Source organism: Oryx dammah, unplaced genomic scaffold (genome assembly GCF_014754425.2).
Source record: "Oryx dammah isolate SB20612 unplaced genomic scaffold, SCBI_Odam_1.1 HiC_scaffold_3, whole genome shotgun sequence".
Classification (NCBI taxonomy): Eukaryota; Metazoa; Chordata; class Mammalia; order Artiodactyla; family Bovidae; genus Oryx; species Oryx dammah.
The window spans coordinates 917,293-1,061,471 of NW_024070187.1; positions in this window are offsets into that span (position 1 = coordinate 917,293).

The window sequence follows — 144,179 nt, forward strand, 5'->3', positions numbered from 1 at the left end:
TCACCACTTCCTGAAATTAGACACACGTGTTTAACTGAATTTAGCAGTTCTTTGGGCTAAGAGACTGGTTCAGTAAGCTAGGAAAGCTCAGCTTCCCTATTAAAAAAAAACTTCTGGGGTACTCTTAAAAAGCAGGGCATAAGGGAAGCAGTATTTGTTCTCAAAGTGTGCCTCTTTAGCATATTGATTATTTTAAGATTCTCAAATATATATATATTTAATTATTTATTTGTTTATGGTTGCATTGGGTCTTTGCTGCTGCATGAAGCCTTTTTCTAGCTGTGGGGAGTGAAGCTACTCATCACTGCAGTGCAAGGGCTTCTTGTGGTGGCCTCTCTAGTTGTAGAGCACAGGCTCTAGGCTTCAATAGTTGTGGCACAAGGGCTTAGATGCTCAGCAGCATTTGAGATCTTGGACCCAGCCATTTCTGCAAACCAGGCAGAACTGGCTTCATGTCTGCTCTTCCATCATGATAATCTGTCTTCTAAACCAAAGTTTTCTACATTTTATTACTTGAAGTATATCTTAGAACATATAAAAACCAAGTATAAGTATCACCTATCTTTAAGTGATATTTCTTCCATAATGTCAAAATCTCCTACCCAGCAACAAACCATAATTTTTTTATAATGTTATTTTACTTTTTAGACTATTTTATATTGAAATATAATCAATTAACAAGTTTGTGATAGTTTTAGGTGCACAGAAAAGGGACTCACTCATACATATACATGTATACATTATCCCTCAAACTCCTTTCCCATATAGTCTCTGCATAACTTTGAGCAGAGTTCCCGTGCTATGTAGTAGGTCCTTGTGGGCTACCCATTTAACATACAGCAGTGTGTACATGTAGATCCCAAACTGCCTAACTCTCCCTTCCTCCATCCTTCCCCTCAGATACCATAAGACTCATGCTCTTTCTGTACAAACTGTTCTTATCATTTGCAAAGCAAATGAACTCACTCCTAAAGAATGTCTTTCCCCTTTATTCAATCTTGTGATAACTCAGAAACTTTCAAAGTAAAGTGTGTTTTATTAAAATTTTGCTACTTTGCTAATTAATTTCTTATAGATATTCCAAGGATCTATCTATCTATCTATATCTATATATCTATCTATACCTATATCTATATATATCTATATCTATATCTATATATATGTTCTTGCCTGGAGAATCCAAGGGACGGGGGACCCTGGTAGGCTGTGGTCTATGGGGTCGGACAGAGTCGGACACGACTGAAGCGACTTAGAGCAGCAGCAGCAGCAGCAGCATAATACATACTGTGGGTAAATATTGAGTCTGAAGACTAGAATTCCTGAATATTCCGGATGACATGTAACATTGCCTGGTTATATGACTTGTAAGCAATCAATGGATATGGTTTTTATTTTAAAACATGGTCTTAGTAATATTTTTGTTTTTTTTTTTTTGAAAGGTTTTTGAAGAACTAAAGATCACATATGTAATGAATGTGTTAATTGATATTAATGGCACCATGTAATTTGGAGAAAAACAATCAGATATCTACAATTATAACTGAAAATTTCTTCCTTAAAACCTTCTCAATAGTCCTTAAATATTTACACATTATTAGTTTGGGACACTGTACACTGAAGGTAGGCCTATGGATAGTGGACTAAGAAATAAATATTCTTTCAATGCACTTGAGAGAATATTATTGAGGAGCAAACAAAAGCACTTAAATCTGAAAAAATAAAGGCATGAGAAAAATAACACATTTTTGTAAAAGAATTTTCCAAAATCACAATAGAGTTATTTGGCTTTTGAAAGTGTTGGTTAAACATGATGTGAACTTTACTTAAAGCGACATTTGATCTGCCTCTCTACATTTCAGTTATATCTACATTTTCTGCTAATAATTCTTGGCATTTGATAAGCAAACTGTCATTTTCACTGAGTACTGTTTTCTTTGTATAGCAAGCACTTTGGGAAAAAATAGCCTAGAATACACAGAAAAATATCTTACAAACAACATTATTTGCATACCATCCAATATTTGACTGCAAAACACTACTAGAATCATTTGCATGACAAAAAGATCTTTGTCTTTTAAGAGTTTATCTCCTTCTGTTGCTGTTTATCTGGTGCTGGATAATGTCTTCAAGTGAGAGAGAAACAGCAAGAACAGATGAAAACTTAAACATAAGGATCCTGTTTTCATGCAAATATCTCTAATAATTAAAACAGAGAAGTAGAAAAATCATACACAAATTATCTGACAAAATCCAATAGACTTATTCAAGAATAAACAAGTTTCATGTTTAGATTTAACATGATCTGTGTTACTTTGATCTGTAAAACCCTATGTGGTCCTGATGCTGTGATTTTCAATGAAGCCTTTTAGGCTTCCTGAACTCATCCTGCTCAAAGAAAATGAAGAGACACTAAGCATAATTGTTTTCTTTCAGAGTTTACTTTGCAAACATTTGTTGCATTTGAAGATGCAAAATAAAGTGTGTGGTATATAACATATACATTTGTGTGCATGTTTAAATGCCATAATACTTCGTTTTATATATGATTAGCTGTATCCATTAAAATATATTTTTCTAACAAGATAGTAGTTTTCAGCCATTTTAGGGAGGAGAAAATTTTCTATTATCAAATATTTTTTTCTCCTCTTCATATGATAAATGTTACATTTTTCTTTATTATAACTTTGTAATATGTGTATAGATGTTTTTAACCTCTTTGATGGCATGCTTACATCACTCCTCTTTCCGAAATAGCCTAGTTAGTATGTATTTGATTTCCTTATTTATTATGAAGGAGGAAACAGAACAGACTCCATCTTGAAAGCAATACTCCATCTTGGGCCAGACTGTGTACTTTGAGCTATATGCCCAGTATCTATAGAAACGACATGCCAGCTGGAAAACCAAGTCCCCTGGATGGAAGATCCCCAGGGCTCATACCTAGACTCTGTTGCCAAAAAAATACCCTAATTATCTGTGTAATTGAATAGAATAATAAATTCTTTTATACTTATTGGGGTATGACCACAGGCCTGTAGATAATTGTCCACTGTTAACTACCTAGGCTTCCTGAAGTAGTTAACAGTGGACAATTATCTACAGGCCTGTGGTCATACCCCAATATGCAGGTCAGGAAGCAACAGTTAGAACTGGACATGAAACAACAGACTGGTTCCAAATAGGAAAAGGAGTATGTCAAGGCTGTATATTGTCACCCTGCTTATTTAACTTCTATGCAGAGTACATCATGAGAAACGCTGGACTGGAAGAAACACAAGCTGGAATTAAGATTGCCGGGAGAAATATCAAGAACCTCAGATATGCAGATGACACCACCCTTATGGCAGAAAGTGAAGAGGAACTAAAAAGCCTCTTGATGAAAGTAAAAGAGGAGAGTAAAAAAGTTGGCTTAAAGCTCAAGATTCAGAAAACGAAGATCATGGCATCCAGTCCCATCACTTCATGGGAAATAGATGGGGAAACAGTGGAAACAGCCTCAGACTTTATTTTTTGGGGCTCCAAAATCAATGCAGATGGTGGTGATTGCAGCCATGAAATTAAAAGACGTTTACTCCTTGGAAGAAATGTGATGACCAACCTAGATAGCATATTCCAAAGCAGAGACATTACTTTGCTGACTAAGGTCCGTCTAGTCAAGGCTATGGTTTTTCCAGTAGTCATGTGTGAATGTGAGAGTTGGACTGTGAAGAAGGCTGAGCACCAAAGAATTGATGCTTTTGAACTGTCGTGTTGGAGAAGACTCTTGAGAGTCCCTTGGACTGCAAGAAGATCCAACCAGTCCATTCTGAAGGATATCAACCCTGGGATTTCTTTGGAAGGAATGATGCTAAAGCTGAAACTCCAGTACTTTGGCCACCTCATGCGAAGAGTTGACTCATTGGGAAAGACTCTGATGATGAGAGGGATTGGGGGCAGGAGGAGAAGGGGACGACCCAGGATGAGATGGCTGGATGGCATCACTGACTCAATGGGTGTGAGTCTGAGTGAACTCCAGGAGTTGGTGATGGACAGGGAGGCCTGGCGTGCTGCGATTCATGGGATCGCAAAGAGTCGGACACGACTGAGAGACTGAACTGAACTGAACTACCTAGGTTTAAGGCATATGAATCATGGGTTAACTTTGATTGTATCTTTCTTTTCCTTTGTTCAAACTAGTTTCATGGAATCTGGGGAGGTGAGTTTAGGCACGTACACTTAGGGTATATAAAGTTTTCAGAAAAACTGGTCAAGGGTCCTTGGCTAAAAGGAGACTCTGCCTTGGGCCCGCCATTGTAATAAACTGCACTCGACTATCTGCATTGTCCTTCTGAGTGAGTTTCTGTCCCGGAATGTGTGGCAACAACATTTGGTGCATTGGCCAGGAAACTCCTCACTTTGAGGAGACAAGTCCCATTTGGGACTACTCCGAAGACTTGAGACTCGAATCTCTAAAGGGGGGAAGGCGCCTCGCCCTTCCGGAAGGATTCTGCTTCTCAATTCCCTGACCTTCCATATTAGCAGGTAGTGGACGGGAGCAGGGAGCCTGAGCGCTCAAGTGAGGAGGAACCCACCCGGTAGGGTGGAAGAAGGGGCCTGATCATCTTCCTGGGAGGGATTAGAAGGGGCACAGACCCACAGGAGCCTGGGCTAGTCAGGTAGCAATTATTGCTTGGTACACAGGTTGATGAGCATGTTAAGGCTTAGGAAGGAAATTTGTGAAGGTCATTTAGGAGGTGGTGTCCATGCCATCTTGGGGAAAACTATTACCAAGCAATTGCCAGGGGATTTTTAGGAGAAGAAACTTGGTTTTTGCATGCTCATATTCTGCCCTCCCCAAGGAGGTGTCCCATCTGCTATGAAATTCTTGACCCCCTAAGAGTTGTCAGGCTAGAAGGAGGGGGATACATAAGTGAGTGAGAATTGCCTTTTCCAGAGATGGCCTGGGACCTGGGGTATTTAACCCATATGTATTCTCATCAGCATCGGATCAGGCCCACCAAGGAAGAATGGACTTTAAAAGTTAAGGGAGAAACAGTCTTGGATCACATGGTGTTCTGGTTCAGCTGTGCTGACCGGCAGGTGAAAAGACGCCAATCCCCCTTCTCCCCCTGGGATCTGGCAGATAAGGCTCTTCTCACCCCAATTAGGAAGGAGGCAGAATGGCAATTTTAGTGTCATTGAGTAGAAATATACTGAGAACTTCGTAGACAGAATGAAAAGGAAAAGTAGAAGAAGGTCCGAGAAGGTAAGCAAGATGAGGGGGAAGTGAATCTAAGGCAACTGTCCTGGAGTCCATGATTAAAAATTTAGAGAAAGGATTTGGAGGAGACTATGGGATGAAAATTAAGCCTAACTGCCACCACATACTCTGTGAAGTCAAATGTTCCCCTATGGGAGTAGAATGGCCGCCAGAAACACCATGAACTTAAAAATAGTGGAAGCAGTCTATACAGTAGTCACAGAAGAGCCAGGACACCTGGATCAATATCCATATATTGACTCATTGCTAGGGTTAGCTCAAGATCCTCCTACAGGGTTCTGTATCCAGAAGGACAAGGGAAAAGTATTAATGGCACAAAAGTTGACTGATGATAAAAAAGGAAATTCTACAGGATTTGGATGGGGATGACCTGACCCCTCCCCAATACTGGATAATGAAGCGCCTGCCACCTAGTGCTCCACCAGGACTGGAAGCCGCCTTAACGCCCGACCCAGGGCCAGGTGAAATTCCTGCAGCAGCCACTGCTCTTCCATCAGCTCTCCTGGAGTTCATACAGCCGCTGTTTTGGCAGGCTCTAATCCCAGCGATGGAGACCTCTGGTCAATGCTCCCAGAATTCCACCTCAGCTGGACCTTCTAGATTGTATCCACCTCTCCCAGTGAGTACTGATGGGAAGGGGGAAGAAAACACAGCAATTAGACAGAGGCTGTGCTCCACCAAGGAACAGGGGGAAAGAACCCCACTATAGATGCCCCTCAGAGAGCTACGACAGCCTCCAGTTCAGGACGCATGGGGCACTACCATCAGCCCCTGTAGCCTGTTATTATGAGCCATTTTCCTCTACGGATGTATTAAACTGGCAGAGACACGCTCTACTGTACTTGGGGGAGCCACAAGCCATGATTAGGTTAATGGAGACTATTTTTCAAACCTTCCACCCTGCATAGGATGACATAATCCAACTACTAGTCTCCCTTTTCTGTGCTGAGGAAAGGCACAGGATCCTAACTGAGGCCAGAAAATGGTTAAGAGAAATGGCAACTGAAGGTACTGCAAACCCGCAGTGGTGAATAGAACTAGCCACCCTCAATAAGAGTCCCAATTGGGACTGTAACACAGAGGAAGGGAGGGGCCACCTGGAGAGATATCGGGTGACTATTTTACAAGGTCTCAAGAAGGGGGCCCGAAAAGCTATGAGTATCGCAAAACCCTCTGAAGTGATTCAAAGGCAAAGTGAATCACCCTCAGAGTTCTGAGAAAGACTGTGTGAGGCCTATAGACTTTATACACCAATAGACCCAGCCAGAGGCTGCTGGGTCTCAGATGGTGATAAATGCAGCCTTTATGTCTTTAGCTTACCCTGAAAATGTCAGATGGGGGGACACCAAGTGACTCATGAATTTTTATACATCCCTGAATGCCCAGTACGCTTGTTAGGAAGAGACTTTCTGTCTAAATTGGGGGCTCAAGTGACCTTTTCCCCCACGAAAGACCCATTGTTCGAGTGGGCTCAACCACCTATTTACTCTTCCTCTCAGTAACCCCTCAAGATGAATGGAGGTTGCACGATCTCCCGGCAAGGAAACCGGATGGGCTAAACAGTCAAGAGAGAGAGTTAACTCAACAATTCCCTGAGGTCTGGGCAGAAGACAACCCCCCCACCCCCCACCAGGCTTGCAAAACAAGTCTTACTGGTAATAGAACTCTAACATAGTACAATTATGTCAGCACCCTCCTTGGGCCCGCCAGACCTTGCTAAGCCCTTTACTCTTTACGTGACTGAAAAGGACAAGGTGGCTATGGGAGTATTGTCCCAGATTATGGGGACATGGGACAGACCAGTGACTTATCTCTAATCAGCTGGACAGTGCTGCCACTGGGTGGCTGGGATGCTTACAGGCAGTTGCTGCAGTTGCCTTACTGGTCCGGGAGGCAACCAAGCTGACTTTGGGCCAAGATTTGTTCATAAAAGTCCTGCATGAGGTTCACACTCTCCTGTGAAGGGACCCCCATAAATGGCTGTCAACATCCCAGATTACTCAATACCAGGAACTGTTATATGAGAACCCCTATGTTACTACTGAGCCTTGTCAGGCCCTGAATCTGGCCACTCTGTTTCTTTTGGGAGAAGATGGACCCTCACATGATTGCAAGGAAATAAGCCAGCAGACCTGACTTGAGAGACCAGCCAATCCCGGACCCAGATTTGGTCCTGTACACCAATGGCACCAGCCTGGTGAAACAAGGACAATGACTGTTGGGATATGCAGTAGTCATGGAAGAAACCATCGTTGAGCCTAGCTCTCTGCCATCACACTTGTCCGCACAACAGCCCGAACTATATGCTCTCTAATCCAGGCCCTCCAGCTGTCAAAAGGTAAGAAGACAGACATTTACACAGACTCCACGTATGCTTTTGCCACACCACAGGACTCTGTATAAAGAGAGAGGCCTTTTACAGCTAGTGGAAAAGATATTAAAAATAAGGAAGAAATTAAGACCCTATTAGATGCTGCCTGGGAACCAGAAAGGGTTGCAGTCATACACTGCTGAGGACATCAAAAAGAGGACAGCCCCCTGGGCCCAGGGAACAGACTGGCAGATAAGACCACTAAACAAGCAGCCGAGGACTTGGGGGTGACAAATGAAACCCGTATTAAAGCTCTTATATTGGCGGAGCTACCTGAGCTAATGCTGCTGCTGCTGCTAAGTCACCTCAGTCATGTCTGACTCTGTGCGACCCCATAGACAGCAGCCCACCAGGCTCCCATGTCCCTGGGATTCTCCAGGCAAGAACGCTAGAGTGGGTTGCCATTTCCTTCTCCAGTGCATGAAAGTGAAAAGTGAAAGTGAAGTCGCTCAGTCGTGTCCGACCCTTCGCGATTCCATAGACTGCAGCCCACCAGGCTCCTCTATCCATGGGACTTTCCAGGCAAGAGTACTGGAGTGAGGTGCCATCACCCATTGGCAGGGTGCATATGCTGTTGTTATAACAAGCCCTACTGTAGTTAAAGTTGCAGGTGTCATTCCCTGGATCCACCACATGAGGGAGAAGAGAGCATACCTAACAGACACGGAGAACACTGAGTGGACTATACAAAAGGACCCCACTGATCCCTGTGAAACCAAGATCATCTTAAAGAAGAAAAAGAGATGAAGCTCTATAATCAACTGCTGCTACAGGACTTGCTGGTATCATCTTGAGACTAACCATAGTTTCAGTACAAAGAAGGACCTGTGCTATAATTAAAGTTGAATGTTGTGTATATCCTGATTTATCTGGCTATAATATCAGCCACCCTAGATGACATGAAAGGTCAGGTATAAGTTATGTCTGATGATAATCTTCCTTTCTGGACTTCAGTCCTATCTTGGGTGAAGGGTGACTGGTGGAAAACTATATTTACCATTGTTATAGTTTCCTTGATAGTTCTGCTTTGTGGACTCTTTATTTTACAATGTATTATGAACTTTGTAACCCAAAGGTTGATGTCATTCTCCCAAACTGGAGGTCGGAGAGTCAGGGTGCAATATATCCCTATGAATGATGCTCATACTATGAGTTAAGAGCATCAAGAGTGGGGAATGAAGGAGGAAACAGACAGAACAGGCTCCATCTTGAAAGCAGGACTCCATCTTGAGCCAGACGGTGGACTTTGAGCTATATGCTCCGTATCTATGGGAAAGACATACCAACTGGAAAACCAGGCCCCCTGGAAGGAAGAGCCCCAGGGCTCATACCTAGACTCTCTGTTGCCTAAAAGAACACCCTGATTATCTGTGTAACCAAATAGAATCATAAATTCAGTTATGATTATTGGGGTATGACCACAGGCTTATTGATAATTGTCCACTGTGCTGGATGGCATCACTGACTCGACGGACGTGAGTCTGAGTGAACTCCGGGAGTTGAGGATGGACAGGGAGGACTGGTGTGCTGCAATTCATGGGATCGCAAAGAGTCGGACACAAGTGAGCGACTGAACTGAACAGAACTGAACTGAACTATCTAGGCTTAAGACATATGAATCATGGGTTAACTTTGATTGTATCTTTCTTTTCCTTTGTTCAGACTAGTTTCAGGGAATTTGGGGAGGTGGGTTTGGATACATACACTTAGGGTATATAAGATTTTCAGAAAAACTGGTCAGGGTTCTTAGCTAAGAGGGGACTCTGCCTTGGGTTCGCCAGGGTAATAAATTGCACTCCACTATCGGCACTGTCTTTCTGAGTAAGTTTGTTTCCCAGAACGTGTGGCTACAATAATTACTATGACTATGCTTTATGTTTTGTGTATAGTATAGCTTGACTGGGTTGATGGATCTCCTTTCATGATGGCTCACTCATGTGGCAGCCAAAGTGGGTGCCAGCTACTGGCTGGGTGCTCTGCTGGACTGTTGGCCAGGGGTCTATTTTGCTTTCCTTATGGTTCTCACTATAGTCTGCTTGAAAATTGAAAGTGAAGTCACTCAGTCATGTCCGACTCTTTGCGACCCTGTGGACTGTAGCCTACCAAGCTCCTCCATCAATGGGATTCTCCAGGCAAGGATACTGGAGTGGGTTGCCATTTCCTTCTCCAGGGGATCTTCCCGACCCAGGGATCGAACCCAGGTTTCTCACATTGGAGGCAGACATTTTAACCTCTGAGCCACCAAGGAAGCCCATGCTCAGTAAGAAGGAGTATTCCACAAAACAAATGGAACAGATCACTAAATGACTGGGCTCATAAATGTGACCCAGCATCACATCTTCTGTGTTTTATTAGTCAAGTGGTCACAGGCTGCACTCAGATTCAGAAGAGAACATTCTTTGATAAAACTGACAAAATTTTTGGCTACTTTTAATGAGCCATAATTGTTGTTTGTTTGTTTTATGATTCAGGATCCAAATATTGGCAACCATGATTTATTTCAGGCCTTGAAATAAATTAGCAAAAGTTAGCATCCTATGCTAGTCATTGTAGAGGACACAGCACATTCCAGAAGGCCTAGTCTGTTCCTTTTGCTATGTCCTGTGCACGGGTGACTTGAGGATTGCAGAACAGCTCTGCATCTCTATGAATTCCCACAGACCTTCTTCCAGGAGCTCTTCACTCACACCCACCAGTGGGCAGGAAACTTCCTCAAAGTTAGGTCCTTGGTGACCTTTGGGCCTTCACTGGGAATCCTCAGACCTCCTATGGCAGCATTAGCCAATGATCAACGGAGGGAAATTCTATAATAAAGCAAGGCATGGAATCCATGAAGTATTGTTGCTGCTCATCCTCTCCTGGAAATTCTGAATCCCTGATCCTAAAGTAGATCCTCTTTCCTGCTCACATACGCATCAAGAGATTTGACTTTTCCTTTTTTTGCATGGTTGGTGAGATTCCCTCTCACTCCTTTAATACACTTTTTTTAATTTTTATTTTTTAAATTAAAGAGACACACATGTATAATACACCTTCTTAAACAACAAGGAGTCTTAATTGAGTGTACTAAACTAAGAATACTAGATTTGGTATTTAAATTAGTGAAATGCTGCTGTTTCCTGGGTTTAAGGACAGATGGTTGACTTCTCCAAATGATGACTTTATGTAGTGGCCACTATTTCAGAGGTCAGAATTATTTGGATAATTTGCAGGTAGCCCCTAACTCCTTTCCAGGCCTTCACCTCCTTGGAGCCTCACCCAGTACTTTTTTATTCCTGTCACTTCAGGCTTAATATAAAGTTTACAAACCTCACTATTTCTTTTTGGCTTTGACCCAAGCTTTTGTGGTCTTGATTTATATGTATACACATCTGTTTAATGTGATTTAGATTTATTCATTTTTAGATAGAATGGGGGTAGGTGGATGAGATAAACAGTATATATAAAAAAAAAAAATGACAGCTCTTCCCTGAACTCTAAGTTCCGACCTCTAGGCAGATTAGCCTTTCCTCTGACAGAGAAATAACTAGCTGGGTCAGTCCTGAAAGTATTATGCTTCTCAATTACATGGAACTAAAAACAGGTTTGTAAGAATGCCCTATTTTTATTTAACCATTCAGTTTTAGTTGTTCTTATCATATTTTACTTTCATGATAAATACTGGAATATGTAGAAGCAGTAAGTTGATTTTTAATTGTCCTCTTGCATATAAATCTTACAAGACCCATGCACTTTTCTTTAAGTTGTAAATGTTATCCAAATACTGGAATAAGGAAAGGCATCCATCGTTCTATAATATATTAGTAGATTTGCATGATCATAGTGCAATCAGATATTATCCTAAATATGTGACCATCCATGGTCAGTGGAGATGTGTTCATGAAAACAGAGACTGCACTTTCAGACTGACCTTGTCAATCTGACCCAGAGAACATTGGTTTTTTCTCCTATTCTGGGCCATTAACTTAATGCATCATCAATTTGCATAATGTGAGGAATGCACTATTTTGAGATTAAACAAGTTTTAGCTGTGAACTGTTCAAACCGCATGTTAAGAATGAAAGAATATATCAGTTGGGGGGATAAAATTGCTGACATTTTGGGGAATGACTTCCTTCTAATCTTCTCTCCCCCTAATCATATCCTCCTTTGTTCATCAGAGATAAGTCAGTTTTCTGTTCTCTTGCTTTTCTCATCCCTTCAGATATAGGACTTTTTATTAATGGTGAAATTTTCAATAATAATCAGAATTTTATTAGCTTAACACCTCCAGTGAACTGACTCCTAAAATAAGCACATTTTAATTAGCATGCTTCTTGGTGCCACAGAATTGGTAACAGGAAGCAAGAAAAATGTTTCTTCCAAAAACTTACCAAATGAGCTCTCTGATTGACCATTGGATATTAACAAAGTCCTGTGGTGTGAGACACCCAATTTAAGAGCAGTGATAATGAAAACGTGAAGAAAGGCAAGCCTGCTTGTGTGAACTACAAAATTTAGATAAAGTTATTTTCTTCTAACTTTTGTTATTCTATTAACACTATCTTTCCTGTAAAACTTTCACTGGACTTGAAAAAAATAGTTAAGACTTATGGGAATGTCTGATCAAAAGATCATTCTTGGTTGAATATCAGCAGAAAGCTCCTGAAAATACCTGTTACTTCTTCACTCAAGATACTCTTATTCTGTACCAGGACATAATCTGGTCACTAAATCCCATCTATTCTACTTCCAGATCAGTTCAGTTCAGTTCAATCAATCAGTCGTGTCCAACTCATTGCGACCCCATGAATTGCAGCACACCAGGCCTCCCTGTCCATCACCAACACCCAGAGTTCACTCAAACTCATGTGCATCGAGTCGGTGATGCCATCCAGTTATCTCATCCTCCGTCGTACCCTTCTCCTCCTGCCCCCAATCACTCCAAGCATCAGAGTCTTTTCTAATGAGTCAACTCTTCGCATGAAGTGGCCAAAGTAATGGAGTTTCAGCTTTAGCATCATTCCTTCCAAAGAAATCCCAGGGCTTATCTCCTTCTGGAGAAGGAAATGGCAATCCACTCCAGTACTGTTGCCTGGAAAATCCCATGGACAGAGGAGCCTGGTACGCTACAGTCTATGGGGTCGCAAAGAGTTGGACACGACTGAGTGACTTCACTTTATCTCCTTCAGAATGGACTGGTTGGATCTCCTTTCAGTCCAACGGACTCTCAAGAGTCTGCTCCAACACCACAGTTAAAAAGCATCAATTCTTCAGCGTTCAGCTTTCTTGACAGTCCAACTCTCACATCCATACATGACCACTGGAAAAACCATAGCCTTGACTAGATGGACGTTTGTTGGTAAAGTAATGTCTCTGCTTTTGAATATGCTGTCTAGGTTGCTCATAACTTTCCTTCCCAGGAGTAAGCGTCTTTTAATTTCATGGCTGCAATCACCATCTAGAGTGATTTTGGAGATCCCAAAATATAAAATCTGCCACGGTTTCCACGGTTTCCTCATCTATTTCCCATGAAGTGATGGGACCAGATGCCATGATCTTTGTTTTCTGCATGTTGAGCTTTAAGCCAACTTTTCACTCTCCTCTTTCACTTTCATCAAGAGGCTTTTTAGTTCCTCTACACTTTCTGCCTTAAGGGTGGTGTCATCTGCATATCTGAGGTTATTGATATTTCTCTGCTTCCCTACAGAGCTATTTAACAACTATGGAGATCGAAAATATGTATTAAAAGAGACAAAGGCCCTAAATGGTGTCCCTTGTCCTAAGCCCTATATCAGCAAACCTAGACCGAATCAGTTCAGTTCAGTTCAGTCACTCAGTCGTGTCTGACTCTTTGCGACCCCATGAATCACAGCACACCAGACCTCCCTGTCCATCACCAACTTTTGGAGTTCACCCACATTCATGTGCACCAAGTCAGTGATGCCATCCAGCCATCTCATCCTCTGTCGTCCCCTTCTCCTCCTCCCCCAAGTCCCTCCCAGCATCAGGGTCTTTTCCAATGAGTCAACTCTTCTCATGAGGTGGCCAAAGTACTGGAGTTTCAGCCTCAACATCAGTCCTTTCACTAAACACCCAGGACTGATCTCCTTTAGGATGGACTGGTTGGATCTCCTTGCAGTCCAAGGGACTCTCAAAAGTCTTCTCCAACACCACAGTTCAAAAGCATCAATTCTTTGGCACTCAGCCTTCTTCACAATCCAACTCTCACATCCATACATGACCACTGGAAATACCATAGCCTTGACTAGATGAACCTTTGTTGGCAAAGTAATATCTCTGCTTTTGAATATGCTATCTAGGTTGCTCATAATTTGCCTTCAAAGGAGTAAGCATCTTTTAATTTCATGGCTGCAGTCACCATCTGCAGTGATTTTGGACCTCCCCTAAAAAAAGTCTGACACTGTTTCCACTGTTTCCCCATCTATTTGCCAGGAAGTAGTGGGACCAGATGCCATGATCTTAGTTTTGTGCATGTTGAGCTTTAAGCCAACTTTTTCATTCTCCTCTTTCACATTCATCAAGAGGCTTTTTAGCTCCTCTTCACTTTCTGCCATAAGGTGTTGTCATCTGCATATCTGAGGTTATTTATATTTCTCCTGGCAATCTTGATTCCATCTAGTGTTTCTTCGAGCCCAGAATTTCTCACAATATATTCTGCATATAAATTAAACAAGCAGGGTGCAATATACAGCCTTGACATACTCCTTTCCCTGTTTGGAACCAGTCTGTTGTTCCATGTCCAGTTCTAACTGTTGCTTCCTGACCTGCATATAGGTTTCTCAAGAGGCAGGTCAGATGATCTGGTATTCCCATCTCTCTCAGAATTTTCCACAGTTTATTATGATCCACACAGTGAAAGGCTTTGGCATAGTCAATAAAGCAGAAATAGATGTTTTCTGGAATTATCTTTCTTTTTTGATGATCCAGCAAATGTTGGCAATTTGATCTCTGGTTCCTCTGCCTTTTCTAAAACTAGCTTGAACATCTGGAAGTTCATGATTCATGTATTGCTGAAGCCTGGCTTGGAGAATTTTGAGCATTACTTTACTAGTGTGTGAGACGAATGCAATTGTGTGGTAGCTTGAGCATTCTTTGGCATTGCCTTTCTTTGGGATTGGAATGAAAACTGACCTTTTCCAATTCTGTGGACACTGCTGAGTTTTCCAAATTTGCTGGCATATTGAGTGCAGCACTTTCAGAGCATCCGTTTCAGGATTTGACATAGCTCAACTGGAATTCCATCACCACTACTAGCTTTGTTCATTATGATGCTTTCTAAAGCCGACTTGACTTCACATTCCAGAATGTCTGGTTCTAGCTGAGTGATGACACCATCGTGATTATCTGGCTCCTGAAGATTTTTTTTTGTACAGTTCTTCTGTGTATTCTTGCCACCTCTTCTTAATATTTTCTGCTTCTGTTAGGTCCATAACATTTCTGTCCTTTATCGATCCCATCTTTGCATGAAATATTCCCTTGGTATCTCTAATTTTCTTGAAGAGATCTCTAGTCTTTCCCATTCTATTTTTTCCCCCTATTTCTTTGCACTGATCGCTGAGGAAGTCTTTCTTATGTCTCCTTGCTATTCTTTGGAACTCTGCATTCAGATGCCTATATCTTTCCCTTTCTCTTTTTTCTTCTCACTTCTCTTCTTTTCACAGATATTTGTAAGGCCTCCCCAGACAGCCATTTTTCTTTTTTGCATTTCTTTTCTATAGGGATGGTCTTGATCCCTGTCTCCTGTACAATGTCACGAACCTCATTCCATAGTTCATCAGGCACTCTATCTATCAGATCTAGGCCCTTAAATCTATTTCTCACTTCCACTGTATAATGATAAGGGATTTGATTTAGGTCATACCTGAATGATCTAGTCGTTTTCTCTACTCTCTTCAATTTAAGTCTGAATTTGGCAATAAGGAGTTCATGATCTGAGCCACAGTCAGCTCCTGGTCTTGTTTTTGCTGACTGTATAGAACTTCTCCATCTTTGGCTGCAAAGAATATAATCAGTCTGATTTTGATGTTGACCATCTGGTGATGTCCATGTGTAGAGTCTTGTCTTGTGTTGTTGGAAGATGGTGTTTGCTATGACTAGTGCATTCTCTTAGCAAAACTCTATTAGGCTTTGCCCTGCTTCATTCCATATTCCAAGTTCAAGTGTGCCTGTTACTTCAGGTGTTTCTTGACTTCCTACTTTTGGATTCCAGTCCCCTATAATCAAAAGGACATCTTTTTGGGGGTGTTAGTTCTAAAAGGTCTTTAAGTCTTCATAGAACAGTTCAACTTCAGCTTCTTCAGTGTTACAGGTTGGGGCATAAGCTTGGATCACCGTGATATTGAATGGTTTGCCTTGGAAACGAACAGAGATCATTCTGTCATTTTTGAGATTGCATCCAAGTACTGCATATCATCCTCTTTTGTTGACCATGATGGCTACTCCATTTCTTCTAAGGGATTCCTGCCCACAATAGTAGATATAATGGTCATCTGAGTTAAATTCACCCATTCCAGTCCATTTTAGTTCCCTGATTCCTAGAATGTTCACTCTTGCCATCTCCTGTTTAACTACTTCCAATTTCCCTTGATTCATGGACCTGACATTCTAAGTTCCCATGCAATATTGCTCTTTACAGCATCAGACTTTACTTCTATCACTGGTCACATCCAAAATTGGGTATTGTTTTTGTTTTGTCTCCATCCCTTCATTCTTTCTGGAGTTATTTCTCCACTGATCTCCAGTAGCATATTTGGCACCTAACGACCTGGGGATTTCCTCTTTCAGCATCCTATCATTTTGCCTTTTCATACTGTTCATGGGGTTCTCAAGGCAAGAATACTGAAGTGGTTTACCATTCGCTTCTCCAGTGGACCACATTCTGTCAGACCTCTCCACCATGACACGTCCATCTTGGGTGGCCCCACATGGCATGGCTTAGTTTCATTGAGTTAGACAAAGCTGTGGTATGTGTGATCAGATTGGCCAGTTTTCTGTGATTATGGTTTCATTGTGTCTGCCCTCTGATGCCTCTCGCAACACCTACCATCTTACTTGGGTTTCTCTTACCTTGGACGTGGAGTATCTCTTCATGGCTGCTCCAGCAAAGTGCAGCTGCTGCTCCTTACCTTGGACCAGGTCACCCTTCCTGACCTTGAACGTGGAGTAGCTCCTCTCGGCCACCACCCCTGACCTCTACCTAATCTGATTACAGTTTCAGTGTCTCCTAGAAATGCAGTTTTAACCAGGCAATCTGGAATTTCCTGAGTAGCACTAGTCAGATGACCCACCTATAGGCCCCTGCCTTCTCCAAAGGAAGGTGATTCTCCCTGAAATGGTACTTGCTTATGACTTCTCTGTCTTTTTTCTGCCTTTAAAAACCTTTCTTTCCTGTAGTTCTTTGGAGCTCCTTTCTATTTGTTATATGGGGTACTGCCTGACTTTAATACTTGAATAAAGCCAATTTTCTCTTCAAATTTGCTCAGTTGAATTTTTTTTTTAACATATACAAAGATAGTAACTATCCTATTTCTCATCTTTTACTCCTAGTTAGCTTTCCTTTTCCAATATAATAGGTACTTCAGCAAAGTGTTTGGCCAAGGTGCAATGGTTAATTTTATGTGTTAACTTGATTGGGCCATGAGATGCCCAGATATTTGGACAAACATTATTCTGAGTATTTCTCTGAAGCTGTTTTTAGATAAGTTTAACATTTAAATCAACATATTTTCAGTAAAGTAGAAGTCTTCCATAATGTGGGTTGGCCTTCTCTCCCCAGCTAAAAGCAACATTCTCCAGCAGATTACCTTCATCTACAACATCAACTCTCCCTGGTTCTACAGCAGATGACTTTACACTTACATTGGGACATTTCTGGGAGGTTGTCATCTCCATTCCATTTAGTTGCTTTTCTTGGGATTTTTCTTGTTCCTTCACCTGGGATATACTCTTGTTTTGTTTTGTTTCCATTTTGGTTAGCTTTCTGTGATTGTGATATTAGTTCTGTCAGCTGCTGGGATTGTAATTCTTGTTTCTTTTGTCTGTCCTCTGGTAGATGAGGATAAGAGGCTTGTGCAAGCTTCCTGATGGAAGGGACTGGCTGTGGGGAAACCTAGGTCTTGCTCTGGTGGGCAGGGGTATGCTCAGTTCAGTCCAGTTCAGCCAGTCACATTCAACTATCTGTGACCTCATGGTCTGCAACACACCAGGCTTCCCTATCCATCATCAACACTCAGAGCATGCTCACACTCATGTCCATCAAATGGGTGATATTATCTCATCCTGTCATCCCCTTCTCTTCCTGCCTTTAATTATTCCAAGCATCAGGGTTTTATCTAATGAGTCAGTTCTTCACATCAGGTGGCCAAAGTATTAGAGTCAGATTCAGCATCAGTCCTTCCAAAAAATATTCAGGAATGATTTCTTTTAAGATTGACTGGTTTGATGTCCTTGCAGTCCAAGAGACTCTCATGTGTCTTCTCCAACACCACAGTTCAAAAGCATCACTTATTCAGTGCTCAGCTTTTTCATGGTCCAACTCTTACATCCATACATCACTACTCGAAAAAACATAGCTTTGGCTAGATGGACATTTGTTGACAAAGTAATGTCTTTGCTTTTTAATAGTCTGTCTAGATATTTCATAGCTTTTCTTCCCAGGAGGAATTTCATGGCTGCAGTCAACATCTGCAGTGGTTTTGGAACCCAAGAAAATAAAATCTGTCACTGTTTCCATTGTTTCCCCATCTATTTGCCATGAAGTGATGGGACTGGATGCCATGATCTTTGTTTTTTGAATATTGAGTTTTATGCCAGCTTTTTCACTCTCCTCTTTCACCCTCATCAAGAGGTTTAGTTCTTCTTCACTTTCTGCCATAATGGTGGTGTCATCTGCATATCTGAAGTTATTGGTATTTCTCCTGGCAATCGTGATTCCAAGTTGTGCTTCATTCAGCATGGCATTTTGCCTGATCAACTCTGCATATAAGTACAATAGGCAGAGAGACAATACACAGCCTTGGCGTACGCCTTTGCCAATTTGGAACCAGTCTGTTGTTCCATTTCCGTTTCTAACTGCTGCTTCTTGACCTGCATACAAGAGACAGGTAAGGTGGTCTGGTATTCCCAACTCTTGAAGGATTTTCCAGTTTGTTGTGATCCACACAGTCAAATGCTTTGGCATAGTCAATAAAGCAGAAGCAGATTTTTTTTTCCTTGAATTCTGTTGCTTTTTCGATGATCCAGCGGATGTTTGTAATTTGATCTCTGGTTCCTCTGCCTTTTCTAAATCCATCTTGAACATCTGGAAGTTCTCAATTCACTTACTGTTGAAGCCTAGCTTGAAGAATTCTGAGCATTACCTTGCTAGCATGTGGGCTTCCCTGGTGGCTCAGACAGTAATGTGTCTGCCTGAAATGCAGGAGACCATGGTTCAATTCTTGGGTCGGGAAGATACCCTGGAGAAGGAAATGGCAATCCACTCCAGCACTCCTGCCTGGAAAATCCCATGGATGGAGGAGCCTGATAGGCTACAGTCTATGAGGTCGCAAAGAGTAGGACATGACTGAGCGACTTCACTTTCACTTTCACTTTGCTAGCATGGGAGCTGAGTGCAATTATGCAGTAGTTTGAATATTCTTTGGCATTGCCTTTCTTTGAGATTGCATTGAAAACTGACCTTTTCCAGTCCTGTGGCCACTGTTGAGATTTCCAAATTTGCTTGTATATTAAGTGCAGCACGTTAAGAGCATTATCTTTTAGGATTTGAAATAGCTCAGCTGGTATTCCATAACCTCCACTAGCTTTGTTCATAGTGATGCTTCCTAAGGCCCACTTGACCTCACATTTCAGGATGTCTGGCTCTAGGTGAGTGATCACATCATTGTGGCTGTCTTGCTCATGAAGATCTCTTTTGTATATTTCTTCTGTGTGTCCTAGGCACATTTTCTTAATATCTTCTGCTTCTCTTACATCCATACTCTTTCTATACTTTATTGTACCCATCTCTGCATGAAATGTTCCCTTGGTATCTCTAATTTTCTTGAAGAGATCTCTAGTCTTTCCTGTTCTATTATTTTCCTCTATTTCTTAGCACTGATCACGTAGGAAGGCTTTCTTATCTCTCTTTGTTATTCTTTGGAACTCTGCATTCAGATTAGTATATTTTTCCTTTTCTCCTTTGCCTTTAGCTTCTCTTATTTTCTCAATTATTTGTAAGGCCTCTGCAGACAAATATTTTTCCATTTCTGCATTTCTTTTTCTTGGAGATGATCTTGATCACTGTTTCCTGTACAATATCATGAACCTCCATCCATAGCTCTTCAGGCACTTTGTTTATCAGATTTAATCCCTTGAATCTATTTGCACTTCTACTGTATAATTATAAGGGATTTGATTTAGGCCATACCTGAATGGTCTAATGGTTTTTCTTACTTTCTTCAATTTAAGTGTGAATTTTGCAATAAGGAGTTCATGATATGAGCCATAGTCAGCTACCAGTCTTGTTTTTGCTGACTTTATAGAGCTTTTCTATCTTTGGCTGCAAAAAAAAAATATAATCAATCTGATTTTAGTATTGACCATCTGGTGATGTCCATGTGTAGAGTCTTCTCTTGTGTTGTTGGAAGAGGGTGCTTGTTATGACCAGTGCATTCTCTTGGCAAAACTCTATGACTATTACATCTACTACTGTGTGCAAGAATCCTTTAGAAGAAATGGAGTAGCACTCATAATCAACAAAAGAATGCAAAATGCAGTACTTAAGTACAATCTCAAAAACGACAGAATGATCTCTGTTCATTTCTAAGGCGAACAATTCAATGTCACATTAATCAAAGTCTGTAAACCAACCACTAATGCTGAAGAATCTGAAGTTAAATGGTTCTATGATGACCTGCAAGACCTTCTAGAACTAACACCAAAATAAAAGATGTTCTTTTCATCATAAGGACTGGAATGCAATGTAGGAAGTCAAGAGATACCTGAAGTAATAGGCAAGATTGGCCTTCTAGTACAAAATGAAGCAGGGCAAAGTGTTTCAAGAGTTTTGCCAAGAGAACACACTGGGATGTGCTCAGTAAAACTTTAATTCTATTTTACTTTGATGGGTGTGGCTGTGTCCCTCCCTGTTACTTCTTTGGCCTGAGGTGACCTAGTCCTGGAGTCTACAGGCTCTCAGGTGACCTCCAAGGCAACTTGGACACATCTCTCAGGACTGCTGCTGCCACTGCCCCTGTACCTGTGGTGGGCCACTGCCAACACACGCCTCTACAGGAAGCCCTCAAACACTCACAGATATGTCTGGCTCAGTCTCTTGAGGGGTCATTTTTCCTTTCCCTTCAGTCCTGGTGTGAGCAAGGTTTTGTTTGCACCCTCCAAGAGTGGAGTGTCTGTTTCCCCAGTCTTGTGAAGGTCTTGTAATCAAATCCTGCTAGCCTTCAAAGTCATATTTCTTGGGGATTTCCAGTACCTTGGCCAGATCCCCTTCCTGGGAGCCTGATATGGGGCCTAGAACCTTTACAATAGTACAAGAACGTCTTTGGTATTATTGAGTTCCAGTCTGTGGGTCTTCCACCCGTCAGCTATAAGATTTGATTTTATTGTGGCCATGGCTTTTCTACCATTTTATTGAGGGTTTTCCTTTGTCCTTGTATGTGGGGTATCTTTTTTTGGTAGTTCCAGTGTCTTCATGATGATTGTTCAACAGCTAGTTGCGATTTTGGTGCTCTGGCAGAAGAACATGTCCTTCTACTCTTCCAACTTGAACCAATCTCTGCATTAATATTTTTAAAACGTGTTTCCTGATGCATTCTGATAGTTACAATATTTCCCTAGACATATGACTGTTATGATATAGTATTGCTATACTTATTTTTTTTATGAATCTCTACTAATAAGAAGAGAATTCTTTACTTTTTAGGTTTTACTGGGAGCTGAATCCAAACAAATAAAAGAAAATAAATATTCCATAGATCCTACTATCTTGAATTCTGTGAAGGGTGTTAATCAATCTATTTTTTTTTTTAATTAAGAACTTTACAAATATTTTCTTTAGTTATGTGGTTTCTTAACATAAGTTTACCTTCAAAATGATTAAACTGTTCAATATATTTTGTGGAAATGTCATGATTAACTGCAATTGTATCAAATTATGCCAATGGGTCTCAAATTGAAGCTGAATATTGTGCAGTCTACTAATTTTTAGTGTTGTTTTCTATACTTTGTATATAATAATGTAGTTGTTATTTTTAACATATCTCAAAAATTGGAATAAATTCTGCTATGGCTGGCCACTTAAGAGTTTATTTGCATCATTCATTAAGTGGAGTTTTTTATATGAGTGGGCTTTTTCCTGAGGAATAACCTGATCTCAACTGCAGAGGATGGTGGAAAAAGAAGAAAATCCAGGCTTAATGTATAATATTCAATGTTCTGTGTCAAACGAGGCTATAGGGACCTATTTCTACATGGACCAAGGGACTCTAAACTGGTGTTTTGTGTGCTGCTAGAAAATAAGGTGGGCCATACTTGAAGTGAGGGGGATGACACAACCAAGGTGTAGGAAACAAGAAAAAAAATAAAGAAAGAATCACAGACTTATAGGAATATATATCTCACAAAGAGGATTTCTGATAGCTAGATGTGTGGTAAGTTACATTAAAATCACAAAGGACTATAATCTGAATGAGGATTTTTTTACTAGAGGTGAGACGATACGATAAGGATTAAAGGAAAACTTTGGCCCTATGGAAGAGAGTGGTTATAATACTTCCATTGGTGGTTCCAGTCTTGGCTGAATGATTAATTCTACAGTTCATCTGCTAACATGTGGTCTGGGTCCAGAACAAATTATGCTTGGTGTGAAGGCTGGAGATATAAATACATACAGCTGGAAAAGACTGGTGATTATTAAAAAAAAAATAGGAATCGATGTTAGGTATTTTGGGGGTTCGTCTAGTTCTCATTATGGAGAAGGCAATGGCAACCCATTCCAGTACTCTTGCCTGGAAAATCCCATTAACGGAGGAGCCAGGTAGGATTCAGTCCATGGGGTTGCTGAGTCAGACACGACTGAGCGACTTCACTTTCACTTTTCACTTTCATGTATTGGAGAAAGAAATGGCAACCCACTCCAGTATTCTTGCCTGGAGAATCCCAGGGACAGAGGAGCCTGTTGGGCTACCATCTATGGGGTCGCACAGAGTTGGACACGACTGATGTGACTTAGCAGCAGCAGTAGTTCTCATTAAAAAGTTGAACTTATTTGTTATCATTAAAACACGTAAAAGTACTGGATGTATTAGACAGCCTTACTCTTTCCTCTGTCATGTATCAGTGAATCGTATGTCAGTGAATCATATTTTAGTTCCTACAAGGCTCTAGGAATTGAAATATGGGGTTTATAAAAACATTAAACTACCTTTCTACTGATGGGATAGAGACAGCAAGCAAGCACAAAATAAAGAAAAGTCCATGGTAGGTTCTAAAGAAAATAAGCAAGGTACGTGACAGAGTGACCAGATGGAGGGGCTTTAGATGGAATGGTCAGGAAAGGTATTTGTGAAGGGCAACTATTGAGCAGAGGCATGGAGGCAAAATCAGAGATAACATAGGTAAAGAATGCAGGGCAGGAACATCTTGGATCAGTTGAGTTCTACTGAGGATGCAGTGCTTAAACTCTGCCTCTATGTACCAGTGTCAAAGCAAATCTTGGAGACAGAGTTTTGGGTGAAGTAGGAAAAAAAAAAAAAAAAAGCTTTATTGCTTTGCAAGCCTAAAAGGGACATAGTGGGCTCCAACTTCAAAAACTATGTGTCCCAACCAGAGAGGACTTGAAGAATTTTATAGCAGCGATTCAAGGATGGGGTTGCTGAGAGATTAGGGTGTTAATATGGCCTGAGCTCCCTTACTTTTGTCTCAGGTGGTTGGTCTCCTAGACTTGATGATCTTCTCTGGCCCCTTTAATCTTGTCTCAAGTAGTTTCTTGGCTGCTTCTCCCTTGATTAGCAACTATTTGAATCTGTCCTTTGGAACTCAGGAAAGGTCATGAAAGCTGGTGTCTATTTCTTACAAATAAGAAAAGGAGGACACAGAAAAACTTCCATGTCGAGAAGTCCCACAGGGTCCTTCTCAGTTCAAATGCTTGTGGTGTCAGATCACAGTGAGAGGGAGAACAGATATCTGTTATGAAGTAGATACAAGTAAGGTCTAGAAACCATGGCAAGAAATCGAAATTTTGCTCTAAGTACAAAGAGAAGCATTCAAGATTGTAAGTGATATGTAATAACACTCTTAAAAAAAAAATAGCTTTTCAGGGAGAGATGGTATTAATGAGGAGAAAATTTTTTACCAGGTTTCTCCACTGCAAATGCACCATTACCTCTTTCCATACAATAGTCTTGAAAGTAGGTTACTAGATCCATTCAAAGGTTCACATTCAAAGATTGGGAAATTAAGCTACACTTCCTGGAAGGGGTTATCTACACGTCTTTTGGTAGTCCAAGGGACTCTCGAGAGTCTTCTCCAACACCATAGTTCAAAAGCATAAACTCTTTGGTATTCAGATTTCTTTGTGGTCCAATTCTCACATCCATACATGACTACTGGGAAAACCATAGCTTGGACTATATGGATCTTTGTCAGCAATGTAATGTCTCCGTTTTTTAATATGCTGCCTAGATTTGTCATAGCTTTCTTCCAAGAAGCAAACATCTTTTAATTTTGTGGCTGCGGTCACTATACGCAGTGATTTTGGAGCTCAAGAAAACAAACTCTTTCACTGTTTCTACTGTTTCCCGCAAGAAGACCAAACAAGCCAATCCTAAAGAAAAGTAAGGTTGAATATACATTAGAAGGACTGATGCTGAAGCTGAAGCTCCAATATTTTAGCCACTGATGTGAAAAACTGACTCATTGGAAAAGACCCTGATGCTGGGAAAGATTGAAGGCAGGAAGAGAAAGGGAAAACAGAGGATGAGACGTTTGGATGGCATCACTGACTAAATGGACATGAGTTGGAGCAAGCTCTGGGAGACAGTGAAGGACAAGAAAGACTGGCATGCTGCAGTCCATAGCGTCACAAGGAATCAGACAAGAATTATCGACTGAGTAACAACAATAAAACTTTTACAGACAGAACGAATATTGTTTAATTCTGTCACAATAATAATCGCCTTAGAGCCGCACACTCAACAGCAGAATGTCAATTTCAGCTTTCTAGGTTGTACCTTCTTTAGTGCCACAATTAACAGTATTAGAAAGGAAACAATAGGCCCCAAATGGAGTTCCTTGTAGTCATTACCATGTCAGCAAAACAAGACTTCATACCTAACCTAACTGTACTTCCAGCTTCTATCATGAATGTGACCTTTAACCAGTCTGTTTGGAGTTGCCTGCTCAGGACTAGTGAGGTAATATAACTGATAGACTCCATTTTCCCCAAAAAGAAGGTGACCTTGCCTGAAACAATCCACTGTTTGCTAGGATAACTTACTTGCCCCACTTCCTTCTGCCTACAAAAGGCAGTTCCTCTGAGCCCTTTCTATTTACTAGATGAGATGCTGAAAAATTAATATATCATTGAATATAGCTAATTAGATTTTTAAATTTACTCAGTTATTATTATTATTTTCTTAGCAGCATCAGCCTTGGAAACCCTAATAGTCATAACAACTGCTAGTCTCTGACTTCTAATTTCCTACACCCTATATTGAGCATTTTGTATGCATTATTTAATTTACTGAGATATGGAGGAGTTAGTCTCTCTGTTTAACAGAAAAGAAAACTGAAACTGAGAATAATTAAATGATTTAACTTCATTTTCATAGATGGTAAATAGTAAAATCAGGAAGGGAAGACAGTCTGCTTGATTTCAACTACTGTACTTCAATTTTTTGTCCCCATAGGATCCTCTTCTTTTGTGATATTGCCTCACATCCAGTTCAGCTCAGTCACTCAGTCATGTCAAACTCTTTGTGACCCCAGGACTGCAGCACACCAGGCCTCCCTGTCCATTGCCAACACCCAGAGTCTACTCAAACTCATGTCCATTGAGTCAGTGATGCCATCCAATCATCTCATCCCCTGTTGTCCCCTTCTCCTCCTGCCCTCAATCTTCCCCAGCATCAGGATCTTTTCAAATGAGTCAGCTCTTTGCATCAGGTGGCCAAAGTACTGGAATTTCAGCTGCAATATCAGTCCTTCTAATGAACATTCAGAACTGATTTCCTTTATTTAGGATGGACTGGTTGGATCAAACAAAGCTAGTGGAGGTGATGGAATTCCAGCTTAACTATTACAAATCCTAAAAGATGATGCTGTTAAAGGGTTGCACTCAATATGCCAGCAAATTTGGAAAACTCAACAATGGCCCCAGGACTGGATTTTAATTCCAATTCCAAAGAAGGCCCATGACAAAGAATGTTCAAACTACCACACAAGTGTGCTCATTTCACATGCTAGCAAGGCAATGCTCAAAATCCTTCAAGATAAGCTTCAACAATAAGAGAACTGAGAAATTTCAAATGTATATGTACAAGTTGGGTTTAGAAAAGCAGAGGAACCAGAAATCAAATAGCCAACATTTGTTGAATTATAGAAAAAGCAAAGGAATTCCAGAAAAACATGTATTCCTGCTTCATTGACTATGCTAAAAGTTTTGACTGTGTGGATCACAACAAACTGTGGAAATTTCATAAAGAGATGGGAATACCAGACAACCTTACCTGCCTCCTGAAAAACCTGTGTGCAGGTCAAGACTCAACACTTAAAACTGGACATGGAACAGCAGAGTGATTCCAAATTGGGAAAGGAGTATATCAAGGCTATATATTGTCACCTTGCTTACTTAACTTTTATGCAGAGTACATCATGTGAAATTCTGTCCTGGATAAATAACGAGCTGGAAACAAGATTATCAGGAAAAACAGCAACAACCTCAGATATGCAGATGATACAACTCTAATGGCAGAAAATGAATAGGAACTAAAGAGTCTCTTGATGAGGGTGAAAGAAGAGAGTGAAAAATCTGGCTTAAAACTCAACATTCACAAAACAAAGATCATGGATTCTGGGCCCATCACTCTGTAGCAAATAGATGGGGAAAAAGTGGAAACAATCACAGATTTTATTTTCTTGGGCTATAAAATCACTGCGGAGGGTGACTAAAGCTATGAAATTAAAAGATAGCTGCTCCTTGGAAGAAAAGCTATGACAAACATAGACAGAATGTTAAAAAGCAGAGACATCACTTTGCTGACAAAGGTCTATAGAGTCAAAGCTGTGGTTTTTCCAGTAGTCACATATGGATATGAGAGTTGGACCATAAGGAAGGCTGAGCACCAAAGAATCGATGCTTTTGAACTATGATGCTGGAGAAAACTCTTGAAAGTCCCTTGGATGGCAAGGAGTTCAAACCAGCCTTTTCTAAAGGAAATCAGTCTTGAATATATATTGGAAGGACTGATCCTGCAGCTGATGTGTCAGTAATTTGGCAACCTGATGGGAAGAGCTTTTCCTCATTGGAAAAGACCCTTATGTGGGAAAGATTAAGGGCAAGAGAAGTGGGTGACAGAGGATGAGACGACTGGATGGCAGCATTGACTCAATAGACATGAGTTTGAGCAAACTCCAGGAGATAGTGAAGGACAGGGAAGCTGGGTGTGCTGCAGTCCATGGGTTCACAAAGAGTCAGACATGACTGATCACAGAACAACACCATTAACAACATGTTGTTAAGCAAGTTTGCTTTTCTCTATTGACTGATCTTTTTATTACAAGGGTATCTCAAACAAAAACCTAGAAGGGTAAAGGAAGAACTGTTTTTCCTCCCTTAGGGATAGTTTTAATAATTACAAAAATTTTTTTGAACAATGTATTTCCCTCTAGTAGTCATTCTTTCCATCTTCCTCTCTTCCTCCCCTTCCTTCTCCTCCTTAGCTGCCTCCTTCTTCACCTCCTCTTCTTCTTTTCTTCCTCTCCCTCACACTGCATTGTTTTGAATCAGAAGATAAATGGGCTCCTGGCTAAGAAGCTGAACTCTATCCCCTGTGGACAGATATCCCAAAATAAACAGAGTGGCAGGAACAAGGAGTCTTGCTTAGATAAAATATAGAGAGACCACATTATTGAGGTTAAAGAGACTTCTCAACTACAGAAGCCTAGAAAGCTTTTTGGGGGCTCAAAAAAGGAAGGGACATCACCTCATAATATATTGTGTCAACCTTCCAACAGGTCTCCACACTGGAATCCATCTTGTCTAAGAGATGTGTGTGCACATAAGAGAGGACCCTGAATTAAAATAAATATGATTTCAAAAAGAAAAAATAAAATAAAATAAAATAAATATGAATTCAGAGCCAGGCAAAGCAACATGAGTGACCACTGGAAAACTAGAAGTGATCTATATAAGTGATTTAAATTACCACAAATGTGTAACTCTTTCCCTGAGCCCACCCAAATATGTCTATTCACAGGTACTTTTTTCGTCCTAATAAACACTTTACTTTTTTTCTTTATTTTCTATTGCTTTGTTGAAATGTGTTTCTCCAAAGCAAACAAGCCATGGCTTTGTCACTAGCCCTTGGTTGGGTAGCTGAGCTCCTGCTTTAAGCTGTTGCATGCCAAGGCCATCTGAGATCACTTTCAAACTGAAAACTAAAAGATAATTTAGAATTTGGGGGAAAAAAAGTAGACAAATAGAATTCATGAGTAATAACATTTTAATTAAATTCTGACTACTTTGCAAGTTTTATGGAGGAAAAATATATGGCCTTGGACTTCATTGTGTTATAAAATTTTGATTCTAATTCCTAAGAATAGACTTCCTTTTTAAGATTACCACCTGTCTGGGACCGGTTCTGCATAGCCATAGATCACTGGACTTGTATAGTGGAACTTTCTTGATAGGAACTGGAGCAGGAGAGGCAATTGTTATCAAGTTTGGGGTGGAGACAGGCTGTCCTTTTTTTTTTTTTTTTTTTTAATGAGGATATTGTCCTCTTTAATAACTATGAAGATACCTGGCATTTCCTGTCATTTGAATCATTTCATATTTATACAATTATACATCAAATATTCATTAAGTGCCTCCCATTTTCATAGTACTATTGTACAGTACTGGGGCCAGAAGGTAATTGAGAGTCAAATTACCCTCAAAATACTATCAGCCTCTCTACTACCAAAAGTGCCCTCAAATAAACATGCAATCTACATGAAAATGTTTGCTTTGAAAATGAATTTTCAAGAGAAATCTGGCAGTTCACCCCAACTTTGCTCTCAACAGAAGATTTTGCTCATTCCTTCCTGTAGAAAAATTTTGGAACTATCATGCTAGAAAATGTAAAATTTATAAAGTGTGGTGCTTTCCTTTAATGATCTTATAATCTAATTGTAGAGTAAATACATAAACTTGTAAGGAAATTAAATAGCAATAAAATATTTACTAATGCCTTTTGTTTAGGGGTGGGGGGAGTGAGAGAGTTAGTTCTAAGGAAGGTTGATAAGGAGCCCAGGGTCTTCAATGAGGAAGGAGTCTAGGCTCTCAAGGAGAAAGGGGTCTGAGGTTCTCAAGGAGGAGGAAATGACAAATATTGTTTTGCTTACATTCCTCAGTCTTAGTCATATAAATCAGACAAGTCTTTATTTTCTTTAAGGCCAGACCTAACGATTACACAACAAAACAATTCATCTTAAACTCGGTACATATATATATATATATAGTTATATAGTTATATAACAAGCTTATATAACAACAATGTATCTTGCTCAAGGACAAATTTCTCCTTCTTAACAAGAACCTTCTGATTAATCTTGCTATTTTAATACATATATGTGGGAGTCAGTCTGGTAAGACCTTCCTACTGTTAGTTCTAATCTTTTTAACTTAAAATCTACGTTGTGGGAATGGGTCTGTTAAAAGTATATAAGGCCTTCCTAAGACTATAAGGGGTCAGAACTCTCTCTGCCCCTCTTCTAATGGCTATGTCAGAAGTTTTCTCTGTCTCTTTTTATACTTTAATAAAGCTCTGCTTCATAAAAGCTCTTGAGTGATCAAGCCTAGTCCCTGGTCCTGAAGCTAAATCTTCTTTGGAGGTCACAAATCTGACATCATTCACCATAAACTATCAGGGGAGCACAATTTTCAAATAAAAATGGGTTTTTATTTTCCGTTCTTTAAAAATCACATTCAAAATTTGACTTCCCCCAATGCCCTGAGGCATGAGCACATGGGAGGGAAGGAGACCCCAAACCAGACTTGATGGGAAGCGGGTACAGCACTGCACAGGGCAACTCAGCAAGCAGGAGGAAGTGTGTGGTGGACAAGGTGGAACCCTGTGGGTGGTGACATAACATATGGGGCCATAGGCCTGGACACCCGAGAGTGTTGCAGGGAATTCTGACTATGTTGGATCTGCTTTTTGACTTTAAACTTTGTTTTTTTTTGTTGTTGTTGTTGTTGATTTTCTTGTTACTGTGATACATCATGGCCTCCCTCAGGAAAACCTATCCCTTTGCTTGATTGTTACACTAAAATGTCTTTGTCTAGCTAACAGGGAAACAATCTGACTCTGCCCACATGTGAATGACTGCATGAAAGAAGAGATTAACACACCCCTTCCCAAGCTTGGCCATTCTAGGAGTGATTTGCAAGATAATGGCCTTTTTACTTTACTTTCTCAACTCTTCCCCCTCTCTGTTCTATTGAAAACCAAACAAACAAACAAAAATCCTGGCATCCAGACCCCAACAAGATGGTTATTGTGAGACATTAATCTTCTATGTTCTCAGTCATCTGTCTTTCTGGATAAAGTCCTATACCTTGCCTCTACACCTTGTCTCCAGACTATCAGCCTGTTGCGAGGTGAGCAGATTGAGCCTGAACTCAATAACAGGGGCAGACTGAATGGCATGGGATGAGGAGGGCTGTTTGCTTCCCAGATTGGTCCCCTATGGCCTTGAACAGACAAGGCTTTGCCCAGACTTGGGGCAGTGCAATGTTAGGGCCAAGGTAGCACAGTGTGGCATGACTCACAGGTACTTTCTTTCAGTCCCTGAATGTGAACTCTTGGAATGGGAGGAAGAAGAGGGGCTGCAGTGATGGTGAAGAGTATAATCTGTCAACTCAAAAACTGCAGGCTGAGTAGAAGTTTCTCTTTTTAATCAACATTTATATTGTTGATTGTCATAATCAACATTATATTGTTATAAATAAACATTTATATGTGTAAGAAAAATCTCAATTGATAAAGGTATCTTCCTCTTTGTACCAGAAAAAGGAGAATGAACAAATCTCTAGAAACTTATCAGTGCAGAAGTCAGGGACTTAAATCTGCATAAAAACCTTACTCTTTTTCACTGTGCTTTTCCAAAGGTCATTTCTCACAACTACACCCTCTCCCAATATATTTTGTCTTTAGCATGATATATTTTTAAGGTGACTTAAGTAATGACTTGAGTCATTTCTAGGGACTACTCATTTTCCCTGGGTCTCTCATATAAACAAGAGATATACATCTCATTAAACTTTTGTTTATTTGTTTGTATTTTTTCCCCTTTCAATCTTGTCTTTTATTACATGGGGGTTTTAGCAAGGAGCCTAGAAAAGTAGAAGGAAATTTATTTTTTCTCCCACACAAGGGCAGGAATATCTTCTACTAATAATACTGTCTTTTTTTTTTTTAAACTGAAATTTGGCTATATTTCACTCCAAAATGCTGTTTATGACTATTATTTTCTGTTTACAGTTGATCTGAGTTATATTTCATTTGTGGTTATACAAAACTAGCCAGCCTTCATTAAGCACAGACATAATGACAGGGCAGAGAGATGATCCAGAAATGCGGACACCCAAAATAAATGACCCTGGGGCCAAAAACTGGCCTGTGGATGCTGATATCCTTCTAAGAACTCAAAGAGAATAAACTTATTCAAACTGCTATTCCTTCCTGTTTCTTTCCCAAATTTAATAAATAAAATGATACACATAAAAATTATTCTCTCAGCAGAACCGCTTAGACGTTAATGCAAGTCAAATTATATGATAGCCAATATCAACAGATCTTTTAATGGAGCTAGAATTTCACACAGTTAAATGCTGCTTAAAGTAAGTGGGCCTACCATTAAAGCTACATCTGTGGTAGTGATCTGACCTACAACCACTTCAATATACCTTTTCATTTTTATCAGGTAAACCTCTCAGGAGGGGAATATGACAAAGGGGGAAAAAAATTCTAAACAATCTACTTTACCTAAGCTCAGTGTGACTCCAACAGTTACTCACTGTGACTATCACTGCATTATTTTTCAAGAAATACTGAAAAGTGTCAGCAATGACATTCTGTATTTCTAAGGTTCAATAACCAGGCTCAAAAGAATGAAACATTTTAAAAGGAACCACACTTTTGCTCAGTAATAATACTGTCTTGACAGAGCTCCACAATGTCCAGGGAAGGTCAGAATGGAAGCAGCAAGTGATATGGGGGCTTTTCCCATATGAGAGGCATGAGCCAAGGTACTGTGGGAGGCCTTGGGATCAGGGAGACAATGAGGCCTCTCCTCCACCAACCGGGTGGAGAACAGACAGTACAGGGCTCTTTACCAGTCATAGGAGGGATTCTGTGGGAAAATTAAAGTAGCATCACAAAAATAAGTGTCCCAAAGTCAGTAAGTCCAAGAAGGGTCAGAAGGAGAATAGAAGTTAATAATCAGAGTCTGGAGCTCTAGATCTTGGTTTCAATCTTGTTTCCATCATGTGCTATGTGACCCCGGGTTTCAGTTTTCCTGTCCATGGAAAATGGAAATAGCAGAATGTTGTACTGTGCTGTGCTGTGCTTAGTCACTCAGTCATGTCCTACTCTTTGGGATCCCATGGACTCTAGCCTGCCAGGCTCCTCTATCCATGAGGATTATCCAGGCCAGAATATAGGAGCTGGTTGTCATGCCTTCCTCCAGGGGATCTTCCCAACCCAGGGATCAAACCCAGGTCTCTCACATTGCAGGTGGATTCTTTACCAACTGAGCCACTAGGGAAGCCCCAAAACACTGGAGTGAGTAGCCTATTCTTTCTCCAGGGGAACTTCCCAACCCAGGAATCTAACCAGGATCCCCTGCATTTCAGGCTGATTCTTTACCAGCTGAGCTACTGAGGAAGACCAGGATGTTGTGAGGAGTAAATAAAGTAACACATCTAAAATACATAGAACAGTCCCTGATGCCACGGAATGTTGTATTAGCCATCATTATTGTTTTCATCATTATTGGCTTACCAGCTGGTGTTACAGGTGAAAAACCAGCCTGCCAATGCAGAAGACATAAGAGAGGCAGGTTTGATCTCTGGGTCTAGAAGATCCCCTGGAGGAGGAAATGGCATCCCACTCCAGTATTCTTGCCTGGAGAATGCTGTGCACAGAGGAGCCTGGCAGGTTACAGTCCATAGGGTTGCAGAGTTGGACACACCTGAAACTACTTACACACACACACACACACACACACACACACATTGTTTTCTGAAGGAGGGATAATCTTGGGTTGTAACACTCAGGTGAGGTGCTATGAAAAAGGTCATCATTTTGACTTGGTTTGACAGAAAGTTAGTATTTGAATCAAAGGAACTTAAATTGTAGTGGAACAAAACATGTCACTACAAAATGTGTCTCTTTGGCTTGAGGATTATGTGGAGCTGGTTGTTTTTCAGAAACAAAAGGTTCAAGAAGAATATTTTATTGCCTCCTTTAATGGCCTAAAGATAATTTAGATAAAAGGCCTTTTCTAGGAAGAAGAAATGTAATTACTGATAACTACTGTGTAATATGAATTGAATGTGGACAAAAGCCTGTATGAATAGAGTCCCCTCCATGTCTCACTGTCTCTAAATGTTTTACCAAACATTTATTTACAAAATATTTGCTCTTTTTGTCTTTCAGCAAAGTAACACTCATTCCTTTGAAGACCCAAACCCTACTTGCCTTTCCCATCTCTTAGATGGCATGTACACTTTAATTGTCTACTTTGTCCTTGGGCCCCATATTCTATGGAATCCCATACCTGAAACAGTTAGATCTTATTTTCTCCTATTAATCTGGCACATGTCAATTCAGCTCTTAGAACAGCAAGAAGGGTAGAGGAAAGTTTATTCCTTCTCCACAAACTCAAGACTCTAAATCATATTTGTGAAAATAATAGAATGTGTGGAGTATGATGTTTGTTTCCATGATGCTGCAGTGAATGTTGTCTCTTCTGCATCCTACCCAGTAATGGTTTCAGGAAAAATTGATTAGCACCTACTATCAATATGGTGCTAATGGTGGAAAATTTTAAAGACTCATTTCAGTTAAGCATTTTCACAGTGAACTTTTTTTTTAATTTTTTCATTTTATTTTCTTTATTTTTTGAAATAAAGCTAACTTACAACATTATATTAGTTTTAGATATCAGTTCAGTTCAGTTCAGTCGCTCAGTCATGTCCAACTCTTTGTGACCCCATGAATCGCAGCATGCGATGGCTCCCTGTCCATCACCAACTCCCAGAGTTCACTCAGACTCTCGTCCATCGAGTCAGTGATGCCATCCAGCCATCTCATCCTCTGTTGTCCCCTTCTCTTCCTGCCCCCAATTCCTCCCAGCATCAGAGTCTTTTCCAATGAGTCAACTCTTCACATGAGGTGGCCAAAGTACTGGAGTTAGCTTCAGCATCATTCCCTCCAAGAAGATCCCAGGGCTGATCTCCTTCAGAATGGACTGGTTTGATCTCCTTGCAGTCCAAGGGACTCTCAAGAGTCTTCTCCAACACCACAGTTCAAAAGCACCAATTCTTCGGCACTCAGCTTTCTCGACAGTCCAACTCTCACATCCATATATGACCACTGGAAAAACCATAGCCTTGACTAGACGGACCTTAGTCGGCAAAGTGATGTCTCTGCTTTTGAATATGCTATCTAGGTTGGTCATAACTTTTCCTCCAAGGAGTAAGCATCTTTTAATTTCATGGCTGCAATCACCATCTGCAGTAATTTTGGAGCCCAAATCTGACACCATTTCCACTGTTTCCCCATCTATTTCCTATGAAGTGATGGGACCAGAGGCCATGATCTTCGTTTTCTGAATGTTGAGCTTTAAGCCAACTTTTTCACTCTCCTGTTTCACTTTCATCAAGAGGCTCTTTCGTTCCTCTTCACTTTCTGCCATAAGGCTGGTGTCATCTGTATATCTGAGGTGACTGATATTTCTCCCGGCAATCTTGATTCCAGCTTTAGATATAGAATGTAGTAATTCATTATTTTTATATGTTAAAAATTGATCACTGTAATAAGTCTCGTGAATATCTGTCTCTAAGCTATGTTCTGATGTCTTTATTTTATAATTTGGAGTTTGTGCCTCTTAATCCTTCCTACTTACCCTCAGCCTTCCTCCCTTCTGAGAACTGCTTCTTTGGTCACTGACTCTATGAGCATGTTACAGTTGTGTTGTGTTTGGTCATCTGTTTTGTTAAAAAGCAAGTATCCACAAAAAGGTGAAACTATATGATGTTTTTCTTCCTCTGACTTATTTCACTAAGTCCATCTATGTTATTGCAATTAAAGATCTCACTGTTTCTTATGCCTAGTAATGTTCCACTATGTATGTATATCACATCTTCTTTACTTATTTATGCTTTGATGGGACTAAGGTTGTTTCCATAACTTGGCTGTTATAAATATTGATAAAATGACCATAAATCGGGGTGTATATATCTCTTAGAATTAGTGCTTTTGTATTCTTCAGAAAAAATGCCCAGAAGTAGAATTGCTAGAGCATATGGCAGTTCTATTTTTAATTTTTGGAGGAAGCTCCATCTTGTTTTCCACAATGGCTGCACCGATTTATGTTCCCACGAAAAGTTCTTGATAACACTTGTTATTTGTTGTTTTTCCAATAATAGCCATTTTGAAATGTCTGAGGTGACACCTGTTTGTAATTTTAATTTTCATTTCCTTGATTATTAGTGATATTGAGCATCTTTTCATTTGTCTATTGTCTTCTGTATATCTTCTTAGAAAAATGTATATTGGGGTCCTCTGCTTACATTTTAATCAGGTTGCCTGTTTGATTTTGAGTGATTTGAGTTGTTTGTGTGTTTTGAATATTAAATCATTATCAGATATACCATTTACAAGTATATTCTCACATTCAGTAGGCTGATTTTTCACATACTTGATAGATTTTTTCATTATGCAAAAGTATTTTTTTCCTTTGTTTATTTCCTTTTTTAGTTTAAAATATTCTGATATATGTATTTTTGTCTGAATAAAAATATTCAAAAATATTGCAAAGACCAAAGAATATAAAAGTTTTATGATTTCATGTCTTAACATTTGTCTTTAATTCATCTTGAGTTTATTTGTGTATATGTGTGGGAAACTGAACAACTGGATTCTTCTACAACAGTTGTTCAGTTTTCCCAGAACAATTTATTAACACAGCTCGCTTTTCCCTACTTTATATTCTTGCCCCTCTATAATAGATTAATTAACAAATTAATAAGTGTTTGTTAATTTCTGGGTTCTGTTTTCTTCCATTAATCTGTGTCTATTTTTGTGCCAATACTATAATGTTTTCTCAACTGTGGCTTTGGAGAACAATCTCAAGCCAGGGAATGTGACACTTCCATTTTTGTTTTTCTTTCTCAAGATTCTTTTTTTGGCTATTGGGGATCTTTCGTATTTCATACAAATTTAGAATTATTTACTCTAGTTATGTGAAAAACCCCTTAGACATTACATTCAATCTATAGATTGTCTTGGGTAGAATGACTGTCTTAACAATGTTTGTTCTTTCAATCCATGAGCATGGTGTATCTTTCCGTTTGTTTGTGTCATATTCAGTTTCTTTCATCAAAGTCATACTTTTTCAAGTACAGATCTTTCATGGTTTTGCATATATTTATTTTTAATTTTTATTTAATGTAATTATAAGTTGAATTACTTTCTTAATTTCTCTTTCTATAGTTGTTAGTGTATAGAAATGCAAGAGATTTATATGTATTAATTTCCTATACTGTAACTTTACTGATTTTATTGATTAATTAAAAAAAGGTCGTCGTGTCTTTAGGATTCTTTCTATATAGTATAGTGTCATCTGAAAACAATCACAGTTTAACTTCCTCCTTCCCAATTTAGATTCCCCTTATTTATTTTTTTCTTATCTGATTGTTGTGCCATGATTGCCAATTCTTTGTTGAATAAGAGAGTAAAAGTAGCCATTCATATCTTGTTTCTGATCTTAGAAGAAATATTTTATCTTCATCACTGCATATGATTATGGATTTGTAATTAATGGCTTTTATTATATATATTATATTATCTCTATAGTCACTTTGTTGAGAGTTTTTATCATAAATGGATGTGACATTTTTTGAGCTTTTTCTTATTCTATTGAGACAATTACAGAAATTCTATTCTTCATTTGTTGATATGATGTACCATGTTAAATGTTTTTGACATAATAATTAATCTTTTTTGTTTTGTGCAACATGGTAAATTATTGTGGATAGAGACAATTTTACTATTTTTGTCTTTGAACGTTTCTTCTAGCTTTCTACACGTGATTGATCTTCTCTTGCTAATATTTGCCTTTACCAGTGTTATTTTTTCCTTTTATAATTTCTACATTTCTAGTTGTTTTCTGTTTAGAGAATTCCTTTTAACATTTCTTGAAAAGTTAACAGTGGTAATGAACTCTTTTAGCTTTTGGTTCTCTATAAAACTCCTTGTCTCTCCTTCAAATCTGAATGAAAGCCTTGACTGTTGAGTAGTCTTGATTAAAGGTGTTTTCTTTCCGTCACTTTGAATATATTATACCACTCCCCTTTGATCAGCAAAGTTTCTGCTGAAAGATCTGCTCATATTCTTATGGGAGTTTCGCAGTATATAAACAGTTGTTTTTCATATCCTGTTCTTAATCTATTTGTATTTAATTTATGCTACTTTAATTCTTTGGGTTCCTCTTGTTTGGGACTCTTTGTTTGCTAGACTTCTAGATTTAGGTGTCCAATTTCCTTTTTCTAGTTATGGAAGTTTTTAACTATTACTGTCAGATAAGTTATCTGAAGCTTTCTCTCACTATTCTCCCTTTGTGATGCCTAAGATAAAATTTTATTTTCTTGATGTTGTCTCAAAAGTTTCTTAAATGACTTTTTTTTTTTAATTCTCTTTTTCTATTCCTCTTGGATGATTTCCACTACTCTGCCTTTTAGTTTGCTCATCCATTCCTCTGCATAATCTAATCTATTGTTAATCCTTTATAGTGTATCCATTACTTAGATTATTCAATTCTTTGGCTCTGTTTTGTTCTTCTTTATATTTTCTAACTCTTCAATGAAATTCTCAATCTGTTCATGCAATTTTCTTGGGTTTGTTGAGAATCTTTATGATCATTACCTTGAATTTTTTATTTAGTCAGTTAGTTATCTCCAGTTCATTTTGTTCTTATTCTGAGGTTTGTCTTATTTCTTTGTTCAGACCACATTCTCCTATCATCTTGCTTTGCTTAGTTCTTTGTGTTTATTTCTTAATATTACATAAGTCAGCTGCATTTCTTAATCTTGCCGAAATGACTTTTTGTAGGTGACATCATATATTACCCAGCAGCACACTCTTCTTTTGTCATCAGAGGTAAAATACTCCTCAGGTGCTGCTTATGTAGGCTGTGGGCACTTTTCTGTTGCAACAGGGCTAACTACTCTTAGTACACTGGTATGCACTGGCATGCACAGTCGAGGAGACCTGGAGGATGTTTTCATCCTCTTGATGAGAGGAATGGGGTCCTGGTATGGCTGGCTATGTAGCCTGGGGGTCCAAGGCCTGATGATATCCCAGTTTTGAATGGAACCATCTCTCCATAGCTGTCACTAGAGCCAAATAAGTTCAGGTTGGTGCTGACCTGCTGGTGGGTAGTGACATTGTATGGCTAAATGATTAACCTGGGGTCCCCAGAGCTGGAACCAACTACCTGGTGGGCAAGTAGGTCCATGTACTAATAGCATGACAAGAAAAATTCAAAATAGCGCTTGCTAACACCAGAGTCTTTGTGACAGAATGAATTCCTCAAAATGGTGACTGCCAGCATATATGCTCTAGAAAGAGTCCCATTTGCCTCCTGACTTCCTGAAGGCTCTCCAGGATCAGCACTCAGGTTCCTTTTATTTTTTTAATTTAATTATTTTAAATTGAAGGATAATTGATTTTCAGAATTGTGTTGTTTTCTGTAAAACCCCAACATGAATCAGCCATAGGTATACATATATCCCCTCCCTTTTGAAGCTCCCTCCCATCTTCCTCCCCATCCCATTCCTCTAGGTTGATTCAGAGCCCCTGTTTGAGTTTCCTGAGCCATACAGCAAATCCCCTTTGGCTAATTATTTTATATATGATCATGTAAGTTTCCATGTTACTCTTTCCATACATCTCACCCTCTCCTCTGCTTTTCCCATGTCCATAAGTCTATTTTCTATGTCTGTTACTCCACTGTTGCCCTGTAAGTAAATTCTTCAGTATGATGTTTCTAGATTATTTATATATGCTTAGAATATAATATTTATCTTTCTCTTTCAAACTAACTTCACTCTTTATAATAGGTTCTAGGTTCATCCACATCATTAGAACAAACTCAAGTGTATTCCTTTTTATGGCTGAGTAATATTCCATTAAATATATGTACCAAAATTTCCATATCCATTCGTCTTTTGATGGATATCTAGGCTGCTTCCATGTTCTAGCTATTGTAAATAGTGCTGCAATGAACATTAGGGAACATGTGTCTTTCTCAATTTTGATTTCCTCAAAATGTAGGAGGACCCATTAAGCCCCCTAGGAGTGGGATTAGTGGGTCATATGGAGGCTTTATTCCTAGTTTTTAAAGGAAGCTCCATACAGTCTTCCATAATGGCTGTATCAATTTATATTCCCACCAACAGTGCAAGAGCATTCCCTTTTCTTCACACCCTCTCCAGCATTTGTTGTTGGTAGACTTTTTGATGATGACCGTTCTCACTGGTATGAGCTGATATCTCATTATAGTTTTGATTTGAGTTTCTCTAATAAAGAGTAATGCAGAGCATCTTTTCATGTGTTTGTTAGCCATTAGTATATCTTTGCTAGAGAAATGTCTGTTTAGGCCTTTTTCCCACTTTTTGATTGGGTTGTTTGTTTTTCTTGTATTGAGTTGTATGAGCTGCTTGTATATTTTGGAAATTAATCCTTTGTCAGTCGTTACACTAGCTATTATTTTCTCCCATTCTGAGGGTTGTCTTTTCACCTTGCTTATATTTTCTTTGTTGCTTATACTTGCCAAAATTACTGCAGATGGTGACTGCAGCCATGAAATTAAACAACGCTTCCTCCTTGGAAGAAAAGCTATGACCAACCTAGACAACATATTAAAAAGCAGAGACATTACTTTGCCATCTAGTCAAAGCAATGGTTTTTCCAGTAGTCATGTATGGATGTGAGAGTTGGATTATAAAGAAAGCTGAGCATGGAAGAACTGATGCTTTTGAACTGTGGTGTTGGAGTGAGTTGGACTGTTGAGAGTCCCTTGGACTGCAAGGAGACCCAACCTGTATATCCTAAAGGAAATTAGTCCTGAACATTCATTGGAAGGACTGATGCTGAAGTTGAATCTACAATATTTTGTCCACTTGATGAAAAAGAATCAACTCATTGGAAAAGACCTTGATGCTGGGAAAGAATGAAGGCAAGAGGAGAAGGGGATGACAGAGAATGAGATGGTTGAATGGCATCACCAACTCAGTGGGCATGAGTTTGAGTAAACTCCAGGAGTTGGTGATGGACAGGGAGGCGTGGCATGCTGCAGTCCATGGGTAGTAAAGAGTCGACACTACTGAGTGACTGAACTGAACTGAACTGAACTGATACTTTCATTTCCTGTGCAAAAGCTTTTTAGTTTAATCAGGTCCCACTTGTTTATTTTTGTTTATATTTCCATTACTCTAGAAGGTGGCTCATAGGGGATTTTGTTTTGCTTTATGTCACCAAGTATTCTTCCAATGTTTTCCTCTAAGTTTTATACTTTCTGGTATTACATTGAGGTTTTAAATCCATTTTGAGTTTATCTTTGTGTATGATGTTAGGAAGTGTTCTAATTCCATTCTTTTATATGTAGCTGTCTAATTTCCTAAAACCATTTATTAAAGAGGCTGTCTTTGCCCCATTTGTATATTCATGCTTCCTTTGTCAAAAACAAGGTACCCATAGGTTCAGGGGTTTATTTCGTGGCTTTCTATCTTCTTCCAGTGGTCTATATTACTGTTTTTGTGCCAGTATCATACTGTCTTGATGACTGTAGCTGTGTAGTATAATCTGAAGTCAGGAGGACTGATTCCTACAGCTCCATTCTTTTCTAAAGATCGTTTTGGCTCTTCAGGGTCTTTTGTGTTTCCATATGAATTGTGAAATTTTTGTTCTAGTTCTGTGAAAAATGTCATTGGTAATTTGATAGGGATCTCGTTGAATCTGTAGATTGCATTTGGTAGTGTAGTCATTTTCACAATATTGATTCTTCCTACCCAGGAACATGGAATATCTCTCCATCTGTTAATGTAATCTTTGATTTCTTTCATTAATGTCTTATAATTTTCTGTGTATACCTCTTTTTTCCCCCTTGAAAGTGAAGGTGAAAGTAAAGTCACTCAGTCATGTCCGACTCTTTGTGACCCCATGGACTGTAGCCCACCAGGCTCCTCCATAAGTTTATTCCCATATATTTTATTCTTTTTGTTTCAATGGTGAATGGTATTGATTCTTTAATTTCTCTTTCTGATTTTTCATTCTTAGTACATAGAAATGCAAGTGTGATTTCTGTGTATTGAGTTTGTATCCTGCAACTTTGCTAAATTCACTGGTTAGCCCTAGTAATTTTCTAATACCATCTTTAGGGTTTTCTATGTATAATATCATGTCATCTGCAAACAGTGAGAGCTTTACTTCTTTTCCAATCTGGATTCCTTTTATTTCTTTTTCTTCTGTGATTACTGTAGCTATGACTTCTAGAACTATGTTGAATAATAGTGGTAAAAGTGGACATTCTTATCTTGTTCCTGATTTTAGGATGAATGCTTTCAGTTTTTCACCATTGAGGATGTTTGCTGCAGGCTTATCATATATAACCTTTACTATGCTGAGGTAGGTTCCTTCTATGCCCATTTTTGGAAGATTTTTAATCATAAATGGGTGCTAAATTTTGTCAAAGGCTTTTTCTGCATCCATTGAGATGATTATGTGTTTTTTATCTTTCAATTTGTTAATATCAATCACATTAATTGTTTTGCATATATTGAAGAATCCTTGCATCCCTGTAATAAACCCAACCTGATCATGGTGTATGAGCTTTTTGATGAGTTGCTGAATTTTGATTGCTCAAATTTTGTTAAGGAATTTTACACTGATGTCCATCAATGATATTGGCCTGTATTTTTCTTTTTGTGTATTGTCTTTGTCTGGTTTTGGTATCAGGGTGATGGTGGCCTTGTTGAATGAGTTTGGAAGTGTTCCTCCCTCTGCAATTTTTTGAAAGTGTTTCAGAAGGATAAGCATTACCTCCTCTCTAAATGTTTGATAGAATTCTCCTGTGAAGACTTCTGGTCCTGGGATTTATTTTTTTTCCCTTTTTTTATATATATATACACATATATTTTATCACAGCTTCAATTTCAGTGCTTGTAATTGGGTTGTTCATAATTTCTATTTCTTCCTGGTTCAGCCTTGGAAGATTGAACTTTTCTAAGAATCTGATCATTTCTTCTAGGTTATCCATTTTATTGCCATATAGTTATTCATAATAGTCTCTTATAATCCTTTGTATTTCTGCATTGTCTGATACACCTCTCCTTTTTCATTTCTAATTTTGTTGATTTGATTCCTCTCTCTTTTTTGTTGATGAGTCTGGTTAATGGTTTCACAGTTTTGTTTATCTTCTCAACCAACCAGCTTTTAGTTTTATTAATCTTTCAGTTCAGTTCAGTCACTCAGTAGTGTCCGACTCTTTGTGACCCCATGAATTGCAGCACGCCAGGCCTCCCTGTCCATCACCATCTCCCGTACTATTTTTTTTTTTCCTTTTCTTTTTCATTTATTTCTGTTCTGATCTTTATGTTTATTTTTCCTTCTGCTACTTTTTGGTTTGTTTGTTTGTTGTTCATCTTTTTCCAGTTGTTTTAGGTGTAGAGTTAAGTTGTCTATTTTAATGTTTTTCTTGTTTCTTGAGGTAAGATTGTATTGCTATAAATGTCGCTCTTAGAACTGCTTTTGCTGCATCTCACTGGTTTTGAATTGTGCTTTAATTGTCACTTTTTTCTAGAAATTTTTTTTAATTTACATTTTGATTTCTTCAGTAACATTGGTTATTTATAAACATATTGTTTAATCTCCATGTGCTTGTATTTTTTAATTTTTTTTCTTTCTTTCTCATAATTGATATCTTGTCTCATAGAGTTGTGATCAAAGAAGATGCTTGATATGATTTCAGTTGTCTTAAATTTACTGAAGTTTGATTTATGACACAAGATATGGTTTATCCTGGAGAATGCTACATATGCTACTTGAGAAGATGTATTCTTCTGCATTTGGATGGAATGTTCTGAAGATATCAATGAGATCCATCTCATCTAATGTATCATTTAAGACATGTTTCTTATTAATTTTCCCTTTTGATGGTCTGTCCATTGGTGTGAGTGAACTGTTAAAGTCTCCTACTATTATTTTGTTGCTGTCAATTTCTCCTTTTATGTCTGTTAGTGTTTGTCTTATAATTTGAGGTGCTTCTAAGTTGGGTGCATAGATATTTACAATTGTCATATCTTCCTCTTGGATTGATCCCTTGATCATTATGTAGTGTCCTTCCTTATCTCTTGTAATCTTCTTTATTTTAAGGTCTATTTTCTCTGATATGAGGACTGCTACTCCAGCTTTCTTTTGCTTCCCATTTGCATGGAATTTATTTTTCCATCCTTTCACTTTCAGTCTATATGTGTCTTTAGGTCTGAAGTGCGTTTTTTTGTAGACAGCATATATATGTGTCTTGTTTTTGTATCCATTCAGCCAGTCTGATTCTTTTGGTTGGAGCATTTAATCAGCTTACATTTTAAGTAATTACTGATATATATGTTGCTATCATCGTTTTATTCTTTGAGGTTTGACTTTGTGGATCTTTTTCTTCTCTTTCATTTCTTGACTATATAAGTCCCTTTACCATTTGCTATAAAGTTGATTTGGTGGTAGTGAATTCTCTTAATTTTTGCTTATCTGAATAGCTTTTGATTTTACCACCGTGTTTTTTTTTTTTTTTTTAAATGAGATCCTTCTCTGGTAGAGTAATCTTTGTTGTAGATTTTTGCCTTTCAGTACTTTAAATATATTCTGCCATTCCCTTCTGGCCTGAAGAGTTTCTGCTGAAAGATCAGCTGTTAAGCATATGGGGTTTCCCTTGCATGTTACTTGCTACTTTTCCTTTGTTGCTTTTAATATTTTTTCTTTGTGTTTAGTCTTTGTTAGTTTGATTAGTATGCGTCTTGGTGTGTTTCTCCTTGGGATTATCCTGTAAGGGACTTTTTGCACCTCTGGGACTTGATTGACTATTACCTTTTCCATGTTGGGGAAATTTTCAACTATAATCTCTTCAAAATTTTTCTTTTACCGTTTGGATCCTTATCATTCGAGTGTTGGTGCGTTTGATATTGTTCAAGAGGTCTCTGAGGCTATCTTCAGTTCTTTTCATCCTTTTTATTTTATTCTGCTCTTCAGAAGTTATTTTCACCATTTTATCTTCCAGCTCCCTGATTTGTTATTCTGCTTCAGATATTCTGCTATTGATTCCTTATAGAGTATTTTTAATTTCAGCAATTGAGTTGTTTGTCTCTATATGTTTAATCTTTAATTCTTCTATGTCTTTGTTAATTGATTTTTGCATTTTCTCTGCTCTGTTTTCAAGGTTTTTTTTTTTTTTAATCATATTTACTATCATTTTTCTGAATTCTTTTTCAGGTAGTTTGCTATTTCCCATAATTTATTTGAACTTCTGTGTTTCTAGTTTGTTCCTTCATCTGTGTGGTGTTTCTCTGCCTTTTCATTTTTTTTTTTTTTTAACTTATTCTGTTTGAGGTCTCCTTTTCCCAGGCTTCAAGGTTGAATTCTTTCTTCCTTTTAGTTTCTGCCCTCCTAAGCATGATTCAGTGGTTTCTCCAAGGTTCATATAGGGTGAGATTTGTGCTAAGTTTTCCTTTGTTTGTTTGCTTTTCCTCTGATAGTAAAGTCTGAGTGAGGTGGTAATCCTGTCTGCTGATGACTGTGTTTGTATTTTGTTGTTGTTGTTGCTTAGATTTGAAGTTCCACACAGGGTGCTACTGGTAATTGGATGATGGCAAATCTTGTATTCAAGTGGTTTCATTTGTGTGAGTTCTCTGTATGTGATATTCCTTAGGGTTAGTTCTCTGGTAGTCTAGGGTCTTGGAGTCAATGCCCACTCCAAAGTGTCAGGGCTTGATCTCTGGTCAGGAATGAAGATTCCACAAGTGATTTGTTATGGCAATAAGTGAGATTATAACAAATAACCAAAAATGAGAAAACAAAGGTGAACCCCGGACAAGTGGCAGTTACAAAATCAAGGAAATAATAACTAAATAATGGAATATATACATACACATATACACCCATAAGCAAAATTGAAACAGCCCAACAAAAATAAAGTATAATAGATTGCCCCAGCTAATGAATAGCTAAATAGAGGTAGATAAAGAATATTTATATACATTAAAGATTAACTACAATGGGAAAAGAACAGTAGAAAAAGCAAACAAAGGAAAAAAAATGTAAAAATAATAATAGGCTTAAGAATTAAAATTTTAAAAAATATAGAAAAAGAAGAAAGAAAAGAAAAAAAAATAAGTAAAAAGAAAGAAAACTCCACAGAACTGCAAAAGCCAATGTAGCAGAGGTTTAGAACAACAATAAAAAATGTGACTGAGAAATGAAAAAAAAAAAAAAAAAAAACTCAAAAGTTTCATTAGATTTCATATTGCCAGTAAAATTGACAACTACAACAGAGGGTGGGGGAAAAAATCAAAAGAATCTACAGCACAAATCAAATCATAAGAATAATAAATGTTTTTCTTGACTCTAACTGCTGTCAGAGTCCTTTCCTTTGCTTGGAGTCACAGTCCACCTAACCTCCCTAGGATGCTCTCCAACACTGTGCTGGTCTCTGGATCTGCTGTGGGGGCAGCTCAGATTCTAACCCGGCCTTACTCTTGTGTGTTTTTGCCTCCAATGTCCACAGCTATCAGATCTAGTGTGTTGTCTTTTGTGGGAGCTCTCAATGACCTTTTATATAGTCCATAGACACAGAGTCTGCTTATTTGACTGTGTGGATTTAATTTGCAGCTTGAACAGCTTGTGGGAAGGTTTTGGATCTTCTTCCTTAGACGCACTGTCCCCAGGTTTCAATTGTGGTTTTATTTCCACCTCTGCATGTGGGTCATTCACTGGAGTTTGCTCCTGAGGCTGCCCTGAAATAGTTGGGTCTGCCCTAGTGAGGGCTAAGTGTGTAGGTGGTGCAGCAGCTTCAGACAAAGGGGTTCTGGCATCACCAAGTACTCGGGGAGTTGGTGATAGGGCAGTAGGAAATATAGTGCTCTAGAAGGGCCAGTATTGGCCAATACACTTCCAGTATTCTTGCCTGGAGAACTCCCTGACAGAGAAGCCTGGTAAGCCACAGTCCATAGGGTCACAAAGAGCTGGACATGACCGAAGTGACCCCTTGTGTATAGACATGAGTATTTATTTATTTATTTATTTATTTATTTTGGCCTATGGCAGCTCTGCCCAGTGAGAGTTGAGCATGAAAGTGCCACAGCTGCCTAGCTTGTGGGGACCCTGGTGGCACCAAGTGTGCAGGGACATAGACTGCCTCCAACTGCAGAAGTTAAGGCCCTATCAGAGTCTTATCGAGCCTTTTGAGCTGGAGATCAGAATTTCTCTTTGATCCATTTAGGCACTTAAAGGTCTCCTTGCTTGGGGTCCTTCTCTGTTGTTCAGTCAGACACATAGAGGATCACCCTTGGCTGAGGTCCTATTCTGTACATTGGCGAGTCAGAAACTTAAAGGGGCATCCTGGGTGGGATCCTACTCTGTGGTTTGATGGGCCAGCCTCTCTATTGTTTAGCTGCCAATTCTGGTGTGTAGGGAGAGAGAGGCTATGTTGCAAGGCTGCCTGGCTTTCGGCCACAGGCATTTCCCACCCTAATCTCCTTCCTCACATCCCCTTGATCAGTGTCTCTTCAGTCAACAGCAGTCGTTGCCCTGGGATTGCTCCACAATCTCTGAACTCCAGCTCCCAGCCACAGTACCTTCTAGGGGATTTGCTTCCCTATCTGGGGTGTGTATGGCTGTGGCAAGAACTGTCTGATTCTCTTTCCATTTAGGCTGTCACACATCAGCTGTTTCAGCCTTAAATGTTCCTCTTCTGACTCAGACATTGCCCCAGTGTAGGGACTGGACCTCTGCTTCAGGTTCCCCACCTACTGAGGGCAGGTCCAGACCTACTAATACTCCTGTTTCCCCCTAGTTCCTTCATCTTACCAAGTTTCATGTAGTTCTATATATTATTTTTCACTGGTCAGGTACTCTTGTCCACTCTCAGCTGGTGTTCTGCATGCACTTCTGTGTCTGAAGTATCCCTGATGTATCCATGGAGAGAGATGTACTCCACATCCACTGCTCCTCCTCATCTGGTTCTCTTCCTCCAGAAATTTTAACACTTATTCTCCAAAGTTTGTGTCTGTTTCACTTTTGGAAGCCCTAGAAGAGATGGGTGTATGTCAGGTTCCTTTTAAATTAATGCTCTGTTCTTGCTATTGGGGTATGAGGTTTTTTTTTTTTTTTTTTTTTTTTTTTTGGTGCACTCTTTAAGAGCAGAGTCTCTGCATCAAGCTCTCTGAAGTGAAGAAGTGAAGGCACTCAGGTGTGTCTGACTCTTTGCAACCCCATGGATGGTAGCTCACCAGGCCCCTCTGTCCATGGGATTCTCCAGGCAAGAATACTGGAGTGAGTTGCCATTTACTTCTCCAGGGAATCTTCCCAACCAAGGGATTGAACCCAGGTCTCCTGCATTGCAGGCAGATGCTTTAACCTCTGAGCCACCAGACATATATAAGAGCAGAGTCTCTGCATCAAGCTCTCTCAGTTCAGTTCAGTCACTCAGTTGTGTCCGGCTCTTTGCAACCCCATGAATCGCAGCATGCCAGGCCTCCCTGTCCATCACCAACTCCCAGAGTTCACTCAGACTCATGTCCATCGAGTTAGTGATGCCATCCAGCCATCTCATCCTCTGTCATCCCCTTCTCCTCCTGCCCCCAATCCCTCCCAGCATCAGAGTCTTTTCCAATGAGTCAACTCTTCACATGAGGTGGCCAAAGTACTGGAGTTTCAGCTTTAGCATCATTCCTTCCAAAGAAATCCCAGGGCTGATCTTCAGAATGGACTGGTTGGATCTCCTTGCAGTCCAAGGGATCCTCAAGAGTCTTCCCCAACAGCACAGTTCAAAAGCATCAATTCTTCGGCGCTCAGCCTCCTTCACAGTCCAACTCTCACATCCATACATGACCACAGGAAAAACCATAGCCTTGACTATACGGACCTTAGTCGGCAAAGTAATGTCTCTGCTTTTGCATATACTATCTAGGTTGGTCATAACTTATCTTCCAAGGAGTAAGCGTCTTTTAATTTCATGGCTTCAGTCACCATCTGCAGTGATTTTGGAGCCCCCCAAAATAAAGTCTGACACTGTTTCCTCATCTATTTCCCATGAAGTGATGGGACTGGATGCCATGATCTTCGTTTTCTGAATGTTGAGCTTTAAGCCAACTTTTTCGCTCTCCTCTTTCACTTTCATCAAGAGGCTTCTTAGCTGCTCTTCACTTTCTTCCATAAGGGTGGTGTCATCTGCATATCTGAGGTGATTGATATTTCTCCCGGCAATCTTGATTCCAGCTTGTATTTCTTCCAGTCCAGCGTTTCTCATAATGTACTCTGCATAGAAGTTAAATAAGCAGGGTGACAATATACAGCCTTGACATACTCCTTTTCCTGTTTGGAACCAGTCTGTTGTTCCATGTCTAATTTTAACTGTTGCTTCCTGACCTGCATACAGATTTCTCAAGAGGCAGGTTAGGTGGTCTGGTATTCCCATCTGTCTCAGAGTTTTCCACAGTTTGTTTTGATCCTCCCAGTCAAAGGCTTTGGCATAGTCAATAAAGCAGAAATAGATGTTTTTCTGGAACTCTCTTGCTTTTTCCATGATCCAGCGGATGTTGGCAATTTAATATTTAAGGAATGTTGTAAAGTTAGCATATTTTGCTATAGCTTATAAAAGTTAGGAATTTTTAGAGACACTATAGCTAGAAACCTTTTTAAGAGATAGTGAGCTCAGGATGTTAGGAGCCAACAGGATTTAGGAAGATAAGTAGTAAACTGAGGAATGTAGTATGAGTTACAATGTAATCACAAGTTAACTATAGGACACATTAGAAGAGGTAGATAATAGATGATAAGGCTGATTCCAAGAGAATCATTGAAGCAGGAACTCTGTTTGAAGAGCAACATTGATTTGTGGAGATAATAAATCTGGGAGAGCGGGATCTGAAAATGTCAAACCTCTGGTCTAATGCTTTTGTAAAAGTATAAAAGAGAATCTTAAACTTGAAATAAACAGGAAGTCCAAAAGAAAATTGAGAGGCTGCCTCATTCACCGACACTGTTCACCTCTTCAGGTTGACTCCCTGGCTGCTGGAGTTGGACTCTGGCATGTATGGAAACACTAAAGGCCTTGAATAGCCAAAGTAATCTTGAGAAAGAAGAATGGAGTTGGATGGATCAACCTTCTTGACTTCACACTATACTACAAATCTACAGTCATCAAGACAGTATTGTACTGACACAAAAACAGAAATATAGACCACTGGAACAAGATAGAAAGCCCAGAGATAAATCCATGCACCTATAGACAACTTATCTTTGACAAAGATGCCACACATACACAATAGAGAAAAGACAGTTCTTCAACAAGTGGTGGTCAAGATCCTCTAAGACCCACCTTCTAGGGTAATGGAAATAAAAACAAAAATAAACAAATGGGATCTAATTAACCTTAAAAGTTTTTGCACAATGAAGGGAAGTCTAAGCAAGGTAAAAAAATAAAAAACTCAAAATGGGAGAAAATAATAACAAATGAAGCAATCAATAAAGAATCTTTTGGACACTGTGGGAGAGGGAGAGGGTGGGATGATTTGGGAGAATGACATTGAAACATGTATAATATCATATAAGAAAAGAATCGCCAGTCCAGGTTCGATGCAGAATACAGGATGCTTGGGGCTGATGCACTGGGATGACCCAGAGGGATGGTATGGGGAGGGAAGGGGGAGGGGGGTTCAGGATTGAGAACACATGTACACCCGTGGCAGATTCATGTTGATGTATGGCAAAACCAATACAATATTACCCTCTTGCACTGTTGGTGGGTATGTAAATTGATATAGCCACTATGGAGAATAATATGGAGATCCCGTAAAGAAACTGGAGTAAAGATGTCTGACTACTGGGCATATATGCTGAGGAAACCATAATTGAAAAAGACACATATACCCCAATGTTCACTGCAGCACTATTTGCAATAGCCAGGGCCTGAAAGCAACCTAGATGTCCATTGACGAATAAGGAAATTGTGTTACATATATACAATGAAAAATTACTCACTCATAAAAAGGAACACATCTGAGTCAGCTCTAATGAAATGGATGAACTTAGAGCCTATCATACAGAGTGAAGAAAGTCAGAAAGACAAATATCAAATATTATTAACATATACATATGGAATCTAGAAAAATAGTAATGATGCTCCTATTTGCAAGGCAGCAAAGGAGATACAGATATAAAGAACAGACTTTGGGGCACAGTGGGGGAAGGAGAGGGGGATGATTTGAGATGATTTCAATAGCATTGAAACATATACATTACCACATGTAAAATGAATAACCAGTGGGAGTTTGATGTATGAACCCAAAGCCAGTTGTCTGAGACAATCTAGAGGCATGAGACTGGGAGGGAGGTGGGGAGGGGTTGGTGGGGGCATATATACACCTGTGGCTGATTGCTGTTTATGTATGGCAGAAGCCATCACAATATTGTAATTATCCTCTAATTAAAAATAAATAAATGAAAAATTTAAAAAACGTCATCAATAAGAGATGTTGTAAGTTTCTTGGTAACACATTTACATTGAAATAAGGTAAGATAAATATAAAAAGTAAGCAAAAGTCACATATAATTTCATTTGTTGAAAAGTAGAAAATATTCATTTTTCTCTCTTGCTCTTTCTTTCTTGTCTTCTTCTTTTTTTTTTTTTTTTCCCCTGTTAACTTACGACTATGAGATGCAGAGTAGACTGAATTGCACAGCTTTGCTATTAAATCACCTATTCCTGTCACCGATAGTGTTCAAACCCTTCCCATGTCATTAATCTCAACTAAGCTAGTTGGAACTAGACTCTATTTTTCTGGGCTCCAGAATCACTGTAGATGGTGACTGCAGCCATGAAATTAAAAGACACTTACTCTTTGGAAGGAAAGTTATGACCAACCGAGACAGCATATTGAAAAGCAGAGACATTACTTTGTCAACAAAGGTTCGTCTAGTCAAGGCTATGATTTTTCCGTTGGTCATATATGGATATAGGAGTTGAACTATAAAGAAAGCTGAGCACTGAAGAATTGATGCTTTTGAACTATCGTGTTGGAGAAGACTCTTGAGAGTTCTGTGGACTGTAAAGAGATCCAACCAGTCCATCCTAAAGGAAATCAGTCCTGAATATTCATTGGAAGGACTGAGGTTGAAGCTGAAACTCCAATACTTCGGCCACTTGATGCTAAGAGCTGACTCGTTTGAAAAGACCCTGATGCTGGGAAAGATTGAACACAGGAGGAGAAGGGGATGGCAGAGGATGAGATGGTTGGATGGCATCACTGACTCAATGGACATGAGTTTGGGTGAACTCCAGGAGATGGTGATGAACAGGGAGGCCTGGTGTGCTGTGGTTCATGGGTCGCAAAGAGTAAGACACAACTGAGCGACTGAACTGAACTGATCTACAAAAAGGTTTTCTGCCAAAGATGTCCACAGGGGAATATTTACCATATTTTACCTAGTTAGCCAACTTTGTGTGTATGTGTGTTTAAACAAACTAAATAAAAATAAAAACAGCAATCTGTTTTCCCCATAAGCTGTTAAAATATGTTGGAGTTGAGTTGAAAACAAATCGCCTAAGTACACATTCATGACTTGCAAAATATAAACTAATAACTAAGGAAAAATGTATGAAATAGTAGCTAAAAGACTCAATTATCCTTTAGCAAGTGAATATATTTGTCTGGAAGTAGACAAAAACTATTCACATCATATTCCTCAGGGGTGTCATCCCCTAAAACATTGTGGTTTGCTGGCCAAGATGATGGGATCAGTTTTTAGGCAGAATTGATTTGTAATCTCACTTCACTATCCATACAATTTTGACCACATTATTTGTTCCTGAGAAGCCTCAGTTTCTTCATCTTTTTTAAAAATTAATTTATTTATTTCAATTGGAAGCTAATTACTTTGCAATTCTTTGTCTTTTGATTGAGGGTAACAACACATTTCCTTGTAGTGCTTTTGTGAACACTAAGATAATTCATTCAAAGATTTCAGACTACATCGAAGTCAATAAACATAAGCTATTATGCTACACAATAATAATATTTATTAATATATTATTATTATTTGTACTCCTACGATAAGAAGATGTTAACCTAAACTCTAGTGAATCTCACTGCCCAGTATCTAATTCCTTGCAATGTGACAATACCATTTCTCCCACAGTTGACGGAATCTACCTCTATATTTCTTGTATCTGGGCTGACCTTGAGATTCGCTGTGGTGAAAGTAATGTTGGGTGAGTTCTAACACTAGACCTTAAGAGTTATTACTTTTTCTGTTCTTGGTCTATTGGAGCATGTCTGCATTATATGGAGAATCATTGTCTAGCTTTCTGGAGGATGAGACACCATGTGAAAGAATGTCAAGACACTCAAGCAACATCCAGCAAACTGCCAGATACATGACTGAGGCCATCTTGGGTCATCCAGCCCCAGCTGAACCATCAGGTGACCACAGCCACATAACTGATCTTGGGAGAAACCAGCAGAGATGCCACCCATCTGTGCTCAACCAAAATTGTTCATCTGCAAGTAGAATACTTTTTGCTATAAGTCATGTTTTGTGGTTTGTTATACAGTAATAGTTAACTGATCCAGTTTTATATATTATATTTCCTTACAAACTCCTTTCACGCAAATATTTTAAAGTCCCAGTGTTTGCTTGTGCATATTCTTTAAAACTCATATGCTGGATACTAGGACTAGAAGTATCACATTATGCTTGCTAAAGGCACCCTTCATATGAAGAGGTTTTATTTGGAAAGAAGGGAGATGCAGCATATAGACATTAAATGGTATGATCCAAGAAAGAACAAGTTTATATTTTTAGTAATATCTGCTTGAAATCTAGTGAGAAAAATACTTAGCACTGATATTGAAAAACTTAACTAGAATAAATGAAAAAAATTTAAAACTGAGAATTCTCAGACTATTTTCCTTAGCAAGGCACTTGAAACATTTAAAGAATCAGGGGAAATTAGGGCCTGAAACAAGAAAGTCTTGGTCTCAGGGATTATCAATCATCTCTGTTAATCTTGGCTTTGCAAATAACATGGAAACTAGAGGCAATCCCAGGGTAGATGAAGGAATTTAGGGAACAGTCCAGTGATAAGCTATGTTCTTGAAAACAGAAATGAAAGGAAGCAGCAATGGCAAAAGTGTAGGAATTTCAGGGGTTGAAAATTTTTGGAAAAGATACAAGATTGGTGTTTAAAATAAATATGGCTCAGTCTAAAGTCTGAAAGAAGGAGAAAAAAAGAAGTAAGACAGGAAGACAAGAATGAGGAAGTTTTTGTGGTCGAATAGGTTTTTTTTTTTCTTTGGTTTGTTTGTTTCCTTAAAGTCTTCACCAGAGCTTACAAAAAGCACATTAGCTGAAGAATTAAAACTTCTTACAGTTTAGGATAAAGAAATCCCCTGGGAGAAAACCAGAGGAGGGCTTCTCAAAGGTCTCAGAATCTTTGTGTATATTACAATGAAGTAAGTTGATTTTTCTGATAAACTTACTTGGGCTCATGTTAAATGATTAGTTGATTCTAAATTTCATCTCACTTGAAAAAGAGAGTAGTTGAAACTATTTTGTTTCTATTTTCCCAATTTATAAACCTATTTACATAAAGCAAACAAATTAAACATGTCAATTTTATTTCAGTTTAACAATTTTTTCTTTAAACTAGAAAAGGAGAACTTAATCTTAAAATATAAATGAAACCCTCTTATGAAATTTTCAAGAAATGTATCACACACTATCTTCACTTGTTTTCCACTTACTTTTAGCTCATTGCAACAAGTTTTACTTCCTGGTCAATCATTGATTATTCTAAAATCCCCAAGTTTTCAATGGAAACATTTTAGTCTTTATTGTCATAACTAATGAAAAGCAGTTGACAGTAATGTGCACTTCATAAAATTCTCTCTTCCCTTGATATCTGTGACCCAGATTCTCCATCTCTCTCTTTAGATTTCCTCCGTCTCTGTCCTTTTAAACACCTGTGACCCAAGGTTTTATTCTGTTCTTGGAACTCTCTACTTTTGTATTTGCCACAGTTTTCTTTCTTTCTTTCTTTCTTTTTTTCTTGTCAATATTATCCATCCTCCCCCATGGTTAATTTTTATTATTATTATTATTATTATATAAGTTTCAGGTGTACACCATTATGATTTTATATATATATATATATATATATATATATATATATATATATATATATTATATACTCTACAAAATGATCACCATGACAGGTCTAGTTACCATCAATCACTGTACAGTTCACAGTTTTTATATCACCAGCAAATTATTTACTCTGAGATGTGTCTTTAGCCATTAATTCTCTCTCAAGCTTAAAACTGATACATTCAGCTGTCATCTGACCACATTCTGGAGTTCCTGACATCTAATACTAATTTTCTTTTTCTTTCCCTAAGCTTACTGTCATCCTAGACCACTTTGTGCCAATATGAATTAATCCTATCACACAAACTAGAGTCAGAAACTTGGGTAATTCTTGAATTTTTCCTCTTTATTAATTTAAACATCCAATTAGTTAGCAAGATCTGTTGACTAATAGATAACTAGGAAAAAAAAATCTTTAGTCTCTCACTTCTCTGATCCAATTATGGTATTGCTTAGAGCTCTCTTTGTAAAGCCCAAATAAATTATCATCCTACCTAAGAACCTCGAGTGGTCTTTCATCCTCCTGATAGCTTATAATATTTTTTTTAGCTTGGTAGTCGTGGCCATTTTCACCATCTGACTTCAAGATACACTTCAGCCTCATTTGCACCCCACTTTTCACTGAAGTTAATGCTCCTAGCACAGAATTATTCTGAATGTCCTAAATAGATCATGTACTATTACACTTTGTACCCTTGTACTAGCTAATCTATATGCATAGATATTCTTCCTCTCTTCCATCTGGTTATGGAACAGATTAAGGAAGGAAGCATTCCTTAAGACACAGCACACACACTATTTGCTTTATACAGTTATCCTTAACAGTCTCAATTTTTCTTTTTAGGTTTGTGCATGTACTTTTGTGTACACTTAATTATAATCATTTGTTTGTCAACATGCTCCTGCTGCTGCTGCTAAGTCTCTTCAGTCGTGTCCGACTCTGTGCAACCACATAGACGGCAGCCCACCAGGCTCCACCTTCCCTGGGATTTTCCAGGCAATAACACTGAAATGGGTGGCCATTTCCTTCTCCAATGCATGAAAGTGAAAAGTGAAAGTGAAGTCGCTCAGTCGTGTCCGACTCTGCAATTCCATGGACTGTAGCTCACCAGGCTCCTCCATCACTGGAATTTTCCAGGCAAGAGTACTGGAGTGGGTTGCCAGTTCCTTCCCCAGGGGATCTTCCTGACCTAGGAATTGAAGCTGGGTTTCCCACGTTGCAAGCAGACGCTTTACAGCCTGAGCCACCAGGGAAGCCCCTCAAATAAGTCCCTACCCTAGCACAAAGCTTGACCATTGGTATGATAGTTATATATAAATCAATCAGATGGTTTATTAATGAATGAGTGATAGAACTTCTTGTGCCAGACTCATTTTCTTGTCATACTGTAGCAGATTTTCAAGCTGAAATAAATATGTATGACTTTATAATATGAGTGTTTCTTACTTCATGTTTCCTGTTTAAAAAAATGGCTGGTACACGGGGATGATCCAGAGAGATGATATGGGGTGGGAGGTGGGAGGGGGGTTCAGGATTGGAAACTCATGTACAGCTGTGGCGGATTCATGTCAATGTATGACAAAACCAACACAGTATTGTAAACTAAAATAAAGTAAAAATTAAAATTAAAAAAAAATTTAAAAATGTGCTATAAGATTGATATTAATAAGACAAATGTTAATGACTTGATAACTTTTCTTCCCTTCATCCACAAGCTAGTCCCTGAATTTCTGGGTTACTGATATAGCACTCCTGGCAATGATGGTTTCCATCTTGTTGAATGCAAATTATGGATTCAGGTCTCTAACCAAATCAAGGTTCTTCTTCATCTGATTTAAATTTCCACATCGTGAATAATTCTGTCACTGCACTTTCACTGTGTTTGGTTAGCTTTCTTTAGGGCCTACACACATGGTTTTATATACCTCACTGAAAGTTAAGTATGGTAATTATTTACAAGATTTTAGAGTGAGAGGTGGTATTTGAAAAGCCTAAAAATGAAACATATATTGGCTTTGTAATGGTGATTACTGACTTTATTTAAAATACTCTAAAAATACTCTAAATCTTTACCAGGTCAGGTAATCAAACAGAAAATTATGGTTAAAATAGCACTTAAAAGTAGAAATCCAGTGATTTTATTTTTATTTTATCCTTTGAATGACCACATTCTATTCCATTGAATGAAAGAAAAAAATTAAGTAAATCTTAACTAAAGGGCATTTGTATAGCCTCCAAACTTTGCCATTACCTGCGATATTATTGTAAGCTCACTTTTAATCAAAAATCTGTTGTCCACCTTTCACACTCTTCCCAGATTAAAAGAAAGAAAATGATATCTCAGAACAGTTTTAAAACTTGATTTTCTATTATCAGTGCTCGAGATCAATTATGCATCTTATTACATGTTTAAGGACCATTTGCATTTCTCTTTCCACATATTGTTCACATATTGTATCCATTTTTCTACCTTGTTGTTAGTTTTATCTTCTAAGTTACTTAAATATTATGATTATTAATACAGTATCAATGAAAATGCTGTATAAGTTGAAAATGTGACATAAGTTGAAAAAAAGTTAAAAATGTTTCTCTGAATTTCCATTTTTTTCTCTTGATCATGTTAACGTAAAATATTTCCATACACAAAAGTATAGAACTTAAAATTTACTTCAATCTAACAATTTATTTAGTTCAATTTATGAATTATTCTTTTATTGTATCTTGATTTTAAGTATAGAGAAGGTTTTTTTTCCTGCCCCAAGTTATAGTAGAATTTAGCCACTTTTTTTTTTGGTAATACTTGGGTAATTACATTTTTTATATTTAAACATTAAATCTATTTAGAATCTATCATAGCATAAAGAAAGAGATTCAATTTTATTATTTTATTATATTTTTATATTTATATAATAAATATAATGCATATTATATTTGTTATTTTGCTATCTATTTATTTTAATACCATTTATTAAAATGACCATATTTTCCCCAATGATTTAAGATGCAATCTTTACCAGGTGTGAAATTTTTAAATGAGATTAATTCCATTTCTGTGATTTTATTTATTTATTTATTTATTTATTTATTTTTGGACCATCCCATGTGTCTTGTGGGATCTTAATTTCCTGACCAGGGATCAACCTGTGCCCTCTGCAGTGGAAGCACTGAACCTTAACCATTGGACTGCCATTGAAGTCTCTATGTTTTTCAGTTTTATTTCACTGGCTACCAGTTTATTCATACTCTAAATGCCACATGATTTTAAGTACATAAGCTATATAATATGTTTTAATATTTGGCACAGCCAACTGCTTCCTAACTCCCAATTGCTTTCTTTAAATAGAGATATAACTGACATAGAACATCATATTAGTTTCACTTTTACCACATAATGATTAAATATTTGTATATATTAGGAAATGATCATCACAATAAATCTGATCAAAATCCATTCCCATACATAGTTAGAGAATTTTTTGTCTTGTAGTAAGAACTTTTAAGATTTACTCTCATGTAACTTCCAAACATGCACTACAGTATTATTAACTATAGTTGCCATAATATATAGTCACATTACATCTCCATGAATTATTTATTCTGCAAAAAATAAAAATTTATATCCGTTGGTGCTCTTCTCCCATTTTTCTCATTCCATATGCTCTGCCAACCACCAGTTAATTGGTTCTCTGTATCTATAAGCTTTTTGATTCCTCAACATATAAGAAAGATTATATGGTATCTTTCTTTCTCTATCAGATTTATTTTACTTAACATATTGATCTCAAGGCTTTTCTTTTAATGGGTGGATAATATTCCATTGTGTACATATTTGGAATACTATATGTATAATATATACACACTAGAGTTTTATCATTCATATATTGATACTTAGGTTGCTTTCATATCTCGACTATTGTAAATAACAACTGCAATGAACATGGGATATGCATATATCTTTTTGAGTTTATGTTTTCATTTTCTTTGGATAATTTCCCAGAAATGGAGTTTCTTAATAATATGGCATTATTTTTAATTTTTTGAAGAACCTCCATACTGTTTTCCATAGTAGTTGCACTACTTTTTATTCCTACCAACAGGGCACAAGGGTTACTTTTTCTCCACATCCTTGCCATCACTTGCTATTTCTGTTTCTGTGTGGGCTTTTGATAGTAATTATTGTAACAGGTGTGACATGATATCTCATCATCATTTTGATTTGCATTTTCCTGATGACAAGTGAAGCTGAGCATCTCTTCACATACATTTTGACTATCTGTTTCTTTTTTAGAAAGATGTCTCTTAGGTTTTCTGCCCATTTTTAAACTAGGTTATTTATTTATTCTCTTATTGCTTTGTATGACTTCTTTATATATTTTGTGTATATAAATTTTGTATAACCTCTTAGAGAAATATGGTTTGCAAATATTTTCTCCCATCAGTGGGTTGATGGTTTCCTTTACTGTGCAGAAGATATTTATTAATTTAGTCCTACTTCCTTACTTTTGATTTTGGTATCAACGTTTAAAAAATCATTACTAAGACCAATGTCAAGACAACTCTTTTTGTTTTTAGTATTTTCTTGGTTTTTTATTGCTTATTTTTTCTTTCAAAATATATTTTATATTAAATTTGCCTAACAGCAGGGTGATAAAAATTGTTTTTTTTTATTATAAGCATTTTATATTTAATGTGTCAGCCTTCCATCTGGTCTTCCTGCATGTCATATTTTCTCAAAACGGTAGATAGTTATCCTGTTAATACACAAGTCAGACCATGTTACTCCTTTGCTCAAAATTGTTTTCCTATCTCAGTCAAACAAAAGACTTTACAATGTTCAAAATCCTACAACATCCAGTCCTTACTTGCTTTCCTGACATAATCTCCCAACTTTTAACCTCACATACTCTGTTTCAGCCACTTGTACAAGGAAATGCTTTTGCCAACACATCTACATCTTTTGTCTCCTCTATCATTCAAATCTTTCTCAAAAACTATATTCTTTATAAAGAACTTCCCACACCAAACTATTTAAAATTTCAACTAGATCCTCCTTCCTTGGAATACCCTACACAGGTTTCCTGCCTTATTTTTGCCCATGGTTTGATCATTTAACATTGTATTAATTTTATTTAGTTAGCTAATTCAATTTTGGTATATTCCCCTTAAAAGATGTTGTCTTCAAGAGCAGGGATTTTTTTTTTTTTTTTAACTGCCATATCTCCCACACCTAAAAAAATAGCACATATTGCTCACTAAATATTTGTGTCTGTGTTTTAAATTTACCTAATATGTCACTGATTTTATAAGATGGTCATTCTGGCTCTAGGAGAATGACCACACCATCACAGTTACCAGGTTGTTAAGACCTTTTTTGTGCAATTCTTCTGTACATTCTTGCTACCTCTTCCTAATCTATTTTGCTTCTGTTAGATCCTTGTTTCATTTGTCTTTTATTGTGTCCATATGCATGAAACATTCCCTTGGTATCTCTAATTTTCTCAAAGATATCTCTAATCTTTCCCAATCTATTGTTTTCCTCTGTTTCTTTGCTTTGTTCACTTAAGAAGGCATTCTTATCTAGTTTACTATTCTCTGGAACTCTGCATTCAGTTGGATATATCTTTCCCTTTCTGATTTGACTTTCACTTCTCTCCCTATCTCAGATATTTGAAAGACTTTCCTAGACAACTACTTTGCCTCCTTGCATTTCTTTGCATTGGGATGATTTTGGTCACCCCCTCCTGTACAATGTTACAAACCTCCATCCATAGTTCTTCAGACACTCTGTCCGTAAGATCTAATCCTTTGAATCTATTCATTACCTCCACTGCATAATCATAAGAGATGATTTAGGTCATACCTAAAAGGCCTAGTGGTTTTCCCTACTTTCTTCAATTTAAGCCTGAATTTTGCAATAAGAAGCTGATGATATGAGCCACAGTCAGCTCCTGGTCTTGTTTTTTCTGATTGTACAGAATTTCTTCAATTTTGGCTGTAAGAATATAATCAATATAATCAATCCAAACTTAGTATTGGCCATCTGGGAATGCCCATGTGTAGAATCATCTATTGTGTTGTTCTAAAATGGTGTTTGCATTCTCTTGACAAAACTCTGTTAACCTTTGCACTGGTTCATTTTGTACTCCAAGGCCAAATGTGTCTGTTACTCCAGGCATCTCTTGAGTTTCTATTTTTGCATTCAGATCCCCTATGATGAAAAATATGTCTTTTTTTAGTGTTAGTTCTAAGGTCTTATAGATCTTTATAGAACCATTCAAATTCCGCTTCTTTCACATTAGTGGCTGAGTTATAGCCTTTCATTACTGTGATGTTGAATTATTTTCCTTGCAAATGAACCAAGATCATTCTGTAGTATTTGAGATTGCACCTAAGTACTGTGCAAAGCTAGTAGACATGATGGAATTCCAGTTGAAATATTTCTAATTCTAAAAGATGATGCTGTTAAAATGTTACACTCTTATGCCAGCAAATTTGGAAAAGTCAGCAGTGGCAACAGGATTGGAAAAATCAGTTTTCATTCCAATCTCCCAAAATAAGGCAATCCCAAAGAATATTCAAACTACTGAACAATTGCCCTCATTTCACATGCTAGTATGTGAAATGGTTTCATATCAAACCATAATATGCTAAAAATCCTTCAATCTAGGCTTTACCAGTACATGAACTAAGAACTTCCAGATGTGCAAGCTGAATTTAGAAAAGGCAGAGGAACCAGAGATCAAATTGCCAACATCAGTTGGATCATAGGAAAAGAAAAGGAATCTAAAAAAAAAAAAAAAATTCTACTTCTGATTCACTGACTATGCTCAAACCTTTTACTGTGTGCATCACATACACACACACACATACACACACAAACTGCAGAAAATTCTTAAAGAGATGGGAATACCAGATCACCTAACCTGTCTTCTGAGAAAGTTGTATACTGACAAGAATCAACAGTTAGAACTGGACATGGAATGGACTGATTCAAAATTGGGAAAGAAATATATCAAGGCTGTATAATGTCACACAGCTTATTCAAATTATATGCAGAGTAAATCATGCAAAATGCCAGGGTGGATGAAGCACAACCTACAATCAAGACTGCAAGAAGAACTATCAATAACCTCAGGTATGCAGATGATACAACTTTACTGGCAGAAAACGAAGAGGAAATATTGAGCCTCTTGATGAATGCAAAAGAGGGTGGTGAAAAAGCTGGCTTAAAACTCAACATTCAAAAAATAAAGATCATGGCATCTAGTCCTATGACTTCATGGAAAATATATGGAGAAACAATGGAAACAGTGACAGATTTTATTTTCTTGGGCTCCAAAGTTACTGCATCCTGTGACTGCTGCCACAAAAGTAAAAGCAGCTTTCTCCTTGGAAGAAAAGCTATGATAAACCTAGACAGCATATTAAAAAGCAGAGACATCACTTTGCTGACAAAGATTCATGTTTGGATGTGAGAGATGGACCATAAAGAAGGCTGAGTGCTGAAGAACTGATGCCTTCAAACTGTGGTAGTGGTGAAGACTCTTGAGAGTCCCTTGGACAGCAAGGAAATCAAACCAGTCAATCCTAAAGGAAATCAGCCCTGAATATTCATTGGAAGGACTGATGCTGAAACTGAAGCTCCAATACTTTGGCCACCTGATATGAGAAGCTGACTCATTGGAAAAGTCTCTGATGCTAGGAAAGTTTGAGGGCAAGAGGAGAAAGGAGCGACAGAGGATGAGATGTTTGGATGGCATCACTGACTCTATGGACCTGAGTTTGAGTAAACTCTGGGAGACAGTGAAGGAAAGGGAAAACTTGCGTGCTGCAGTTCATGGGGTCACAAAGAGTAGCATATGACTTATCAACTGAACAGCAATATGGCCATTATTGAAATGTTCATATTAACCATTAGATTATTAATATTTTTGACTATTTCAAATAGAATTTAAGACATTTATTTTTTTTATCTGAATTTTTGGCTTTCTATATTTCTTCCCTTTTTTTAGTTTATCAGAGATAATTTTTGAAATCAAGTTTCCCAACTCAAAATTCTAAGCCAGGTTAATTTGTCAACACATTACTAAATGAATAGATAGATAATCAAAAGTTTTAGGAATACATCATTAAGTAGGATTCATTCAAATAAATGTAAATCAAGCAATTTTTTTTCTAATGGAATCAGTGAATCTTTAGGTATCTGTGATTGTTTCAGTTCCAACATTCTTATTTTTTCTTACGAGAAAATGACTGTATCAAAAAGACTGCCTTTGATATTTTCCAGTAGCAATGTAATCCAAGAATCTGGATTAATGGTGAATCATCAGTTTAGTAATGTTTTTCATAGTATCTGTTCTGAAACAAAAATGGAAATACATGAATTTATGAGTTAATTTCATTGGGCTTATAGAGGAGATTATTCAAAATCAAAAGGGGGTGTTGGAAAATTTGTGCTACATGGTAATCATAAGAGATCTTACTGCCTCCTTATCTCTTTGTGAATTATCTTCAAAGTTCAAGCTAAGTAAATAAATTAGGCCAGTTTATATTCCAGTAAGTTTGTCATCTGTACACAGTATCATCTGAAGACCACTAAATAACCTCCTTCCACCTCCTCCAACCACACATCCATTTCCCTTCCCAAACTTCTTCAGCTGTTGAAGACTATCTTTGAACTTCCCTTTTAGCTGTAAAATTAACTGCATCTACTAATATGTGCTTCTTAGGTGGAATATCATTAGTTTTTGTCACCTTGGAACAATGAATTTCTCAAAGTCTTAAGCAAAAAAAAAAAAGATCTCAAAAAAATGGAACACAAGACAAGGTAAATTGCAATGGTGAGAGAAGGAGATGGGAAAGATTGAAATTTTGAAGGCTTGCTTGACTTAATATTGATAGACTTCAGTAACAGAGAAGCAACATGACTAAATCAGCTACTTACCACAGGATTCTGGAAGGAAGAGGTTTGATAGTGACATCTGATCAGATTCAGAACATCACTTTGCCTTCTTCATATTTTGAATAAAGGCAAGGCAAGCAAATAGGATGAAACAATTTTGCATAGGCTATACAAATAGAGACGTTATATGTACAAGAAAATTATGAGGTTGTTAGCCCTCACGCAAGAAAATATCTTAATTGTTTCATTTTATAAGAGCTCATTCCCTTTTAATGTAAGAGATGAAAGTGGAAAATCACAACATTAAATAAAATGGCAAAAGTACCAATGTATAAGATAGATGTGGATGAATTTTAATTATTCATGGCAGAATTGATTATGAAGCCAAATTAAAAAAAAAAAAAAAAAGATTATCCCCTGAGCAAATGCTAATGTTCTCAAGACTCTCAACAAGAGTATATTGAAAAAAAGATGAAAAGAAGTTAATAGATTGCATCATGAAAAGATCATCCTTTAAGCTAGTTGTGTCCACTAAATGATCACATCATCTCTCAAATGTATGTTTCCTTGAACCCAAAGTCTGTTCCAGTTAGAGAAGTTATCAGTTTTCCATGCCCAAAAGCCACAGCATAGTCTACAATATGTGAGTAACATTCTTACATCAAAAGAGAAAATCTCACCACAATAGCACCAAACGTGCTAAGAGTGACTTTGTAATGGTTTGAGTACTCTGAAGCAGAGGAAGAAGGCAGGGGAGTGTCATCTGACAGATTTGATATGCTATACCATATGTGACACTGGAAAGGGTCATTCTAGAAGGTGGGAATTTCTTTTGCATATCACATGTATGCAAGCTTTGTGGATAATATAATTCAAAATTAACACTGTGCTTAGAAGTCTTTAAAACCTCATCCATTTTCCTCAGCAATAAGATGATTTGCCTATTTGTCAGTTCATTGAGTAGAACATACTCACTAGGATCACTTAATATATATATTTTAAGAACTCCAGATTGACAGGACATGTTAACATATAATCATATCAAAATACATTTGTAAACAGAATTAGTGTTAAAATGGTTCAAAAATTAAACTTCTGCCTTAAGACATGTTTAGCTATGATCTTTTTTTTTTCTTTTTAATCTGTCACTGATGTGTCAAGTGACAGGCAAGTTGACAGACATCAGCTGAACTATAAGTGGCAAGATTTATAAAACAAGAATAATTCCTGAGGACTTCTCAGGTGGTACAATGCTTAAAAATCTACCTACCAAATGCAAGGACATGGTTTTGATCCGTAGTCTGGGAAATAAGATCCCACACACCAAGGGGCAACTAAATTTGTGTGCCACAACTACTGAGCCCCTGAACCTCAGCTACTGAAGCCCAAGCATCTTAAAATCCATGTCTGCAATAAGAGAAACCATCACAATAAGAAGCCCACACACAAGTAGAGAGTAACCCCTGCTCACCACAAATAGAGAAAACCTGCACAGCAATGGAGAGTTGATGTGCCACAACAGAGATCCAGCACAGCCAAATTAATTAATTAATTTAAAAAGAATAATTCCTTTACTCATTTGTAATCTCCCTGGTGTAACTGCTATTCAAATATTAGGATTTTGAAGCTATTTGAAGGAAAATCTTCTATGTACATATATATGTGTGTGTGTGTATGTATGCATGTGTGTGTGTGTGTGTGTGTGTATTATATCAACCAATATTATTTGGCTATGCAACAGATTCTTCATTTTATAATTATCACCTCCACATATCTTAGTAAACATAAGAACTTAATAAATATATCAACCCCTCCAAAAATCCTATGGTATTACACTGTAGCAAAATACCCAGTTCTGCATAAATAGTTGTTGCTAGTTTTAGATCACTATTTCTATACAAATCATTTGCATGCAACAAACCTGCTTTAAAAAAAAATGTCAATGTTCAATTTAGATTACTAAAAAAATTCCCAATTTTCAGTTTCATTATATATTTTAAAGTGTCTCAAAAAAATCTTGTCTCTCCCACCTTTCGTAACAATGAGAGCACTGAAGATACAGCATTGAATAACTCACTCATGACTCCACACATTCCTCTGATAACACTCATGTCAAAACAAGGATTCAAACATTTCAAACTACTATACAAATTGTTTATGAGTCCAACCAAAGAGGGCATAATTTTCCAAAAAATTGTCTCTGAGTTATATAAGCAGGATGAGTATGTCAGAAATGAAATTTTTATCATGTAGTATAAGCATATTTAGTATTAAAAATGCTGTCAGTTCTGTGTTAAAATATGTGAGAAGTGCACATAATTCTCTCTGAAAATTATCTCCCAGAGTTTCCCAAAAAACACAGCTGAATTTTGCATAAGATACTTTATAACATTTTGATATAATGTTCTTTAAAATGGAAAGTAGGAAGGTCATGTTGATCACATTCTTTGTGTTTTCAATGCCATAATTAACTTTTAAAAAGTAATCCATTGTTTTATTTTTTTGTTTTAATGATGTCAGGAATTAAATGTCGGCCTTTTTTTTTTTTTTTTTAATGATACTAATACTTTCACACAAAATTGACCAGATTCCTTGGTCGTTTCAATGACAGGCAATTATATTAACATGGGATTAGTAAATAATTAAAGATAAGAGATTGTGATGCGAGGCATTATTTTCAATAGTTTTATCAATGAAGGCTTTTTGGAGGAGGACTATACTTGGCTGATTTGAGAAATAGGCCACTGTGACTGGAATCAGTTTCTCAGAGTGAAGATGGTATGAGATGTTGCTGGGGACTTAGCGAGGGCCCATTCATGTAACTGTTCAGTTCAGTCGATCAGTCGTGTTTGACTCTTTGAGACCCCATGAATTGCTCAGTCGTGTCCGACTCTGCGACGCCAGGCCTCCCTGTCCATCACCAATTTCCGGAGTTCACTCAAACTCACGTCCATCGCGTTAGTGATGCCATCTAGCCATCTCATCTTCTGTTGTCCCCTTCTCCTCCTGCCCCCAATCCCTCCCAGCATTAGAGTCTTTTCCAATGAGTCAACTCTTCGCATGAGGTGGGCAAAGTACTGGAGTTTCAGCTTTAGCATCATTCCTTTCAAAGAACACCCAGGACTGATCTCCTTGAGAATGGACTGGTTGGATCTCCTTGCAGTCCAAGGGACTCTCAAGAGTCTTCTCCAACACCACAGTTCAAAAGCATCAATTCTTCAGCGCTCAGCTTTCTTCACAGTCCAACTCTCACATCTGTACATGACTACTATATGGATGTAACTGTAGAAATGTGTAAATTTCAGATAAAGCCTAATTATTTTCCTAAATATGATGGGAAGTTGCAGAAGCATATTAAGCAAGGAATAATCAGCTTTTATATATTAAAGAGATTACTATGGTTGTTCTGGAGAAAAGAAGCAGGGAATTAGATAGGATGCTTTGATCATGTTCTAGATGAAGATAATGATGGCTTGAAATGGAGTGGTAGCACAGGAGGAGACAAGAAGTGGTGAAATTTGCATTATTTTTTAACAGACTTTGTCAATGAACTCAATGTGGGATGTGATAGAAAACATGGCTTACAAATGACAGTACTATTTACTGAAATGGAGAATCCTGAGGGAAAAGTATTGGGACAGAGAGTTTTGAGAATCTTATTCTAGTGAAGGCTTACACATATATCAGTCAGAAGTTCATCAAGTAAGTTGAGTTTGGAGAGAAATTTTAAAGTCTTCAGCATAAAGATCATATTTAAAGCTGATGAAACTGGATGAGATCATCCAAAAAATTAACTATATAGAGATAAGTTACAAGAGTATATTCCTGGAGCAGCCCAGTATTTGCAAGTCAGGAAAAGAAATATATCCATCAAAGGAGATAAAGAATCATCAGACATAATATAAAACAGGGAAACATGATGTTCTAGAAGTCAAATGACCAACTAAGGTGTTTCAAAAAGGACACAATTGCATTTTTCAAATGTTCCCAAGAATTCAAACAAGATGAAGACTAAAAATAAAACACTGGAAGAAGTCTGGTGTAGATTATTGATTAACTTCACAAAAGCTGTTTTAGTTGAGTAGATGGAATGAAACTTTGATTGAAATGACTTCTAGACTGAAATAGTGAGTGTAGAATGGAAAACAAGTTTTCTTTAAAGAGGAGCAGAAAAAAGAAATTATATTTTTAAAATGAAAGAAGCAACAGTACCTTTTTTTGCCAACCTCAAGAAAAAAAGATAAAAATTAATAATTCAGAATAGAGTCAGATTACTCAAAATGGGATAACTCTTAGACAGATGAGAGAGAAAACTGGTTCTATGGAACAAATAGAGTGCTACCTTAGTAGAAGTAGGTGTATTTTGCTCATTGAACACATCTGTACAAAAATACCACTTATTTTTGTGAGTATGAGGCATTATGTAATGAGAAATTCTTCACCTGCATGTGGGAAGGGGAAAGAGGATTGGAGGGGTTCAGGAGAGAATAGAAGGTAGGAAATAATTACCTGAGAAATTCAGATAATAAGTTGACTAAGGCAATGTTGTAGGATTGTAGACAGTGATGAAAGCTCCTAGGATAAATAGACAAATTATATATTTCATTTTGATTTGGGCAAACATAGATATACAAGCAAATCCAATATAGCACGTGAAGATTCTGGCAGTTGAGTTGTCTAAGATGCAACCCTATTTCAATTCAGTTCAGTTGCTCAGTCCTGTCCGACTCTTTGTGACCCCATGAATCGCAGCACGCCAGGCCTCCCTGTCCATCACCAACTCCCGGAGTTCACCCAAACCCACGTCCATTGAGTCAGTGATGCCATCCAGCTATCTTATCCTCTGCCATCCCCTTTTCCTCCTGCCCCCAATCCATCCCAGCATCAGAGTCTTTTCCAATGAGTCAACTCTTCGCATGAGGTGGCCAAAGTACTGGAGTTTCAGCTTTAGCATCATTCCTTCCAAAGAACACCCAGGACTGATCTCCTTGAGAATGGACTGGTTGGATCTCCTTGCAGTCCAAGGGACTCTCAAGAGTCTTCTCCAACACCACAGTTCAAAAGCATCAATTCTTCAGCGCTCAGCTTTCTTCACAGTCCAACTCTCACATCCATACATGACTACTGGAAAAAAACACAGCCTTGACTAGATGGACGTTTCCTATTTAAGCTTGGATAAATGGCTGTATTAGTTTCTCAAGGAATTTTCTGATATAGAGATTGCCACACTTATAGAAGGATACACACCACAGAATCTTTCTTGTATGAAAGAGATTATCTGATGATAGTTCTCATGATTGTTCTCATGATTCTAGAAAAATTGATTAGGGTTTAGTATAGTTCTCCAGTCTAAGAAGTCCACCAGGGCTTCCCTGGTGGCTCAGAGGTTAAAGTGTCTGCCTGCAATGCAGGAGACCTGGGTTCGATCCCTGTGTCAGGAAGATCCCCTGGAGAAGGAAATGGCAACCTAATCCAGTATTCTTGCCTGGAGAATCCTATGGACAGAGGAGCCTGGTGGGCTACAGTCCACAAGGTCACAAAGAGTCAGACATGACTGAGCAACTTCACTTCACTTCACCAGTCTAAGAAAGGAACTTGGAATGCTATTTTTAGAAACTGAGGCAAGAACCTAATCTTCACCATGAGAAAAAAGGAAGAAGAAAGAAGTATATTGCTAAGTGTGGATCCAAGTATCTACAATCTACCCAGTTCACTGTTTCCTGAATGTAATCCAGTGTATCTTGTCTCAGACCAGTAATTCTGACTAGATGAGGCCTCCTAAGATTCCAATCAGGATTCTTTACCTTTCTTTTCAATAGGAATTGACTACAGGCAAGACAAGAAATTCAGGCAAGGCTGCTACAGTGATAAAAAACAACAAGTTCCTTTGCTTGTCCACTTGCTGAGGGAGGGACAAGCTTGTATTTTATACATCATAAGGGTAAGGCTGTTGAAAGTTCGCTGCTGTGAGCCATTTGCTATGATGGGTTTTGTGACCTCCAGAGGAGAGGATTTCTATCAAGGGCCAGAGACAAGGTTTAGCCACTGAAAAAGTTTTTGTTCAGTTCAGTTCAGTCACTCAGTCATGTCTGACTCTTTGTGACCCCATGAATTGCAGCACGCCAGGCCTCCCAGAGTTCACCCAAACTCACTTCCATCGAGTCGGTGATGCCATCCAGCCATCTCATCCTCTGTCGTCCTCTTCTCCTCCAGCCCCTAATCCCTCCCAGCATCAGAGTCTTTTCCAATGAGTCAACTCTTCGTATGAGGTGGCCAAAGTACTGGAGTTTCAACTTTAGCATCATTCCTTCCAATTTTTGTGTAACAGAATTTTATTAAAGTGCAGGAGAGATAGAGAAAGCTTCTAACATAGACATTAGAAAGGGCCCGAAAGAATGCCTCCTTGCTAGTTTTTAGCAAGGTGTTTTACCTTTGCTAGCAAGCCGCTAATCAGATAAGAGAGATACCTCAAGGCTGAGGGAGTTTCACCAGGACTCTCTCCCACAATATGCGTTTTTTGAGATAGAATAGGGAGAGGTGTGTCATCCCCAGTCATAAAACATTTGACATGATTACTGGTTTGTTGAGCCATTGTCAGTCCAAGGTTTGAGAAAAGAATAAAAATAAGGTTAGTCTTAGACAGAACTGGTTTCGTCAACAGAGAAGGGGGAGAGGGAGAGGCACCTGCCACTTGCAGTTTATTTTATAGTTTATTTTCTCCTGTCACTCAGGGATTTCTGGGTTTCCTACCTGTTACCCTCACATTCCTCCCTTTTCTTTTAGGAAAATTATATTGCCAAAGGAAAGGGGTGGAATTTTCATTCCATAACCACTTCCTGCTGGGAAGGGGCATGTTCCTAAATTGTTGAGGTAATATATTCTCCTAACCCTCATATTGAAGGTCCCCAAGTAGTAGTTGGAGAAAGCTGTGGCTCTCATAGGAGTTTGGACCACCATTTGTAACTTAAAAACCTTCATGCAACTAGAAACAAAGCAGTCTACACAATTACAGATACAGGGAGCAAACAAAAACAGAACAATCAGAATTATTACAATTAAGACAGTCTTCCACCATGGGAACTAGTGATGTCTCCCAAAGTGAGGCAATAGAGGCTTCAGGAATATCCATCACCTGAATCAACTTGTTCATGTGTTTAGTAAAAATGAGTAACATTAGTGCTTATATCTGATATATATGTACAACATTGAGTATGAATAATGGCACTAGTTACTCCTTGTTAGACTGTTAAAATATCTAAGGCAAATCGATTTTGTAAAATCACCTTTATAATTTGTATTTGTTCAAATTAAGGGCTAAAACCTAACCTTAAGGGCCTTTGACTGTGTGGATCACAATATACTGTGGAAAATTCTGAAAGATATGGAAATACCAGACCACCTGACCTTCCTTTTGAGGAATATTTAAGCAGCTAAGGAAGTAACAGCTAGAAATGGACATGGAACAACAGACTGGTTCCAAATTGGGATAGGAGTTCTTCAAGGCTATATATTGTCACCCTGGTTATTTAACTTATATGCAGAGCACATCATGAGAAACTCTGGGCTGGATGAAGCACAAATTGGAATCAGATTTGTTGGTAGAAATGTCAGTAAACTCAGATATGCAGATGACACCACCCTTATGGAATAAAGTGAAGAAGAACTAAAGAGCCTCTTGATGAAAGTGAAAGAGGAGAGTGAAAATGTTGGCTTAAAACTCAACATTCAAGAAACTAGGATCATGGTATCCAGTCCCATCACTTCATGGCAAATAGATGGGGAAGCAATGGAAACAGTGACAGACTATTTTTGGAGGGCTCAAAAAATCACTGCAGATGGTGACTGCAGCTATGAAATAGAAAACGCTTGCTCCTTGGAAGAAAAGTTATGACCAATCTACCAGCATATTAAAAAGCAGAGAGATTACTTTGCCAACAAAGATCCGTCTAGTCAAAACTATGTTTTTCCAGTAGTCATGTATGGATGTGAGAGTTGGACTATAAAGAAAGTTGAGTGCTGAAGAATTGATGCTTTTGAACTGTGGTGTTGGAGAAGACTCTTGAGAGTCCCTTGGACTGCAAGGAGATCCAACCAGTCCATCCTAAAGGAGATCAGTCCCGAGTGTTCATTGGAAGGACTGATGTTGAAGCTGAAACTCCAATACTTTGTCCACTTGATACAAGTGACTGTCTCATTTGAAAAGTCCCTGATGCTGGGAAAGATTGAAAGTGGGAGGAAAAGGGAAGGACGGAGGATGAGATGGTTGGATGGCATCACAGACTCAATTGACATGATTTTGGGTAAACTTCAGGGGTTTATGATGGACAGGGAAGCCTGACGTGCTGCAGTCCATGGAGTCACAAAGACACAAAGTTGGACACAGCTGAGCCTCTGAACTGAACTGAACTGAACTGATGGCTGGGAAAAACATCAATCCATCCAGTAAGCATGTCCACTCAAATCTGTAAGCAAGAGAATCTGGATTTTTTTTGGCATATGAGTAAAATCATTTTCCCAGTCCTCTTCAGGATATTTCTGCTTTGTTTTTTTCCAGATTTTGTTAGATTTTCAGGATTTTTTAATTAATTTATTTATTTTATTTGGAGGTTAATTACTTCAAACTACTGTAGTGGCTTTTGGTATACATTGATGTTAATCAGCCATGGGTGTACATGTGTTCCCCTTCCTGAAATTCCCTTCCACCTCCCTCCCCATCTCATCCTTCAGGGTCATCCCAGTGCACCATCTCTGAGCACCCTTTCTCATGTATCAAACCTGGACTGGCGATCTGTTTCACATATGATAGTAAACATGTTTCAATGCTATTCTTTCAAACCATACCACCCACTCCTTTTCCCACAGAGTCCAAAAGAGTGTTCTTTACATCTGTGTCTCTTGCTGTCTTGAATATAGAGTCATCATTACCATCTTTCTAAATTCCTTATATATGGATTAGTATACTGTATTGGTGTTTTTCTCTCTGACTTTCTTCACTCTGTATAATAGGCTCCAATTTCATCCAGCTCATTAGAACTGATTCAAATGCATTCTTTTTAATGCCTGACTAATATTCCATTGTGTATATGTACCATAGCTTTCTTATCCATTCATCTGCCAATGGACATCTAGGCTGCTTCCATGTCCTGAGTATTATAAACCCAGGGTTAGTAGAAGGAAAGAAACTATAAAAATTAGGGCAGAAAGAAATGAAAAAAAAAAAAGGAGAACATAGCAAAAATCAAAAGCTAAAAGCTGATTCTTTGAGAAGATAAATAGACAAACCAATTAGCCAGGTTCATCAAGAAAAAAATGGAGAAGAATCAAGTCAACAAAATTAGAAATTAAAATGGAGAAATCACAACAGACAACACAGAAATACGAGACTACTATCAGCAACTGTATGCCAATAAAATAGGCAACTTGGAAGAAATGGACAAATTCTTAGAAAAGTATAACTTTCCAAAACTGAACCAGAAAGAAATAGAAAATCTTATCAGATCCATCACAAGAATGGAAATCAAAACTGTAATCAGAAATCTTACAGCAAACAAAGTCCAGGACCAGACGGCTTCACAGCTGAATTCTACCAAAAATTTAGAGAAGAGCTAACACCTATCCTACTCAAACTATTCCAGAAAATTGCAGAGGAAGGTGATCTTCCAAACTCATTCTATGAGGTCATCATCACCCTAATACCAAAACCAGACAAAGATGCCACAAAAAAAGAAAAAAAAAAAAAAAACAGGCCAATATCACTGATGAATATAGATGCAAAAATCCTTAACAAAATTCTAGCAAACAGAATCCAACAACATATTAAAAAGATCATACATTATGACCAAGGGAGCTTTATCCCAGTGATGCAAGCATTCTTCAATATTCAGAAATCAATCAATGTGATACACCACATTAACAAGTTGAAACATAAAAACCATATGATTATCTCAATCAGTTCAGTTCAGTTCAGTTCAGTCGCTCAGTCGTGACAGACTCTTTGCGACCCCATGAATCGCAGCACGCCAGGCCTCCCTGTCCATCACCATCTCCCAGAGTTCACTCAGACTCACATCCATCGAGTCCATGATGCCATCCAGCCATTTCATCCTTGCTTGTCCCTTTTTCCTCCTGCCCCCAATCCCTCCCAGCATCAGAGTATTTTCCAATGAGTCAACTCTTCACACGAAGTGGCCAAAGTACTGGAGCTTCAGCTTTAGCATCATTCCTTCCAAAGAAATCCCAGGGTTGATCTCCTTCAGAATGGACTGGTTGGATCTCCTTGCAGTCCAAAGGACTCTCAAGAGTCTTCTCCAACACCACAGTTCAAAAGCATCAATTCTTCGGCGCTCAGCCTTCTTCACAGTCCAACTCTCACATCCATACATGACCACAGGAAAAACTATAGCCTTGACTAGACGGACCTTAGTCGGCAAAGTAATGTCTCTGCTTTTGAATATACTATCTAGGTTGGTCATAACTTTTCTTCCAAGGAGTAAGCGTCTTTTAATTTCATGGCTGTAGTCACCATCTGCAGTGATTTTGGAGCCCAAAAAAATAAAGTCTGACACTGTTTCCACTGTTTCCCCATCTATTTCCCATGAAGTGATGGGACCTGATGCCATGATCTTCGTTTTCTGAATCTTGAGCTTTAAGCCAACTTTTTCACTCTCCTCTTTCACTTTCATCAAGAGGATTTTTAGCTCCTCTTCACTTTCTGCCATAAGGGTGGTGTCATCTGCATATCTGAGGTTATTGAGATTTCTCCCAGCAATCTTGCTTCCAGCTTGTGTTTCTTCCAGTCGAGCGTTTCTCATGGTGTACTCTGCATAGAAGTTAAATAACCAGGGTGACAATATACAGCCTTGACACACTCCTTTTCCTATTCGGAACCAGTCTGTTGTTCCATGTCCAGTTCTAACTGTTGCTTCCTGACCTGCATACAGATTTCTCAAGAGGCAGGTTAGGTGGTCTGGTATTCCCATCCCTTTCAAAATTTTCCACAGTTTATTGTGATCCACACAGTCAAAGGCTTTGGCATAGTCAATAAAGCAGAAATAGATGTTTTTCTGGAACTCTCTTGCTTTTCCCATGATACAGCGGATGTTGGCAATTTGATCTCTGGTTCCTCTGCCTTTTCTAAAGACAGCTTGAACATCATGGAGGTCACGCTTCATGTATTGCTAAAGTCTGGCTTGGAGAATTTTCAGCATTACTTTACTAGCACGTGAGATGAGTGCAATTGTGAGGTAGTTTGAGCATTCTTTGGCATTGCCTTTCTTTGGGATTGCAATGAAAACTGACCTTTTCCAGTCCTGTGGCCACTGCTAAGTTTTCCAAATTTGCTGGCATATTGAGTGCAGCACTTTCACAGCATCATCTTTCAGGATTTGAAACAGCTCAACTGGAATTCCATAACCTCCACTAGCTTTGTTCATAGTGATGCTTTCTAAGGCCCACTTGACTTCACATTGAAAGATGTCTGGCTTTAGATTAGTGATAACATCATCATGATTATCTGAGTCGTGAAGATCTTTTTTGTACATAGATGGGTTATTTTTATGACAAACCTCACATCTCTTTAAAATGTTCTTTAAAGTTTTCATTACATTTTCACCTTCAATCAATGAGAAACTCTCTGGTAAGTGCTTTAAATGCCTAAATGAGAGCTCTGGTTTAAACACTTAAGAATTTTTCATTTAGCATTTTCAGGAATCATTAATCATCCATCCTCAGACAGCAGCCATCCTTTATCAGTAACTTTTGCTCCTCTTTTCTCATACCTTTCTAATTCTTCCTCTGTTTATTGTAGTTTCTTTTATTTTCTTTTTCTGTTCAACAGGACTTGTCCTGGTCAATGGTGTCTTTAGTGAAGGGGGAAGGTTTAAAGTGTCACTTTTCTGTCTTGACAGTCAGCAAGTGGATTACTCTCAGCTACTTTACTCCCATCCCTGTTGTGTCCTTTACAATGCATAAAACCTACTTCTTTAGGACAATATACAGCAGTTAAAAGTTTTCCAATCTCTTTAAAATGTTTAAGAGGTCCTCTTGTTGCTGTTTTAAACTTTCTTTCCATATTGCAGCATAAGCATGTAAAGTCAAATAAATATACTTAGAATCAGGGTAGATATTTACCAACTGCCCTTTGCTTAACTCTAGAGTTTGGATCAGACCCACAAGCTCCACTAGCTAAGCACTCACTTCCAGGGTAAGAGAGTTTGCTTCTAAAACCTGTTCAGCCATCAATATAGTGTAACCTGCTTTCTTCATAGTATCCCAAACAAAAGAAAATGCTATCTGTAAATATTTCCGTGTCAGAATTGTCTAATGGGGTATTCATCAGATCTTCCCAAGCTGCATAGCTTAAAGTTAAAAATTCAGAGAAATCGTGATCTGGTGTTTCATTTTCTTTCTTGGAAAGGAAAGTGGAAGGATCTAAGTTTCCACAAACTTTAAGCTTAGTTATTGGCACTTCTAATAACAATGACTGATATTTAAGAAGCCGATTGTCTGTCATCCAAATATTAACTTTAGAGTTTAAGATCCCACTCACACCATGAGACGTCAGTAAAGTAATATATTGCCCATTAGTACACTTAAGAGCTTCAGGCACTAATAAAGTAATATCAGCAATTATTTTTAGATAATCTGGCCACCCCCAGGCCACTACATTTTATTCCTTACCTAGGTAAGCTATAGGTTGGTAGTGAGGCCCTCTGAGTTGTGTCATCACTCCCAAGGCCATACCTTTTCTTTCAGTGACAGATTAAACTCTGACCCAGTTGGCAAACTCAAAGTGGGAACTTGCAGGAGAGCAATTTGAAGAGCCTTAAAAGCCTTTTGAGAATCTGGAGACCAAACTAGCTTGTCAGTTTGGGCTTGTTGAATTTCAGTTATAAGTTTATACAATAGCTGGGAAGTTCCCCATAACCCAGAATCCAAATGCAACAGTAGCCTGTGATGCCTCAAAATCCTCTCAATTGTCTTAAAGTCATATATAGATAGGGGATTATTTGATGTAGGCTTAATTCTCTTGGGGTCCATGGCCCTTGTACCTTTGGATATGATTAGGCCCATGTATTTAACAAATTGTTGACAAAGCTGAGCCTTATAACCACAGCAAGCCAAAAAGTTTAGGAAGTCTTCCAAGGCTTGTGAGCAAGCTTCCTCTGTCTCAGCACAGAGCAGAATATCATCTATGTATTATAATTGCCTTGGGGCTATTAAAGTTTTGTAGATCCTGTGACAAGCTCTTCCCAAATAATTGAGGGCTGTCACAAAATCCCTGAGGCAAAACTGCCCAGGTTAACTGAGAAGTTTGCTGGGTCGAGTTTTCAAAGGCAAATAAAAGCTGGCTTTCCTTTGCCAGTGGTATAGAAAATAAAGCATCTTTTAAATCAATTATTGAAAAATATTTGACTAGTTCAGGAATTTCAGACAATATTGTATAAGGATTGTGCATGAAGGGGTAAAAAGGAACCATAGCCTCATTTATTATTTGTAAATCTTGAACTAGTCTCCATTTATCATTTGATTTTTTCACACCCAAAATAGAAGTGTTGCATGAACTATTACAGGGAATTAATAGGCCCTCCTCTTTTAAATTCTCAATGATAGGTTTTAACCCTTCCTTAGCCTCAGATTTTAGAGGATACTGCTTGATATGGAAATATATGTGGATCTTTGAGCTTGCCAACGACAGGAACAGATTTTTGTATTTAATTCACAGCTTTTCCATCAGTCTACACTCTAGGATTTACATTTTATTCAATTAATGGGAGAGAAAGAGAAAGTTCCATATTTATGAAGATAAAAGCATGAACCTTGCTCAGTATATCCCTCCCCAAAATGGGTGAAAGAGACTCTGGCACGATCAGAAACTTGCGTGCAAAGGGAACAGAGTCCCAGTTGCAGTTTAGAGGACAACTGAAACAATAACATTTGGCTCATCGAAACAGTCCCATCATGGAAGCGGACAGGGGAAAAAGTGGGCCAGGGCCTTTAGTAAACACAGAGTAAGTTGCCCTGATGTCCAAAAGGAAATTGTCTGATATCTCCCCCTCCCGGCCCCCACATACACACAGTTATTAATATCCGGGGTTCCTCAGGTGTAATTAGGATGGGAGCTGTGTGGGACCCCCGGGCACTTTCAGTTCTGATTGTCTTGAGAGTCCAATGCCTGGGGCCTACACCTCTGAAGGCAATTCTTCTCCATTGTCATCCTTTGCAGACTGGACATGGACCCAAAGGCAACTTAGAAACCTGAGGGTAATCCCATTTGACCTTCCTCTCCTTTCCACAACAATAGCAAATCTGTCCCTTTCCACCTGAGTCCCTCTGGGCACTTTTCTCAGGCTGTCTCAGAACTATTCTGATCACCATTATTAGGGCTTCAGTCTGTCCCTTTGTCTCCTTCTGTCTTTCCATCCTCTCCTCATATTCCTTGCCACAAAAAAACTACCTGAGCCAGTTGCAACAAGTTATCTAAAGACTGTTTTTGTACATACACCTATTTTAGTAGCTTATGGCAGATATCTGGAGCCGACTGAGTGAGAAATCTATGCTTTAAGATGACTCTTTCCTCTTCACTTTTGGGATGAATCTCTATAAATCTGTGAAGGGCTTCTCACAGTCTATCTAGGTATTTACCAAGTGCTTCCTTCTTTTTCTGTTCTATGTTTGCCAATTTGGCATAGTTTAAAGTCCTAGCATGTGCTCGCCTGAGTTCTTCTAGAATACATCTTACAAAATGACTCTGATTCCATCTTCCTTTAGCTACGTTATAGTCCCAGTATGGTTCTATAGTTGGGCCCTCCTGATTCCCAGATCAGTTCAGTTTAGTTCAGTTGCTCAGTCGTGTCCGACTTTTTGTGACGCCATGAATCGCAGCACGCCAGGCCTCCCTGTCCATCACCAACTCCCGGAGTTCACTCAGACTCACGTCCATCAAGTCTGTGATGCCATCCAGCCATCCTATCTTATGTTGTCCCCTTCTCCTCCTGCCCCCAATCCATCCCAGCATCAGAGTCTTTTCCAATGAGTCAATTCTTCGCATGAGGTGGCCAAAGGACTGGAGCTTCAGCTTTAGCATCATTCCTTCCAAAGAACACCCAGGGCTGATCTCCTTTAGGATGGACTGGTTGGATCTCCTTGCAGCCCAAGGAACTCTCAAGAGTCTTCTCCAACACCACAGTTCAAAAGCATTGATTCTTTAGTGCTCAGCTTTCTTCACAGTCCAACTCTCACATCCATACATGACTAGTGGAAAAACCATAGCCTTGACTAGACGGACCAGTAAGAGGGGAACTATCTCTTCCTCTCTCTTTCCTGTTGATTCATAACCAAGCCATTCATCTTCATAGACAATAACTTTCTCCAAAACTCGAGTTTTTGAGTCAGGAGTTAGCGTCTGTCCCAGGATATACATCACATTCTGCCAAGTAAAGTCATAAAGCAGAGTAAAACCCTTAACGGTTCTAATATATTTTTCTGGGTACTCCAAACAGTCTCTCAGATCTTCTTTGGTCCTTTGAATTTCTTGATAAGAAAAGGGCTTATTAACTCTCATAGATTGATTATTTTTCCTGATGGGTGCTTCATGAAGAGGAAATAGCTTGTGTGACTATTTCTCAGGATCTCTGGATGCCTTTTGCATATGATCCCAGGGGTAGAATGCAGAAACCTGTTTTTCCTTATCTCTTTGTCTCATGTCCTCTGTCTCATCCTGTATCTCACTTTTAGTTTTAGCTGTTTGAGCTTCTCTTCCTTCAATTGTCTGAGTTTCAAGTGAAGACAGAGTACTCTGAGGTTGTATTGAGACAGGAGTTTGAACCTCTACTGAGATTGGAGCAGTTTGAATTTCAGTTCGGGTTTCTACTGGAAGGAACTTAGGAAGGAACATCGCTCAGTCGTGTCCGACTCTTTATGATCCCGTGGACTGTGGCCTACCAGGCTCCTCTGTCCATGGGATTTTCCAGGCAATAGTACTGGAGTGGATTGCCATTTCCTTCTCCAGCAGATCTTCCCAACCCAGGGATTGAACCCAGGTCTCCTGCATTGTAGACAGACGCTTTACTGTCTGAGCCACCATGGAAGTAGACTGAGGCAACTCTCTCCTGAGGAGTTCCCTGACTTTCAGTTTGCTCAGTCAGAAGCCCCAAACATGGGGGCTAAGTAGGAGGACCGGAGGGAGCTGAAGGTTCCACACCCAAATCTATACTCTTATGCCATAAGTTTGGCATGTCAGAGAGAAAAAAGGTAAAACATATGCTACTTCTCTCCATTTCCCTTGTTTTCTGCAGAACCAGTCTAATTGTAAGGCAGTATTATAATTAAGAGACCCTCCAACTGGCCACTGTTTGCCATCTTCCAATGGGTACTGGGGCCATGCAGTATTTACACAGGATGATCAGGCATGTATTCTTTAAGCTCTGGGGATTTAATCTATCCCAGTTTTTCAGGATGCAGTTCAAAGGAGTGAAGCTGGAATTGTTAGCTCCCATCTGCCAGAGAATAAAAGCAGCATCCAGCACCTTTTTTCTACTGGAAGTGTTCCTCTCTGCTCTAGATGGGGGTGGAGACAGGTCTTTCATTTAAGCTTCCTTCACTGGCTGGAGTTAACCTGTCCTTTATGAACACAGGTGTCCCACCACTGTCCCTCTCTATTCTACCACCAAGGGAGGCTGAAGATGCACCAGAGGTAGACCTGGTGAATCACAGGTTGATGTCCAGTTCCTCACCATTAAAACCTTTACCTGACTTTTGTTGATGCCACCCAGGGTGCAACAGAGTAGCCTTCCAGAATGCCTCCCAAGCTAAGTCCACTAGGGAAATATCCATCTCCTGTGTGCCTATGCACAGCTCACAATATATTCCTGACCACAATAGAACTGGTAAATCATAAGAGGACAAACATAAAGCCCAAGATATCCCTTCCAAGTGTTACCACTCCAGTGTATGTGATAACAAAAGAGGTGGTGAAGGGCTGGGCAGTGAGGAAGAAGTGATTTTTGTCCTCAAGCTATTAGGGTCAATTTTTCCAGTCCATCCCAACAGATTCCACAGAAAGAGTATCTAAGGAGGGGAGACAAAAGGCACTGGAGACCCTCCTCTGGTCCTCTAAGAGCTAGCATTACCAAAGGAAGACCATTGCACTTGCAATCTGACCTGATCCTGGGATTCCCTATCTGTGTCCTCAAAACCTCATGGTCATCAATAGTGCTCCTATCCACATAGATCAGAGGCACAGCTGTGACAAAGACTCACTTTCAGGTCCTTGGCCCCTGAGTCAGGCAATCAAGAGAGCCACTTCCAATCTGAGAGATGTTCCTGGAGCTAGAGCTCCACCAAGCTCCCTAAAGTGCTCTTGTCTGGAGTGCTTGACAAAACAACCAACAGCATGGATTGCAAATCCTTTGAAACTCTGTGATCTGATAGGTTAGGTTAGTAGTTCTAATTCCTCAGGCAGTTACAAAATGATCAAAGAGACCAGGAAAAGGTGACTAAGAAAGGAAAGTTTGGGCCACACGATTCACCTATTTCTGGCCCCTCCCTTCTCAGGGACGTTGGGACCCTCTTGGCATTAGCAGGTCGATATAAACCCCCGACGAGTCTCCCCTTTGGAGTTGCCTTCAGTCATTACGAAGCACCACAAATTCACAGAGCAGGACTCAACACACGTTTGTGGTGTATTCCATATCTCTTTCACACTACTTACACACACAGGCACACTGTAGAGTTAGTAAATTACAGCAGAAAACGTGTTTACTAGGAGAACAAAGAACTAGAGGTCCAATCATCCTTAGTCTTGAAGATCCTGGACAAGACCCCAGGATGAAAGGTTGCTGCTGCAAGCCATGTACTACACCGGGATTCATGACCTCAGGAAAGGGATGATTTCAACCCATGGCCAGAGATCGGGCTTGACCACTAGAGAGTTTGTGTAACAGGATTTAAGAAACAGAGAAAGCTTCTGACATAGACATCAGGAGGGGACAGAAATAATGTCCCCTTGCTAGTTTTCAGCAAGGTGTTTTATGTCTTTTAACAAGTTGCTAATCAGATAAGAGAGACACCTCAAGGCTAAGGGAATTTCACCAGGCTCCTCTCCCACAATATGCATTTTTGAGATAGAAAGGTATGAGATGTGTCATCCCCAGCCATAAAACAATTGACATCAGTACTGGCTTGTTGAGCCATTATTAGTCCAAGGTTTGATAAAAGAAATAAAGAAAAAAGTTAGTCTTAGGCAGACTGCTTTCATCAGCAGAGAATGGAAAAAACAAACAAACAAACAAAAAAACTGCCATTTGTACTTTATCTCCTCTTGCCAAGTGGGGACCTCTGGCCTTCCTATCTGTTACCCTCTCAGTGTGTTTAGAGGTTGGGCTAGTGGGATGCGTAGGTGGCTTGCCCATCCCTCTGGTGATGCTCTTGAGCTTCCCTTGTGGCTCAGCTGGTAAAGAATCCACCTGCAATGTGAGACACTGGATTCTACCCCTAGGTTTGGAAGATCCCCTGGAGAAGGGACAGGTTACCCACTCCGGTATTCTGGCCTAGAGAAATCCATGGACTGTACAGTCCATGGGTCGCAAAGAGTTGAACACAACTGAGTGACTTTCACACTTCACTGGTGGTGTTGAGTGCAGGAGGCATGCTCAGTAACCTGCTATTGTCCTGCTTTTGCTCCGCAGGCTCTTCAAAAATGCCAATGGATTTTTGTTTGTCTGTTTTTGGCCTCTGTACTTCTTATCCAGAATTTACCCCAGCTGTGCATGCATATAGTTATTTCAGTCACATATAGTTTCATTGTTATTTTGTACCTGGAGGAGCAGGCGTGTCCAGGTGTAAGCATTGCAGCTCTGCAGCAAATGATTGGTCCCAACATATCTCACTAATGCATTCCTCTCCTCATCCCTCTCCAGCCCAGGCACAGGATCTAAGTGAGATCATGTTTCCAAAGAATGGAGCCACTGAAGACAGCAGGGTTGAAAATGAGATTTTGAAGAATTTTAAAGATTTAGTGCTTTCAAGATTGTGTATTAGAACTATAAGACTAAATGATACCTTTAAAGTTACCAGGAAAAGTGAAATATTTTCAGGACCAGAGTTGAGTTACAGTGTTTGATGACTAAATATGATACTTTTTTTCACCTAGATTTAAAAAACAAAGAAAGAAACTCAACTTTCATCTTGTGACAATAGAAAACAGACACATCCATGTATGAAGATGATCTTTTGTTGAACTAAACCAAAGCATAAATTGATAATGTGTATCATTGAATGGAGAACATTGAAAGACAGAGGGAGGACACAATATCCTTGAGCACAATTTTACAATCAGTGAGGGAAAACTGCAATCAATTTTTTTTTTTTTTTTCTAAACCATTCCTCTATAGATAGAGGGTTTGGCACTGAATTGTAGCTAAGCAGAGTCTAAGCTGTGAGAAGTGAAGATGAAGTTGTGCAGAAAGTTTGTTGTTCTTGGTCAAGCTTGACACAGTATCAGAACTGATGCCTCTCTATTAAGTGGGTAATTAACACACTTGTCATGAAACAGATATCAAGTATTAAAAATGTCTTTTGTGCGTGTATTAGAGCTAGTCCCTCCAGGGGAATCATAATTCTCAAGTAATTTTCTGTTTCTCTGTCAATCAATGCAGTGTTTAATGATGCACTCCTCATATGGTAGAACTTGATAATAAATGTGAACTGTGTATTTTATGACTACATAGATCAATATGACAAAATTGATTTTGATTGTGAATTTCTCCTAAAAGGGCTTTTCTTATGAATTCTAAGTCAAAGAATAGAAATTGAATAAAAATATTTCTATTGTTTTGCCTTTTTGCATATATATATGTATATATATACACACACATATATATATATCATATGAGATTTATCCTATATAATTTGTTACAAAGAATGCCTTATTTCTATTTTGGAGTCATGGAACTCAAATCTTGCTAAGACAGCACTTTATAAAATTATATTAGCTCCTCATTTTTTTTCTCCAACATGGTTTTACGGCAGTTGAGTAATGACTACTTTCCAAAAAAAAAGGAGAAAAACATTACTCTGTTTACCAAAAGCACTGATTAGGTAAGAGGCAATTTTAAAAGAACCAAAGAATTGGCTATAAAAGATGGTCACATTTTAAATACTAAAGCGTCATCTTTATAGTTTGATATTTTTGTGTAGTTCTCTTCTAAAAGAAACCTTAGACATAAGATGACAGCTATTTCATGGTGCCTGTATGTGTGTGTGTCCACACTTCTTTGGGTCCACACAATTTTTTATATAATTGATTATGTTTTAGAGACATAGAAACCTGCTAGTGGCCAATTTTCATTAATTTCCTTTTAGACTGAATATTTGATTTGGAAGATAAACACTTCATATAGTACATTCAGTGATTTTAGGTATTATTTGATACACTGCATGCTCTTCATGATTTATTTTTTAATAGTGTGTTTTTTAATATATATCATAGAATTAATTGAATGTTTAAAGCTCAATGCAACACCACTTGATTGACTATAATTGTTTCAACATAATGTATTATTTAGTTTTGAAGTAAAATAAATTCCTTCTATCCACACATCACCACAGTATATTTTCTCTCTGCTAAGTAAAATTGAGAACACTTCTTTATAAATTTTTATTTTTTTAATTCTACTATTTAGTAAAGTGATCTAAGTCAAAGTTGTAATACTGCTGGCATAAACCACATAATCTAATAAAAGCCATTAATCTTTTTGGCATTATTTACATGGTCTAGATAATTTCTGAGATTCTTTTGAGAATGTTATAAGCTTCTATGAAATTGTCAAGCTGTTTTAAGAATTTTATGAAAATAGATAACAATGTAACTGCAGTGCTATGTTAGGAATAGCTATCAGAGTAAAACATAGACATTTATCAGCAGAAATTTGCTTAATGATTGGTGCACTGACCACCAAAAACTTAGTGCTATATTTTCCTATTCAGAGCATTTAAGTTTAAAAATAAAACTTCTCATTCTGAAACTCACAGGTGGCATCAGTCCAGTTCAGTTCAGTCGCTCAGTCGTGTCCAACTCTTTGTGACACCATGAATCGCAGCACGTCAGGCCTCTCTGTCCATCACCATCTCCCGGAGTTCACTCAGACTCACGTCCATTGAGTCCGTGATGCCATCCAGCCATCTCATCCTCTGTCGTCCCCTTCTCCTCCTGCCCCCAATCCCTCCCAGCATCAGGGTCTTTTCCAATAAGTCAACTCTTCCCATGAGGTGGCCAAAGTACTGGAGTTTCAACTTTAGCATCATTTCTTCCAAAGAAATCCCAGGGTTTATCCCCTTCAGAATGGACTGGTTGGATCTCCTTTCAGTCCAAGGGACTCTCAAGAGTCTTCTCCAACACCACAGTTCAAAATCATCAATTCTTAGGTGCTCAGCCTTCTTCACAGTCCAACTCTCACATCCATACATGACCACAGGAAAAACCATAGCCTTGACTAGACGGACCTTAGTCAGCAAAGTAATGTCTCTGATTTGGAATATGCTATCTAGGTTGGTCATAACTTTTCTTCCAAGGAGTAAGCATCTTTTAATTTCATGGCTGCAGTCACCATCTGCAGTGATTTTGGAGCCCCAAAAAATAAAGTCTGACACTGTTTCCACTGTTTCCCCATCTATTTCGCATGAAGTGATGGGACCAGATGCCATGATCTTCGTTTTCTGAATGTTGAGCTTAAAGCCAACTTTTTCGTTTTCCTCTTTCACTTTCATCAAGAGACTTTTTAGTTCCTCTTCAGTTTCTGTCATAAGGGTGGTTTCATCTGCATATCTGAGGTTATTGATATTTCTCCCAGCAATCTTGATTCCAGCTTGTGTTTCTTCCATCCCAGCATTTCTCATGATGTACTCTGCATAGAAGTTAAATAACCAGGGAGACAATATACAGCCTTGACATACTTCTTTTCCTTTTTGGAACCAGTCTGTTGTTCCATGTCCAGTTCTAACTGTTGCTTCCTGACCTGCATACAGATTTCTCAAGAGGTAGGTTAGGTGGTTGGGATTCCCATCTCTCTCAGAATTTTCCACAGTTTATTGTGATCCACACAGTCAAAGGCTTTGGCATAGTCAATAAAGCAGAAATAGATGTTTCTCTCGAACTCTCTTGCTTTTTCCATTATCCAGCAGATGTTGGCAATTTGATCTCTGGTTCCTCTGCCTTTTCTAAAACCAGCTTGAACATCAGGGAGTTTACGGTTCATGTATTGCTGAAGCCTGGCTTGGAGAATTTTGAGCATTAATTTACTAGCATGTGAGATGAGTGCAATTGTGAGGTAGTTTGAGCATTCTTTGGCATTGCCTTTCTTTGGGATTGCAATGAAAACTGACCTTTTCCAGTCCTGTGGCCACTGCTGAGTTTTCCAAATTTGCTGGCATATTGAGTGCACCACTTTCACAGCATCATCTTTCAGGAGTTGAAACAGCTCAACTGGAATTCCATCACCTCCACTAGCTTTATTCATAGTGATGCATTCTAAGGCCCACTTGACTTCACATTGAAAGATGTCTGGCTCTAGATTAGTGATCACATCATCATGAGTATCTGGGTCGTGAAGATCTTTTTTGTACAGTTCTTCCATGTATTCCTGCCACCTCTTCTTAATATCTTCTGCTTCTGTTGGGTCCATACCATTTCTGTCCTTTATTGAAACCATCTTTGCATGAAATGTTCCCTTGGTATCTCTAATTTTCTTGAAAAGATCTCTAGTCTTTCCCATTCTGTTGTTTTCCTCTATTTCTTTGCATTGATAGTTGAAGAAAGCTTTCTTATCTCTTCTTGCTATTCTTTGGAACTCTGCATTCAGATGCTTGTATCTTTCCTTTTCTCGTTTGCTTCTCGCTTCTCTTCTTTTCACAGCTATTTGTAAGGCCTCCCCAGACAGTCATTTTGCTGTTTTTCATTTCTTTTCCATGGGTATGGTCTTGATTCCTGTCTCCTGTCCAATGTCACAAACCTCTGTCCATAATTCATTAAGCACTCTATCTATCAGATCTAGGCCCTTAAATCTGTTTCTCACTTCCACTGTATAATCCTAAGGGATTTGATTTAGGTCATACCTGAATGGTCTAGTGATTTTCCCTACTTTCTTCAATTTAAGTCTGAATTTTTCAATAAGGAGTTCCTGATCTGAGCCACAGTCAGCTCCTTGTCTTGTTTTTGTTGACTGTATAGAGCTTCTCCATCTTTGGCTGCAAAGAATATAGTCCATCTGATTTCGGTGTTGACCATCTGGTGATGTCCATGTGTAGAGTCTTCTCTTGTGTTGTTGGAAGACAGGTGGCATAGCTTGCTACAAAAAGAAATCTGAAAGAAGTATGTTTATACTAGATAGGATTACTCTAACAATTGACATATCAGATTGTTTTTCTGCCAGGCAATGACTTTCAAAATCATGTAAACCTACATTAAGATTGCCTAATTTCATACTCAAAAGAACTGATAATTTATATATATAGTTGGTTTCTCCACAGTTTGTAGTGATACATACAGTCGAAAACTTTGGCATAGTCAGTAAAGCAGGTGTAGATTAATTTCTGGAACTCTTGGTTTACAATAATCCAATGGATATTGGCAATTTGACCACTGGTTCCTCTGCCTTATCTAAATCCAGCTTGAAAATCTGGAAGTTCATGGTTCACATATTGTTGAAGCCTGGCTTGGAGAATTTTAAGCATTATTATGATAGCATGTGAGGTGAATGCATGGAGAAGCCATGCATTCTCTCTTCCCTGGAGAAGGGAATGGCAAACCACATCAGTATTCTTATCTTGAGACTCCCATGAATAGTATGAAAGGCTAAAGATAAGACACTGAAAGATGAACTCCTGAGGTCGGTCAGTCAGTCAGTTCAGTCGCTCAGTCGTGTCCGGCTCTTTGAGACTCCATGAATCACAGTACGCCAGGCCTCCCTGTCCATCACCATCTCCCGGAGTTCACTCAGACTCACGTCCATCGAGTCAGTGATGGCATCCAGCCATCTCATCCTCAGTCTTCCCCTTCTCCTGCCCCCAATCCCTCCCAGCTTCAGGGTCTTTTCCAAAGAGTCAACTCTTCCCAGGAGGTGGCCAAAGTACTGGAGTTTCAGCTTTAGCATCATTCCTTCCAAAGAAATCCCAGGGTTGATCTCCTTCAGAATGGACTGGTTGGATCTCTTTGCAGTCTAAGGGACTCTCAAGAATCTTCTCCAACATCACAGTTCAAAAGCATCAATTCTTCGGCGCTCAGCCTTCTTCACAGTCCAACTCTCACATCCATACATGATTACTGGAAAAACCATAGCCTTGACTAGACGGACTTTAGTAGGCAAAGTAATGACTCTGCTTTTGAATATACTATCTAGATTGGTCGTAACTTTTCTTCCAAGGAGTAAGCATCTTTTAATTTCATGGCTGCAGTCACCATCTGCAGTGATTTTGGAGCCCCCAAAAATAAAGTCTGACACTGTTTCTACTGTTTCCCCATCTATCTCCCATGAAGTGATGGGACCAGATGCCATGATCTTAGTTTTCTGAATGTTGAGCTTAAAGCCAACTTTTTCACTTTCCTCTTTTACTTTCATCAAGAGGCTTTTTAGTTCCTCTTCACTTTCTGCCATAAGGGTGGTGTCATCTGCATATCTGAGGTTATTGAGATTTCTCCCAGCAATCTTGATTCCAGCTTGTGTTTCTTCCGACCCAGCTTTTCTCATGATTTACTCTGCATAGAAGTTCAATAAACAGGGTGACAATATACAGCCTTGACTTACTCCTTATCCTATTTGGAAACAATCTGTTGTTCCATGTCCAGTTCTAACTGTTGCTTCCTGACCTGCATAGAGGTTTCTCAAGAGGCAGGTCAGGTGGCCTGGGATTCCCATCTCTCTGAGAATTTTCCACAGTTTATTGTGATCCACACAGTCAAAGGCTAGGTGCCCAAAATGCTACTGGAGATCAGTAGAGAAATAACTCCAGAAAGAATGAAGAGATGGAGCTAAAGCAAAAACAACACCCAGTTGTGGATGTGACTGGTTATGGAAGCAAGGACCAATGCTGTAAAGAGCAATATTGCATAGGAACCTGGAATGGTAGGTCTATAATTCAAGGCAAATTGGAAATGGTCAAAAAGGAGATGGCAAGAGTGAATGTTGATATTTTAGGAATCAGTGAACTAAGATGGACTGGAATGGGTGAATTTAACTCAGATAACTATTATATCTACTACTGTGGGAAAGAATTCCTTAGAAGAAATGGAGTAGCCATCATAGTCCACAAAAGAGTCCCAAATACAATACATGGGTGTGATCTCAAAAATGACAGAATGATCTCTATTCATTTCCAAGGCAAACCATACAGTATCACGGTAATCCAAGTCTATGCCCCGAACAGTAATGCTGAAAAATCTGAAGTTGAACGGTCCTATGAAGACCTATAAGACCTTTTAGAACTAACACCCCCCAAAAGATGCCCTTTTCATTCTAGGGGACTGGAATGCAAAAGTCAGAAGTCAAGAAAAATCTGGAGTAACAGGCAAATTTGGCCTTGGAGTACAGAAAGGGCAGAGTTTTGTCAAGAAAACGCACTGGTCAGAGCAAAAACCATCTTCCAATAACACAAGAGAAGAATCTACACATGGAGATCATGACATAGGCAACACTGAAAACAGATTGATTCTATTCTTTTGCAGCCAAAGATGGAGAAGCTCTATACAGTCAGCAAAACCAAGACTGAGAGTTTACTGTGCCTCAGATCATGAATTCCTTATTGTCAAAGGCAGAATTAAATTGAAGAAAGTAGGGGAAAACCACTAGACCATTCAGGTACGACCTAAATAAAATCCCTTGTGATTATAGAGTGGAAGTGAGAAAAAGGTTTAAGGGACTAGATCTGACAGACAGAGTGCCTGATGAACTATGGACAAAGGTTCATGACATTGTACAGGAGACAAGGAGTAGGACCATCACCAAGAAAAAGAAATGCCGGAAATCAAAATGGCTGTCTGAGGAGGCCTTACAAATAGTTGTGAAAAAAAGAGAAGTGAAAAGCAAAGCAGAAAAGAGGAAATATACCCATTTGAAGGCAAAGTTCCAAAGAATAGCAAGGAGAGATAAGAAAGCCTTCCCCAATGATCAATGCAAAGAAATAGAGGAAAACAATAGAATGGGAAAGACTACAGATCTCTTCAAAAAAATTAGAGATACCAAAAGAACATTTCATGTAAAAATGGGCTCAATAAAGAACAAAATTGGAGAAAGACATGGCAACCCACTCCAGTTTCTTGCCTGGAGAATCCCAGGGACGGGGGAGTCTGGTGGGCTGCCGTCTATGGGGTCACAGAGTCGGACACGACTGAAGCGACTTAGCAGCAGCAGCAGCAAAGAACAGAAATGTTATGGAACTAACAGAAGCAGAAGATATTAAGAAGAGGTGGCAAGACTACATGGAAAAACTGTATAAAAAATATCTTCACAACCCAGATAATCACAATGGTGTGATCACTCACCTTGAGCCATTGGAAGTCAAGTGGGCCTTAGGAAAAATCACTATGAAGAAAGTTAGTAGACGTAATGGAATTCCAGTTGAGCTCTTTCAAATCCTGAAAGATGATGCTGAGAAACTGCTGTACTCAATATGCCAGCAAATTTGGAAAACTCAGCAGTGGCCACAGGACTGGAAAAGTCCAGTTTTTATTCCGGTCCCAAAGAAAGGCAACGCCAAAGAATGCTCAAACTACCACACAAGTGCACTCATCTCACAAACTAGTAAAGTAATGTTCAAAATTCTCCAATCCAAGCATCTCAATACATGAACTGTGAACTTCCAGATGTTCAAGCTGGATTTAGAAAAGGCAGAGGAACCAGAGATCAAATTGCCAACATCCACTGGATCATCAAAAAAGCAAGAGAGTTCCAGAAAAACTTCTATTTCTGCTTGATTGACTATGCCAAAGCCTTTGACCGTGTGGATCACAAGAAACTGTGGAAAATTCTGGAAGAGATAGCAATATCAGACCACCTGACCTGCGTTTTGAGAAATCTGTAGTCAGGTGATGAAGCAACAGTTAGAACTGGACATGGAACAACAGACTAGTTCCAAATTGGGAAAGGAGTTCCTCAAGGCTGTATATTGTCACCCTGCTTGTTTAACTTTTACGCAGAATACATCATGAGAAACGCTGGGCTGGATGAAGTACAAGGTGGAATCGGGATTGCTGGGAGAAATATCAATAACCTCAGATATGCAGGTGACACCAATCTTATGGCAGAAAGTGGAGAAGAACTAAAGAACCTCTTGATGAAAGTGAAAGAGGAGAGGGAAAAAGTTGGCTTAAAGCTCAACAAAATTCAGAAAACTAAGATCATGGCATCCAGTCCGATCACTTCATGGCAAATAGATGGGGAAACAGTAGAAACAGTGGCAGACTTTATTTTCTGGGGCTCAAAAAATCACTGCAGATGGTGACTGCAGCCATGAAATTAAAAGACACTTACTCCAAAGGAAACTTATGACCAACCTAGACAGCATATTAAAAAGCAAAAACATTACTTTGCCAACAAAGGTCTGTCTAGTCAAGGCTATGGTTTTTCCAGTATTCATGTATGGATGTTAGAGTTGGACTATAAAGAAATCTGAGCACCAAAGAATTGATGATTTTGAACTGTGGTGTTGGAGAAGACTCTTGTGAGGCCCTTGGACTGCAAACAAGTCAAACTAGTAATCCCAAAGGAAATTAATTCTGAATATTCATTGGAAGGACTGATGCTGAATTTGAAGCCCTTATACTTCGGCTACCTGATGAGAAGAACTGACTCATTGGAAAAGACCCTGATGCTGGGAAAGATTGAAGGCAGGAGGAGAAGGGGCCAGCAGAGGATGAGATGGTTGGATGGTATCACTGACTCTATGGACATAAGTTTGAACAAGCTCCGGGAGTTGGTGAAGGATAGGGAGGCCTGGCATGCTGCAATCCATGGAGTCACAAAAGAGTCAGGCACTATTGAGTGACTGAACAGAACTGATAGTGGTTTTGGGGCCTTCTGATAACTCAGATGGTAAAGAATCCGCCTGCAGTGCAGGAGACCTGGGTTCAATCCCTGGCTAGAAATATCCCCTGGAGTAGGGCATGGCAACCCACTCCAGTACTCTTTCATAGAGAATTCCCAAAGCCAGAGAAGCCCAAAGGTTACAGTCCATGGTGTCACGAAGAATCAGACACGACTGAGTGACTAAGCACAACATAGTTGGTTTACAATGCTTCAGGTGCATAGCAAAGTATTCCGTTATATATATGTATGCCTTTCTAGGTTCTTTTTTTAAAATAGGGTATTATAAGATATTGAATATAAATCCCTATATTTTTTAATATACAGTTATTGTTATTCAGTCCCTCATTTGTGTCTGACTCTTTGCAACCACATGGATGGCAGCATGCCAGGCTTCCCTGGCTTTCAGCATCTCTTGAAGTTTGTTCAACTCATGTCCGTGGAGCCAGTGATTCCATCCAACCATCTCAGAATCTGTCTTCCCCTTCTCTTCTGGCCTTCAATATTTGCCAGCATCAGGGGCTTTTCCAACGAGTTGGGTCTTCCATTAGGTGACAAAAATTTGGAGCTTCAACTTCAGCCTCAATCCTTCCAGTGAACATTCATGATAGATTTCCTTTAGTATTGATTGGCTTGATCTCCTTGCAGTTCAAGGGACTGTAAGTGTCTTCTCAAACACCACAGTTCAAAAGCATCAATTCTTTGGCACTCATCTTTCTTTATGGTCCCACTCTCACCTCCATACATGACTATTGCAAAAACCATAGTTTCAACTATATAAACTTAGTTTAAAATAAGTTCAAACCATAGTTTCAACTACATTTCAACTATCCATATAGTTGAAATGTAATGTTAAATGTATAGTTAAAAAGTAATGTCTCCTTTTTAATCTGCTCTTTAGGTTTGATGTAGCTTTCTTCAAAGAGTAAGTGTCTTTTGATTCCATGGCTGTAGTCACCATCTGCAGTGATTTTGGGGCCCAATAAAATAAAATTTGTCACTATTTCATTGTTTCCTCATCTGTCTGCCATGAAGTGATGGGACCAGATGCCATGATATATGTTTTTTTCAATGTTGAGTTTTAAGCCATCTTTTTCACTCTCCTCTTTCACCTTCATCAAGATGATCTTTAGTACCTCTTCATTTTCTGTCATTAGGGTGGTGTCATTTGCATATCTGAAGTTGTTGATATTTCTCCCAACAATCTTGATCCCAGCTTATGTTTCTTCCAGCCCAGAATTTCATGATGTAATTTGCATATAAATTAACCTATCAGGGTGACAATACACAGCCTTGATGTACTCCTTTTCATTTTGAACCAGTCCATTTTTCCATGTCTGGTTTTGTTTCTTCTTGACCTGCATACAGGTTTGTCAGGAGGCAAGTAAGATGGACTGGTATTCCCATCCCTTTAAGAATTTACCACAATTTGTTGTGATCCACAGAATCAAATGTTTTAGTATAGTCACTGAAACAAAAGTATATGTTTATCTGGAATTCTCTTGCTTTTTCTTTGATCCAACGTACTTTGGCATTTTGATCTCTGGTTCCTCTGCCTTTTCTAAAACCAGCTTGTACATCTGGGAGTTCTCAGTTCATGTACTACTGAAGCCTAGCTTGAATGATCTTCAGTATTACCTTGCTATCATGTGAACTGAGCTCAATTGTGTGGTAATTTGAACATTGTTTGGCACTGACTTTCTTTGGGATTGGAATGAAAACTAACCTTTTCCTGTCCTATGGCCACTGCTGAATTTTCCAAATTTGCTGACCTCTTGAATGCAGCACTTTAACAGCATCATTTTTATGGTTTGAAATAACTCAGCTGGAATCCTGCCACCTCCACTAGCTTTGTTCATAGTAATACTTCCTAAGGCCCACTTGACTTCACACTCTAGTATATTTGGCTCTAGGTGATTGATCACACCATCCTGGTTATCCAGGTTATTAAGACCTTTTTGTGTACAGTTCTTCTGTGTATTCTTGCCACCTTTTCTTTATATCTTCTTCTTTTGGTAATTCCATACATTTTCTGTCCTTTATTTTGCCCATCTTTCCAAGAAATATTTCCTATGTATCTCCAATTTTCTTGAAGAGTTTTCTAGTCTTTCCCATTCTGTTTTCTTCTATTTCTTTGCATCGTTCACTTAGAAAGGCTTTCTTATCTCTCCTTGCTGTTCTTTGGAAGTCTGCATTTAAATGGGTATATATATTTCCTTTTCCCCTTTGCGTTTCACTTCTCTTCTTTCCTCAGGTATTTGTAAGACCTTCTCAGACACCCATTTTGCCTTTTTTGACTTCTTTTTTTGGGGGGGATGGCTTTGATCACCACTTCCTGTACAGTATGACCCTCCGTCCATAGATCTACATGCATTCTGTTGATTGCATCTAATCCCTTTAATCTATTTGTCACTTACACTGCATAATCACAAGGAATTTGACTTAGGTCATACATGAAAGGACTAATGGTTTTCCCTACTTTCTTCAATTTAAGCCCAAATTATACAATAAGGAGTTCATGATCTGAGCCACAGTCAATTTCTGGTCTTGTTTTTGCTGACTGTATGGAGTTTCTCCATCTTCAGCTGCAAAGAAAATAATCAGTCTGATTTTGGTATTGACCACCTGGTGACGTCCGTGTGTAGAGTCATCTCTAGTGTTGTTGGAGGAGGGTGTTTGCTATGATTGGTATGTTCTCTTGGCAAAATTCTGTTAACCTTTGCTCTGTTTCATTTTGTACTCCAAGGCCAAATGTCCTGTTATTCCAGGTATCTGTTGACTTCCTACTTTTGCATTCCAGTTCCCTAGGTTGAAAAATACATGTTATTTCTTCACTCTTCTCCAGTAGCACATGAGCTACCTAAAGAGTTGGGGATTTCGTCTTTCAGTCTTTGTTGTTTATCTAATGTGTATATATATATACACTAGTGTGTATCTGTTAATACCAAATTCACAGTTTTTCCTTTCCCCCTTTCTCCTTGGTAACTGTAAATTTTCTATGTCAAAAATAAGCAGATTATTAAGGACAAACCAGCTCTTTACAGTTTCAGATATCTTTCAAATGATGTACTCATTTGATCCTCACAAAGTGTTAATGATTCAGTGCCCTATTGCCAATTTTAATTTACAGAAGAAAAAGGAAATGAGAAATACAGGCATAGTGTATTTTCTAAGGACTTACTAGCAGTCTCCCAACCCTCGTTCTGCTCCCCAGTGTGTACACATAGGGCTCTTCATATGCAAGGGGCGAAAGTGAGACATAAAATCCAGTCCCAGGCTCTCCCAAGCTGTGTCATATCGAATGTCAGCAGCTTCGTCCTCAGAGATTGTAGTTGCTCTTGCTTGCAAACCTGAAAGAGGGTCAGAAATCAGACACCAGCTTCTCTGAAGACTGCTTGTCTCAGAATAAAAATGTACAGTTCTTTTCTTGAAGGATAGGATTCATATTATACAAAACTATAAAATAAAACATATACAAGTTAAATCCAAGACAACACTAATAGTATTTTCCCTGTTATGACCTCAGAAAACGAAGATCATGGCATCCGGTCCCATCACTTCATGGGAAATAGATGAGGAAACAGTGGAAATAATGTCAGACTTTATTTTTGGGGGGATCCAAAATCACTGCAGATGGTGATTACAGCCATGAAATTAAAAGACGCTTACTCCTTTGAAGAAAAGTTATGACCAACCTAGATAGCATATTCAAAAGCAGAGACATTACTCTGCCAACTAAGGTCAGTCTAGTCAAGGCTATGGTTTTTCTGGTGGTCATGTGTGGATGTGAGAGTTGGACTGTGAAGAAGGCTGAGCGCTGAAGAATTGTTGCTTTTGAACTGTGGTGTTGGAGAAGACTCTTGAGAGTCCCTTGGACTGCAAGGAGATCCAACCAGTCCATTCTGAAGGGGATCAGCCCTGGGATTTCTTTGGAAGGAATGATGCTAAAGCTGAAACTCCAGTACTTTGGCCACCTCATGGGAAGAGTTGACTCATTGGAAAAGACTCTGATGCTGGGAGGGATTGGGGGCAGGAGAAGAAGGGGACGAGAGAGGATGAGATGGCTGGATGGCATCACTGACTCGATGGACGTGAGTCTGAGTGAACTCTGGGAGATGGTGATGGACAGGGAGGCCTGGCGTGCTGCGATTCATGGGGTCTCAAAGAGTTGGACACGACTGAGTGACCAAACTGAACTGAGATAGCATATTACAAAGCAGAGACATTACTTTGCCAACAAGAGCTACAAGGATTACCTCATTCACCAGGAAGGACATTGAACCTGCTGGCGTGGGAGGAATCACCCCAATGTAGAGTATTTTGATACCAAACTTTCTGCTGACTGAGAATCAGGTTGACTTCAGCAACACTGATGATGTAACATGTATACAAATATATGCGTCTTGTTGTATAGTTGCTCAGCAGTGTCTGACACTGTGACTCCATGGACTTTTCCTGGCAAGAATACTGGAATGGGTCCCCATTTCTTACTTCAGACAAACACACACACACACACACACACACACACACACATATATATATTCATAAGTCTGTACATGTATGTATAGACATGTACATATAGGTGTGAAGATGTAGTTACAATTTTCACTATTCAATTTTCACTATTTTAGGTTGTCATTCAATTTGGTAAATCTCAGATTGCTACTTTCAATCAGATTTCAAATCTCTGATGGTTGCTTTCAATCTGATTGTTGCTTTCAATCTTTTTACCAAGAAAGGCTTTGCCAGTGTTTTCCAAGACATTCATAAACAGTGAGAAATAAATCTTTAAAATTTTAAGGCTGAGATTCTGGGGTGTTTTGTCCAGCTTATACAGACCATCAGTAACTCTATCAATATAACTTGTTGATTCCTTAAAATTACCTTCTACCTGACCCTTCTTATACTATTTCATTCTATCAAAATATTGGTTTGACCAAAACGTTCTTTCAGTTTTTAAGTAGAAATGAAAGGCATATTTTTCATTTTCACCCAAAACTTTGTTGAACAATGTTCTTTGTTCCACTACTTTCTTCCACTTTCCAGGCAACTTCATAATTCCATCTTCCCCAAAACTATTTATCTTTTTGAAGAAATAAGTGTTCCAGTTGCATTTTAGAGACTTCCATAGAATGGGAACTTTTTCCATTAAGAAACTTTTGTAAATTGTGAAATAAAAGGACACCCTAAGGTGCATTGTTAGATGAATATGGTGGGTAAATCAGAACTTTGCAGCCAAGCTGTAACAATTTTTGCCTGGACATCAAAGAAAGATGTCATTTCAGTCACTCAGTCATCTTCGACGCTTTGAGATCCCATGGACTGCAGCACACCAGGCTTCCCTGTCCTTCACCAACTCCCCGAGCATGCTCAGACTCATGTCCATCGAATCAGTGATGCCATACAACCATCTCACCCTCTGTTGTCTCTTTCTCCTTCTGCCTTCAATTTTTCCCAGCATCAGGGTGTTTTCCAATGACTCAGTTCTTGGCACCAGGTGGCCAAAGTATAGGAGCTTCAGATTTAGCATCAGTCCTTCCAATGAAAATTCAGGTTTGATTTCGTTTGGGATTGACTGGTTTGATCTTGCAGTCTAAGGGACTCTCCAGGGTCTCCTCCAACACTGCAGTTCAAAACATCAATTCTTCAGGGCTCAGCTTTCTTTATTGTCCAACTCTCATATCCATACATGACTACTGTAAAAACAATAACTGACTAGACAGACATTTGTCAGCAAATTAATGTCTCTACTTTTTAATATGCTGTCTAGGTTGGTCATAGCTTTTCTTCCAAGGAGTAAGTGTCTTTTAATTTCATGGCTGCAGCCACCATCTGCAGCGATTTTAGAGCCCAAGAAAATAAAGTCTGCTACTGTTTCCATTGTTTCCCCATGTTTGCCATGAAGTGATGGAACCGGATGCCAAGATCTTAGTTTTTAAATGTTGAGTTTTAAGCCACATTTTTTCACTTTCCTGTTTCACTTTCATCAAGAGGCTCTTTCATTCTTCTTTGCTTTCTGCCATAAGGACTGTGTCATCTGCATATTTGAGGTTATTGATATTTCTTCTGGCAATCTTGATTCTAGCCTGTGCTTCACTCCTGATGTACTCTGCATATAAGTTAAATAAGCAGGGTGACAATGTACAGACTTGAGATACTCCTTTCCCAATTTGAAACCAGTCTGTTGCATGTCCAGCTCTAACTGTTGCTGCTTGACCTGCATACAGATTTCTCAGCAGGCAGGAAAGGTGGTCTGATATTCCCATCTCTTGAAGAATTCTCCACAGTTTGTTATAATCCACATAGTCAAAGGCTTTGGCGTGGTCAATAAAAGAGAAATAGATGTTTTTCTGGAGCTCTCTTGCTTTTTTGATGATCCAGCAGGTGTTGGCAATTTTATCTCTGGTTCCTCTGCTTTTTCTAAATCCAGATTGAACTGAGGAAGTTCACAGTTCACGTACTGTTGAAGCCTGGCTTGGAGAATTTTGAGCATTACCTTACTAGCATGTGGGATGAGTGCAACTGTGTGGTAGTTTGAACATTTTTTGGCATTCACATGTAGTCTTGGGTTACCCTGATGGAAGTTTGTATGTTTACCATTGAGTTATTCTGGATGCTTTTCATCAAGTGCCACTTTCAGTTCATCTAATTGTTAGCAGTGCTTGTTGGAATTAATAACTTTGTTTTCCAGAAGGATGTTGCCCTTCCAATTCCACCTTCTTTGGATGAAGACACATTTGGTGTGGTTAGTGATGGTTCATCTCACTTGCCCCATGATCTCTTCTGTTTCACCTTATTGTGCAGTATCCACTTTTCATTGCCTGTCACAATTTGCTTTAAAAGAAGAACATTTTCCTTACATTTCAGTAAAGAACTGTATCCTGAAATACAGTCAAGATTTTTTTCCATTAGATTATGTGGAACTCAAACATCAAAGCAATTAATATAACCAAGCTGTTATTTTCTCTGCTTTGTTTGAATTTTTTGAGTGTGTAGATTTTCACCTACATAGTACACTGTTGATTGTTTTTGATGACTATCTCGATTTGATCTCTATCAATTTCCACTTGCCTTCCTGACTATGAAGCATTGTCCAATAAGAAATCTTCAGCATAGAATTTCACAAAGCACATTTGATCTGTCACAGCACTTTTGCATATCCTGCACAAGTGATTTTTTTGTGTAGTTTAGTTGCATTTTTATCTTTCTTGAATCAGTAAAGTATAATATGCTAAAATGTTGCTTTTTGTCTTCCATCTTGAGTATTAAAAGGACTACACAAAAATTGACAAATTTTGATAAATTTTTAAAAATGTGCATGATATGACAGCTGTCACAATACAATCTAACATAATTGTTTTGAATGAAGTCAAAAACAACTAACTGCTACTAGAGACGTAATACAGGGGAAAAAAGAACACACATTTTTCACCAACCAAATATCTTTTTTTACTATATGGCTTTGTGGAATGTTTCTGTTTGTTTTTATACATTATGCGGCAAACTTCATGCTAAATTGTTGTCTCTTTAATTCCTTCTGAATATGTTAAATATGTTAATACTATACATTTTGAGCCCAATGGCACAGTTTATAATATTGCTACAAAGGCTTTTTTATGAATTATTTAAAAATATTTGAGTATATTATCGAAGAGGAATACGAGGAAGAATACACAGGCAAGACTCAAGATGTGTTAGGTGTGGATAACAGGTAAGTATGTTAATAAGCAGCTTGTGAGATATAGTGATAAGGGGGATAGAAAGCTGAGTTGAAGATAGATATAGAAAATAGAAAGATCAAAAACTACCTAATATTTGTGGTAAACTAAATATCACCAGGATTTTCCTGGAGGCTCAGACAGTAAAGAATCCACCTACAGTGCGGGAGACCTGGGTTCGATTCCCAGGTGTGGAAGATCTCCTGGACGAGGGCATGGCAACCTACTCCAGTATTCTTGCCTAGAAAATTCTATTGACAGAGAAGCCTAGCAGGCTACAATCCATGAGGTCTCAGAGTCAGACACGACTGAGCGACTAAGTACAACACACAAATATCACATGATATTCATGAGACACTAAATATATATGTTAGCCATTGAGTGTTCATAAGATTTTAATTTGGCCTGTCAGTACTAATGGTCACTCATTCTGGCCTCATATGTTCTCTACTCAAGAAACACAGATAAAATCCATAGCTCCCCTTAGGCTGAGTCCAGTGCTTAGTTGGGCATATTTGCCCTGCATCTCTCTGGTAGACCATGTATGTGTGCTGGGCCCAGGCCTTTTGTATCCGTTGAGTCTATTTACTGAATCCTCAACTCCATGCTTGTAATTATACCCCTTAATAATTAAGGGGCTAGAGCAGCTCTGAAGAGAGAGAATAAAAGATTGAATAGTATTACAAGATTATATAGGGCTTCCCTGGTAGCTCAGTTGGTAAAGAATCCACCTGCAATGCAAGAGACCCTGGTTCAATTCCTGGGTCGGGAAGATCCCCTGGAGAAAGGATAGGCTACTCACTCCATTATTCATGGGCTTACCTGGTGGCTCAGATAGTAAAGAAGCTGGCTGCAATGCAGGATACCTGGGTTCGATCCCTGGGTTGGGAAGATCCCCTGCAGGAGGGCATGGCAACCCACTCCAGTATTCTTGCTTGGAGAATCCCCATGGACAGAGGAACCTGGTTTGACTGAGTGACTAAGCTCAGCATATAAGATTATTATAGATATATCTGTATATATACCTTATATAGTATACCTGTTTGCCTGTCTATGTATCTATCTGTCTCATCTTTCTATCCATCTATGTGGAAAGCATCATATAGAAGTTCAGTGATTTTCCACAGTATCTCAAGTGTATTAACGTAGGTCATCTTTTCCCGTTTTCTTATCCTTATGCGTTTTAATTGATATATCATGTTATTTGAGCATTTTAATTTTTTTCTGTTATTCTTTCTCTTCCAAGCCCTTGATATCTTGCTGTGAGTAGATTTGGAGGACATTATAGCACCAAGATAATTTACTGCATGATAGCATTTTTCATAACAGGAAGTATTCTAAGGATGGACTGATAGATACTTTATCAGTACTAGTTTGACTGCTATATTTGATGATTATTAATTCTGCTGCACAGACTGTGAAATTTATTTGTATAAATACGTATTTATTTTATTTTTCTGAAAAGTTTCCAAAAGTAAAATGCTCTGAATACTACAAAGCATCCTTCAGTCTATAATCCTTTAAACGAGCTGATATTCCAAACATTTTATGTCTCTTTCATAAACATTGTTTAAGGGACTTCTATGTGTAGTGTATTATGTTGGATCACATGGAAATTACAGACGTGAAGATGCAATATTTGTCTGCAAGAAATAGGTGGTAAACAGGGCAAGGAGAGTTCACATGTGGTGAAATAGTACAAAAAGTAAAATGTAAAAATATGCAGAGTTGAGTACTGTAGGAATCTAGAGGAAGAATCCAGAAGAGGGAGAGATGCCATTTATAAAAAGGGAGTGTGAGGACTTTCCTGGTGGTCCAGTGGATAAGACTCCATGTTCCCAATGGAGAGGTCCCAGGTTCAACCATTTTTCAGGGAACTAGATCCCTCATGCTGCAACTAAGACCTGGCACAGTCAAATAAATTAAAAAAAAAAATTAAAAAATATAAAATTTAAAGAAAAAGAATATGGAAAGTCCTTGTGACTTAGGAATATAAGACACATATAAAGATAAAAATTTGCCTAGAAAAGTCAACTCCCTGCTAAGGGGACTTATGTTTAGTTGTTCAGTCATGTCAAACTCTTTGCAATCCCATGGACTGTAGACTGCAAATTTCCTTTGTCCATGGCATTTTCCAGGCAAGAATACTGGAGTGGATTGCCATTTTCTCCTGCAGGGGATTTTCCAAACTCAGGGATCAAACTTATGTCTCCTGCATTGACATGTGGATTCTTCACATGTCTTACCACTGTGTCTCCAAGAGGATTTACACAGTGCAGTTAATGTCACATAAATTTATCAACTGGTGAGGTCAGTTCAGAAGTTAATTCAATTTACCTGTAAATGCATGGAACAAAAGTAAACTTTGTTATTCTGATCTTATAGTAGAAACACACAGAAAATTTATAATTCTATAGCAAAACATTGAAAAACATGATCACACACATCTTTAGGGGCAGAAAGCATATACTGATTATGGTATTATCTTTCAGAGACTTATTATATATCTATTTTTAAAATATCTTTTACTTTTTAAAAATTATTGGCCATCATTATTATTTATGTAAAGCATATTCAAAAGCAGGGATATTACTTTGCCGACTATGGTTTTTGCAGTAGTCATGTATGGATGTGAGAGTTGGACTGTGAAGAAGGCTGAGCGCCAAAGAATCAATGCTTTTGAACTGTGGTGTTGGAGAAGACTCTTGAGAGTCCCTTGGACTGCAAGGAGATCCAACCAGTCCATTCTGAAGGAGATCAGCCCTGAGTGTTCTTTGGAAGAAATGATGCTAAAGCTGAAACTCCAGTACTTTGGCCACCTCATGCGAAGAGTTGACTCATTGGAAAATACTCTGATGCTGGGAGGCATTGGGGACAGGAGGAGAAGGGGATGACAGAGGATAAGATGCCTGGATGGCATCACTGACTCGATGGACGTGAGTCTGAGTGAACTCCGGGAGTTGGTGATGGACAGGGAGGCCTGGCGTGCTGCGATTCATGGGGTCGCAAAGAGTCGGACACGACTGAGAGACTGAATGACTGAACTGAACTGAACTGAACTGAAACTTTACTGTAGTTTCGAAGAAAAATAAATAATGTAATTTCAAATTTACATAAAATTTGCAAATAATTCCATATATGCAATCACCAATTATTTATATTTTATCCTTTTTTTGGTAATTATTTCTGTATACATATGTGTATAATATACTGTATGCTCTATATTATATATATATATATATATATATACAGTACATATACTATACATAGTATATACACACAACAGGCATTTATTTTTAGTCTTTTGATAGTAAATTGAAAACACCATGCCTTTTTATTCTTAAGTACTTTGGTGTGCATTCCTTAGTACAAAAATATTCTTTAACAGAACAATGATCTATTTTATTAAAATGGTAAAATTTAATACTGATACAACATCATACAATATTTTTATCTTTAATCCATATTCAAGTTCCATCAATTATCTCAATCACATATGCTTTATATCTACCCTTTGCTGGTTCCAGAGCCACCAATTGCATTTAGTTTTCATGTCCTTTTAGCCTCTTTTAATCTGGAAGAACTCCTCAGATTTTCTGTATGTTTCTTGAACATGATAATTTTGAAAAGTTTAGACCAGGTTTTTTTACAAAATGATCTCACTCAAATTCTTTTTTCTCTCCTCATTATTTGTTTCAGATTATGCACTTTTGTCAAGATTTCTGCAAGCCAATTTGTGTCTTTCTCTTCTAAGAGTATCACATCAGGACGCACAAGATGTCCATTTTCCCATTTATTAAAGATGCTGTCTTTGATCATTTGGCTCCGGTGGTGTGCACCAAGTTCCCCCACAGTACAATTGCAGTTATTCCTTTGCAATCAGAAATAACTGTGAGGACTTCCATAATGGTCCAGTGGTAAAGAATCCACTTTCTGATGCAGAGGACGTGTGTTTGATACATGGTTATGGAACAAGATTCCACATGCCATGGGACAGCTAAATCCACATGTTATGACTAGAGAAGCCTGTGTGACAAAACTACTGAGGCAGAGCACTCTAGAGCTGAGTATCACAGCTGGAGAAGCCTGTTTGCTGAAACGACGACCCAGCACAGTCAAAAAAAAAAAATGCATAACAAAACAAAACAAAAAACAGCAAAGTAATTGGGGGGAGACAGTGAGATTGTGTGTGCCATAAGCTTTTACCCACTGATTTTCATACATGATAATTTTCTATATCATGATTCCTTCTTACTAATTGGCCTATTCAAACTGATTTCCCTGCAAATCAAAACACATGTCCTTTGACATGTCTATATCAGTCTTACTTCATGGCAGAAAAAAATATTCTAGGATCATCTTGTAGTTTTTATGCTCTGTAGATGAATCCACTATTCCACCAAGGAGTCTTATTTTCCTTTTTGAAACCTGCAGATTCATATATTTAGTTTTGATTGCACTAGGTCTTCAGTGCTGCTCACAAACTTTCTCTAGTTGTAGTGAATAGGGGCTACTCTTCATTGTGGTGCATGGGCTTCTATTGTGATGACTTCTCTTGTGGAGTTCAGGTTCTAGGCATGCAGGCTTCAGTAGTTGTGGCTTCTGGGCTGTAGAGTGTATTCCCAGTAATTGTGGGGTACAGGCTTAATTGCTCCATGACATGTGGAATCTTCCCAAATCAGGAATCAAACCCACGTCCCCTGCTTTGGCTGGCATATTCTTATCCACTGTGCCACCAGGGAAGTTTCCCCCTATTTCCTTAAATGAAATATGGTATTTAGAAACCAAGATTTGAGTGCTGTGTGTGCTTACTGATACTGATGTAATATTGTGTCAGTTGACCATTTTATTATCTGTTCACTTGGATATGATCCTGAAGGGAGCAAGAAAGAAACAGCAGCTTAGACATGAAAGAGGGAAAAATGAGGAAGTTAACCAGAACAGAGATTCTCCGCTTTTTCACTAGTTCTCGAGTCTTTCCCACCTTCTCTTTCCTTCCTTTCACTGTTCATCATGACCTTATCTCCCTCATGTAAGAAAGTTTTCCTTTATTGAGGTATAATTGACGTACTACTATATGGTCTTCACTTTTATAGCATAGTCATTCAATATTTGTATATACTGTGTACACTGTGAAATAATTATCATAATCTAATTACCATACAAAGCTAACTTTTGGAATTTACTCTTTTGGCAACTTTGAAGTATGCTCTACCATATTATTAACTATAGTCACCACGCTATGCATTACATCTCCATGGTTTACTTACTTTGTAGATGGAGTTTGTATCTATTGATCTCCTTTATCCAATGTACTCACTCCCCAACAGCCACTCCCCTCTGGAAACCATCACTCTGTTCTCAGTATCTATGATTTTTTTTTTTTTTTTTAGATTCTTCAAATAAGTGAAACTACATGGTGTTTGTCTTTCTCCATCTGATATTTCACTCATCATAATGACCTCAAGGTTCATTCATATTGTCACAAATTACAAGATTTGATTCTTTCTCATGGATGCATAATATTCCATCATAGATAGTTAGATAGACGGATAGATAGTTGTTTCCATATGTTGGCTATTGTAAATAATGCTGTAATGAACATGGGGATGGATGTATCTTTTTGAATTAGTGCTTCTGTTTTCTTCAGAAAAATGCCCAGAAATGGAATTGCTGGATCATTTAATAATTCTACTTTTCATTTTTTGAGAAAATTTCATACTGTTTTCCACAGACATTATATCAATTTATATTTTTATCAATAGTGTATGAGAGTTCCCTTTTTCTGAACATCCTCTGTAACACTTGTTATTGTTTGTCTTTTTGATAATAACTATTCTAATAGTGTGAGGTGATATCTCATTGTGATTTTGACTTGTATTTCCTTGATGATTAATGATGGTGAGCACTTTTTATGTGTCTTTTGGCCATCTGTATGTCTTCTTTGGAAAATATCTATTCAGATCATCTGGGCTGTGCTGTACTTGGTTGCTCAGTCATGTCCAACTGTAGCCTATCAAGCTCCTCTGCCCATGGGGATTCACCAGGCAAGAATACTGTAGTGGGTTGCCCTGACTTCCTCCAGGGTATCTTCCTGACCCAGGAATCAAAATGGGGTCTCCTGCACTGTGGAAAATTCTTTGCCAGCTGAGTTACAGGGAAGCCTATGTTTTAATCAAATAGTTTTTCCTTATTGCTGTTGTTACTAAATTTTATGAGTTATTTGTAAATTTTAGTTATTAACCCCTTATCAGATACATGGGTTGCAAATAATTTTTCTCACTCAGTAGGCTATCATTATTTTATTGATGGTTTCCTTTGCTGTATAGAAGGTTTTGAGTTTACTGTGATATTATTTATTTATTTTGCTTTTGCTAGCTTCGATTTTGGAGTCAGATCTAACAATTCATTGCTAAGACCATCATAAAGGAGCTTACCATCTATGTTCCGCCCCCTTCCCCCCATAGGAGTTTTATGGTTTCAAGTCTTACATTTAAGTCTTTAATCCATTTGAGTTAATTTTTTTGTGTGATGTAAAGTAGTACTCTAGTTTGATTCTTTTACTTAAAGCTGTTCAGTTTTGCCAGTATTTTTGATTAAAGAGAGTGTTCTTTCCCCACTGTATATTCTTCCCTCCTTATAATTACAATTCATTGTAAATTAATTGACCTTGTGTGAATGAGTTTATTTCTTGGATCTCTGTAGTGTTCTATTGATTTATGTGTCTATTTTTTTTAACAGAAGTATTAAAATAATTGATTTACAATGCTGTGTATGTGTCTTTTTTTGTGGTAATGCCTTATTGTTTTGATTACTGTAGCTCTGCAACAGAGTTTGAAATCAGGAAGCCTGATGCCTTCAGATTTGTTTTTCCTTCTCTACATTGCTTTGACTAGTTATGGATCTTTTGTTCCATACTAATTTTAGGATTGTTTAGCTCTATTTCTGTGAAATATGAAATTGCAATTTTTATAGAGATTGCATTAATTCTATATATTGCTTTGAATATATAACACATTTTAACATTTAAAAATATTAACTCTTTCAATTTATGAATGGGAAATAGCTTCTCATTTTTTTCTGACTTCTTCAATTTTTTTTCATCAGTGACTTACAGTTTTCAGCATAGAGGTAGTTCATCACTTAGGTTAAATTCATCTCCATGTGTTTTATTCCTTATGATGCAATTTTAAACAGACTTCTTTTTCTCAATTTGTCTTTCCAATAGTTTGTGGCTAATATATGTCAGTTTTTTGTGTATTGATTTTGTACCTTGCCACTTTACTGAATTCATTTATTAGTTCTAACAGATTTTCCTTCTTTCTTTCTTTCATTCTTTTTCTTTTCTCTCTCTCTCTCTTTTTTTTTTTTTGTAGTATCTTTAGGGTTTTCTATGTATAAAAGTATGCCATCTGAAAATAATTTGAGTTTTACTTCTTCCTTTCCGATTTGGATATCTTTTTCTTGCTTGCTTAATTGCTCTGGAAAGCACTTCCAATACTCTACTGAAGAGGGGATATTGGTAATCCTTGTCTTTTCCTGATCTTAGGGGAAAACTTTCAGTTTTCACCATAAAATATGATGTTAGTTAGTGTTAGTTGCTCAGTCATGTCAGACTCTTTGTGATCCCTGGATTCTAGCTTTCCAGGCTCTTCTATCCATGGAATTTACCAGGCAAGAATACTGGTATGGGTATGCCATTCCTTTATCTTCCAACCCAGGAATTGAATCTGGATCAATTCAAGGCAGATTCTTTACCATTTGAGCCACCAGGGAAGCCCAAATATGATGTTAATTTCTCATATATGGACTTCTGATATATGGCTGCCTGGCACACTAAGCGCAGGCGTCTACACCAGGCGCACTAAGCACGGCCGAGAGAAGCTACGCCCCATCCAAGTTCAGGGGTGGCAGCTGAGAGGAACTCCCCAGTGTCTGAGGTCAGGGGTGGCAGCCAAGAGGAGCTACCCTGCATCCGAGGCCAGGGGCGGTGCCCGAGGCCAGGGGCACCGGCCAGGAGGAGCAACCCCACATCCAAGGAGCGGTGGCTGTTCAGGCGCAGGAGGGCCTAGAGGAGCCATCCCACGTTGAAGGTTAGGAAGGGCGGCAGTGAGGAGATACACCTCATCCAAGGTAAGGAGCATCAGCTGCACTTTGCTAGAGCAGCAGTGAAGAGACACCCAATGCTCAAGGTAAGAGAAACCCAAGTAAGATGGTAGGTGTTGCAAGAGGGCATCAGAGGGCAGACACACTGAAACCATACTTACAGAAAACTAGTCAGTCTACTCACACTAGGACCACAGCCTTGTCTAACTCAATAAAACTAAGTCATGCCTGTGGGGGCAACCCAAGATGGGCGGGTCATGGTGGAGAGGTCTGACAGAATGTGGTCCACTGGAGAAGGGAATGGCAAGCCACTTCAGTATTCTTGCCTTGAGAACCCCATGAACAGTATGAAAAGGCAAAATGATAGGAAACCAAAAGAGGAACTCCCCAGGTCAGTAGGTGCCCAATATGCTACTGGAGATCAGTGGAGAAATAACTCCAGAAAGAATGAAGGGATGGAGCTAAAGCAAAAACAGTACCCAGCTGTGGATGTGACTGGTGATAGAAGCAAGATCCATTGCTGTAAAGAGCAATATTGCATAGGAACCTGGAATGTCAGGTCCATGAGTCAAGGCAAATTGGAAGTGGTCAAACAAGAGATAGCAAGAGTGAACGTCAACATTCTAGGAATCAGCAAACTAAAATGGACTGGAATGGGTGAATTTAACTCAGATGACCATTATATCTACTACTGTGGGCAGGAATCCCTCAGAAGAAATGGAGTAGCCATCATGGTCAACAAGACAGTCCAAAATGCAGTACTTGGATGCAATCTCAAAAATGACAGAATGATCTCTGTTTGTTTCCAAGGCAAACCATCTAATATGACAGTAGTCCAATTCTACGCCCCAACCAGTAATGCTGAAGAAGTTGAACGGTTCTATGAAGACTTACAAGACTGTATAGAACTAACACCTAAAAAGATGTCCTTTCATTATAGGGGACTGGAATGCAAAAGTAAGAAGTCAAAAAACACCTGGAGTAACAGGCAAATTTGGCCTTGGAATGTGGAATGAAGCAGGGCAAAGACTAATAGAGTTTTGCCAAGAAAATGCACTGGTCATAGCAAACACCCTCTTCCAACACTACAAGAGAAGACTCTATACATGGACATCACGAGATGGTCAACACTGAAATCAGATTGATTATATTCTTTGCAGCAAAAGATGGAGAAGCTCTATACAGTCAGAAAAACAAGACCAGGAGCTGATTGTGGCTCAGATCATGAACTCCTTATTAACAAATTCAGACTTCAATTGAAGACAGTAGGGAAAACCACTAGACCATTCAGGTATGACCTAAATCAAATCCCTTATGATTCTACAGTGGAAGTGAGAAATAGATTTAAGAGCCTAGATCTGATAGACAGAGTGCCTGATGAACTATGGAATGAAGTTCATGACATTGTACAGGAGACAGAGCTCAAGAACATCCACATGGAAAAGAAATGCAAAAAAGAAAAATGGCTGTCTGGGGAGGCCTTACAAATAGCTGTGAAAAGAAGAAAGGCGAAAAGCCAAGGAGAAAAGGAATTATATAATCAACTGAATGCAGATTTCCAAAGAATAGCAAGAAGAGATAAGAAAGCCTTCTTCAGCGATCAATGCAAAGAAATAGAGGAAGAGGACAGAATGGGAAAGATTAGAGATCTCTTCAAGAAAATTAGAGATACCAATGGAACATTTCATACAAAGAAGGGCTCGATAAAGGAAAGAAATGATATGGACCTAACAGAAGCAGAAGATATTAAGAAGAGGTGGCAAGAATACACAGAAGAACAGTACAAAAAAGATCTTCATGACCCAGATAATCACGATGGTGTGATCACTCACCTAGAGCCAGACATCCTGGAATGTGAAGTGAAGTGGGCCTTAGAAAGCATCACTATGAACAAAGCTAGTGGAGGTGATGGAATTCCAGTTGAGCTATTTCAAATCTTGAAAAATGATGCTGTGAAAGTGGTGCACTCAATATGCCAGCAAATTTGAAAACTCAGCAGTGGCCACAGGACTGGAAAAGGTCAGTTTTCATTCCAATTCCAAAGAAAGGCAATGCCAAAGAATGCTCAAACTACCACACAATTGCACTCATCTCACGTGCTAGTAAAGTAATGCTCAAAATTCTCCAAGCCAAGCTTCAGCAATACGTGAACCGTGAGCTGCCTGATGTTCAAGCTGGTTTTAGAAAAGGCAGAGGAACCAGAGATCAAATTGCCAACATCTGCTGGATCATGGAAAAAGCAAGAGAGTTCCAGAAAAACATGTATTTCTGCTTTATTGACTATGCCAAAGCCTTTGACTGTGTGGATCACAATAAACTGTGGCAAATTCTGAGAGAGATGGGAATACCAGACCACCTGACCTGCCTCTTGAGAAATCTGTATGCAGGTCAGGGAGCAACAGTTAGAACTGGACATGGATCAACAAACTGGTTCCAAATAGGAAAAGGAGCACTTCAAGGCTGTGTATTGTCACCCTGCTTATTTAACTTCTATGCAGAGTACATCATGAGAAACCCTGGACTGGAAGAAACACAAGCTGGAATCAAGATTGCCAGGAGAAATATCAATAACCTCAGATATGCAGATGACACCACCCTTATGGCAGAAAGTGAAGAGGAACTAAAAAGCCTCTTGATGAAAGTGAAAGAGCCGAGTGAAAATGTTGGCTTAAAGCTCAACATTCAGAAAATGAAGATCATGGCATCCGGTCCCATCACTTCATGGGAAATAGATGGGGAATCAGTGGAAACAGTGTCAGACTTTATTTTTGGGGGCTCCAAAATCACTGCAGATGGTGACTTCAGCCATGAAATTAAAAGACGCTTACTCCTTGGAAGAAATGTTATGACCAATCAAGACAGTATATTCAAAAGCAGAGACATTAGTTTGCCAACTAAGGTCCGTCTAGTCAAGGCTATGGTTTTTTCCTGTGATCATGTACAGATGTGAGAGTTGGACTGTGAAGAAGGCTGAGCACTGAAGAATTGAGGCTTTTAAACTGTGGTGTTGGAGAAGACTCTTGAGAGTCCCTTGGACTGCAAGGAGATCCAACCAGTCCATTCTAAAGGAGATCAGCCCTGGGTGTTCTTTGGAAGGAATGATGCTAAATCTGAAACTCCAGTCCTTTGGCCACCTCATTAGAAGAGTTGATCATTGGAAAAGAGTCTGATGCTGGGAGGGATTGGGGGCAGGAGAAGAAGGGGACGACAGAGGATGAGGTGGCTGGATGGCATCACTGACTCAATTGACGTGAGTCTGAGTGAACTCCAGGAGTTGGTGATGGACAGGGAGGCCTGGCTTGCTGCAATTTATGTGGTTGTAAACAGTCGGACACGACTGAGCAAATGAACTGAACTGAACTAAATGGAAGTTGAACTTTGTCAAATACTTTTTCTACATCTGTTCAGATAATCATATAATTTTTATCCTTCATTTTGTTAATGTGGTATGCCACGCTGATTGATTTGCAGCTGTTGAACCATCCTTGAATCCCTGGAATAAATCCTACTTGATCATGATGTATGATCCTTTTAATGTATTATTGAATCTGGTTTATTACTATTTTGTTTTGCATCTCTGTTCATCAAGTATATTGGCCTATAATTATCTTTTTCTCTTTTTCTTTTTTTGATATCATTATCCAGCTTTGATATGTGGGTAATTTTGTCCTTGTAAAATGAGTTTGGAAGTATTCTTTCCTCTTGAAGAATTTGAGAAAGATGGGTATTAAACCTTTAGATGTTTGGTAGAACTCACTAGTGAAGCAATCTGGTCTTGAACATTTATTTATTGTGTAAATTTGACTACTGACATAATCTCCTTACTAGTAACTTTCTATTTAATTTTTCTGTTTCTTCCTTGGTTCTGTCTTGGGAGATTATATGATAATAAGAAGTTATTAACATCTTCTAAGTTGAATTTGTTGACATATACTACAACATCTTTAACTATGAACTTTATACAATGTATAAGTTGTTATAAAGTAAGACTTACAAAGCATTATTGTCAAATCATCAATCTCATGAATTTGGTCACTTCAAATATTTGAAGTTCCATTGCAATGAATTAGTTCTTTAAAAATACTTAAGAAAATGCCAACATGCATTCTTTAGGTGCAACTAGAAATGTGGGAACACTATAGCCCTTCTTTTTGCTTGAGTTATTTGCCTGCTATAAGGTTCTTGATTTCTTGTGAATAGAGTAATAACTGGTGCTATATATACAGAAGTTAATGAAATTATATATAACATGTGCGCAGTTTTACTCAAGTTTATAAAAAATACCAGGTTTCTTCTCATTGTGTCTCTTTCCTGAAGAGGAATATGAGTGATGGAGCAGACTCAGAGCAGTTGAGAGTGGGAGATGCGAGGGCAGGGTATCTGCAAAGTGCTGTCCATGGTGTTGAACCCAGCTTCTTTGACACAAATGCAAAACTTCATCACGAATCAAGCAAAGCACTTACTCCTGCTGTACTACAGGTACCTCAACTGCATACCTTGGAAACTGCCATCAATTCCTTATAGATGATTCACAAATTAAAACCTATCAGTCAATTCAACTCAAATTCATGTCTCAGATTTGTGTGTACTTCAAAACGTGTGGAAGAAAACTCATTTTAATATGTACACAGTTGACTCATCTATCATTTGGAATGGCAGTTTATTAATTTTCACATAAAAACTACTTGAAAGAATGATTATCAAGAGGATAAATAATCTCATTTTATTCAGAAATGAGATTTAATCAGCATTTAGTCTGTACTTGGTACTGTTTGAAGTGCTTCATATATACTGTGATAAAATAATCACAACAAACCTATAAAATAAGTACTTATAATTTTTGTTTTATAAATAAGAAACTTGAAGTACACAGATAGAAAATTAGGAAACCAGAATTCTGCCCCAGGAACCAATCTGTTCAAGAATATGGGCCAGCGTATTCCCTTATTTCTAATGCTTTTGTGTGTATTTGTGTGTGTGTGTGTGTGTGTGTGTGCTCACTAATAATAATTGATTATGCTTGATATTTCTTTAAATAAAGGCAATATTGCATAGTGATTGAGAAAGATTAGAAGATAGGCTTTTTGTGTTTTAAATATCACTTGGATCATCAATACTTCCATAACCTTTCCAGTTATCCATTCTGCATCTATTTTCTCATCTATAAAGCAGGGAAATATTAATACCTGTTGAATAAAGTTGTGAAGATTAAATTAATTAATTAATATAAAGTTTCAGAAAAATACCTAGTACATAGAAGAACTCAGAATATGTTAGCTATCATTATTGTATGTTTTCATAGCATTAATTAGATGCAATCAGATTTTGATAAACCTTATCTTGTTCACAAAAAATTTTGTGAAGATAGTTTAAATATTTAATTTTATTTCATATGCATTACCTTTTTTATAATTTAAATATAGAAGTTTGGCTGCTTGTCCAGCCCCATACACATCTTCTAAATTTGGTCTATGTGGCTGGATAAACAAGAAAGCATAAACTACAAATGAAGACATCCAGATAAATAGTGTTTTTCACTGTGTAGCTGATTTACAATATATAATATTGTAAGAGCATTCATATGTGAAATAAGTCAATTAAACTTAACAGAAGAATTGACATTTCTTAGCACGTATGATTAGCTAATCATTAGTTAGCAACTAAAGAAAAAGTGATCTGTTGCCACAATAAGATGGTCAGATGAGACACACTATATAAATATCAAGGCAGTATTAAATCAGAGATTTAAATGAAATAAGCACTTATACGAATGTTAAAGGGCCACAATTTCTCATGCCTATTGTTTCATTTTAATAATGTCATTCATTTATAAAACATTCATTTGATTAAGAAGGTATTCTAGGCTTTATAACTGGATATTTTATTATATTTTGGTATGCAAAGGATCAATAAAAAATGAACAGACAAAATGCAAGATGGAGTTTTCATCCTTAAAACATTTGATGTCAATGGAAGAGATAAACAATGTTATGGAAATAGAGTATATAAGAAGTATGTATAAAATGTCATGTGAATAAACAGAAGGAAAAGCCTGTGAGAGTGATTTCAAAAATTATATAATTCTTCGATGCTCTGGAGTAGCATCTTATGAAAACATACAGTTTAGTTTCTAAGATGTAAGTGAAGTCAGGTTTTAAGTCTTAATTTCACACACAGTTGCATGAACTTGTGCAAAGGCTTTAAGCTTTATCTTAACTATTATAATGAGTATTAAGTGACACAATGCATTCTTGTCGTTATTGTTCAGTATGTAAGTCATCTCTGATCCTTTATGACTCCATGGACTATAGAATACCAGGCCCTTCTGTCATTCACTATCTCCCTGAGTTTGCTCAAATTCATATCTGTTGAGTTGATGATGCTGTTTAACTATCCTCTGTCACCCGCTTCTTTTGCCTTCAATCTTTCCCAATGTTGGGGTATTTTCCAAAAAGTCAGCTATTCCTATCAGATGACAAAAGTATTAGACATTCAGTTTCTGCATCAGTACCTGCAATGGATATTCAGGGTTGATTTCCTCTGGGATTGATTGGTTTGATCTCCTTGCAGTCCAAGGAACCCTGCAGAGTCTACTCCAGTACCACGATTCAAAAACATTAAATCTTCAGCCCTCAGCCTTCTTTATGGGCCAACTCTCACATCCATACATGACTACTGGAAAGATCATAGCTTTGACGATATGAGCCATTGTCAGCAAAGTGAAGTTTCTGCTTTTTAATACACTGTCTGGGTTGGACATAGCTTTCCTTCCAAGGAGAAAGTGTCTTTTAATTTCATGGCTGCAGTCACCTTCCTCAAGGATTTTGGAACCCAAGAAAATAAAACCTATCACTGCTTCCACTTTTTTCCCTTTCCTTTTGCCATGAAATAATGGAAGCAGATACCATGACCTTAGTTTTTTGAATGTTGAGTTTTCAGCCAGCTTTTTCAAATCTCCTCTTTCATCTTCATCAAGAGGCTCTTTCAGTTCAGTTCAGTCGCTCAGTCATGTCTGACTCTTTGCGACCCCATGAATCGCAGCACACCAGGCCTCCCTGTCCATCACCATCTCCCGGAGTTCACTCAGACTCACGTCCATCGAGTCCATGATGCCATCCAGCCATCTCATCCTCGGTCGTCCCTTTCTCCTCCTGCCCCCAGTGCCTCCCAGCATCAGAGTCTTTTCCAGTGAGTCAACTCTTCGCATGAGGTGGCCACAGTACTGGAGTTTCAGCTTTAGCATCATTCCTTCCAAAGAAATCCCAGGGTTGATCTCCTTCAGAATGGATTGGTTGGATCTCCTTGCAGTCCAAGGGACTCTCAAGAGTCTTCTTCAACACCACAGTTCAAAAGCATCAATCCCTCGGCGCTCAGCCTTCTTCACAGTCCAACTCTCTAATCCATACATGACCACAGGAAAAAACCATAGCCCTGACTAGACGGACCTTAGTCGGCAAAGTAATGTCTCTGCTTTTGAATATGCTATCTAGGTTGGTCATAACTTTTCTTCCAAGGAGTAACCGTCTTTTAATTTCATGGCTGCAGTCACCATCTGCAGTGATTTTGGAGCCCCCCAAAAAAATAAAGTCTGACACTGTTTCCACTGTTTCCCCATCTATTTCCCATGAAGTGATGGGACCGGATGCCATGATCTTCGTTTTCTGAATGTTGAGCTTTAAGCCAACTTTTTTGCTCTCCTCTTTCACTTTCATCAAGAGGCTCTTTATTTCCTCTTAATTTTCTATTAGGGTGGTGTTGTCCACATATCTGAGGTTGTTGATATTTCTCCTGCCAATGTTGATTCCAGATTGTGAGTCATCCAGCACAGGATTTCACTTGATGCACTCTGCATATTAGTTAAATAAGCAGGTGACAATATACAGCCTTGACTTACTCCTTTCCCAACTTGGAAGCAGTCTGTTGTTCCATGTCCAGTTCTAACTGTTTCTTCTTGACCTGCATACAGGTTTCCCAGAAGACAGGTAAGGTGGTTTGGTACTCCCATCTCTTGAAGAATTTTCCACATTTTGTTGTGATCCACATAGTGAAAAGCTGTGGTATAATCAATGAAACAGAAGTAAATGTTTTTCTGGAGTTCCCTTTCTTTCTCCATGATCCAACAAAGGTTGGCAATTTGATCTTTGGTTCCTCTGCCTCTACATAACACAGCTTGTATATCTGGAATTTCCTGGTTCACATATTGCTGAAGCCTAACCTGAAGGATTTTGAGCATAACATTGCTAGTATGTCTAATGAATGAAATTGTACTGTAGGTTGAATGTTCTTTGGTGTTGTCCTTCTTTGGGATTGGAATGAAAACTGTCCTTTTCCAATTCCACTCACATATCAATAAGTATTTCCTTTTTAAAACACTTTAGAGTATAATTAATTTACAATATTGTGTTAGCTTCTGCTGTGCAACCAAGAGACTTATCTATAAGTATATATTGATACTTGGGGCCCTCCCTTTTGAGCCTCCTTTCTATCCTACTCCATTCCACATGTCTAGATCATTCTACCACAATCTCACTCCTCTAGGTCATCACAGAGCACTGAGCTAATTTACTTGTGCTATACATCAGCTTCCCATTAACTATCTATTTTATACATGGTGGTTTATATATATCAATCCCAATCTCCCAGTTTGCCCCACCCTTCCCTTCCTCATCCCATGTCCATATGTGTGTTCTTTAAGTCTGTGTCTTTACTCCTGCCCCACAAATAAGTTTATCTATACCATTTTTAATAATTCAAATATATTTGTTAATATATGATATTTGTTTTTCTTTGTCTGAATCGCTTCTCTTTGTATGACAGTTTCTAGGTCCATCTACATCACTAAAAATGACACCTTTTATGGCTGAGTAATATTCCATTGTGTATCGGCACCACATCTTCTTTATTTGCTTATCTGTCAATGGCCTTTTAAGTTGTTTCCATGTCCAGTAGTTCCTTTACAAAAAAGCTTTGTAATAATCCCCCGAATATTGTGCTGTTTTCTATTGAGATACACTGGTACACAACCCTTCTTCAAGCCACAGAAATGGCCTCTAACTGAATTCATGCCTACAGTCTCATCCTCTCCCCAACATTTTTACAGCACACCCTTCAACCATGAGCTCAAACATAAATATTACCATGAGCAAAATCTTCAGGGTTTTACTTCATCATTGGCATTGGTTTCTAACCAGACTTATTTTAAATGATCTAAAAATCTTTATACACTCAGGAATTTTCTGTGAAATTATCAGTCTCTCCTTACACTAATCTTTTTAAAATTGAATTACTGTGATGAGTTTAAACACCAGCTCATTTAAAACATGACTGACTTCATATTGACCTTGTCATCATATGTTTGTCCAGGCAACTAGATCTTCCTTTATGCATATTAAAATTGTCCTTATTCAAAATAAAGCTGAGAGTCTTTCTAATATCCTAGTTTATTTTTCTAATGCTCACTCATATGTACTTCTATTTTACCTAAGTGCCATACTCTCTCCACGTCTCTGCTTTATGTGATCTCCTTCCTATTTTTAAAAGGAACTCACCTACGCTCCATATAACACTTTCATGGCAAATTCTCTCAACTTTCATTATAGAAACATTATATTGAAAACCAATAGGCTAGAGTTAAGTGCTTTGTATGCATTAAGAAAAAGAAATGCAAGAAGGCAAATTGGTTGTCTAAGAGAGCTTTACAAATACCTGAGGACAGAAGAGAAGTGAAAGGCAGGGGGAGAAAGGGAAAAATACCCAACTAAAGGCATAGTTTCAGAGAATAGCAAGGAGAGATAGTAAGGCCTTCTTAAATGAATGAAGCAAAAAATAGAGGAAAAAAATAGAATGGAAAAAACTACTGAAGAAAAACCTTCTTGAAGAAAGACCTCTTCAAGAAAATTGGAGACATCAAGGGAACATTTCATTTGAGGATGGGCACAATAAAAGAAAAAAACTGGAAGGACCTAACAAAAGCAGAAGGCATTAAAAAGAGGTGGCAAGAATATACATAAAAATTATACAAAAAGGTCTTAATGACTCGCCTAGAGCCAGACATCCTGAAATGTGAATTCATATGGGCCTTAGGAAGCATTACTATGAACAAGTCTAGTGGAGGTGGCAGATTTCCAGCTGAGCTACTTAAAATCCTGAAAGATGATGCTTTTAAACTGTTGCACTCAACATGTCAGCAAATTTGGAAAATTCAGCAGTGGCAACAGGACTGAAAAACCCCAGTTTTCATTCCAAACCCAAAGAAAGGCAATGTCAAAAAATGTTCAGTAGATGAGAAGAAAAGAAGCATAAAGAAATTATAAAATATACAAAATCTTTACTTGATACTTGAAAACTCTTACCTTAATTTTTAACTTTGAACTTTAGATTTGAGTTTTCACACTTGTTTTGCTAAAAGCATTTCTTTTTTTTTTTTATAATTTCTTTATGCTTCTTTTCTTCTCATCTACTGAGTTTCTAGAGCTTTTTATTGATCTGTATGAATCCTTTGTTTATTTAACATATTAACAATTTGTTACATATATTTAATACAGTTTATTAAACTGTAACTTTTTCAAATATTCAAAAATTTCCTTGGTATTTTTGATATTCAAGAAATTTTGCTATTTAATGAAATGCATGATTCTTTCAATTTCCCATTTGCTTCACTGTTTGTATCTTAGAAATTCTTTTCCTGCTTAGATAAAATTCCAGAAAGTCTAGCCTACTGAATATATATCTACCTATACATTACTCTTAATTTAATTTCAAATTTAATTTTTTTATGTTTTATGCAAATCCTTCCAGGTGCATTTTTGTACATAAACCAAATGGAGCAAGTGATTTAACCTTTTTTTGCATCAGGTATCTCTTCTACAAAATGAGAATAATAATTGTACCTATCATAGAGATTTGTTGTGATCTTTAAGTGAATTCATGTAAAGTGCTTAAAGCAGGACTTGACACATTGTAGCACTCAATAAATGTTATCTATTATCATTCAAATTTATTTACTAAATTCTAAAATCTAGAAATTTCTTAATATTGAAAAATTTTTCACAACTCATTTGGTACTATCTGACCTGAACTGACTCAAGGCTCCTTTTATTACACTTGATGTAAAACTTCATATATTTTATTGTAGACATAATGCTGTGTAACCTAGACCTAGTGGGGATATTATACCAAATATATTATATATTCTCTCTTTTATTTTTAACAAATAAATGAATAAAATGTGCTGACCTAGACCCCTGTGGGGATATAATACAAAATGTATTATATATTCTCTCTTTTATTTCTAAACAAATACATGAATAAAATGTTTTAGAATGTTATTAGTCTCCAGATCCAGAATTTGATGCTATCTTATTAGTTATTGACCAGCTGCTAAGTACCAGACATCATCTTAGGTATCATCATTCTGTTATTTTACTTAATCATCATGATGATCCAGTCATATATTAATTCATTCAACTGAGAGTTCTCAGGTCCTGTTCAGAGTGTTTAGATATATCATTATTAAAAATAATAATTTCTCCTTCCTTCTTTGAAATAACATCTTATTTCTTTGAGACTTCATCACCAACTCTTGCTATACTTAACAACTTTTTAGGAGTGGTGGAAAATAACAATATATTAAAATTACACTAGAAGTGCACATCTGGAATTAAAAAACATTACACTAAACTAATAAAAATAACTTTACTTGCATTTTATAGGAGAAAATGATGTTCGGAGAGATTAAGATATTAATCAAGGTTTAGTGAATGGCAAAATTGAGGTTAGAACCTTTTCAAAGGTCATTCTCTTTTCACTGCTCTATTTTCACACCTATTGGAAAGCTCCTCAGCAGACTAAATCTTTCCTCCTCTTCCTTCTTCCCTTTCTTGTCCTAGTTATCAAAAATCAACCACACATGATTCAATGTTCATTCTATCAATACAAGACACAGCTCAGGAAGTTCCATCTAGATTTGTTAAAACTATTACCCTACCTTTATATCACACTTCCAGCTCTACTTCCATTTACCTTAAAATCCTCTCAAGTTGGACAGATGTCATTAACTTCCTGTCTCAAATTAAAATGATAAGGTGGCTAGGTTAAATTAATTGCTTAAGCCATAAAAAATCTTAGTCACTAAGAGTGTCAGGTCCAGAAGCAAGGTCATTGCCCTCTGAGCCCCTTCCATATGGCTCTTAGTGTATGGTGTACTTCAGGAATTAAAGTTGACTTGGAAAATCAGGAATCCCTATTAGGGTCTTTCCTTGGTAAATATGTTTGTTAGTGTTTTATCCTACAATAGTTAAAAATGATACAGCTTAGAAAAGTAGTTTACTGTAAAGATTAAGAACTATGACTCAAAAATCAGAAACCTATCACACTGTTGTGAATATTTAATTATGTGTTATCCTGAATTACATGTCTATAAATGCAGTCAGCTGAGGTAATTGAAGTAATCTGAAGATATAAACATGATCACAGGTTCTCGGTGGAAATATTGGAGACAGATCACATATGCTACTATAACATCTGAATGCCATGAACATTTGATTAAGAGAAACTCCCTCTTAATATGGAGAGAAACTAACATATGCTTAGATAAATTGGTATCTCTACTTTTTAAATACTTTTATTTTAGGAAAGATTACATATACATACACTTTTTCAAAGCCTGCTACTGTTATATTAATATATAACTCCCTTTTCCTTTTTATAAGCAGTGTGGCATTTCAGAGAACTTTCCCTCATTTTTTCCTCTACCTTTGAACAAAAGTGTTTCCTCTATGACCATTTTCGTGTCCTGTTAATTTCACTGAACTGCTACAGACACCACAGAAAGAGCACCTAGAAAATGAGCATAAGACATGGGATAACCACCTGTCCTGTAAAATAAGCATGTGTACTGAACTTTTCTATTTACAGAAGCTTGGTTATACATTTGTGCCCAGGGAATATTGCTTTCTATAAGAAAAATGTGTGGGTTCTTTGGATACGATTTGTAAAATAATTTATTTTTCTTGTTAACATCCACAGAAAGGAGGAAGTCTCTGTTTGAATGAGTGGTGCAATTTGCTCCCCAGATCTACTAGCAGACCAAATGTACAGAGAAGACAGTTTCTGAGGTAGTCTCTATGTTTATTCGTATTTTTATATGTCTTTCTTTAAAATTTTCATTTTACAGTTATCTGTCTCCCAGTATGAATTCACTGCACCATGCTTTCTGTCCGAAATTCTTTAAGGATATTTTAGAAACTATAATGCATTGGTATCCTGAGGTACCTTTACTTTGTATTAATAAATAACCTTGAAAGCACTTCATTAACAGGATGATGAAAATAAATTTTGTGATGAATTTAGTAATTGATAGCAAAGATCACAAAATTGTAATCTCCACCTCACTAAATAGGATATGTATATAGAAAATCATCATGCTTTTACTTTTCCAGAGGAAAATTATCTAAAAGTTGCTAGCATGCATTATGAAGGTTAGCTTTGTGTGCTTAGGCTGATAGAATACATTCTTAACTTTGATTTGTTACTTATTTTGTTAACTGGCCAATTTTTGTAACCCTTTTAGGTATCTGTTTCCTCATATTCAAGAGAAGTTAATAAGACATTCATGTCATGAGTCAGTTTTAAAGATCAAAGGGACATATATATGTAAACGGCACAGTATCTGACATTTAATAAAGGCTTAATAATATTAGCTTTGCTTATTATGTATTAACAAATTCATATCTATCAAATCTTGTTTTAAAAAGTCACTATTATCTTACCAGTGTAAAAATGTTATATTTCTTGAAATTCACAAAGGAAAATACTAAAATGTGTTTATTTCCCCCCTGAACATTCATTGTTTTGTGAAGAGAATCATGTCTCAATATGAAAAGAGTGCAACCAAGCATCAATAATTGGGGCAAAGTTAATATTTCCACTCAGAATCTTCAGTTTCAGCATTTTATATATTTACCATTTGAATGAAATTAGAATGTAAGTTTTTGTAAGATATGAGTTTAGATGTATTTTTTCTAAGAGTTGTGATACTCTTTTCAGTGTAATAATTGAATGTTTTGTTTTAGTCATGTACAGCCATTCGTTTGGATTAAAATATCTTAAAATAAGGCAAGAATACTGGAGTGGGTTGTCATTTCCTCCTCCAGGGCATCTTCCCCACCCAGGGATTGAGCCTGTGTCCCTTATGTCTCCTGAATTGCAGGTGGGTTCTTTACCACTAGAACCACCTGAGAACCCCATGGGACTTCTGTAGAGATGTAGTTAATTCACTTTGCTAAGATCAAAGGCCCCATAAAAGGTGACAATACAGTAATTTTAATTCTCAAAAAGGTCAGAATCATATAACTGAAGAGTTTTCCATAGGACCAAATAAATGAACACATACCGAAACAGTTTATTTTTCTTACAGTTTTCACTGTAACCCTTTATTGCAGCATTAAAAAAAAAATAATTGAGAGATACATTTTATTATCTTTTAAGTTATTTGGCTCAGTCCCTCAGATATGCTATGGTCCTATGAACTTCTTCTGTCTCCTTATTTTTGTACTAGTCCAGAGAATGTTGAAGAACAGCAAGATAAACAGGCAATGAAGACAGACGGGGCATCAAAGAAGCAATCTAGGACTTTCTGCTACATTTAGAACAGCATCATTCGCAGTTCTAGTTACCTTCTTTCAAGCAATGAGATGATTTTTGTCAAAGATAGCCATTGCTTACATTACCAAATTCTTACCTCTCAGTTTTTTTTTTCCATCTAATTTATTTCCTAGTTGCCCTGAATCTTAAAAATCTTCAGCATTTTGCCATTCAAAAATACTTGTTTCTAAAAGTTGTTCATACACTTTATATGTTTTTTTGTACTTTGATTTGAAGGAAAGAATAAGTGATTATCCTTAAAAATATATATTTTTTTATCTTAAAAAAGTAAGGATGTTAACAGGGATGGTAAATATATAATATATAGATTAAAATATTTTGGGTATCATATATATATATATATATAGTTAACATCCTTACATATATATTTCATGATACTCCAAATATTTTAATTTTAAAGTAAACAAATATAAGTTAACACATAGATTTCCTATATTATTTACATGCTATGTGCATCATGACATTTTTGATATTTTATTTTTAAAAATAATTTCTGATACCGATTCTCAATTTATTAACCTTTTCTATGAGATGCCCCAGTGGACTTTACAATTTCATAATGCATAACAACACCTGTTTAATGCAGCAAATAGCTATCAGGTTGTTATAACGTGGAGTCCTCCTCCTTGTATTTACAAAGATTAAGGAATTCCTCATTGTACCTATACTTTCAATAAATGCTGTTCCTACTCTCTCTCTTTCTAAAGGGAGGGTAGAGACCAGGAGGAAAAGTGTGGGTTCTGCTGCAAAGGTTGAAAAGGTTGAAAAGAAAGATGATGGATGAACCTGCCCTCAGAGTCCCATGTTCTTGCCCAGGCACACCCAGGACAGCCTGTCTCCCTAGTACTGGCTGTTGGTAGTCGTCTCCTTTGAAATTTTAGCTTCTAAAAAGGATGAACTCATCCTGGTGAGAGGGTAACAGGCAGGAAGGCCAGGGGTCTTCAAATTGAGGAAATAGCCTGCAAGTGTCAGAGATTTCTATCTCTCTTAAGCGGCAGGAGGAAACAAACTAGCGATATTTTTTCCTTCCCTATACAAATTTAAAAGGAGGTTTCTCTTAAAATTCTGTGTTGCCATAATGACACCTGGTTTCACTTGAAGTTAACCATTGCCTTTTTCTTATGGAAATGTTTATCTTAAGCTATGCTAATGTACTATGCATTTACCCCAAAGTCTGTCTTCAAGTCGGTTCTAATGTACTATGCATTTACCCCAAAGTCTGTTTTCAAGTCGGTTCCGCCTTTTGGGCTCAGGACCTACTTGATAAACCAGTATGTTATACTCCGATATTGTTCTCTAATCTATGTAAATGACACTATTTGTATGGTGTTCTGCCTTTCTTCAAGATTCAAGTTAATCCTTTTATGGCCCAAGATAAACCATTTGGTGCCAAGATTATCCCAAAATGCATCTTGTGTGTGACAGGCCTGGTGCCATTCTGAGTTTTGAGACATTCCTTTCTTTCATTAACAGACTGCTGGTGACTATATAACATCCAGCTAAAGACTAGCAGGAGGGTACTCTTTCTGCTCCCTTCTGATGCCTATGTCAGAAGCTTTCTCTATCTCCTTTATACTTTAATAAAACTTTATTACACAAAAGCTCTGAGCGATCAAGCCTCGTCTCTGGCCCCGGATTGAATTCTTCTCGCCCGGGGGCCAAGAATCCTGGTGTCCTGATTCAACAACAATCTTTCACTGGGAGGTAGGCAATCCTGGGAGCTTCAAGAGATAACAACACAGCCTATCACTTGTTCTGAACATTGAGAGTTTTTAACATGATTGATATAGGGCTAGGTCTCAGGTGTGTTTGGGTGTGTGTCCATTCATACAAGGGAATTCAAAAGTACCGAAGCTGTTTTCCTATTTCTCTAATAAAACCTCAATTGACATTATAGAGAATATTAACCAAAAAGGATTGACATTACATCTTTTATGGCTCTTAATGAGCCTCTTTGATTTAGACGGTTTTATCAGCTAAAGTAGTCCTTGGGAGGCCACGAGGAAGTCACCTCTAGAGTGTCCAACAGTATTTGGTGGGGAGACAAGGAGCAAGAAACTAAGGCCACGGGTGAGTCTCTGTTATTGGCTTCTCCCTTGGGAGCCAACGTCTTTTCCGTGTTAGTTTCCTGGGTCATTGCGTCCCCAATTGCTTCCCAATGCTTTGTTTCAGATTCTTCCTCCCATAACAGTGCATGCCTTTCTTCATCCTTTTAGCTGCTTGTCACTGAAGCTGCCAAGAGCCAGACATCAAACTTTCACACCGAGGTTAGGGCTCCAGAGTCCCAAGGATTCTGGTCAATCTCCAGGCTGCAGCAAAGGTGTCCATCAGTTTGCTGGGGCGCATGAGCTGCTGAGAAGCCAAAAAACTTTTTCACCCTCAAGATATACAGTCAGTCTAAACACCAATATAGAAACCTTTACAGCAGAACCCGCACTTCTCCTCCTGGTCTTTACCCTCACCCGGCTTGCTCATACCCTCGGAGCCACCTTTTGGCAGACCCCTCCCTGTTCTGTCCTTGACTCCCGCGATCCTGGTCGGGCGACTCTGGGCGCGTCTCGGGTTCCACGCCGCCTCCGCCCGCGCTGCGTCCCCGCGTGCGCGCCGGGTTTGAGCATGGCAGATTTTCACCGGATGACATCATGGGAGCTAGTGAGTGCCGGCTCCACAAGGGGGACAGAGAAGGGGAGGGAGGAGGGGAGGGGAGAGGCTGGGAAGCCGCGCCAGAGCAATTGCCTGCCGCCCGCCGTCCTTCCGCCAGCCCGGGAGGAGCGCTCCGCCGGTTACTGACAAAGGATGGGAGGATGCTGCGCCCCGAGATGAGCATTGTGCGCAGCCCGGAGGCCGCCTGAGAAGCTTCGCCCTTCGCCGGTGAGTGACCACGAAGATCCTCCAGGAAGCGCCGCTGCGAGCCCGTAGCTCTTCAGTTCGCGGTCCCAGAAGCCCGGGTCTTCCACCCGAGCGAGGCTCGCGGTACCGTCAACCCAGAAGCGCAGGCAGCAGGTGCCCTTGTCCGGTGGGTCTGCACGAGAGCTCAGGGTCGGCTTTGCGCTAGTGCAGGGACCCACCTCGTCGGCGGCTGCCAGGGCGGTCCCCCGCCTGTCCGCCGGCGCTCTCCCTGTGCGCCAGCCCTTTCTGGTGGGTCCCCGGTGCGCGGCAAATGCGGACACCACCTTCGTGTTAGGGCCGAATGGCGCCGCTCAGACAGCACTAAATCGATGACAGTCCCTTGACAGGCTCGAGTGTGGGCTTGAGGGTCGGACACCGATTCCCCGGGGAGACGCGCAGCTGGTCGCGGAGCGCAGCCTTTGTTTCGCGTTTGCGCCGGGGCGCTAAGCCCCGCGGGTGTTCTCGGCGACTCTCCAGGGGAGAGCGGGTCCCGGCTCCGCCCGCCTAGAGGGGTGCTGTCGCGTTCTTTCCGCGGGCAGGACTGAGACCCCAGAAGGGTCTTGGGCGCACAGGTGAGAATCGCAGTTCTGCAGAGCGAGCTTCTTAAGCTCCAGGAAGTGAAGTGACCAATCGAGGCAGAAAGACGCCCAAGTTCTGTCCCCATGTGGTAAGAGTGAAAGAGCAAACTTAGGGGGACTCACTCTTTTTTTTTTTTTTCCCTGCTTGTTTCCAAAGCGCTGTTTTGTTGAGGATTCTTTGTGGCAAATGAATGGAGTTAGGAAGGCATATCCGGTATATCATTAGCGAGACCCACGTTTACCTGGCATTCCCTTTTGTTCTTCAGTAGTTCTGGAAGAGATTTGCTTGCTAAATATTTTTGAAGTCAGCATCTGTCTTAGTACAGAGCTTTGTGGGCTGGTAGAAAAGTCCCTTAGTTTAGAAAAGTCCCTGGCTGCTCAAGTCCCTTAGTTTAGAGTTGGGCTGCCTCTGAAAGCTGGAAGCCACAGTGCCCACGCCCACGCCTGCTCGCTGCCTGTCTGTTCTACACACATTTTACAAGTGAATTCCTGTTTAGGAAGAGTCAAATTTTCAGATGACAAAGCACGATACCTATTGGAATATTTGATTTTAATGTCAGTTTATTTCACTTTGTGAAAAAGGTGAAAGACGATAAACTTTGCTACTTTGGGTTCAGTTACTTTATTTTAGAGTTCCATATACTGCCATTGACGTCTGAAAATATTTAAAATTTTAAGAGTTAGTTCATATTCATGAATATAATGATGATAAGTGATCTCTGAATAGTAACGAGATTCTTGGTATACACATTTGATATTCCAACATCTAACGTAATAGGAGAGTATGAGAAGTTCGGGAGGTCATTTTATTTTCTTTTTATTATAAAAAGATGTGCTGCTTTTTCTTTGGACAGGTGTTCCTAAGTAAGCTTTTCCAAACTAGAAGTATCAAAGTATATTTTGTTGATCAGTGCGTGCTCTTCTGATAAACATAAGGTCTTTTTAGAACAGACTTGATTTAAAAAAAAAAAAAGTTATTGGAATAAGAAATGCTGTGGAAGTGAAAAAGGAACTGGTTGAGACCCATAGGTTTTACTAAATAGAAACGGTAGGAGGAAGATGGATTTCAGAGGATGTCATATCATTTTTTGTTCATTGTAGCTTTTGCATAGTTAAATATTTGATGGTTATGTTGAGAGACCAGTGATATAAACAGAAAACCTATCTTTATCCAAAACTTCTGAGTTTAAAAACAAGGTTTTCTCCTGTTGATTCAGAAATGATTTTTACTTCATTATTTGTTTCCTGACTTCTTAATAGAAAGGGCTCCACCAGTTTCTTCAAAAGTTTTATTTCTAACTTTGTTGTACTCATCTATTTATAGTAAAGCTTAAGGAACTTTCCATGAAAGTTCTTAAAGAGCCCACTTCTCACATCAGCTGTTCTCCTGAAATACAGTAATACCAGAATCTGTTTGAAACTAGCCTAGTGAATGACCTTCCTGATGTGCTCACGTGATGGCATGTACCAGACAAAAATATGTAAAGTACATAATTCCAGTCTGACAGTCAGCAAGCAGTGATAAGCAGGAGGTGTATGGTATTTGGCAAATTATATTTCCTTTAACAATAAGATATTTTACCCCTCCCCCTTTATATGATAAATGAAGATGTACATTAAGATAACAGGTTATACTTTAGGTCTGAAATCTTTTATGTCAAAATATTTATCCAAGAAGGTAAAAATGCTCTGATGCTTTACTACCCATAAGATAGAATATGTGAGGAAAGTCCTCAGAAAGTGTAAGCATCTCATAAATCAATATTATTTAATGTATTTGATAGGCAGTACAACATAGATTTTAAATACATGAAGTAATATTCTCATAATGTTCTTTAATATGTTTCACAAATATTTGAAACTATTTTATTACACAGGACTCTGAATTTGGAAAGATTAGGGGAAGAAGAGGAAGTTGTAAGACAAAAACAGAGCTATACTATATTGCCACAAGTAGTCAGCAGTGCTGTTTCAGGGTCATGGAAAAGAGCATTATGTCAGAAGACAGGAAGATTCCTGAGAAAAAATAACATATGAGGAATAAGTCTATAGCTTTTGGTGAGCTCTTGGTTTGTTATTTCAGTTGCTTGATATGAACAGATAATGTAAGATTTCTTTAACACAGTAAAACTCTCTTCACTTTCCTTGAGGCAAAATTAAATCTTGAACCCATTCAGAAGTTTGTTTTATCGTCTTAAGGATGCTTTATAAATCATAAAACATCATGACTTGGGTATTAAATTGATCAGTAAATGCTTTGTGGCTGAAAGGTTTTTGTATTTCAGCCTTTCCTGGAATTAAAATTTAAGAGTGAAAACCAAAAGTTATGGAATTGTTGAAAATACTCAGGGAGGTGATGATATTTGGGGTTTCCTAGGTGGCTCAGTGGTAAAGAAACTCCTTGCCAATGCAGGAGACATTGGTGTAATCCCTGGGTTGAGAAGATCCCCTGGGGAAGGAAATGGCAGCCCACTCTAATATTTTAGCCTGGGGAATCCTATGGATAGAAGAGCCTGGTGGGCTACAGTCTGTGAGGTTGCGGAAGAGTCACCTATGATTCTTTCAGCAACTAAAAAACAACAAAGATGATGTTTATAAGAGAAGATAATTTTGTTAATGGGGTTTTAAAAAATATTATTTTAAGAAATTGAGAAAAAATCCTCAGAAGCCAAAATCATTCCTTTGTTATATATTGGATACATGTTGCAACTTAATGGACCCTTTTGATATTTTCTACTTCCCACTGTAAGAATGTTGAGGACCAGGTAAGAAAAATGTGTTCTAGCTTTAACTTTGTCATCAAATTGAGGATGAGTCTCTGAATCTCCTAACAATTTCCTCTTACATAAAATAAAGATGACAGCATCTGCCCTGTATTTCTCACAGGAAGTGCTATATAGTAAATGAGCTAATATGCAAATATGATTTTAAAAATAGAAGAAGAACTAAAGATTATGTATTAGTTAACTTTTAAACTTTAGGTATTTTCAGTTAAAGAAGTAAATTTATATAAAAGTTAATTTAGTTTGTGATTTCTATTTTAAACATCTAGTATTTTTAGGTAGATGCATTCTTAATTCACTTATTGTACTCTTCATAAAAATTTTTAAGTAGATTTTTATAAAGTTGTCAGCTAACAAATTCTCTCAATTTCTGTGTGTCTGAAAATATTTGCTTCCCTGGTGGCTCAGAGGTTAAAGTGTCTGCCTCCAATATGGGAGACCTGGGTTTGGTCCCTGGGTCGAGAAGATTCTCTAGAGAAGGAAATGGCAACCCACTCCAGTATTCTTGCCTGGAGAATCCCATGGATGGAGGAGCCTGGTAGGCTACACTCCATGGGGTTGCAAAGAGTCGGACACGACTGAGCGGCTTCACTTTCACTTTCTTTCTTTCAACACTTACCTTGTTATTCTTTGATTCTGGAGTCCATCAGATCTGTCAGTCTTGTTGTTGCTTTAAAGATACTGTGTCTTTGCCTCTGACTGATTTTAAAATTCCATTTGTCTTTTTTTCTCACATCTACTATGATGTTCCTGGGTATTCTTTTGATTTAACTTCAAGTTTGCAGAGCTTTTTGCATATGTGGATAGACATCTTTCATGAGATGAAATTCATAGTGAATTCTTGATACTCTACTCCATTTTCTTTCTTTTCCTGAGATCTCAAGTATATTTTTAATACATGGTTTCACTTTGCCCAACATGGCTATTTTACATATTCCAATATTTTCTACTCAATGCTTATTTGGAAAATTTCCTTTGACTTTTTCTTCTGATCTTTTCCTACACCTGCACTATGGTCTTTAAACTATTGAACTTATATATGGGTTTCTACTCTAATTAGTGTAATTTTTCAGTTTTCAAATGTATATTTCATTCTTTTCTATGAATATCAATTTATTTTCACTATCTTTTCCTGTTATTCTGCACAAACTAATTAAATTTATTTAATTTTTCTCTGTTAATGCCAATAACTGGATTATTGTGAGCTTCTTTTCAGCATCTCTTTACTTTCAGTTTTAGTAATTGTGTATAAAATATTTTATGTCTCTAAACAATTCATCCAAGACCAAAAAGTTGTCAACATTTCTTCTGCTAAGTAGATAAAATGGAAGTAAAGTGAATCCGCTCAGTCATGACTGACTCTTTGCAACCCCATGGATTGTAGCCTACCGGGCTCCTCCATCCATGGGATTTTCCAGGCAAGAGTGCTGGAGTGGGTTGCCATTTTCTTCTCCAAAGGATCTTCCCAACGCAGGGAACGAACCCATGTCTCCAACAGTGTAGGCAGATGCTTTACCATCTGAGCCACAAGGGAAGCCCTGTAACAAGCTGGGAACAGATACGACGGAGAGGTGGACAATCATTGCAATCCAGTTGATGATGGAGCTGGCTCCAGTGCAAATGGACTTCATCCCAGGCAGGGGGTATCTAACTGCCAAGGAATAGACATCCAGAGCCTTCCACCAGTGCATTCACAAATACTAAACACAATTACTCAGAGCAAGACTTCTGAGAATCCTGCTCTTCTTTTCAGATGCTTTCTTGTTAGCCTCTTAGCCTCCAATCATATGCACAACATTATATGAGCAAACATGTGGGTAAAACCAGGCATATTCCAGTTTGGTACTTCATCATTTATTTCTTACTGGAATCTCAGCCTATTCTAAATTTAATCTTTTATCTTTCACTCCAAAAGCCTCTTTTTTTTTTTTTTCCCCCTGAATTCGCTTCCCTGAATCAGAAGTCCTTTGCCCAGGCAAAGCCCATATTCTCAACCTCTTGCTGTGTGTTTAGGTTGGCAAATGCCCCCATTCTCTGTTTCAGGGGAGAAGAGCTCCTTCAATAGTTCAGTTTACCTCTGCATGTTTCCTTTATTTTGAGTCTTGAAGCCTCTAGTCTTGGCTTCTTCAGAAGCTCTTCAATAGTTTTTAACAGATTTGTTTTCTGGCTTTTCTTCTTGTTCCGGGTGGTAATATTGGTCATTGTGAGTTACTCCACTAGAACTGTCAGTCGTATTGGGTCATTGCTTTGCACTGATTACAAAAACAGATGTGTAGAGATGTAAGGTAATTACTTGGTGATAAAGCTGGAGTAAGTAATCTCAGTAATCTCAATTTATAGGCTCCTAAGCAATAGAACTAACTCTGAACCCATCTGATTTTAAAAAGAGTTGTTATAAAAAGAGGTCAGATGGTTTGGGAAGATCCTTTAGAGAAGGGAATGACTATCCATTCCGGTAGTCTTGCCTGGAGAATACCATGGACAGAGGAGCCTGCAGGGCTACAGTCCATGGAGTTGCACACAAAGAGTCAGACAGGACTGAACAACTTTCACTTTCAGGTAATAGAGCTAACTCTGAACCTATTTGAGTTTTTTAAAAAATGGTTTTATTAAAAGAGGTCAGATTCTACAATACTATGCAGTTTTATTATGTACAATATGATTTGGAAACTTTTAATTTCCTTTTTGAGGTAGAATTTCACAACAATGGAATCCAGTAATTCAAATAGTTAGTACATTTACATTCACAGTAAATAAACACAATAAACTGGCAAAAATTTTCTTTCTCTTGGGTGTGATGCAACACATACACATGTGTGTATTTAAAAAGCACTCCTTTCTGAACATACGTGTCCCATGATTTAGGAATCATCCTAACTCACATAAGTTCTACATATGAGGAGTAAGTAGGGAATCCTCTGGCAGCCCGGTGATTAGGACTGACTGTTCCCACCACAGGGGCCTGTTTCGATTTCCGTTAGGGAAACCAATATGCCATGTGATGAAAAAATAAATAAATAAAAATGAAAGAGAGTGAATAATGTAGGAAGTCTAGAGCCACTCTCTTTGTAGACACAACTGTCCTTTGTTTTCCAGATTGTTAATTCAGAACAGGAAGATACAGACTTAGCTTGTCATATGCATATAATAAAGTTAACAAGTTAATAGTACATCAATTTTTGTTCTCTTTGTTATATGATTGGCACTCAGAATATATTTCCTCCAGAAGAAATGTTACAAATGATTGTCAGTTGGTTTCCAAATGATGTCTTTAACAATATACTTAAAGCATGACAATAAAGCATGACCTAAATTAACTCTACCTATATGCATTAGCCTAGAAATTTTGTTGAATCTGTTTATGAATGGATGGATACTCAAAGTGAACTAAATATATATAATGATATTTCTAAGTGATTATAACATATGAGAAACCACTGACTTTTGTGAAGAAATTGGAGAATCCAATTCTATTAGGTGGAAATTGGAGAATGCTGGGAATGGACTTTTTGCTGCCTTCAGTTCAGGGTCCTGAAGTCCTTTAGGAAATAGAGTGATACCAGTAACAGTGATATGTCAGTACTTGCTCACTATTAGGGGCTGACACTCTGATGATCAGTGAATTGGTTCTTATGGCATATCACATGCTTCAAGAGTCCCTGCCTGATATACTTTCAGTCTCACTCTGTTTCTGTCTGTGACTATGGCAAGCACGGTAGCCAAGCTATGACTCAGTTGTATTGATTTCTCACATTGAGCTTCTGCTAAGTACCTTTCACTCTCTCCTCTGTAACTTACCAGTGTGCCTTCCCTCTGCCCCTGGAAGTGCAGCCTAGAAGCGGGAGGTGTGAGACTGAGTGGGCAGGTTTGAGAGGCTTTCTATGGGGACTCAGAAGTTTCTGGGTGGAACTTCAGGTGGCCATGATCATAACCTGAATCCATATACCTGTATTAGCTTTTATTTGCCTGTTTCACTTTACCTGGTGTTTCATTCTTATTCTCTGGGATCACCTTCTACTGTATGCACGTTAGTTTTTATTTCAGACACTGCTTTTGAAGAAAACTTGGCCTAAATTATGTGATAAGTTGACTTTTCTTCTCTACAGGAAAATGAAAAAAAGAAAAAGGAAAAGAATCAGGGTTAAAGCCTAAGTGAAGTGAAGTGAAAGTCGTTCAGTCATGTCTGACTCTTTGCCACCCTATGGACTATACATTCCATGGAATTTCCCAGGCCAGAATACTGGAGTGGGTAGCCTTTCCCTTCTCCAGGGGATCTCCCCAACCCAGGTCTCCCACATTGCAGGCAGATTATTTACCAGCTGAGCCACAAGGGAAGCCCAAGAATACTGGAGTGAGTAGTCTATTTCTTCTCCAGCAGATCTTCCTGATCCAGGACTTGAAGCAGGGTCTTGTGGCTCAGCTGGTAAAGAATCCGCCTGCAATGCAGGAGACCTGGGTTCAATCCCTAGGTTGGGAAGATCCCCTGGAGAAGGGAACAGCTACCCACTCCAGTATTCTGGCCTGCAGAATTCCATGAACTGTATAGTCGAAGGTGTCACAAAGAATCAGACACAACTGAGTGACTTTCCCTTCACTTCCCTTCACTCCTGCATTGCAGGCAGATTCTTTACCAACTGAGCTATCAGGGAAGCCCATAAGTCACATTCATTTACAATAAGAGAAAGTTATAAGGAAGAAGATAAAAGTGTGTTTCTCAAAGGTATTTAATTTACAAAGTCATAATTTTTAGATCACCAAATGGCGTCCTATGTGGTCATCTGTTTACTTAATGATTAATTTCTCTCACTTCCTCCCTTCTTTTCTACTTCCTTTAATATATAATTACTGGTCATCTGCTTTATAGCTTGTACTCAGCTACGTCCTGGTAATATAATGATTGGAAAATGTGGCATGATACCTGCCTCTTCAGAGAGTTTTATTTTATGAAATAAATTAAACACTTACCCAAGCAGATACACATATGGGAGAGTGAATGTATTGAAGGACAGCTATACACTGATGAGAAAGCCTGTACCTGGGGTCTTTGACTTAGTTCAGTTTAGAGGGAAGGTCTAGGCAAGGCTTCTTGGGGCCAGGACATTTGAGCTGACAGCAAAAGTGTGAGTATGAATTAATCAGGCAGGAAGAGGAGGGAAGAGTCTTCTAGTAGAAGGACAAATGTACTGTGCTCAAGGCCCTTGTTGTTGGGAGAAGTCTGACAAATTTCAAGGTACCATTGGCATCTTGAAAGAAGGAGTGTGATGTGGTTGAGCAGTTGTGCCAGATAAGAGGAGCTGTTACAAAATATTTCAAATATTGTAGAATGAAGTGTGTGTGTGCATCTGTGTGTGTGATTGTGTTTGTGTGTGATGGTGGCAGTAAGGAGGGTGCCTCACAAATAAATGAGATGATGCATTAGCAAAAAACAAATATATGAAGCCTGTGGGTAAAACACTGTATAATATATACAGTCTTAAAACTATTTAAAGTTATGAGCATTTGAAAGATATGGTATGGAGGCTAATTACTTTACAATATTGTATTGGTTTTGCCATACATCAATGTGGATCTGCCACAGGTATACAATATTGTAAAGTAATTAGCCTCCAATTAAAATAAATAAATTAAAAAATAAAAATAAAAAAGAATAAATGAAAGTGACAGTTAAAAAAAAGAATAAACATTTGTAAATTTGATAAGAATTAAAAAAAAGAAAGATATGGTATGAATGGTAGGAATTGATCCTTCTATGTTAGTCTATTTCTGAATAGAGTTGAATAAAAGGGGATGAAGTATTCATTCATTATTTTTTGCTCAATTTATTTGCCCTAGCTCATGTTACCTTAAAAACTGTATTTTTTTTAAGTTCTAGATATCTAAGTAGTTTTATATTGCTATAAAGTTTATATATCTTTGCTAGTTATGTGTTAATTTTTAGGGTGGTAGAAATATAGGTAGACTTTTCTCTTTGAAAAGTATTTCAACTAAAATGTTACATGAGGTTGCTTTTAGTAGTGTAACACAGAAGGCATCTACTTGGATGCATGGTAGCATGGTGCCTGGCCATGTTTAATTACCCAGTCCCAAGTCAGCTCCTGCACTGAGGTTTTAATAAAGTTAAATTACCTTTGTACCCACACAAGTTTGGATCCTGGATCTGCTAGTTTTTCTTGAATTTGAAATTCAAGGGTCTAAAGACAAAGGATTTTGCAATTATAGCTATATTTCCTTTGATATGTCTTGGCATTAATTTTGCCATAATTGAACACAAAGTTATATTCCAGACTCAGTGTGAAATGACCCTTTAAGATTTAGCATAACATTTACAGCAGCTCTTGCTAGCTATTCTCCCTTCTTGGTGAGATAATGTGGTTTATTTTTATAGGTTACTTGTAAACTTAATCTTTTATGAAATCTCTTAGTCACGTGAGTATGTCTTATATTTTTAAAGTTCAATAAATAAATGGATAAGCAAGTACTGATTTAAAAAGAACAACATGAAAAAAGATTTGTGCCAGGAACAAAGACAAAGAATTAGACAGAAATGGGGGAATTAATTGGAAGATTATTAACATACTGAATAACAAGTTTAAATAGAAAAGCCTGGGACTGTTTGATTTGTTCTATGTGATGTTCATCGTGGAGGATAACCACCCCTAGATTCAGAAAAGCAAACATAGAAAACTCCCCTCCCCTATTTTTTCTAGACCAAAGTTAGAAAAAAATATCTGAAAAGCAGTGATAATAGACACTATTTTCATGGACTTTTGTTATGGGGATGAACCATAGCTGCAACTTACAGAAACTGTTAAAAATGATGGAGTAAGTATTAACTTATTTTTCATCACATATTTCCCAGTAACCCGGAAAGCCCAAAAATCTATTTTGGGGACATGTAAAAGAGATCTTAGAATCTGAAGTCTAATTACAATCATCTGTTTTTCTTTAAATAATAAATAAAAATATTTCAAAATATTGACAGTAGTCATAGGAATATGGTTAGTTTATTTCTTTATTTTTAACTGTATTTTCATATAATCATAAGTATGATTTATTTTTATAGAAAAAAAGGAAATAAATACTTCTTGAATGGAAAAAATAAGTATCTGAAGCAAAACTTCAAAGTGATAAATTCTGTTAAATTTGAGTTGTTTTGTAGATTTTTTAAAAATACTTTTCTCCATGTGTATGTGTATATATATATGATAAAATTTATTTATAGAGAAAAATGATGTAAAAGGAATCTTCTATTTCATGCTAAGTTACACTCTATATCTAGTGCAAAAATGTCTTTGAATAACGTGCTCAACAGTATAAGTGACAACATATGTTTGGCAATTTCTTACTGGGCTCCCAGATTTTTTATTTTGTTTCAAATAAATTGTTCCAAGAAATTGTTGATTATCCTCACTAACTTGTCCTAAAAAGTAATAAAGAGAACACTTTAATATTGTCAAGTTTTGCTTTTTACTTTTATATGTTTTCATGAAGAGCAAAGAGTTATCCACATTTTTTGCCTATTTTGTATGGTAGCAACATTTGTCTGGATTCAGCACTCTAAGCTCACAGCCACTTACACCTGCATGGGCTCCTCCCCCTTTAGCAACCACGGGGTCATTTACTCATGTGCACTTTATCATGTGGCTGCCAGTGGTGTCTGTGCTTTTAGGAAAGGAATAATTTTGTGTTAGTTCTTCCTCAATAACTCTGTGTTAGTTCTTCCTGCTATAATTCAATTTGTACACTTTACTTAAGGAAATATTTGTTATATAAAGGCAATTTGAAAGTTGGTTTTAAACAGAAAGGCCTATTAGAGGAATAGTAAGCAGTAGTAGTTGGAAAAAGCTCAGATTCTAAGTCATATGAAAGTCCCCACTCACTAGTGAAGTACACTAACCAAAATGCTTAACCTGCTTGAATGTCAGCTTCCTTATTTGCAAAGGAAGGATAACAACCCCTTCCCATTAGGGTTGTTGGGCTTCCCTGGTGTCTCAGCGGTAAAGAACTCACCTGCCAATGCAGAAGACATGGGTTCGATCCCTGAGTCAGAAGATCCCCTGGAGAAGGAAGTGGCAACTTATTCCAGTATACTTGCCTGAGAAAGAGGACAGTACAGAGGAGCCTGATGGGCTACAGTCCATGCGGTTACAAAAGAGTCGGGCATGGCTTAGTGATTAAACAACAGCAGCTAGGGTTTTAGACATTACTTTGCCAGACAAAGGTCTGTCTAGTCAAAGCTATGGTTTATCCAGTAGTCAAGAACTGGACTATAAAGAAAGCTGACATGGAAGAATTGATGCTTTTGAACTGTGGTGTTGGAGAAGACTCTTGAAAGTCCCTTGGACTGCAAGGAGATCGAACCAGTCAATCCTGAGGGAAATCAGTTCTGAATATTCTTTGGAAGGACTGATGCTGAAGGTGAAACTCCAATATTTTGCCCAACTGATGCGAAGAACTGACTCAATGGAAAAGATCCTGATGCTGGGAAAGATTGAAGGCAAGAGGAGAAGGGAACAGAGGATAACATGGTTAGGTGGCATTACCAACTCGATGGACACGAGTTTGAGCAAGCTCCGGGACTGGTGATGGACACCGAAACCTGGCATGCTGCAGCCCATAGGGTCACAAAGAGTCAGACACGACTGGGCAACTGAACTAAACTGAGGGTTTTATGAGGATTAAAAGTAGTAAGTAAATTCCCTCATAAATATTAGGTATTTAATGCAAGTTCTTCATGCTATTATTAAAGCCAATATTATATACTGTCTATAAACTCTCAGGTAGATATTTATCTATCTGTATCCATCTATCTATCTATTTATCTATGCCTTTCCTGGTGACTCAGACTGTAAAGAATATACCTGCAATTAAGGAGACCTGTGTTGGATCACTTGGAAAGGAAGAAGTTATAACCTCCAGTATTCTTGCATGGAGAATTCCATGGACAGAGGAGACTGGTGGGCTACAGTCCATAGTGTCACAAAGAGTCAAACACAACTGAGTGACTAACACTACTTTTGCTATTATATATATGTTAGATATGATATACATTATGCATTTTAATCTTTGAGTTATCTTGGTACTTACTAGGTGTAGATGAAATTTGAAGATGAAATTGAGTTACATGGGAAACTAAGAAAATTGCCAGCAGACACCACCATCATGACTTCCAAATGAATGAATGAGTTAATATATAAATATTATTAATACATGGCATCAATTTACAGTGAGTGCTCTTATTTTTCCTTTTTTTCTTCCTTTGTTTTAAAAGTTTTCAATGATGATAGCATATCACTTTGATAATATAAATAGAAAGGAAACTTTATTTTTAAAATGATTTCTTACTAGTGTGTGACTCATAACAATATAAGAATTCAATCTGATTTCTAAAGTATTGTTAATATATCATAGGAGGGTAATAAACATAATACAAAACAAAAAAATGTGGATTTTTTTCAGTGTTTTTGAAGCTAAAACACTATGAAAACAGGTTTGTTGTAAAAAATTTAAACAATATGCAAATATGTGAGTGAAAAGTGAAAGTCCCTCTTTAATTCTCTCCAAACTCAAAATTACTGACTTTCTTCCTGAGATGTGGCCAAAATGCTGACATTTTATGTTCATATATATCATGCATATTTATGTTCATATATATTATAACATATACATTTTAATAAATGTGTATTGTGTTGTGTCTTGTCTTTTATTGTATCTCTTGGGTATCTTTTTCAGGTATGGAATTATACTTCTGGACATATTCAGCAATTTAACTTTTAGAAAAACCCTAGCATGTGGGCACAAAAAGACATGAGTTCGTGAGAGTATCTTTGTATTAATTTAAAAATCTAAAAAATCATAAAATTATAGTATATTTATGGAGCTGAATACTATATATAAGTAAAATGACTAAGCTAAAATATATGTCTTGGCATAGATCAGGCTGTAAAATTTAGCTTCAATGAAAAAGAAGATTGTAAAAGATGATTATAATGTTACATCATTGTTATAATTTTACAATTAAAAAGGTAATTCTGTATGTTACATATGGTTCCTTAAATATGTAGTAAAGTTTTGAAAATGTGCATTGTTTTGAGAGAGTGGTTTATGTTTTCAACATATCTTTGTAGATCCTTCACTCTTCACAGTTATTATGAAGTTGATCTTCATAATTGTTGTACCAGTACATGCCCTTCAGCAATGTATTATCAGACTTCTTAGTTTTGCATATGTATGCTTAAATATCCCATTGATATTTTATTTTCTTTCATCTGAGTGGTATGTTAAGCATCTTTATATAAGGACTCTTCAGTTCAGTTCAGTTCAGTTGCTCAGTTGTGTCCGACTCTTTGCGACCCCATGAATCGCAGCACGCCAGGCCTCCCTGTCCAGCATCATCTCCCGGAGTTCACTCAGACTCACGTCCATCGAGTCCGTGATGCCATCCAGCCATCTCATCCTCTGTCGTCCCCTTCTCCTCCTGCCCCAATCCCTCCCAGTGTCAGAGTCTTTTCCAATGAGTTAACTCTTGCCATGCGGTGGCCAAAGTACTGGAGCTTCAGCTTTAGCATCATTCCTTCCAAAGAAATCCCAGGGTTGATCTCCTTCAGAATGGACTGGTTGGATCTCCTTGCAGTCCAAGGGACTCTCAAGAGTCGTCTCCAACACCACAGTTCAAAAGCATCAATTCTTCAGCGCTCAGCCTTCTTCACAGTCCAACTCTCACATCCATACATGACCACAGGAAAAACCATAGCCTTGAGTAGACGGACCTTAGTCAGCAAAGTAATGTCTCTGCTTTTGAATATACTATCTAGATTGGTCATAACTTTTCTTCCAAGGAGTAAGTGTCTTTTAATTTCATGGTTGCAATCACCATCTGCAGTGATTTTGGAGTCCAAAAAAATAAAGTCTGACACTGTTTCTACTGTTTCCCCATCTATTTCCCATGAAGTGATGGGACCAGATGTCATGATCTTCCTTTTCTGAATGTTGAGCTTTTAGCCAACTTTTTCACTCTCCTCTTTCACTTTCATCAAGAGGCTTTTTGGCTCCTCTTCACTTTCTGCCATAAGCCTGGTGTCATCTGCATATCTGAGGTTATTGATATTTCTCCGGGCAATCTTGATTCCAGCTTGTGTTTCTTCCAGTCCAGCGTTTCTCATGATGTACTCTGCATATAAGTTAAATAAGCAGGGTTACAATATACAGCCTTGACGCACTCCTTTTCCTATTTGGAACCAGTCTGTTGTTCCATGTCCAGTTCTAACTGTTGCTTCCTGACCTGCATACAGATTTCTCAAGAGGCAGGTTAGGTGGTCTGGTATTCCCATCTCTTTCAGAATTTGCCACGGTTTATTGTGATCCACACAGTCAAAGGCTTTGGCATAATCAATAAAGCAGAAATAGATGTTTTTCTGGAAGCCTCTTGCTTTTTCCATGATCCAGCAGATGTTGGCAATTTTATTTCTGGTTCCTCTGCCTTTTGTATAACCAGCTTGAACATCAGGGAGTTCACGGTTCACGTATTGCTGAAGCCTGGCTTGGAGAATTTTGAGCATTACTTTACTAGCATGTGAGATGAGTGCAATTGTGCGGTAGTTTGAGCATTCTTTGGCATTGCCTTTCTTTGGAACTGGAATAAAAACTGACTTTTTCCAGTCCTGTGGCCATTGCTGAGTTTTCCAAACTTGCTGGCATATTGAGTGGAGCACTTTCACAGCATCATCTTTCAGGATTTGAAACAACTCAACTGGAATTCCATTACCTCCACTAGCTTTTTTCGTAGTGATGCTTTCTAAGGCCCACTTGACTTCACATTCCAAGATGTCTGGCTCCAGATTAGTGATCACATCATCATGATTATCTGGGTCGTGACGATCCTTTTTGTACATTTCTTCCGTGTAGTCTTGCCACCTCTTCTTAATATCTTCTGCTTGTGTTAGGTCCAGACCATTTTTGTCCTTTATCGAGCCCATCTTTGCATGAAATGTTCCCTTGGTATCTCTAATTTTCTTGAAGAGATCTCTAGTCTTTCCCATTCTGTTCTTTTCCTCTATTTCTTTACATTGATCGCTGAAGAAGGCTTTCTTATCTCTTCTTGCTATTCTTTGGAACTCTGCATTCAGATGCTTATATCTTTCCTTTTCGCCTTTGTTTTTTGCCTCTCTTCTTTTCACAGCTATTTGTAAGGCCTCTCCAGACAGCCATTTTTCTTTTTGCATTTCTGTTCTATGAGGATGGTCTTGATCCCTGCCTCCTGTACAATGTCACGAACCTCATTCCATAGTTCATCAGTCACTCTATCTAGGCCCTTAAGTCTAGGCCCTTAAGTCTATTTCTCACTTCCACTGTATAATCATAAGGGATTTGATTTAGGTCATACCTGAATGGTCAAGAAGTTTTCCCTACTTTCTTCAATTTGAGTCTGAATTTGGCAATAAGGAATTCATGATCTGAACCACAGTCAGCTCCTGGTCTTGTTTTTGTTGACTGTATAGAGCTTCTCCATCTTTGGCTGCAAAGAATATAATCAACCTGATTTCGGTGTTGACCATCTAGTAATGTCTATGTGTAAAGTCTTCTCTTGTCTTGTTGGAAGAGAGTGTTTGCTATGACCAGTCCATTTTCTTGGCAAAACTCTATTAGTCTTTGCCCTGCTTCATTCTGCATTCCAAGGCCAAATTTGCCTGGTACTCCAGGTGTTTCTTGTCTTCCTACTTTTGTATTCCAGTCCCCTATAATGCAAAGGACATAATTTTTGGGTGTTAGTTCTAAAAGGTCTTCTAGGTCTTCCTGAAACCATTCAACTTCGTTTCTTTAGCATTACTGTTTGGGGCATAGACTTGGGTAACTGTGATATTAAATGGTTTGCTTTGAAGACGAACAGAGATCATTCTGTCATTTTTGAGATTGCATCCAAGTACTGCATTTCGGACTCTTTTGTTGACCATGATGGCTACTCCATTTCTTCTGAGGGATTCCTACCCGCAGTAGTAGATATAATGGTCATCTGAGTTAAATTCACCCATTCCAGTCCATTTTAGTTTTCTGATTCCTAGAATGTCAAAATTCACTCTTGCCATCTCTTGTTTGACCACTTCCAATTTGCCTTGATTCATGGACCTTACATTCCAGGTTCCTATGCAATATTGCTCTTTACAGCATTGGATCTTGCTTCTATCACCAGTCACATCCACAGCTGGGTACTGTTTTTGCTTTGGCTCTATCCCTTCATTTTTTCTGGAGTTATTTCTCCACTGATCTCCAGTAGCATATTGGGCACCTACTGACCTGGGGAGTTCCTCTTTTGGTATCCTATCATTTTGTCTTTTCATACTGTTCATGGGGTTCTCAAGGCAAGAATACTGAAGTGGTTTGCCATTCTCTTCTCCAGTGGACCACATTCTGTCAGACCTCTCCACCATGACCTGCCCATCCTGGGTTGCCCCGCAGGCATGGCTTGGCTTTATTGAGTTAGACAAGGCCGAGGTCCTAGTGTGATTAGATTGGCTAGTTTTCTGTGAGTATGGTTTCTATGTTTCTGCCCTCTGATGCCCTCTTGCAACACCTACCATCTTTCTTTGGTTTCTCTTACCTTGGGTGTGGGGTATCTCTTCACGGCTGCTCCAGCATAGCACAGCCACTGCTCCTTACCTTGGATGAGGACTATTCAGTTCTTCTCTTTTGTAAATTATCTTTTAAATATGTTGTTATTTTTTTACCCTCAGTTTGGATATTTAAAATTTGTACACTTTGGCTACTATCTTTTTATCATTTATATACATTGAAAGTATTTACTTTGTCAATGGCCCTTTTAAAAATATTATAATGTTATTTATTATATAGAGATTTTGAAGTTTTATTACTTTCAGTTTTATTATTCTTTTCCTTTATGAATTTTGGTTTTACTTGTTTGGGTAGTCTTCTCTTAGGCATTATAAAGCTATCCTCTAGTTTCCTCCCGATGCTGTAACTGTGTTTTGTACTGAAATCTGAAATAGTTAGAAGTTGACATTTGTAGTTATTTGAAGTAAGAATCACCAATCTCCTCCCCCCTCAGAGCACCTCCACCCTACCCATGTATATAGCGAGATTAATTTTTTGCATTGATTTGTAAAGCTAATTTATAGGTTTGTTCTAGATTCTCTATTCTGTTACATTGGTTCATTTGTCCAATCCCATGTCAATTCAGTATTTAGTTCTTTAATCCTTTACACATTATAAGCAGTCTTTAATCTTTATATCTTTTATTAAGAACTCCACTTCCATGAAACTGAGAGTAGTTATCAGTTAGCCATTAATAAACAGTAAACTGTTTTCACTAATCAGGCTGTTTTTGTTTCTATAAAAACTTGTGTGCCTTCTACATGTCATGTAGTGTAAACAATAAAATGTTTGTCCCAGGTTTTTTTTTTTTTTTTGGAACTTGTAGTCAGTCCCGTTTGAGCTGGAGCCAGTTAAGACCATCAACCCTCCAACTGGGCATGCTCCAGTGTCCACTTGTGACCTTTTGATGTCAAGGGCCAAAAACTCCACCCTCAGAGTATGTTAATGCTGCTATTTTCTGAGCATGTATCCCATGGAAAATCCTGTAAGTTATGTCTTCATAGTATGATGATTACCTCACCTTTTTCTTACCTCTAGTTACCTTTCCCCTTGCCTCATCTTTATCACATAAATTCCCCCAGCCCCTCACCTTCAGGGAGGCCAATTTGAGACTTGTTCTCCCATCTCCTCACTTGACTGAGTGAGAGCAGCTGCTGGCCAAGTAACATTCACTGCCACTTATGTCCTGCAAGGCCTATACGGTAGTCCCCCTTGTCCAAGATTTTGCTTTTTGCAATTTCAGTTATATGTTTAACCTCTGTAAGAAAATATTAAATGGTAAATTCCAGAAAGAAGCAATTTATAAGATTTAAATTGTGTGTCATTCTGAGTAATGTGATGAAATCATGTGTCTCCCTGTTCCATCCTGCCTGGGACATGAATCATCCCTTTGTTCAGTATATCTGCACTGTATACACTATCCATGGTGTTAGTGCTGTAGGAAAAAACATAGTATTTGTGAAATTTGATACCATCTGAGGTTTCAGGCATCCATTGTGGGTTTTGGAACATATCCCATGTGGATAAAAGGTGGCTACTGTGCTACAAAGCTCCAGTTCCATCTCTTTCTGTAACTCTGTATCTTCCCCTTGCCCCATCAAGCCTGGGAGATAGTGGTGACAAAGGAGTGGTTAACAGCATCCTTCTTTTAACTATCATCATGCCTCAGTAATTTTTCCCTTTGGTTGTGATGTTTTTTTCCTCCAAGCTTTTGACATACAGCTTGGTGGGATTGGAGGGGCATTCATTTTATAGTTTAATTTAAGAGAACTGTCATTTTTATGATATAGCCTTTCTACTTATATATATGTTATACATCTTTGTTTACCTAGTTCTTCTGTGTGCTTCTATCATGTTATAATTTATTCTATAAAGATATTACTTAGCCTTTTTGAGATTTATTCAAAGAATTACTCTCATGTTTATTATAATATGAATGAGATATTTATAAATATATAGGGCTATTGTTGATAAATATTGATTTTTGCATGTTGATTTCCCATCTACAAACTTACTAAACTATTCTATTTCCTCTCATAGATTCTTTTGGAGGTTCTCTTCCATACTCTAGGTAGAGAATTATATTGTCTTTGTATAATAAATATAGTAATAATAGTCATTACTAAATTTGCATTGACAATATAGTGGAGGACAGAGGAGCCTGACATGCTAATCCATAGGGTCCCAAAGAGTCAGACGAAACTTAGTAACTGAACAACAACAAAAACAAAAATATATTGTGAAATCATTGTGTGCATGTGTGTGTGCTCA